We start from the raw sequence: 129,169 nt of genomic DNA, 5'->3' as shown, positions 1-129,169 counted from the left end.
TTGAGTGCGCAGGAGTTCGCGAGCGGCCTAAAGGCAAGTGGTACTGCCCGGACTGCTCGCAAATGAAGCGCCGCCGAGCCAGATAGATCACAGTCTGGAGGCTGTTTTCTATATTTTACAGCGCCACGATTTCATCAATCAAAAGATTGCACAACAAAATCTTGACTTCATTGCGTATTTACAAAGGTCTGCTAGGAGTATCATCTAGTCCACTTTGGAACGCTTGTTGCTGAGATGACTCTGCATAATCCTGGCCGTTTTCTATGCCAGCCTTGGATACCAAGCTCAGCATTGATGTTCGCATCCAAGACTTCGTTTCGAGGCTCACTCTGGACGAGAAAGTGGACGCGATGGTCATTCCCCGGCTGGGAGTTCTTAGTTATCACTGGTGTCAAGAAGCTCCCGGGAGTCCAGTTTGGCGGTCTTGCTCCGGCTGCTACAAAGGGCGGTGTCATTCAACTGCACACTCTTCTACTTGATTGGAGAGGGTGTCAAGTTCTAGAAATCTTTGTCTAGCTAGGTGAAATCTATTTTTATAAGTCGTTTGTGACCAACGAACTTATCCAGCATGCAGTTGAGGTGACCTGGTAACGTCCATGGTTGAGGTGGCAACCAAGGCGGATGCTGTGGTTTTGATGGTCAGCCTCGACCAGTCCTAGGAGAGGGAGACTTTCAATAGAGCAAGCTTGCTTCTTCTGGAATGCAGTTTCAATTTGTCTCCAGTGTTGCAAATGCCATCACTTGTCCTGTTGTTCTCATGATCATGTCTGTGGACCTGTTAATATCTTGGCTTTCAAGGACAATCCACAGATCTCAAGTGTTATTTGGATCATGTATCCTAGTCAGTCCAGAAGTTCTCATGTCTTTTTTGGAGCTTGCAATCTAGGTATTCCTTCTCTTTCTTTCCTTCTTTGCAAACTTAGAACTTACATGGATTGAATCCAAAACTCCATCAGGATATCCAGGGAGAAGCTATCGATTCTACACCACACCACTCTACAATTTTGGCCATGGATTGTCCTACTTAACTTACTCATTTTCTAGGCTCCTTCAGGAGTAATAGAGGAAACTCCTGAGACATGCTTTCATTTACCAATGGAAACTTGCAAACAGCATTTTGTTCTGGAAGTAAACAATCTCGGGCCTAGGTCTAGAAGCCACTCGCTGCTGATCTTCTCGGCTCCTCCACCAGTGGAGGGCGCTCCTCTCAAGCAACTCATTGCATTCCACAAGGTCTATTTGGAATCAGATACGCCTCAAAGGCTCATTTTTGGCATCGATCCAAGCGTCTGGAAAAATGGAAAGATTTCTACACTCTGGTCGACACAAGCTACTTGTTGGCAATGCTGTTCACGTTCATAATGTCTCCAAGACTGAAGAAAAGGAACTAGTTTCTTTGCATACTTTGAAGCTAACTCAAAGAAGTTTTTTAGCTTGATTGATTTATTCATTGAATAAGATGAGATTTCCATGCTCAAAAGCTGAGCCTGGAAATCAAGAGTGGCTCCTGCCACATCCACAGTACCCAGTTTCTCGTCCTCATCCCAGCAAACCCATTGGTAAGCCACCTCTTTTCAAAAGTTCTAGCCAGCGTTTCATCCTTTTCCTTGACGACTTGGCTCCACTCAAGCAGTATATAAAGCCTCAAGCTTAGCCATATTTGCTGGACAAGGTACCTCGCACTCACTTTGCTGGTATCTTCCACCAAAGAGTGATTGTAGAGCCACCATATCTCTGTTAAGATGGTCCTCCTTAACAAATTCCACACATAAACAGTGTGGTGACTTTCCCATTCCTCTCCCTCAAGTCCCTGTCCAAAGAGAGCTTGTTTCCAATTCACTTGAATCTTTCCCTTGGAAAAACCACTCAACTTGCATAAGATCTCTACAGCCCAGTACCAAATAGTAGCCTGAAAGTTTGAGAAGAACATGTCAACTAGCATGTTGGTGATGTCTGCTGGATCAATTTGAGGCTCTCTCTTGCCAGTTTCCAAGCTGTGGCAAACGACCAAACTGCTAGTTCTTCGGATGAGGATGAGATGATATCCATTAGGAGCAAGGATCGGGAGTGAGCCAAGGCAGACATCTCCCAGCCAAACTTCTCCATTTTTCTTGCAAACTTGGTCAGCTTCACAAAGTTCTTGATAGAGCTTGTTTTTGAATTCTTGTGCGTCATGGGTGCTCATCAAGGCGACGCGAATGCAGCGGGGGTACACTGCAACTGTGGTGTGCCATTTGTTGTTGTTGGTGGTGGTGGTCGCAACCATCGCCACTCTTTCTTTGTGGGTGTCGGTTATTGTCAGCTGAATGGCATGAATATTCTTAACTGACTTTAATCATAAGGATTAAAACAAACAACAACCTTTTAATAAACGAAAAAGTCAAAATCATAGTATGTTGTTATTAACAAAGCGTGAACTTTTAAATCTTCAAGTATTATTAAACATAGAAGTAGAAATGAAGTAACAAGTGCTTGTTCAAAACTAACAATCCCAAGATTCACTTGGAGTTGAAAACCTTGAGACAGGCGTGATGTAAACGCTGTGATTGAGTCCTCTTCATCCAAGCTGCTCCAGGCCTGAACTTGAATCCTCAAGTCACTGAAATGGCATCAAACAATGGATGCAAGGCCGGCCATAGACTCCAGCATTTTTGTATGAGATTTCTCAGAGAGATTGAGCACACTAGAGGGATTTCATAACCAGCACTTCCTGTAAAAACACGGCTGTAAACATCGGCTTTTCTCAAGTAGCCTGTGGAGCCCGTGTCATTAACTTCTAAAGCCATATAGCCAAGAGTTCCAGCTCAAGCATGTCTGGTGGCTCACCTCACTAGCCTCAGCACCATCATCCCAAGATCTGCAGCCCTCAAGGCCCTGATACCATGAAGAGACATGCGGAAGCTACAAGGGACAGAGATAACTCAAGGATCGCTTGAATATATCATCATAGCCAAATAGACATGATCAAGAGACACACCTCTAGCCTACACTTGGATTAATGAAGTCCACCTAGGATCATGTCATAAATCAGCACTTCAGCCATCAGATCTATTCTTCCTATCACAAAAATCTATTTTCGCTAGACCAAAGTCTGCAATCTTGACAATTATTATAATCCTGGATTAATATTAATCTACCAGACACATCATCGCTGCATCTTAAACTTTGCAAACCACTTGAACTATACACTCTTTTTGAAACAAGAATTTAATCTAAACGAGAGAAGTTTGAAGCCAAACCTTTGAAGGAGTTATTGGAAATCCCACGCATGATGCCAGCAGCTGCATCACGTAGATCCGACCTTTCTCAACGTTGATCAATCCTTCCCTAATAGCAGTCTTCATGGCTTGCCATATCCCATTCCCGGCCAGAGGCTGCACCAAGTTAGTAAGATCTAAGTGACTGTGCCAATCACATTGGCAGTCAACCACCCATGCATCTGCAATCTTCTTTTACACGCAAGTATCGAGCACCTTGACCCAGAAACCAGCTGAATCCATAGAAGCTGCCTGTCCTCCTCGATGTCCGACACCAAGCCTGCTCCTACTTCACGCTGGAGAAACTTTGGTCAGCGATCTGTAGCCGGTCACTCATCCCGAAAAGATCAACACCCACTAGAGGATGGATCCACACTTACTGGTTCATGGTCACCATCAGTGGTAGCAGCGCCTGCGCTAGAGCATGCTGCAAGACGCCATGAGCGACGCGGTGTTTCCTGACGATGTCAGCTGCGGGGGGCTTGCTGAGAATGATCACAAACGGATGATCCGCTTGCTGAGAATGATTGCAAACGGATGATCCATCTGCGGGCCGGGGAGGCAGAGGATCATTCATGGCAGCCAACTTGCGCCACTCGCTCCTCCGCCCCCTTCAAAGCCTCCTAAAACAGTGTTTAGGTGACTTTAGTAATGCTTGACGCGTTTGAGCTTTTGACCAACTGTTGACTCACACATTGACCATTTTAGAAACAATGAAAGAAGAGTGTATTGTATGGAAGATCATGGACATCACTTCCTAAACGGACAAGGCCTCCCTCCTCCTCCTCCGACGATGCCATCGTTCCCTACCAACATCCGGTACTTGTCCCTCCTCGTGAGATTCGTGCACTGGTAGCCCAGCGACTCGCCCAGCATCCTCTGGACGCGGTTGGCCACCTCGTGGCTGGGCCTGCCACCGCCCACACACGTCTCCTCCGCTGCCAGTGGCGCCAGGAACCGGACCTCGTATCCCGGCCTGGGATTCATGAAGAAGAAGAGTGGATCTAGCGCCTTCCAGCCGCGCGCGGTAGTGGCATGGAACATCGTCAGGCTGCTCGTGACCCCGACCGGGACGATCCGGTCCGTGAGCTCCGCGAACAGGGCGCTGAATCGCAGCAGGAATGGCTCGCGGCAAGTGGTGCCCTCGGGGCACACCGCCAGGTCGCCCGTGTCCAGCAGCCGCGCCATGGTCCGCGCGTCGTGCTCGCGGCACCGGGTGAGCCGTGCGGTGCGTATCGGGGACAGCACCTCCGACACGGGGCTGACCGAGTACGTGACCGTCTTGACGTGGCGCATCCGGGCGTAGGAGATGAAGACCGGGTCCAGCAGCGACCGGTGCGTGCAGACGAAGAGCACGCCGCGGTGTGCCGCGGGGCGCGTTGGCTCGGTCTCGTCCGTTGACCCGGCGGCGCCCGGCGGTATGCAGCCCGCGACGCGGATGGAGATGCCGAGGAGGGCCTCGGCGGGGAGGGCGAGGCGGCTGGGCAGGGCGAGGCCGACGACGACGCGTATGATGGCGAGCGGGAGCGCGAGAGGGATCCAGAGCCCGATGGCCAGGCAGTGGAGCGGCGTGGGCGATTTGATGAGGCGGCCGTCGTGGAAGACGAGCGGCTTGATGTAGTCCTTCTTGGGCACCGTCGCGCAGGGGGGCGAGGGATTGGATCGAGCATCCAGGCATTTCTATGAGAGGGAGAAGAAAGATCAGAGAATTCAATGGATCGATCGTGTGGCCATCCATACCTTGCAAACGCCCAGGAAATCGGTGCCGCTACCGCTTCCAATCCCAATGCTGATTGGAGCGCGATCGCCACCGAAGTGTTTTTGAGCTAGCTGAGCTTTGTTCTCGCTGCAAACGACCATCTTGATCAATCCAGTGCAGTAACCCCTGCTTGTGATGCCCAGCTTGGATCCAATCGCGCTCGCGTCAAGGTAGTGGCTCGCCAGAGGCTCCACCATCAGCGCTGGCAAGCTCGTCACCACCATTCTCTTCCCGCAAGCCTTGAACACCCGAAAGGTCTCGGGGTTTAGATCCTCGAGGAAAAACTTCGCGAGAACTGCCCGCCCCACGGATTCCACCGCCGAGGCCCTCAATCCGGCCACCGCCACGAAGCAGAGAATCTGGAGCTCCAGCGCGGGATGGACGAGGCAGCCAGTGATCCACGCGAAGGGAAGAATGAAAAAGAGGAGGAGCGCTCGTAGGGGGCTCCCGGCCTCGATCGCGACGAGCATGAAGTATTGAAACCAGCTCGGGGATTTGAGCAGAGCCCCCTCGAGATCGATCACGATGCTATCGTCGTCGCCGGCCGCCGCATTCTCCACTGGCTCCAATGGATTGCTCTTGTCCCTGGGAAGCGTCAAGAAAATCATATTTCGACCACGATCGAGGATCGCCTCTCCCTGGAGGATTGAGCCGAGAGCCACGATCCAGGAGCAGAAACCCACCACGGCAGTACCGATTGATCCAAGAATCAATCAATCAACCTGGAACGCATCCATGGATGGAGCTTAGATCTTCCTCCCTATGGCTCCCTATTATGCGAGTGGGCAGTGGGCTAGAAAACAAAGATCAGTGGAGTCGTTGGGAAGAGCAAATTGAGGCTCGATCGATGGACGGTGACCGAACCTCGAGTTTTGGAGGAAACCATGACATAAACGCTGGGTTTTGACTTGGACGCGCGAGTCCACGCAAACGATCTTTCTATTATTATTACTCCTTCCTCTTTTTTTACAGCGACAAAAGGAGATTGTAGCAGCCGAGGAGCGGAGTCAGGCTTCAGCTTGGACGGCGATGAGAAGTATTTGGCGAGGATGTTTACAACGAGGAGAGCGAGTGCAAGAAAAGGTTGGTCACCCGCGGAATTATTTCTAACTTGGTTTATTGTCTCTACCAAGTGACGTCCAAGGAGTCCTATCATCGTTTGGTTGCGACGTTTCCCGCCATACAATACCTCTCATGATACAAGTGAATGTAAAGCTTCAAGTGAGGCATGGAGCTTCAAAGCGGCAAGAATTCGCCCCAACTTATTTAGCAATAAGAGAAAAAAATAGCAACTGATGCAACCTTAGAAGACTGTATTAAAAATTATGGAAAAGGAATTAAATTGTAAAGTACTTATGACGGGTTAGCAACATTAATAGTAGTGTTATTCTTACTTATTAATCCAATTGATCAAATAAAAATTTATAATTTATAAACACAAGATTAATCTTTTTGCAAATCAACCATTAGATGGTAGAATAAAAAAGAATATGCTAGAAAGTGTTTGTTTATAAATTAAAAATACAAAATTGATTTAAATGAATAACCGTTAGAAGGTTCCTAGAATATCCATATATATTCTAGGTGTATCCACTCCACTAAATACAGAAAATTTTACTTTGATTAAAAACATATTCCAATTAAAGTAAAGTACATTATACATGCTTTCTATTTATTTATGTTATTTGATTATGTTTAGTTCTAGGAATAATTGAGTTTAGTTGGTCCATTTGCCACTAACTGCAGCAAGGATTGCAGCTCTAGCCAGAGCTCCAGCTTGAAGCACAGTGAGCTCCCATGCAATAGGTGCTGATGACTGAGGCCCAGTACACAAGCTCCTCTTGGCTGCACACCACTCAACCCAAATGCCAATCTCCAACACTATATACCAACACCTCACCAACCACTTGGAATCACCCAGCCTCGGCACAAGCCTCAAACTAGTCACCGCAAGTTCTACCAGGCACTGCATTAAGCTATAACCCAGCATCCCGTACCCAGGATCACGGCTCTGACCTGGTAATGAGCTCTCCAACCTCAATGGCAATCCTGAAGACACTATTCCTACTACATTCCCCACCAGCACTACATAAGCTGCCCATATTCCTACACTTCCCCATGCAGAATCTCTCTTCAGACCAAAAGGATGGACTATCCCAAACACTGTGAGCATCCAGAAGGCTGCTGCTATGAGCAAACCGACGATCTTAAACGTGCAATCCACATGGTAGAGCTTCAGGTCTCGTCTCGGCCTCACCACAAGTATGGAGGTTTTCCGGCCGTCAACATCGTCGATTTCTCGGCCCTGGACCTTCCAAAGCCATAAGTCCGCGAACTGTGTAACACCGTTGCTGCCCAGCCGAAGTGATCTGATTCCTCTTCTAGCTCCCAGGCATGATACAAAAGGATCCAACCCGAACACTAAAGACAAGAGCAATATCAAGGTCAACTCTGTCATGGCTACCAAGACCACAGTTGCCGCATTCCCAAACCATTGGAGGTTAGGTTTGTCGGAGAGTTGGACCTTGCCCAGGCTCCAGTCCACTAAATCTGATGTTCTTCCTTTCTGGCTGGAATCCAACGTGGCCAAGCTCTCCGCTACCATTCTGGCAAGAGCACTAGCACCAAGCTTGTCAACCCCAAACAAGTACGTGCACTGCTGGTCTTCTTCGAGCATCCATTGGTAGAGCTGGCTCGGCCCTTCCAGCATCATAGAATTCAAAGCCAAGCCTCCTGAAGTGTCTCGGATTACTCTGGCGTGCAGATCCTGCATCGTTCCCTTTCCATGAACATCACACTGGTAGGAGGGAATCTTGCAGCATTGTGGATCTGATGCAACAGCTGCTGCTCCATTGACGATAGGGGTAGGGTCTCTCCCAGTGCCTTTGAAAGTAATGCTCGGAATGTGCCAACAAGTGCAGCCATCAGCTGAATTTGCTTCATACTTACTCCAAAGCGGGACCAGAACGCAACAGCTGCCAAGAACCCAAGTGTTATGTGCAACCCAATGCACAGTGTTAGGATTCTGTCCATGGACGTTTACTCCTACAATGGTGCCATTGTCGCCCACATGGGAAATCAGAGCTCCGTGATTGTTCTGAGCCCTCAACCTTGTTGTACCGAACAAATCTGCCAAGCCCATCTCTGAATCCAGCCTTCCCCTCGCCAGGCATAACGCTACACTCGCTGCAGCAGCCAAAGTGCTTAGTCCAGCCTGTACAAAGTTGTAGCTGTTCCTGACCTCTTCAACACTTGCCATCACTTAGAACTGCGCTATGGCTATGGCTAAGAGGCTAGGAAATCCACTTGCTCAAGTATTACGGTTCCAGTACAGCATCTTCAGCTTTGCTTAATTCGTTGCTTGCTATAAAGAAATGAGACCCATAATCCAGCACCAGATGGCGGTACGGATCCAGAATCAATCTACTGTAACGCATCCATGGATGGAGATTCTCTCTTTTTCTGTACGAGATCTTCCCTTAGAAAACAAAGATAGAGACTCTTTACAAAGACGAATCAGGGAAGAGCAAATTGAGGCTCGATCGGGTGACTGAGCCTCAAGCTTTGGAGGAAACTTGACTGGACGTGCGAGTCGGGGGGAATTCTTTGGAGGTAGCGCTTGGTTTTGGAAAGAGTCTCTCGCATGATGTGAAAACTTACGTGATGGAGTTCTCCACACTACTACTAGTAGATCGTAGTTTTTGCTAGCGAACAGCATATCTTACTTTTGTAGCAGCCCCGACCGAGATACCTGCAAAGAAAAACACAAAAAAGGAAGTGGTTCCTCACACGAAGAAAAGAAATACACAAACCTGGCACCAACGTGAACTTGAAGGGCAGCTGGGCTCCCACTGCTCGGCTCGGATTCCAGCAGCGGTAGTGGCGACCATGTCCGGCTAGAGATACTGGAAGTCAAGCTCGAGGAGAGTCAGGAGGCCCACGCACTAACATCCAGCTCGATTGCAATCCTTGGAACAATCTTCCGAGGAACCAAGTGCCACAAAGGGCTGCCATAGCTCCAGCCTCTCGACCAGGAAGAGCAAAGCCGGAGTCGTCACTCCTCCATCGCCGCCGCTCGTTTGCATGCGATTCGTCCATCACAAACAACCGCGCGTGTCGAATGGGTGGCAAGTGACCTGGGCTGACTCGGCAGCAGCCTCTAGAATCCTCACCATCGAGCCACGACCAAGGAAGTTGAGCGAGTCCTGGTGATGAAAAGGACTTGCTTCCATCGCCGAGCAACTGGCCAGCTCCAATGTCCACTCCCCACCCGCCGCTAGCGAGGATCGTGGAGCTTCAAGTTGATAACTCCGTCAGTGGAGCCATAGACCACCCGGAGCGCGTGATCTTGTGGCCCATTAAGTCGAGTTCAGCAGCGAGTAAGGGGATTGGTGACGATCAGCTGAGCGACCAGCTACCCACACGTCGAGGGAGCTCTTTCGGGAAGTTGGCAGCGCCAAAGGGCTCCACGGGCTCTCGATTTTGCCGCCATTAGAGGGATCAACTTTCTGATTGCGTTCTCCGCTGAGCATTTCGTCGTCAGTTTCTTCTTTTCGTTTCTCAACTACTCTAGAATAGTTGAGTAATTGAAGAATTCTACTCCAGACCTGGTCCGTTCTAGATCAACGACTCCCAGGACACACAAATTTGATACGTCTCCACCACGCCGACTAATCGATGATTCCGAGCTCTTTGTGTGGCTCAACGTCCTGGTGAGCTGCGCAAGGAATAGCTAACGCAGCAGACCAGTGTCGGGAAACTGTGGCCTCTCGCAGGACGCCACAGATTGGTACAGGTTACGTGAGCTTGCAAAAGTTGAACACCAAGAACGTCTTGGGGTTTAGATCTTCTTCCATTATTAATCCAAGGCCCTGAATTCCGCCACTGCGACATAGCAGAGAATCTGGAGCTGCAGCGCGGGATGGACGAGTCAGCCAGTGATCCCAAACGAAAGGAGGAGGTGCTCAAGCTCTGTGGAGACACGAGTCCACGCCAACAATCCTTTTCTATTCCCCGTAATGCTACTCTCCTAGTTCTCTGAAGTAGCGGCTCCCGAGGAAACAGTAAACTACTAGTGTCAATCTTGTTGATCCGATCGATGTCGAGGGAGGGGAAGCGGTTCTATCGATCAAAAGAACTTTGAGGTTTGTAAAAGTGAACTTACGTACTACAAGGTCTTGTTCAATTGCCATTGATCAATAGTAATTATCGAGCTTCTCTTGCAAAATGTATGTCCATAGTTTGCAAACGCGCTTCCAATCCCAAAGCTGATTGGAGCGCCGCGATCGCCACCGGCTCTGTTCACCACCTTGATCGATCCAGTAATTAACCCCTGATGATACCCAGCTTGGATCCATTCGAGCTCGAGTCTAGGTAGTGGCTTGCCAGAGGTTCCACCATCAGCGGCAAGCTCATCAGCACAAACCTTGAACACTCCGAAGGTCTCGGAGTTTAGATCCTCTAATCAGAGCCTGAATTCCGCCACCACGACGTAGCGAGCGGGATGGACGAGTCAGCCAGTGATCCACGCGAACGGAAGAACGAAGAAAAGAAACAGGGGCTCAACACTGGGGCTTGGACTTCGAGCAAGCGATCTTTTTCTATTCCTTGTAATTCTACGCTCAGAGTTCTCTGAAGTGGCGGTTCCCGAAGAAACAGTAAACTATCGATCTTTACCTTACACAAGCCTTACTTCCGCAGCCTCGGCGGAGACACCTGCACAGAAGAACGGTTAATGACAAGAAGAAATGGAAAGAATGGCGCACAAAAACCTGGCACTCCGCCGAGCAACGAGAACTTTAACGGCACAGTGTAGGCTTGATGTAGTCCTTCTTGGGCACCGTCGCGCAGGGGGGCGAGGGATTGGATCGAGCATCCAGGCATTTCTATGAGAGGGAGAAGAAAGATCAGAGAATTCAATGGATCGATCGAGTGGCCATCCATACCTTGCAAACGCCCAGGAAATCGGTGCCGCTACCGCTTCCAATCCCAATGCTGATTGGAGCGCGATCCCCACCGAAGTGTTTTTGAGCTAGCTGAGCTTTGTTCTCGCTGCAAACGACCATCTTGATCAATCCAGTGCAGTAACCTGCTTGTGATGCCCAGCTTGGATCCAATCGCGCTCGCGCCAAGGTAGTGGCTCGCCAGAGGCTCCACCATCAGCGCTGGCAAGCTCGTCACCACCATTCTCATCCCGCAAGCCTTGAACACCCGGAAGGTCTCGGGGTTTAGATCCTCGAGGAAAAACTTCGCGAGAACTGCCCGCCCCACGGATTCCACCGCCGAGGCCCTGAAGCAGAGAATCTGGAGCTCCAGCGCGGGATGGACGAGGCAGCCAGTGATCCACGCGAAGGGAAGAATGAAAAAGAGGACGAGCGCTCGTAGGGGGCTCTCGGCCTCGATCGCGACGAGCATGAAGTATTGAAACTAGCTCAGGGATTTGAGCAGAGCCCCCTTGAGATCAATCACGATGCTATGGTCGACCCCGGCCGCCACATTCTCCACTGGCTCCAATGGATTGCTCTTGTCCCTGGGAAGCATCAAGAAAATCATTTTTGGACCAGTGAATCGATCGAGGGTCGCCTCTCCCTGGAGAATTGAGCCGAGAGCCACGATCCAGAAGCACCAGAATCAATCAATCGACATGGAACGTATATCCATGGATGGAGCTTAGATCTTCCTCCCTATTATGCGAGTGGGCAGTGGGCTAGAAAACAAAGATTAGTGGAGGAGGGAGAGTCTTTTCAAAGAGGAGTCGTTGGGAAGAGCAAATTGAGGCTTGATCGATGGACAGTGACCGAACCTCGAGTTTTGGAGGAAAACATGACATAAACGCTGGGCTTTGACTTGGACGCGCGAGTCCACGCAAACGATCTTTCTATTACTATTCCTTCCTCTTTTTTTACAGCGATGAAGGACGGAGGAAGATTGTAGCAGCTGAGGAGCGGAGTCACGCTTCAGCTTGGATGACGATGAGAAGTATTTGGTGAGGATGTTTACAACAGGGAGAGCGAGTGCAAGAAAAGGTTGGTTACCCGCAGAATTGTTTCTAACTTGGTTTATTGCTACCAGGTGACGTCCAAGGACTCTTAGCATCGTTTGGCTGCAGAGAGTTTGAGGGTTAAGAAGATATCTCCTGCCATACAATACCTTCTCACGAATGTAAAGTTTCAAGTGAGTGAGCTTGTTGGAGGCATCTTCAAAGCTGCATGAAATCACCCATAGCAATAAGAGAAAAAAACACACTGCAAATGTATTAGGAATTAAATTATAAAATACTTATGACATCTAAAATTTGAATAGTTTTTTTAGTGTTATACTAAGAAGAGTTTAGGAATGTTTATAGATTATAAACAATACAATTGTTAAATGGTAGAATATTTTAGAATATCCAACCATATTCTAGATATATTCTATTAAGCAGACCAATAATTAAAAAATTGCTACATGTTGCATGTAGTAACTCTTGGTTTTCTTAATGGTAATTTTATTATTACTTATTAATCCAATTGATCAAATAAAGTTTATAATTATAAGCATGTTTGTAATTTATAAACACACAATTAATCTTATTGCACCATTAAATTTATAAATTATAAATACAAGATTAATCTAAATAAATAACAACCTTTAGATGGTAAAATATCCTAGAATATCCAAGAATATTTTAGGTATATTCATTACCATCCTATAAGTTTGCTTAAGTAAACCAAAAATACAGAATGTAAAACATGTTCTAATTAAAGTAAAGTAATTTTCAAACATTAACATTAACATATTATACATGCTGTTTATTTATTTCTATTATTTGATGGAATAATTGAGTTTAGTTGGTCCATTTGCTACTAACTGCAGCAAGGAATGCAGCTCTAGCGAGAGCTCCAGCTTGAAGCACAGTGAGCTCCCATGCAATAGGTGCTGATGACTGAGGCCCAGTACACAAGCTCCTCTTGGCTGCACACCACTCAACCCAAATGCCAATCTCCAACACTATATACCAACACCTCACCAACCACTTGGAATCACCCAGCCTCGGCACAAGCCTCAAACTAGTCACCACAAGTTCTACCAGGCACTGCATTAAGCTATAACCCAGCATTACATACCCAGGATCACGGCTCTGATCTTTCAACCGCAATGGCAATCCTGAAGACACTACTCCTACTACATTCCCCACCAGCACTACATAAGCTGTCCATATTCCTACACTTCCCCATGCAGAATCCCTCTTCAGACCTAAAGGATGGACTATCCCAAACACTGTGAGCATCCAAAATGCTGCTGCTATGAGCAAACCGGCGATCTTAAACGCGCAATCCACATAGTAGAGCTTCAGGTCTCGTCTCGGCCTCACCACCAGTATGGAGCTTTTCTGGCCGTTAACATCGTGGATTTCTCGGCCCTGGACCTTCCAAAGCCATAAGTCCGCAAACTGTGTGACACCGTTGCTGCCCAGCCGAAGTGATCTGACTCCTCTTCTAGCTCCCAGGCATGACACGAAAGGATCCAACCCAAACACTAACGACAAGAGCAATATCAAGGTCAACTCTGTCATGGCTACCAAAACCACAGTTGCCGCGTTCCCAAACCATTGGAGGGGTTTGTCAGAGAGTTGCACCTTGCCCAGGCTCCAGTCCACCAAATCTGATGTTCTTCCTTTCTGGCTGGAATCCAACGTGGCCAAGCTCTCCGCTACCATTCTGGCAAGAGCACTAGCACCAAGCTTGTCAACCCCAAACAAGTACGTGCACTGCTGGTCTTCGTCGAGCATCCATTGGTAGAGCTGGCTCGGCCCTTCCATCATCATAGAATTCAAAGCCAAGCCTCCTAAAGTGTCTCGTATTACTCTGGCGTGCAGATCCCGCATCATTCCCTTTCCATGAACGTCACACTGGTAGGAGGGCATGTAGGAACATTGTGGATCTGATGCAACAGCTGCTGCTCCATTGACGATAGGGGTAGGATCTCTCCCAGTGCCTTTGGAAGTAATGCTTGGAATGTGCCAACAAGTGCAGCCATCAGCTGAATTTGCTTCATACTTGCTCCAAAGCGGGACCAGAACGCAACAGCTGCCAAGAACCCAAGTGTTATGTGCAACCCAATGCACAGTGTTAGGATTCTGTCCGTGCACGTTTACTCCTACAATGGTGCCATTGTCGCCCACATGGGAAATCAGAGCTCCGTGATTGTTCTGAACCCTCAACCTTGTTGTACCGAACAAATCTGCCAAGCCCATCTCTGAATCCAGCCTTCCCCTCGCCAGGCATAACGCTACACTCGCTGCAGCAGCCAAAGTGCTTAGTCCAGCCTGTGCAAAGTTGTAGCTGTTCCTGACCTCTTCAACACTTGCCATCACTTAGAACTGCGCTATGGCTATGGCAGGAAATCCACTTGTTCAAGTATTACGGTTCCAGTAAAGCATCTTCAGCTTTGCTTGTGCGCTGTTTTAGGGTTAGGAATGGGTTTAGGGAACAGAGCCGCTTGCTATAGCAATAAAGAAATGAGACCCACAATCCAGCACCAGATGGCGGTACGGATTGATCCCCCAGAATCAATCCATGGATGGAGATTCTCTCTTTTCTGTACGAAATCTTCCCTTAGAAAACAAAGATAGAGACTCTTTACAAAGACGAATCAGGGAAGAGCAAATTGAGGCTCGATCGGGTGACTGAGTCTCAAGCTTTGGAGGAAGCTTGACTGGACGTGCGAGTCGGGGGGAATTCTTTGGAGGTAGCGCTTGGTTTTGGAAAGAGTCTCTCGCATGATATGAAAACTTACGCGATGGAGTTCTCCACACTACTGCTAGTAGATCGTAGTTTTTGCTAGAGAACAGCATATCTTACTTTTGTAGCAGCCTTGACCGAGATACCTGGAAAGAAAAACACAAAAAAGGAAGTGATTCCTCACACGAAGAAAAGAAATACACAAACCTGGCACCAACGTGAACTTGAAGGGCAGCTGGGCTCCCACTGCTCGGCTCGGATTCCAGCAGCGGCAGTGGCGACCATGTCCAGCTGGAGATACTGGAAGTCAAGCTCGAGGAGAGTCAGGAGGCCCACGCACTAACATCCAGCTCGATTGCAATCCTTGGAACAATCTTCCGAGGAACCAAGTGCCACAAAGGGCTGCCATAGCTCCAGCCTCTCGACCAGGAAGAGCAAAGCCGGAGTCATCACTCCTCCATCGCCGCCGCTCGTTTGCATGCGATTCGTCCATCACAAACAAGTTGGCCGCCATTAGAGGGATCAACTTTCTGATTGCGTTCTCCGCTGAGCATTTCGTCGTCAGTTTCTTCTTTTCAGTGTCGGGAAACTGTGGCCTCTCGCAGGACGCCAAACCCGTCATGAGCTCTACAGATTGGCACAGGTTACATGAGCTTGCAAAAGATGAACACCAAGAACGTCTTGGGGTTTAGATCTTCTTCCATTAGTCGATTAATCCAAGGCCCTGAATTCCGCCACTGCGACATAGCAGAGAATCTGGAGCTCCAGCGCGGGATGGACGAGTCAGCCAGTGATCCACGCGAACGAACTCAAGCTCTGTGGAGACACGAGTCCACGCCAACAATCCTTTTCTATTCCCCGTAATGCTACTCTCCTAGTTCTCTGAAGTAGCGGCTCCCGAGGAAACAGTAAACTACTAGTGTCAATCTTGTTGATCCGATCGATGTCGAGGGAGGGGAAGCGGTTGATTTAATTCTCGTGAAGAAAAAGTAGCAAGGCTTTGGAAACTATCAAAAGAACTTTGAGGTTTGTAAAAGTGACCTTACGTACTACAAGGTCTTGTTCAATTGCCATTGATCAATAGTAATTATCGAGTTTCTCTTGCAAAATGTATGTCCATAGTTTGCAAACACGCTTCCAATCCCAAAGCTGATTGGAGCGCCGCGATCGCCACCGGCTCTGTTCACGACCTTGATCGATCAGTAATTAACCCCTGATGATACCCAGCTTGGATCCATTCGAGCTCGAGTCTAGGTAGTGGCTTGCCAGAGGTTCCACCATCAGCGGCAAGCTCGTCACCACAAACCTTGAACACTCCGAAGGTCTCGGAGTTTAGATCCTCTAATCAGAGCCTGAATTCCGCCACCACGACGTAGCAGAGAACCTGGAGAGCGGGATGGACGAGTCAGCCAGTGATCCACGCGAACGGAAGAACGAAGAAAAGAAACAGGGGCTCAACACTGGGGCTTGGACTTCGAGCAAGCGATCTTTTTCTATTCCTTGTAATTCTACGCTCAGAGTTCTCTGAAGTAGCGGTTCCCGAAGAAACAGTAAACTATCGATCTTTACCTTACACAAGCCTTACTTCCGCAGCCTCGGCCGAGTCACCTGCACAGAAAAACGGTTAATGACAAGAAGAAATGGAAAGGATGGCGCACAAAAACCTGGCACTCCGCCGAGCAACGAGAACTTGAACGGCACAGTGCCGATGGACCTCTGCTTGGAGTCCGGCAGCGGCAGTGGCGACCAAGTCTGGCTCGAGATCCTGTAGACGCACTGGAAACCAACGTCGAGGAGACCGAGGACTACCTCGTCGTCCTCGCAGGCCACCGCACGAATACACTCCTCCCACGCCATCCTTCGAACGATCTCCCGGGGAATCACATCCAGCGGCACTGCTGCAAAGGGCTGCCACTGCTCCAGCCGCTCGTCCAGGCGCAGCAAAGCCGGGGTCAACATTCCTCCATCGCCACCACAGATGCTCTTTTGCAGGCACGGGAGGAGGATTCGTCGACCGCAGATAACCGGTAGGGGATGCATCTCGGTTGGGAAGAAGGTGGGCTTCTCACTGACAGAGAATCCCGGCGGTAGGCTCTTCCATCGCGCCAGAATCCTCACCCCCGAGCCCCGATCAAGGAAGGTGACAGACTTGAGCGAGTAGTCCTCCTCCGCTGAACTCGTCCTGGTGATGAAAAAAACGTTGCTTTCGTCGCTGCAAAACCCGAGCTTGGGGAACGTTGCCAGCTCCAATGTCCACTTCCCAGCTCTCCCAGGCCGCCGCTACTTCCGTACCACAGCGATGATCGTAGACATGGAGTTTCAAGTCGTTCAAGGCGAACGACATACTCGAGGCATAGACCACCCGCAAGCTCGAGTCTGGGAACGCCTGGAAACTGGCGATAGAAGCGCAATATCTATCGGACGAGTCCAGCGGTGGCAGTCGAGCCCAGCGGCGAGTGAGGGGATTGGTGACGATGAGCTGCGCTCGCGTGGTCTCCACTAGGAGCAAGCCCGTCGACGACGCCGCCCACACGTCCAGGAGCTCTTCCGGGAAGTTTGGAAGGTAATCCAGTCGAAGAGAGAAGCTCGAGCTGGAGATGGCGCGGGAGATTCGCCCAGATGGATGCGTCCATTGGAGGAGAGCTGTGATGGAAAGAAAATCCGGGAAGAATGTGGGATCGATAATCGCTGTGATCGCTGGGATCGATAATGTGGGATCGCGACGGCAGCGATCACAGCGATCCCACATTGCGCGCTCCATTCTCCTCGCAGAGCTAGGATTTATCAGGAGATCCCAGCCGTTGGATGCCAGCATATTCCACCTGCGCAAACAAATCGCTCTCTCGATGTCGAGGTCCAGCAGTGGAGGAGCGGCGCTCAAGTGGCGAGGCTTGGCGTTTCTGGGAGAGCTCGACTGTGCCTTGGAGCCGCGCTATTGCTCTTGCTTAGCCGGGGAGAGCTTCGTCGCGTCAAACTCTTGGCTCTTGCTGATTCCTGACGTCCTCCGCTTGGCTTGGTCGATGCTGATTCTACTGCGTTAGTTGCTGCTGCTGCTGCTTTGGAAGCCTTCTCATCAGATTTCTTCGTCTGTCCGTTGATGCTGTTTCTTGCGCTAGGACGTTGAGCCACACAATGAGCTCCAGGTTGTAGAACTCCGTGGTCGATTGCTCGGCGTGGAGGCGTATCAATTCCGTGATGAGCTCTACAGAAAGAGGAGGCTGGTTTCGGACAAGAACTGGATAGAAGCGAGAATCAAAACATTCTCATTTGAACCTTGAGGCTTACCAATCGCCATATCCATTGATCCTGATTTACTGCTTCTCGGCTGCCACTTACCTTCTTCACAGGATAGCTGCTGCTGGCTACAAGCACTTGTCTCCATGCTGCGATGAGAAGTTTGGCAAGGATGTTTACAACGACAAGGAGAGCGAGCGAGTGCAAGAAAAGGCGCAGATGGTTTATTGTCTCTATCAAGGAAATGGATGGATCTCACCAGGTGACAGCCATCGAGGTTCCAGATCTCAGCTTGGTCCACCACCCAGGGGGTTACTTTCCGTGGCTATGACTGCTGGAGCTCCAAGAGATGAGCTCCACAGGATGTCTAGCTTCGCCTGGTTCCATCCCACTTATATAAGTGAAAAAGGCTGTACAGACTGCATGGCTTGCAATTATCGTCACACAGCATTTGTAAGAGAGTCCGGTTCATGAAAAACAGATGAGCAGTCATATATGCACGAAGAGCAATGAATAAAAGACTGTGTTCAAAGGGTGGAAAAGATAAAGCTTTGGAAACCGTGTATCATCCATCTATCGACCAAAAGAGTCTCACTGTTTCCGTTTCAGGAAATGAAACTTACGTGAAGGAGCTGAACATCTCTACAATGCTAGTATATCGTAGTTTGCTAGTGAGCAGCAAATCTTAGCCTCAGCGAGACACCTGCAAAGAAAAACAAAATGGTTCCTGACGAGAAGAAATGAAACGGAGCGCACAAAACCTGGGACTGTGCCGAGCAACGAGAACTTGAAGGGTATAGTGCCAATGCAGACGCTCCCCCCCTCCAGCGGCAGTGGCGACCATGTCCGGCTCGAGATCCTGTAGACGCACTGGAAATCAAGCCCGAGAAGACTGAGGACCACCTCCTCCTCGCAGGCTCGCGCGCGAATACACCACACCGACGTCATCCTTGGAACGAGCTCCCGAGGAACCAGCCCCAGATCATCCAGCGGCATTGCCACAAAGGGCTGCCACTGCTCCAGTCTCTCGTCCAGGAGCAGCAAAGCCGGGGTTACCATCACTCCATCGCCACCGCTGCCCGTTTGCATGCACGGGAGGAGGATTCGTCCACCACAGACAACTGGGAGGTAGACGAACTTGTCAAGGACAATGAATCCCGGGGGCAGGGTCTTCCATCTCGCCACAGTCCTCGCCGCTGAGCCACGACCAACGAAGTTGACAGACTTGAGCGAGAACTCCTCCGTGGCGGATGCCAACCTCGTCCAGGTGACGAAGAAAACGTTGCTTCCATCGCTGCATAGCCCAAGCTCTGGATTGGATGCGAGCACCTGGCCATCTCCAATGTCCACTTCCCGCCCCTCCCAGGGCGCTGCTACCGCCGCACCACAGCGATGATGGTACACGAGGAGCTGCAAGGTGGTGTAGACGTGAAGGCACTCGGACGCGGCACAGACCACCCGGAAGCTCGAGCCTGGGAACGCCTGAAAGCTGATGATACAAGTGTACGAGCCCGGGTCACAGAGCAGGCGTGGAAGTCGAGTCCAGCGGCGAGTGAGGGGATTGGTGACGATCAGCGCTTGCCTGGTTTCCACCAGGAGCAAGCCCATCGATGCTGCCGGCCACACATCGGCCCGGGGGAGCTCTTCCAGGTAGTTTGGAAGGTAATCCAGCGGAAGAGGGCTCCAGCACTTCTCCCCGGGGCTGGCGATCTTGTTGCCGTGGACGTAGTAAAACTTTGTCTCCCAGAGTGAGAGCACGGCCTGGCGCCAGGATTTGGAGACGATCTTGGCGCGAAAGAGAGCCCGGAGAGGCAAGTGATCGAGAAGCTTGAGCTGGAAATCGAGCGAGAGATTCGCCCAGATGGATGCGTCCATTGCAGGCGAGCTGCCATGGAAAGAAAGTCTGGCAAGAATGTGGGATTGATAGCGAGCAAATACCTTTGAGCATTGTCACTGGGAAACGTTTTTTGGACCTCGCGGACGCGCCACATTCTTCTCGAGAGCTAGGGTTCTTTCATTTAGTTTCTAGCAAACACAACACATATAAACCCGGTTGGAAACTTTGCTCTTGCGCCAAACTTTCCAGTAGAGCTTTGTCCAGAGTTTTTCAGCTCCCACTCCTCTTGCTGCTGCTAGTGTCGATCTCGTTGATCCGATCGATGTCGAGGTCGAGCGGCGGAGGAGCGGCGCTCTGGTGGTGGCGCTTGGCGTACCTGGGAGAGCTCGACTGTGCCGTGGGAGCCGCGCTAGGCGAGTGGCTGTTGCTCTTGCTTAGCCGGTTGCTCAAGCTCAGCCTCTTGGAGAGCTTGGGCTTGCTGCTCGTCGCGTCGAACTCTTGGCTCTTGCTGATTCCTGGCGTTCGCCGCTTGGCTTGGACAACGTCCTTGAGCATCTCCTGGTCTTCCTGCGAGAGGCCACACTTTCTCGATGCTGATTCTATTGCGTTAGCTTCTTCTGCTGCTTTGGAAGCCTCCTCGTCAGATTTCTTCGTCGCCGGGGACCTGTTTGGCGACTTGAAAGGCGACCTGTGTCCGTTGATGCTGTTCCTTGCGCAGCTCACCAGGACGTTGAGCCACACAATGAGCTCCAGGATGTAGAACTCCGCCGTCGATTGCTCGGCGTGGTGGAGTGTTTGGAGGCGTATCAGTTCTGTGTGTCCTGGGAGTCTTCGATCTAGAACGGACCTGAAGATGAAGAACAGTTGAGAAACGAAGAAGAAACTAACAACGAAATACTCACCCAGAATTTGCCCATTCGCCAACCCATCCAAATCCGTGATGAGCTCTAGAGATTGATAAAAAAGAGGAGGCTGGTTAGCGTTCACACGAGCTTGACCATATGAATTAACCTTGTGGTGTTCAGAGCCACAGGTGCCAGCCAGTCCAAAATCTTTTCCATCTCAGCTTTTATTTGCGGAATAGTCATCTGTAAATCACAGCACAGATGAGGAGCATGAGTGAAGAAAAGTACGAGAAAAAAAAAAGGCACCTCTTCGTTTTTCCGAGGCATTTGGAGTCTACTCCTTAATGCTGCCTTAATGCTCGGTGGCAATCCCTGGTACAATGTGTCCCTTGTGTTGGGAGGAACAGAATTCGGACGAGACACCTACACATAATAAAAAATGCTAAGAATAAAAATCTTGGATCTGCTCGTACCAGATTGTCAATCTGATTGATGATGTTGGCATAGTGTAGTGCCAAGCCCGAAGGACCAAGCCTACATATTCCTTCCTTGACGTAAACCTTTGCATCTTCGTCTGTCAAATAAAAAAAAGGGCAACAAAGTCGTGTTTCTTCGAAAGAAAGTGCGAAAAACTAACCAGCCGGTCCAAACACGTCATGAATCCGTTGGTGTAGAAAATAAACAACGTCCACGAGCTTCTCCATTACCTGGACGATTTTGTAAGCACTTTAGACTTGACACAAGAGCTTACGTACCTCCTCGAGAATCTTTGACCATAAAGATCTCTTCTTTAGACTTTTTACGTGTTTCTGCTGGGCTTTTAAATCGCCTTTGAGCATGGCAATGCTCTCTCCTGATAAGAAACACACGGGCTTGAATGGAGCTTCTTTTTAACACAAAAGAATGGCGTGGTACCTCTTTGAGAATTGCTGTACATCTCTTCCTCTTGCTGCAGCTTGCGCTTGAGATCATTATGAAACCTGTCTAGAGCATGCAACTCGTGATAAAGTTCCTGAGAGAAGCTTTCGTGTAAGGAACTGAAAACAAAGGAAAAGGCGGAGACCACTCACGGCTGTTTGTTGTGCCATAATCATGAGATGTTCCATCTCAGCTTCTGCAATCTCTTTCGATTGGCGGGGTATAGTTACTTCTGATCCCAGCCTTAAGAAAGAGGAGGAAAAAAAAAAAACGTAAACTTGGAACGTTCTGTGCACTCACACACATACTTGTCAAAAATTCGGCAAAGCTGATGCCATCTAGGATCACGGCAGTGGTTACCGAAACGTACCACCTCTCTCGTAAACACCTTCAAATCGTTCCTGCAAACAACGAAAGCTTCTCAAAACTTTAGCAAAGCAAGAGAATATAGAGGTTCTTTTGTACCTTTTATCCGCTGCTGCAATCCTCCACAACTCGTCCATGTCCCTGGAGATCAGCCTTTGCACGCCTTCCGAAGGCAGTATCTCTTCCTTGAGGACTTTCACGTCTTCGTCGGACAAAGAGTGCATCAAGCTGAAGCCTCGAACGATGGTGTTGGCAACTTCAAACGCTAGAATTCCAATCTTGCTGCCCTTTGGAGCAACACCACCTCCAAAACCACTGCCTATCGTCGTTAGGCTACTCCCTACAGTGTCAAGCGCCTCCACGGCTTTTCCCAGGCTTGCAGTTCCAGCTCTTCCCAAAAGCAGTCCCACTTCAGACACCTGGATTTATGTTCTCTTAGAGAAGCAACAATTCGAGACAAAACGTACCTTTGCAGCTCCCTTCTTGGCCACCGTCGTCGTCTTCGTTCGGGCAGACTTCGCTTTGCTGGACAGCACTCTCGACAGCTTCATCCTCTCGAAAGAATTCGTGCTCTCCAGCGTCCGTTCCTGCGCCAACTTATAGCCCAGCTTCATCTTCTCCAAGGAGTCAGCCTCTTCCAGGTCGCTGCTCTCCATCCGGAGCTCCCCGGAGTCGGCAACGTAAGAAACCACCTGTTCTCGCGAGCGCTGGCGGGCATTGAGATCCCTGGCCAGCGACGAGGAGCGCCGCCTCGATGATATTCCTATCCCCTTCGAGCAAAGAGCTCCCATGCTTATTAGCAGAATCGCATAGTAGTAGCAGCGCCTCCAAGAGTTTACAATCTCCTGCCAATGCCAAAGAAGCTGGTAGCAGTCGATCCACACGGCCGGCCTTCTAGATCGAAGCAACATGTTGAGAGGATGCCCAAGAACCACCACTATGTAGCATCTTCGAGAAGGGAGGAGGAAAAGAAAGGAAGAGGAAGAGTGATCACGAATAACCCGGAGTTCTAACCCTGTTCTACATCGTCACGCCCGATTGCTTGCCGCGGGCAGCGCTGCGATCGAAGCCCAATGCCGGCGGACCCAAGCGGGATCTGGAGCATGGAATTCCGCCCTGGAATGTGGATGCCGATGCCGATGGCGCGAAGACGACGGGCGCCGCCCCCGGGGCACTAGATCCATGGAAATGCTTACTCGTTCCTCGTGGCGCCGCTAGCGGCCAGCCATAGCCCCGCCGCTTCCTTGCCCCTGCTGCCTCGCGCGCGCTCTCCTTGCTCGCGCAAGCACTCGCTATCGCGCCTTGACCTAGCCTCTCGTCCCTCGCTCTCTTCTCTTCCTCGTTCACTACAATGAAGAGCGCTGTAAAATTTCCCTTTACTTAATTTTTATTCTCCTTTGGGAGCTTTACTGGGAAATTTACCCCCACGTAGTTTTCTCACCAGCATTCTGGTCCGGAATTTTTACGGCGCCCTTCCGGCCGGGAATGGCCGGCAGGGAGACCATGATTCATTGGTGGTCTCTTTGAATTATTCGCTTTTTCACTATAGCTTGTGAGTGGGAAGGTTGCATAGAAGCACTTGCTTATAAACTTTGGGGGAGAGCATCCACAATAATCTTAGAATCCAAGCTTTGGATCCAAATGGCTGTCAAAGCAATGACGAGGATTATGACTAATCTCCAGGGAATCCTCCCAGAATGATGGAGGCCACTGGCACTGTGCGTTTTAGTGTGGCTTCGCAGATTCTTCTCTTCCACGGTCAACTTTTAAGTAGTCGAAGAGACGAGCGAGAAGTGTGTGTGCTGCTCTTAGGATCTTTCTAGTGGATCACCACTCCAAAATCACAATCAATCAAATCGCCCCATTCCGCAAGGCAAGACTTTGCTCACGCAAGCCTCCAAAGAAAAAAGCTAAACGCGTTGACAACACTGTTCTTTCCAGAAAGAAAAAAGTAAAGCGAGAGAGAGAGAGATATCTATATAATTCGATTGATGCTTATCTGAAGGTCATGAATCTCTCTCGTTTGTCTCCGACGGTCTCACGTGATACTATCCGTCAAACACTATCGAACAAGAAACAAAACAAAGTCAATTGGATTCTGGACATCTGGGCCGTCCATCTGGTGGGCACTTCCATGGAATCCGCCAGCCAAGAAACTACGAAGAACAAAAAGAAAAGCAAGTAGAAATCACTGATTTTGAGAGAGGGATGGATCAAATTGAGGAAAGAGACCGCGCGAAGGGATGGAGGAAAGAGATGTGCGTTTAATGGCCGAACTCCCACTCCCTATTCTTTGAAGTCGCCTCTTCTGGGGTTGGTTTTCTTGTTTTCATTCAAGCGAGGAAGCCAAGCCAAGCACACCAAAGCGCAGATGATGAGAAGACAGTCTTAAATGCCGTTCCAGGGCGGTCACAGCTGGTCTTGTGTGGACAAATGCAAGGCCCTTGCAAATCTTGCCAGGAGTTTTAGGGTTTGAAAGTATTTAAACCCGGAAAACTTTTAGGGCTAGACAGAAAAAGAAAGTAACTTAGTTGGTTTAAACTAAAATTATAAACATGTTTAAATGAAAATTAAGCAAATATGAATATCCTAGCATATACTATGATCCATGTTTGACCAACAAGGTCTGGAAAACGGGAGAAAAGGGGTATTAAAGTGGCTCTTCCGGAATGGAATATCCAGATGCGGCATGAAAGCGGAATGGCGAGGCGCCCCATGCGTGTGGAGAGATGTAAACTTAGGGTTTGCGAGCGCAAGAGGGAAGCATGAGCGTAGGCGAGAGCGGCGGGGCGTCTGATGGATCCGATGATTATGAGGAGGAGGAGGAGGAGCTGGTCGATCAGCACCCCAGGCGTGGCGCCGCCGTTGCCGCGGCCGCCGCAGCTTACGAATCCGCCGCCACCGGTAGCAGCAATCACCGGCGCATGCCCCAGCTCCAGGCAAGGTTAGCCGCCATTAGCTCGCAGAAAATGGAGAGATCGAAAGAAATATCGGGCACGGCGGGGTCGGCTGCCGCTGCCGGTGCCAATTCTTTCCTCTTTTTGAATTCTTTCTCTCACGGTAGCGCTAGTGTTAGCCAGTCCACGCCGGCCGCCAATGCGGCTGGGATCAGCAACAATGGTGCCTCCACCAAAGATGGAGGTGACGCTCTAAACAATTACTACACGTCGCTGCTCACCGGTGGGAGCTGCATTCGAGGACACCACCAGAACGAGATCCTGCAAACCGCCGAGCAATCGCTCAAGCAAATACTTTCGGATCCATTCTCGTAAGTTTTGTATGGTGTTTGATTTTTCTTTCTTGGTGTCATACCTTCTAGTGATCCTCCAGGGGCGAGCTAATGGACGATGCCGTTATATTTCCCTGCGGTCACACGTTTGGATCCGGGGGTATTCAAAAGATACAAGAAACTGTGAGTAGGCTTATCTATTTTCAGGCTTGAGTTAGTTCTTTCCCTTCGCAGAGCTTGTGCCAGATTTGCCAAGTGCCTACTCGTATTGCAGATGGATCCATAAACTTGGGTATAAGATGCAAAACAACTCTCTCGTGATTTTCTTTCAAGGTTTTTCTGTGTGCAGCATTGCGAGCGGCTGTGCTGGCTTTCAGGCATGACAGAGGTTTTCCGAAGTCTGGGGTCGTGCCCAAAGGAACAGCAGCGAAGCGGAGAAGAGATCCGGTAAAGATCCTGTAAGGCTTTTTTATGGAGTTTGTAGCTGGCATTTGACGCTTCTTCTACAGGATGGCGATCAATCCGTGGATGCCGGACGTCCGAAGGGCGTCCAGTTTCCTTATGTTGTTAGTGACAAAGTCTTGATCAAGGTTTGGTACTTGTTTTGTTTTCCGTAGTATATCACTCCGTGTTTTTCAGGGAAATAAGAGAACCCCAGAGAGGTTTGTTGGCAAGCAAGCGATTATTACGACACAGTGCTTAAATGGATGGTTAGTGTCTCTTTTGCTTAGGCATGTGAATAGAGGTGTCTGTGCCTTGCAGGTATCTTGTGAAAACTCTCGATAACAATGAAAGCGTACGACTTCAGTATCGGTCTCTACAGAAGATTGAAGGTGACACTTCAATTTGCGACCAGTTTTAAACGGTTTGGTTTTTTAAACAGATGACACAAACAACTGGCACCAAGACCCAGTGGCAGGGGACTTCCACTCCGTTGAGATTAGTGCACAAACTGTTGAAATAAGTTGATCTGTGAACTGTCAAATTCCTTTTAATTAATTAAGGAATGGAAGTATGCTTGGCATATGAAACTTAGAGTTCGCACAAAAATCACAATGAGTTCTTACTCAAGACAAAGATACATGGGAATATCTTAAGAAAAGTAACTAGGTTTGATAATCTAATCTAACTGTTTACCACATGTTTCAAAGATCGAGTTGCATGTTTATGGCAACTTGAAAGGAGCATTGTTAAAGAGTAAGTAACACAGAATCAACAATAAGATTTTTAATTAGACTATGTTTGTTCTAAAGAGTTTTTTTTCATTCTGGGAGGTCAATAAGCTTTGGGTAATGTGAATGTGACTGTGATTATCAAATAATTGGAAATTTAAGTTTGATTTAAGGAAGTGAGGATTCTTGGGGAGTGAGCAAGCTCATAACTATGGAAGTTTATTTGCAAGTGACTATTGAATTTTAAATCTATTTTAGTTGGTATATTCTCTTTTTTTTGTTGTTTCAACGGTTTAGATTCCAAGGTTTCAATTTTTAATGGTTGCAATTTATTTTACTAACCTGTATAAATAAAAACTTGATTTTTGAGATTGTTAAGAGCAATAGCCAACTGAATGCCATAAGATTTTAAGTAAAATACTGTGCTAAAAGATTTTCCTCCTTATCTTTAGTGTGTATCATTTATATCATAGTGAAAATTGAGAGCTTGGTGATACAATGGTGTAAAAATTTCATCCAGGCTCATAAATAAACTCACCAAGCTAAAATTTAATTATCATGGTATTGCTCTTGCTCAATGGCTCATTATATTAATAACACTAGAATGAATAACTAGTAAGTTGAGTGTGAAAGTGGACACAATTGCTCAGAGTAAAAAATGCAAATTACTTGACTAGACTCTTAACAACCTCTTTTGTTGGCCATTATGCAAGTGTTATGGTGTTTAAGTCATAAATTTGAATTTTAACTTTCTCTTTCAACTAGAAAAAAGAAGAGATGTTTTGTTATTGAAAAGGGTAAGCTTTCTTTTTTAAAGATTAACTTGCAAACTAGAAAATATAAAAAAAATTAAAAAGAAAAAGCCTAAAACTTTTGACAATTCTCTTCTTCTTGATTGTAAAAAATTGTGTGTTTTGCTAAGTAGTCGAGATGGTTCTTATTAAAGCAGTTCTAAAAGTTCTAGACTATTTTAAATAGGTATTAATTTTTCCCCTTATATTACCATCTCAAATAAAAATCCCACATCTTTTAATTATATCTTGTATCAACTATTATTAAACATTAAATTTGTTTTGTATATATTATCTAATATTTCATTTGCTAAAATTCTCTCTCTCTCTCTCTCCTTCTGATCAAAATGAAAATATTGAATGTATTGTTGTTCCATTTGTACTAAATGTTGCATTACCAAGTAGAGTGATAACTAAAACCATTTGTCCATGTTCATAAGTTTTTAAGGTTTCTATTATTAATGTAAAGAGAAGCTTTTATCTTATTTTAAACATCCTTTTAAAAATATAATATTGTGAGGTCCAAATGTACAGCTACAATGCCGTATACTAATATTAACACAATGGGATTTTGGTAGCTATTCAATCTAGACCATTTGATCCTAAAGGCTTTTAGGCTAATTAATATGCACATTTTCTGTATTCCCTTTCTTTATTTTAAACACTCACATTATTGGAGGTGAGGGGCACCTTTTGATTGTCCCTAAAGAGTGTTTGGATTTGGAATTTAACTTTTGCATTGTTTAGATTTAGTTTTTTCCATTTCCTTTCTTTTATTCTTTTTTTTCAAGAGTTTGGTTTCGATCTAGCTTTTTACATTATCTAGATCTCCCTTTCTTTCTAGCTTTTTGTCATTTCTCTCCTTTTACTCTTTCTATTTCATTCATCTTCATGGCGGATCAATAATCTCCTTCTTTGATTTTGGAGCAGCAATTGGTACAATTACTTGATGCTATGTGCTAACAATTAAACAACTAAATTTAGTTGATAGTGGCATTTACGGGATATGGTTTAACTTCTCCTGCTCTTGATGCCAATCCTTGTATTCGGTCGGAGTTCTTTCGTGGGAATTCTGGGGATAATGTATACCATTAATTGGATCACTTTATAGTGATTGTCACATATCATTCTTGGGATGATGCTCAACAGTTGCCTGAGTTTCCCACATGTTTCCAAGGGATAACACTATAGTGGTACAATGGTTTGAGTGCAACCACTTGTGGGGATTGAAGTGTTCTCCTGGACGCCTTCAAATGTGCATTTGGACATACTGACGATTGTAATGATGCCTTTTAGCAATTGCATTGTCTTCATCAAAGGCCATTTGAGTTGATGATATAATTTGGTGTTCGTTTCTGAAACCTCTTACTTCGCTAATAAATTCACACTCGGCTTTGGAGCTCACAAGACAATTGGTCCTGTGGCAAGAGGCACTGCTGGGGTTATCACATATTATCTTTCAGCCCAAAATTGAACTGCGGCAATCATGTGGAGTGTCCCATTTGACTACAACTTATATTCCAACTGGTGGAACTTTGAATTGCGAAATGGGAGAGTTTCCCCCTCAAGCAGCTTGTTCAACAATCTCTATTACACAAATTCTGCAATTAAGGGTGATAGCAACTTTGTCTCTCGCGTTACTAATGGACGGAAGTTTTAGGGGTCTATGGGACACTCTGGCACTCCAGTTCTGGATATAACACTACACTAAAATATTTTGAAGAGAAAGAGGAAAATATCAGCTACAAAAAAAATTAAAAAATATTGTATTAACTAAGTATAATATATAATATTTTATTAGGTAGTTTATTTTGCTCATGAGACATCTACGCAAGGGGAGGAGGCGTGGAGACTACTCACCAGTGGATTGGGAAGCCAACGACGTTGTAGAAGCATCCATTGACGGACTTGACGAGTGAGGCACCCACGTCCTGCAAGGCATTGAATGAATTACGAAAAGGATAAGGAACCTGGATGCCATAAGAGCCAGCTTTCGCAATGTATGCTGTGATGGTAGTGACTACCAAACTCCACCTTCAGTAAGAAGAGGGGAAAACTTGAGAGCTCGAGAGCACGCTGTTGTATTATGAAACGGTGTTGTGTTATTATTATGACGGTTGATACATGGTTAAATGTATGGGTTTATCGTGACGATCCGTGGCGGCGTCTGGATCGCTCACGTGGCTGTGTGCTGACGTGGTCTTGTTCACTCCCACACTCCTCAAGGCCAACGTCTAAAGTCAGCCCAGGAGCCTTCGTGAAGACTTCATGTTTAACACGAGGAAGTGGTTTTGTTAGCACGTCCGCTAGCATGGAGTTTGTCGGGCAGAACTCCAGCTCGATCATTCCTCTCTGGATCTGCTCTCGTATAAAATGGAAGCGCAGGTCAATGTGTTTAGTACGAGAGTGGAACCTGGAGTTCTTGGTCAAAGCTATTGCAGACTGGTTGTCACACAATAGCTTGACCACGCCCGTGTTGATTTGTAGATCCTGGAGAAGTCCCTTCAGCCACGCTGCTTCCTTGGTTGCAGCTGCTGCAGCTATGTACTCAGCCTCGGTACTCGACATCGCTGTAATAGCCTGTCGTTTGCTGCACCAGCTTGCGACATTTCCATTTAGCAGGAAAACGTAGCCTGTGGTTGACTTCCTGTTGTCTGGATCCCCGGCCCAATCAGCATCAGAGTAACCAGCCAGCTTGTTGCCGCTTTGGCCTCTGGAGTACTTTAAAGTTAGCTGGTTAGTCCCTGCCACGTACCTCATAATACGTTTCAAAGCCTGCCAGTGTGCTGTGGAGGGACGGTCCAGGTACTTCGCCACTGTTCCCACAGCATATGCAAGGTCAGGCCGAGTGGAGATTACCAGGTAGATCAGGCTGCCGACCATAGAGCGATAGACTGCTCTAGATGCTTTCTCCTCCTCGGGAGATTGATCAAAGTACTCTCCACTCTCAGCAGATAATTTCGTGCCTGTTTCCATGGGAGTAGCAACCGGATTAACACGAGCAAGGCCATACCTCTGGAGCACGTCGGAAACATATTTTGCCTGGCTTAGCTCCAGAGTGCCTCGTTCCCTGTTGCGCGTCACCTGGATACCGAGGCAGAAATGCAACTCACCGAGGTCTTTCATGGCAAATTTAGCGCCAAGGTACGTTTTAAATTTGTGGATCAAACGTAGCTGATTTGCCACGAGAATAGCATCGTCCACATATAGCGCAAGGAACAAATAGCCCAGCGTCAAAATATATGTAGAGGTTACAATCAGCAGCACTGCGCACGAAACCAAGGGAAATTAGAAAAGAATCTATTTTCGTGTACCATTGGCGTGGCGACTGCTTGAGTCCGTAGAGAGCTTTGTTAAGCTTGCAAACGAGGTGTTCTTCTCCAGGCTGGATAAAACCAGGAGGCTGAGCCACATACACCTCTTCATCGATGTCGCCATTAAGGAACGCAGTACAAACGTCAAGTTGATGGAGCTCGAGATCCAATTCTGCAGCTGAGATTAGTAGCCGATGCAGAGCCAGGAGGAGTTGCTGAAGGAGCGCCCGAAGGAGGCGATCTGGCAGGAGGTGTTGAGTGCCTCTCCCCAAAACACCTTGGGCATGCCAGCGAGGCAGCGTACACAGTCCATAAGTGTCCTGTTCAGGCGCTCGGTGAATCCATAGAAGCTGCCTGTCCTCCTCGATGTCCGACACCAAACCTGCTCCTCCTTCAAGCTGGAGAAACTTTGGTCAGAGATCTGTAGCCGGTCACTCATCCCGAAAAGATCAACACCCACTAGAGGATGGATCCACACTTACTGGTTCATGGTCACCAGGTAGCAGCGCCTAGAGCATGCTGCAAGACGCCATGAGCGATGCGGTGTCTCCTGACCCCATTCTGCTGCGAGGTGTGGGCTGCGGTGTACTCGTGGTGGATTCCAGCCTGAGCAAGAAATGCCAGAAACTCATTGCTCCTATACTCACCGCCGCCATCTGAGCGTAGTGTCTGGATGGTACAGCCAGTGGCATTTTCTGCCCAGCTTTTGTAGACCTGGAAGTGATGGTAGACCTCTCCCTTGTGTGCCATGGGAACAGCCACCGCATAGCGTGAGTAGTCGTCAATGAACGAAACGAAGTACCGCTTGTGACTGAGAGTTGCTTCTGGCACATGGCACACATCCGTGTGTACCAGCTGAAGAAATCCTGAGGCGCCATCTTCTGGACTTCTGCGTGGAAAGGGTAGTCTTGGCTGCTTCCCCAGTTGGCACGTTTCACGTACTCCTAGTTGGCTGGCACCGGTGAGGGTAAAGTCATCAGCAAGCTTGTGGCTAACAAGTAGCTGGATGTCGTGAGAATTGGCATGCCCTAGCCAAGCGTGCTAGAGCTGGAGAGAGTTGGCAGTCCAAGAGCTGGGGCAAATTGCAAACAAATGCCCCTGCTCGTGAGTTGAGAGGATCAACTGAACATTGAGCTTGTAGAGAGTCTCAGCTCGTCTACCAAAAGCTACTGGATGGCCAGTCTCGTCAAAGATGTGCATCCGTCTGCGTTGAAGAGTGTTGAGAAGCCTTGATCTGCTACTACACCAACTGAGAACACTGTCTGTCCTACGTAGTAGACCTAGTTCACGAGCTTCTCAGCTCCACTCTCCAACTTTATGATGACCGTTCCTTGTCCTTCCTTGTCCTTCCACTGTTAAGGGGCATTTGTCTCCTACAAAGACTTGCTTCTCCTGCTCCAGTGGCCAGTACTTGTGAAAAGCTCTCTTCAATGGTGTGAGGTGCATCAAGGCTCCAGAATCCATCCAGAGCACTTCGGCTTCGGACACAGTGGATGAAGATGCAGTGAGCGTCATCATCAACATCGTGTCAGGTTGGCGTGAAGAAGAGCTTCTTTCAGTGCGAGCTTTCTCTGCGGCTTTCTTGATCCGGCATTCACGCTCCACGTGGCCAAGTAGTTACATGGGCCCTTGCGTTTTTTATCTGTTGCAAATCCAGGGCTGGGAGAAGGGCTCTTTTGTCCTCGAACAGGGCCATCTTCCCACCCGATTGCTTTCCCATGAACAAGGCCTGCTCCACCCGAGCAGCCTGAGAGGGCGCCTTTTGTCTCCGCTCGTTCTGCTTGCGTTCTTCCTCGATCAGGTCCAAGTAGAGCGAGTCCAAGTCCTTTCCAGGCACAGCCGAGAGCATCGATGCGAAAGGTTGGAGATCAGGGGAGACAGAGCTCAGAAGGAATGCCTTAGCTTGATCAATGGTGATTGCCGCTTCCGCGTCCTTCAGCTCGGTGACCATCGCTTTAAACTTTCCAATGTAAGTGGCCATAGTGTCATCAGGTTGCATTCTCATCGTGAAGAACCTTTGTGTTAGCACCACCTTAGCATTGGCAGCTTTGGCAGCGAAGATTTGTGTAAGGGATGTCCAGTTCTGGTGGGCTGTTTTGGTAAGATCAAGGATTCATCCCCAAGACCTAACCCGATGACAGAGAGCGCTTTTCGATTCTTGGAGTCCCAGTCGAGCCCTTGGGTTACATCCGCAGCAGCCGGACGTTGAGTCGTTCCATCCACTATAGGCCAGCAGTCCTTGGCCAAAAGGATAAGCTGTACTTTTGTTTTCCAAGTCGAGAAATTCTGTCCCGTGAACTTTTGCAGAAGTTTCTCCCAGCCCCCAGAGTCCCAAGAATTTCCTGCTGCGTTAGCAGAAGACATTCTATCTATTAATCTAAGAATAGATTAAACAGAGAATTTAGAAAGGACGGCGCGGAGAAGAATCGTGAAAAACTCGGCCGCAACAAGGGCACACCTTCCGGCAGGCTGGGCAAAGAGCTTGTTGGCGCTTTCGCTCCTGGATCTTCCGCTCCACCCGCGCCAGCACTGCCAAAGCCCTCGCGCGCTCCTGAGCCAAAGGTTCCTGGCCCCTTTGATTCTTCATCTGCCACTGTCCTCTTGCCATTAGATCGTTCGCTGCTCCGATACCATGTTGTATTATGAAACGGTGTTGTGTTATTATTATGACGGTTAATACATGGTTAAATGTATGGGTTTATCGTGACGATCCGTGGCGGCGTCTGGATCGCTCACGTGGCTGTGTGCTGACGTGGTCTTGTTCACTCCCACACACGCTAACTTATTTTACAGCAGTCTCCTCGTAGAATGATCGTAACAATGGTGCCTGTCCGAGAGCGGGATCTAGAAACCTGGATTGAAACGAGGGCCCGACAGAGATAGGGAAGCAAATCTAGAGAACCTGTGGCATGCGGCAGGAGAATCACAACTCCTGTGTAAACTTTGTGTTGTCGGCTTGTGGAAACTCCTTTTTTGTGTGAGTTGCAAAACGATAGACGTACCGCTCAACAGGCGTCTTTCTCATTGCGAGGCTTCTCCACAGTCATTCCCTACACAGCGTCTCACGCCAGGGATGAGAAAAAGAAAAGACATTTCTTACGTGAAGCCCCACGACTGTGTCAGCTCCACCGATTAAATCCACGTTCCTCTGGCTCTCGAGCTGAAAAACGAAAGAACTCAATTAGAACCCTGACGCTTTTCTGTTCTTACTTGTATCAATCTCCTAGAAACTTCAATGGCTTTGTGAGTGGCAGTCTCCGCAGCATAATCTGTCACAGTGCTTGTAAGCAAAGCGCTACAAAAATATTTTCTCACATCAGCAGTGGCATATGCCGGATTCCCGGAGTCGCCATCGGCAGCAATTATGAACTTCTTTTTTGTTTCTTCAGGGTTTTCTCCAAGTGTCAACCGTTGTGCCTCAATAGTGGCATGGATCATTTACCTGTGTCAAAAGTAATCAGTGCGTTTGCAGGTTTTGTCTCTCGTCGGGAGTGGAATGCTCCGGGAGAAGAATCCAGCACCGACAGAGCTCTGAAATTTGCCTGCCACTAAATATCTAGAGAAAGACGAGACGAGGCGGCTTCTCGCTCCACCCCGTCTCGGTGCAAGAAGCTCTCTCAAAACTCTAGATGAGATGAAAGGGTGGCCATGGCAAAAAGATTTTTTTTTTGGTTTTGCTCAAACGTTTTTGTGTAGACGAAAGATACAATGCCGCGTCAGCTTCTGCTTCCCGGCTGGGCTCTTCCCCCTTTGCATTTTTCCCCAGCTCGCTCAATTCCCATAGAAAATCTCGTCGGGAATGCGCTACATACAGGATTCTCCTTAAACACAGTTCGCAGTGATCGGATCCAATCACTATCTGGATTACTTGTTTCATGCTCCGCCGCCGCCTTGGTGTCGCCCTGGGCATAGCCCCGCCATGCTGCTCCAAGCCCCTGGCGCCATTATTGGTGGCGCCGCTGGCTGGCCGGCGCTCCCGTTTGACTACAACTTATATTCCAACTGGTGGAACTTTGAAATTGCTAAATGGGAGAGTTTCCCCCTCATGGAGCTTGTACAACGATCTCTAGTTTTCTGCAATTAAGGGTAGATCCATGCCACTGTTGTTGAGACCTCGCAACCATTGACACTACTTGATCTAATACCCTGAAGAAACAAAAAGAAGTTTAAGAAAGAAATGTAGTGGTTTTGCAAAACCTTGTCAGGTCCAATCGTCTTACATGAACTCCCATGGCGAGCAACGTCAAGGTTTCTGATTATGTGAGATCTCGCCATGGGAGTATTGTAATCGGGCATCTATGGAAAACTCAAAATCAATGTGTGAGATTTTCAATATAGTGGGTGTGGGCCACTTAAAACAGTATATGAATGAATGAATAGAGCTATTTGCATTTGCAAGTTATATAAAAATATTTTAAAATGTGTATTTTAATTTTTGTGACCATTGCATTTGCACATTTGACAAGATCCTTGTAATATTTGAAAATCTCTACTTCCTTCAAGGCTTGAATGTATTTCTTTTACGCCTTGATCTTGGCATTGATGTTTGTCTCACCAACATTAATCAAGAAGTTGTGCAAGATGCAACAACATTTGATGATGTATGGTAGATATTTCAGCTTGATCCTTTGTTTTTGATCCAAGCATTTAAATTTCATTTTCAAAAGTCTAAATAGTTGTTCAATAACAATCCAGGCTAGATAGTGTTGTTGGTTGTACTCCGCCTCAATCACTGTCAATCGGGAACTTGTTTCAAATGAATAATTGAAAAAAAAAAAAAACAAAACAATCAGCTTACCTAAGTGAGGGATCATCAAATGCTATTGCAGCTAGTAACTTTTGTCGCCCACCAAGTACGGCTCAATCCACTCATCAAAAGCAAACTCCCGAGGAACTGTTAGTAATTCTCTTGCTTGGATCTTGTGGCATAGCCTAGAGTTCCAAAAAACCCTCATGTCATGAACACTCCTTGGGAAAAAAAATAAACATAGAAGGAAAAAATTAAAAGTAATTACCTAACCAACCTACATAGGTACTCAAGAACCTTTTCTGAGCATCGCAAACCCCCTACAAGATCACCAAGTACCATTGCTTTTGATCAAAGTAGCCCTCACCATCTGGGCCAATTGGTCGGATAATCTTGAAATATGTATAGTCAATTGCCCTAGCCACATTAGGGAGACGGTTTTGGTGATTTGTTAAAACTCTACCACCATAGCTCTAACCTCCATTGCTGTCTCTAGGAATTGAATCTTGTATCCAAGGCACTTGACAATTGCAGCAATTGTTTGCACCACAATGTCATGTGCAATGGCTTCCCCAATCCCAAACTTGTTAGATAGGTTTGAGTAGTTAGTGTTCTTGAAGAACTTGTACAAGGTGACCCCTAAATGAACATCCATTAGCACTGCTCTCCTAAACTTTGTATCTTGCTTGCAGCTTTCAGCCTCCAGAATGCCACAAAGCCCAAAGAAATGTCATCTTCTCCATCCTTAACTTCCACTTCCATCAACCGAGGTCATACAACTCTATGAAGAATTTGCTCCATGCTGTTATATACTACGGCTTCACTCACTAGAGATTGGTGTCAAGTCGCTTGGACAAGACTGTTTGACGAAGCTTGTCTTTGTCCTCCTCCTTGTCCAGAAGGATTTGTGCCACTAAAGTCTTGTCATCGATAATGGATCAAAAAGCCTTCATGATGAGAAACAAAACTTGTAGAAGAACAAGATCCTAAAAGAAAAAAAATGGTTAGAAGAAATCTAGAATATCATAGCCTAAACATAGTTTATTTTAATATTAATAATTAACATCCCCCTAAAATCCCGAAAACAAGACGGCTAACTCTTGGATGTAGCCCCATTCAAGAAGTTGGAGATGGAGCTTGCAAGGTTGGAGATGGCTCTAGCTAAAATTGTTGCAATTGCAGCCTTCTCTTTCTCAGCCAGGCTATTCTTCTTCATGCAAATAATGCTTTCTTTTTGCCACACTAAATTCTGCTCATTTTAAGTAGCAGCGAGGGCATTCCCTTCACCGAGCAAAGTGTTCATGCTTTTCTTGGCCTTTTTCAGGTTCTTTCACTTCCCTGAACTCTCTGGCACCTGTGTAGCATCTCCAGGAGGATCAACACCATCTGTGGGATCCTCCTTGTGAGCTTCCTCCTCTAGAGCATCTGAATCAGCAAAAAATGTTGGAGAATTCGATGCCTTCTTCACCAAGAATTCATCTAGTATGTTGAAGTACTTGACTAGGAACACCTTCAAGTTCAGCTTCACTGACATAAGCCACTTTGCATCCTTGTGGCTCAAGCTGAAGTAATTAGGGTCCCAATTTTCCTTTGGAGATCGCAAATGCACTTATAGTCATTGCAAAGGTTGTTCCAGTGAGTCCGGCAAGCCTTCCAGTCCTGCTGCATGCCAGCAACCTACATCTTTTTCACAATTCTCTTCCAACGAACAGTTATTGTCAACATCGTCTCCTTGCTACCCGCACTGCCCCAATCTTTCCAAGGTGATCTTCCCATTTGAAGTCAATGAGGGAAGCCGTCTCATCATCCCCCCAATTTTTCTTGCGTTTCTTCCTCACTTTCTTTGCAATATGAACACTCACCTCCCCTTCCTCGTCGTCATCACCCTCCTCTTTCTTCTGCCTTCTGTTCAATGGCAATGTCGTCCTGCTCCTCCAAGTTATGAAACCATAGTTGCATGTACTGCTGTCCTGGTGATTGCTTTTGCTCCAAGTTACCTGCTTCGCCACCTTAAACCCGAAACCACTCTCCTACAAACTATGAGCTAAACTCGGGATGAAGCTTTACCTCGTTGGTTGTCATAGAAGAGAATTTGGAGAACAATCAAGTTCTAGAAACCATGGGGGGAGAGGCTCCAGCTCCTTGTGCTACAGTTCCTCATGCTTTAGCTTCGGGTTCATCTTGATTGAGGCCAAGATCTACAAGCTCAGCATCTCCACAGCCTTGACCCCGAGGCAGCCTGCCTCCTTGAGTGACAACTGGGCCTGGTGCCTGTCCTTCAACCTCGGATGCTCCTCCACCACAATTGCTCCTCACTTCACGTGCAGCACCTCTGCACTGGATGCCACTGCCCCAAACCCGCACTATCTTCTCATCAAACCTTACAACTCCTCCTTCCCCAAAATCAGTTGCTCCTCCTTCCTCCACCGAATCCCCAACATGATCTAACCCTAGGGAGCCTACTTTAGCAATGACTGCTGTCAGTTCCCCTGCCATCAATGCCCAAGCTCATGGCAATCCCAGCTCATGGCAAAAAATCTGACACACCCTAATCAAGGCACTAGAATCTTTAAGGAATCTTAGAGATTCCTTTTTAAAATATTTTAAAATTAAAAGAAAGTTGAGAAAATAATAGTGTTGAGGGAGATGATGAAGCAGTAAATAACAATCCAAAAATGGAAATGGCTTCATTGGGGAAAAGTTTAAATTGCCCAAATCCAACCATTATTGGTATTGCTTACTTAAGACCATAGAAACCATGCATCAAAAAACTATTTTAATAGACCTTAATAAAAGCTCTATTTCGTTAAAGTGGGATTTATTCAGTAAAATGGGACTAGGTACAAATTTTCAAGTATTTGAAAATGACGTGAAATTATATGTTTTTTGTCCAGGGGCTAGACATATCTGGGGCATGATGACTAGCGTGGTGACTTTATGTCCAGACTGTGTCCATCTGGTTGTATAATAAATCTCATTGTCAAGGTAAACAAGCCGAATTTGAAGCTAAAGAAGAGCGATGGCATGCGCGCACACACTATTTGTTTGTTCATTGAGCGTGTGGTGAGCTTTCCAAGATGAACGTCATTCCTATTAGCTAGACATATAACTTAATGGTGAGAACATTTAGATATTATTCAATGTTATCTTTTTCTAACGAATCTAATTGTGAAGGTGTAGCAAGAGGCATTGCTAGTCTGGAGAAGTCATTTAACTCATTTGACCCTTAGTGTATTTTCATGAAACTAAATAACATTCATATTATTAAGGAATTTCTCTAGTACCTTTTTTTTACGACATAGAGGCTTGCATTTCTTTCAAAGGTGATTTAGTAAAAGGCCTGAGGACACATGCCATTCTATTTCTCAGACCGGTATTAAGATATACTAGTGCAAAGGGAAAAAGGTATTTGGTGATCAAGTAAATGGCATGAGGGCACACGCCATTATAAGCCTAAGTGCTAGTGGACACCTCCTTTTTGGTACTCTCAGCGGTACTATCATCCTTCTCCGGGTCAGTTGTTTTGCTTTGGATTATTGTCTCTGACGTTACTGGGGTGTTCTCGATAGTTGTTAATGTTGCCGTTTGTTCAGAAAAATGATCACCTGGAGTATAGTACAGGGAGTTTGGAAGACTTATATATTCTACATCTTCACCTATCTCCTTCTCCGTCTCCTTTTCTGCCTCACTTACAGATTTTGTGCTTGCCATGAGAACGCTCTTCACCCTAAAATATGGAGTTCGTTGTGTTATAAAAGGAAACCAACACACACGCTGCAAGGGAATGATGGTACATAAAGCACGTAAGCCCACAATATGGGCTTATGTGCCATTAATATGGGCCACACGCCATATTATTAGATTTATGCACGTGTGATTGGTAAATGCATATGTCACATCATCTTTGTTTTACCTCACACACTATATCAGGCCTAATGAACCATATCACATGTGCGCACATGCTATATATATGGAGAAGTATTATGCAAGGATAGAAAAATTCAATGCATGATTGTGGAGAGCAATGGCATGAAGCCACATGCTAAATAACATTTTAGAGAAAAAATTAAAATAAAAACATGCAAACAGTACTGAGTGGACCAAGACTTAGAAGTGCACAATTGAATGAGGTATTTCTAATAAATATTTCACTCACCTCATATAGGAATGGCTACCACTCTCAAATGGCGTATCGCCTCATGCCATCACCTCGCAATTTGTTATAACAATCCAATGAATTCATATTCGGCTTGTTCACCTTAAACTTTAAGTAAGATTTGCTAGAACAACTAAGAATTTATACTTGTTATTTGTATCATCTCACCTAGGAATGGCGTAAGGCCACATGCCATCACGCCTCCTCTGATTCAGATTCGGATTGTTCACCTTGAAATAAAATACATTAGAAACTTAGTAAAGGAATATTAATGAATCTCACCTTGAACCCGGGTTATGAATGCTCTTGCTACATCTCTTGCATGGTCTGGCAAGGTGATGGTGGCACTCTGCTTCTGCATCCAACCATGCACAACATTATCCACCGATATGCTCATGCTGGGATCCCTTGGATTCAGCACCCATCTCTTTTCTAGGCAATCCTTCGTATATCCGGAACTTGGCTTGAACCACTCCACAGTTACATTGAAGGAGTTAGTTTCTGCATTCTCCTCTGCATCAGTGATGCAGCGCCCTACCCATATCATTTGTTTTTTATTACTGGGTCTGACAAGCACGACCATTCCTTTGCAGACCTGTACTGGATTGAATGCTGAATCCGGCTTCTTGTTCCTCGGCCCACAATAGTGATCCTCAACATCGTTATCTGTCACTGCATTTCCAGAGGACATTGTTCCGCTACTATCTGGTGCTCTGGGTTCTGGCCAAAAGGACTCTTCCAATTCTTCATATACAACCGGCCCATTTTGGATAGCAGATATAATCTTCTCCCAATATTCGAGCAAAGGCTTGCACCTCTGAAAATAAGATTCTCCACCAAACACCAACCCCCTCTTGCAGAAGGCAATATGCTGTCTAATCCCGGCCACTATACTTTCCTGGTCTTTGAGTCCATCCGGGTGCATCGGCCGTGGGGAACCCTGAGGAATCATAGGTTCCCCAGTTATGGGATCTCTCTTGAAGAGTTCAATGCCGTCCACTGGCAGCCACACTGTGTCCCATTCTCTCATCTTGTACCTCATCACTGGAGCACCGTCACACATGCTGAAATGAAACTGAAGAGGCTTGGAGTGGCCAATCAGCGTTTCGGATCCGTCCCTGATGTAGCCTCTTACAAACCCCTTAAAGTCTGGAACCTCTGTCAGAAGTGCAGCTTCAACAGTGCCTTTGATGCAATTTTGGAATTCATCGTAGAGTTGTGGGAGGGTGAGGACATTGGATCGCCGGAGGGACTTTGCCAGGTGACTGAACATGGCATCGACGTCTTCATGAGTGTGCCCAACCATGAGAAAGCCAAGTGTAACCATTTCAAATATGCCTTTGGCAACAAGCATCGCCAAGTACGCGAAGACGTACATGTTTTTGTTCTCACTGCCAGCATTGTCTGTTTGGAGCAGAAGATGGGGTGGAAGGCCACATCAGCCGCAAGAACTTCCTTGAGATTCTGCTTCGTTTGGATGAGGCTGTGCATTCACCGGGCGACCAGCCTCGTCGGAATGGCATGAGGCCTCACGTGATAACCCTACAATCTGACGGCCAACATATTCACTGGGATGGCATGGGGCCCCACGCGATACTGCAAGCCTTTGCTCCTCCTCCAGCTGAACCCTATATGGGGTTCGATCGACAAGGGCCTTATGCAAGGGTTGGCCGTTCAGCTCAGTCTGCGCACTTTGCAGAGACCTTAAGTGTTTTGCTAGGGACGCAATCATCATGTTTGCACCCCCGCCACCCCATAGAGGTACAAAGAAGTTCCCATAGTTCTGGGCACCATACCCATGAGCGATTATGCCAAACAGAGACACAGGCAACTGCATAGATGAAGAGATTGCCTTGGGGGCAGGATTGAGTCGAGGTAAGCACATCTTTTTCTGGTCCATTTTGTTGTGGATGATGCAGAGGTAAGAGTCAGGTCTCTCCATGGAGAGAATCCTGTTATGATAATATGCAGTCCTGCAGCTTCTCTGCTCGATGTTGTGGTCGAGTCGCCTTCTAACCAACGTCTCTCGCTCTTGAGCGCTGCAAGAATTCTTCGACAAAGCCATTTTGATAGCAGTGCACTCGTCACACTTTGAAAAGCTGGAGTACTTTCCTATACTCACATCCCTGAACCTGTTGCTCCACAATCTACTAAATCTAGATTGGCTCAGCTTCCTGTAGCCATTACTTTGGAGTTCCCGATTCACATATTCCAATATGGCCCCCTTGGTATACATGGAAGGGAGAACTCGTTGGGTGTCTCGTGTTCCATCTTCCAAGAGGAGGGTTTTATGTGGTTGTTGCTCGCTACATGTCTCGACAAACCTCTTGAAGATTGCCTCTCCATATACAACATGACCCCTGGTTTTGTGCGTACCGTCGTTCCCATGGACTGCCTGTTGAACCCTTTGTTCCTCGAACTCAGTTTTGATTCTGTAGAATGTGGTTCGAGGGACTCCATAAATGATTCTCCATGCCTTCATGCAGACCAAACCCCTCTGGAAGACCATGCCCCCCACCTGATGTTCTGAAGCATCAACAGATGACCGTAATGCCTCATACACAAAATTGCGAGCTGCCTTCCAGGACAATGTCTTGTATCTTGCTCTCTCCTCTTCAATAGCATCCCAATCAACATGTTGACAGCACCTCCTCTTGCAACAAGCAACTGTCGAGACCATTCGAACCTCCATCGCCATTTTCTGCCTTTTCGGTTTGTTGCTCAGATCCCTTTGGCTGCGCTTTAGGAAGGTGTACTTTCTTTTCCCATGAAGAGATGTTCTGTCATCAGTTATAATGGTGTTTGATTGTGAATCCTTCACATTCTCAAACACTAAGTGCCTCAATTTCCACCGCACAATGCTTCCAATAGTCTGACTGTTTTCTTCTGTGTCAACAACCTCTAAAATCGCAACTCCAATATCATCCTAGCCCAATTCTTGATTAGCAACCGCATCTCTTGGATCGACAACTGTGGCTAAGCCCTCAGCTACCACCTCCCCCTCGGGGTTGTTTAGAAACACCTTCGCCTGAATCCATGTAACACGGTTCTTAAGATCCACGGAGGGAACATGCGTCGCACTTGCGCTATCCCCAACATCTGCATGTGTCGCACTTGCGCTATCCCCAACATCTGCTTTCTTCTGAAGATTTTTCAAGGCAACAACAACATTTACCCCGACGACCATCTCTCCTCGTTCAATAGCGACCACATTCCCATCGAAGACAGTCTCTACTGATACAGCAGCATTGCCTTCCCCAAGCCTTTGACAGTGTATAACAAAGTTCCGATCCATAGACACAAGGGTCCCTTTTGCAACTCTCTTCCCACCATTCAAAATGTAAACCTTTTCCCCAACCCTGAAGGTCATTCTGAAAGTGCAGAAAAGGAGTTAAGACCATACAAAAAATGATTGGAGAATGGCCTAAATCATAACATACCAAACAACCTCAATAGCATGAGGCCACATGCCATTATTCAAACATGCTATTGACACCCACGTGAAATTTCGCATTCACAAAATTGGCATGAGCCCTCATGCCATTAGTGGTACCACTAATGGCATGAGGCCTCACGCTATCTTTGGCCCCTGCTAGCCTGTTGCTATATTCCTTTTGCCTTGCTGCAACTATATATATTTTTGTGTGCGTGACTAGTCACCCATACAAAAATATATACAGTTCAAAAGGAATATGGCAATAGGCTAGCAGGGGCCAAAGATGGCATGAGGCCTCATGCCATCTTGATATACACATAGCTGCAGGCAAGTAAAAACATACATGACAATACGCTAGCCATGAAATTGCAAGGGCCCAAGATGGCATGTGGCCTCATGCCATTTCTAAATGTGGTCCTAAGCCATTCCATGGTGAACATACCAGGAAGCACAAGTGCCGAATATCAAGAGGAAGCGGTAGCCACACCAAAGACAGTGCCGCTCGCAACACTACAACTACTTGTAGCGCCGCTCGCAACACTGCAACTGCTCGTAGCGCCGCTCGCACAAACTGCCACTCGCATAAACTGCTGCTCGCAATGGCGCTCGCAATGCCGCAACCGCTCGTAGACGCATAAACCACAGCTCACAACGCCGCTTACACAAGCAGCGCTCACTGCACTCAGTGGAACCAAGAACACGGCGCACAAAAATGATAGACCTAGGAATGAGTTCGAGAATTCAAAAATAACACACGCTTGAACGTCACATCAAATCCTCTGACAAACTAGATCTTATGACTCCTCTAACAAATTTCAAACTGAGTAGCTTCTAGACTTTGCTGTCGGAGGTTGAACTTTGTCACATCATGTCCTTGCCTCGATCCAGTTGTGCCATGTCAGTGATTTGAACTTTGCCATGCCATGTCAGCGATCCGCGCCAAGATTATTCGCCGTGTAAAGGAATAATTATGCTGTGTGTGTACGTCCATTTATGGCAATATAAGGCCACACGCCATTCAAAGAATAATGTTAGTCGAGCATTTTTTTGTGCATTTTTGGGTTCAAAATTGCATGAGCCCACACGCTATAAAGTTTACCTGTACCAAAAATAGAAATAGCTTTATTTACTTGGGAATTTAAGTGGTTGAGGCATTTTTAAACTTACAAACACATGCCCTACTTACATTCCTTTGGTTGCTTAAAATTCAAAAATATTATAAACCTTTCTTTTTGTATTTTCAATGTTTTCAATTATGGTTTTTGATTTTCGCAGGACCAGCCTAGTAATCTATTTGCATCCCGTCATATTTATAGCTAGCTTTCGTTTGTCCCCTTCGCTAGCCTGAGATACATCTGCTCGGCATCTGCCTCTTACAGCATTTGCCCAGAAAGGGCATCTTTCTTCACGCAGCATTTGCCACATGTTTAGGGTTTAGGGTTTAGGGTTTAGCAATTCAGTAGCTTGATAAACATGCAAATACAGAACTTGATGCAAAATCCTTTGATATGTCACAATGCCCCTAGGACCATAAACACATTTCAATAGAGAGGGTCCTTTCATTTCATAACTCCTTACATAGATCTTGGTGAAACCAGAGTTAGTGAAGTTAATTTCTTGTGATCCCACATCTGATTGTGATGTCCCTTTGCAGTGTCGATGGAAAGGTCAATGCACACCAAACTGTAAAATCTTGGAGCAAAATAACGGTTGGATCTATGGCAAATGCCCCTGAAACATTGTAAGGCTCGTGTGGTCTCATGTGGTGTCCGATCGAGATGCTTCTTTGCAGGGTCATCAAGAAAGACATTGTATACCATTCTGTAAAATCTAGTTGCGATCTAACGGTTGGATCTCCAGAAAACTCAAAAAAATCTCGCGCGTGTCAGAATATCCTAGGAATATACTCCTATGTGACCCTGAAAATGGCATGCGGCCCCATGCCATTCAAGAGATAACACCAGATGATGCCGAGAATTTTTTGGTGCATTTTTTGGGTTCAAAATTGCATGAGCCCACACGCTATAAAGTTTATCTTTGCCAAATAGAGAAAAGTTTATCTGTGTCATGTGAGGTAGTTACAGTCCTTTGTGCTCGGCATCTACCTCTTGCAGCATTTGCACTGAAAGGGAATTTTTCTCCATTCAGCATTTGGCCCTGAAAATGGCATGCGCCCACACGCCATTCAAGGAATAACGCCACAGGACGCCTGGATTTTTGGGTTTAAAATGTTTAGGGTTTTTTGGGTTTTTTCAAAATATTTTGGGTCCAACGTTTTTTGGGTTTCTTTGGTTCAAAATTGCATGAGCCCACACGCTGTAATATTGATTTGAGAGAAAAATAGAAACAGATAGAATTTCTTTATTTAGGTGAACATCTGCCATTTTTGGAAATACAAGATGCTTTGGAATATCCAATCATGCATGGTATAAATATAGCGAGGGTATTAAATGATATCCCAATCATGATCTTTCTTTTGGATTTCGCGTGCATGCAGTCCGAGGAATGATGACGTTGCAGATTTCTTTTGGATTTTGCGTGCTTGCATGCGCGCGGCAATCCAGAAATTAATGGTGGCGCCCAAGTCCGAGGAATGATGACGTGGCGAGATTACCAACCGTTGTGACATTTCGCGCGTGTGAGGTTAGGTTTTGCATTTTGCTTCGTACTCGCGTTCGTACACTTGCGCTCGCGCTCGCATCACACTCGCGCTCGCATCGTGCTCCCACTCGCGATCATGCTCACATTCGCGCTCATCTACCTTCTCTACAAGTTTCTCGTGTGCATCGGCGTCCACTCGCGCTTGCATCACACTCGCGCTCGCATCACGCTCGTGTGCATCGGCGTCCACTTCAAGACACACCCAGTTTGTAACTTCGCCGCCAACTCCGCCGCCCACTCCGCCACCCACACGTAGCCCACTTGGCGTCCCGGGAGATTTCAGCGCCACTCTCTAACTGTTAAGTGGCAGAGTAGCCTTGCTGCTACGATCAGCTGCACACACAGTGCACATTCGCCAGTGAGTCCGGCCTCGATTGTCACGCCTCCATTCGGCTTCAAATGGTAAGTCTTTTAGGCCAAGTAGAAAATGGCATGAGGCCACATGCCATTCAGTAGCAACATTGGCATGCACCGATTGGGCTCTCGAGTGCAGTCCGGTTACAGATGGCGTGTAGCCTCACGCCATCTTAGGATGCAGCCTCAAGACATCTGATGCAGTGGTGAATGGCGTGTGGCCTCACGTTATTTCCAGCTGCTAGCTTTTCATCTGTCAGCTCTAATTGTTGTGCATTTCTGAACAGGCGAGGAATTGCGTTCTTCTTCCAGCCACTGTCAATGTGGATGCAGAGAAGGGGGAGGAGCTCACCAATTGGACTTTCAGGATGGAAGGCGAGGATCTGAGGCTGTACAACACAGATGGTGGGAGAAAAGAATGCATGGGGATCCTCATCCAAGTGACAGACACTCCATGTAGTTCCATGCAAGAATATGGACTGGCACTTATGGTAGAGACAGCGTTCGCCTTCAAGATCCACCTTGCACATCCTAGCGGCTTCCTGGAGGGGGGCAGCGGCTATGAGGAATTCCTAGAGGGAGCTAGGGAGAGGTTGTTCAGGAGGCCCACAATTTCAAAGACGCTGCGGGTTTATGAAGATCACATGGAATCCACGGACCTCACCTACGGCGATGTTCAAAAACTATATTCCAACATTGAGCCGTTGAGAGTGCCTCCAGTTCGCGAAGCAAAGGGGAAGGGGGTCGATCTGGAAACTTCCCCGAAGCAGAAAAGGGTGGTCAAGCTCAAGCTGACGTCCGACTCTCCTGCTCCAAAAAAGAAGCTACTCGGTGATGCCATTGCCTCGGGTTCGAACACTACACCCACCAAAAAGAAGAGCCGCAAAGAGCAGAAAGAGCAAGAAGAAGCAGCAAAAATCGTCGCAGATAATAGTACTTGTTACTATTCCAACAAAGTATATACAATCGACGTGAGCCGTATCGACATCCAAAGCAAATACAACCACAGGCTAGTATCTGATGAGTGGGTGGAGAAACTGAAGCAGAAGATGCTGGCAAGTCCAGTAACACCTGACATCGCAGACGTGATCCCCTACTACCGAACAATGAAGGGCGAGACGAGGTTTCCAGACTTGATCAATAGGAAGGTGTTGGACGATCAGAACATCCGGTTCTATGCCGTCTCCGGGCAGCATTCTAGCTTGGCGATGCAAGAGATAGTTGTGGATATTATGGTGGGCGAGGAGGTGAAGAAAGTCTTCAAGACAAGAGTTGTCTGCCTGATAAAAGGCAACTCGCCCCTCCGATCTATCATATCCATCTCCCACGCGCAAAATGTCAAGCAAGAAATGTGCTACAAATCGGGTCTGCACGAGACATTGGCACGAACACGGAAGCTCTAGGTTCAACTGAAGAAGCCACAAAAACCAGGACAAGGACGTGCACTAGCAACTAGCGCCTGGCAGGTAAGCCTCGTTGCATGTGGCATAGCATGTGGCCTCACGCCATTTCCATTGCAGGAATTTTCGAGTCTTCTCTCAAAAACACTGGGGGTCAATGACACACTCAGCATCCATAACATTCTACTCGCGACAAAAGTTGTTTTTGACAAATGGGTAGATGTGCTGAGGAGGTACCATGACGGGGAGTTGCTAAACTCAATGGGTGTGGAGGACGGCCTGAAGCCCAATGATTTGAAGCTCAACGCCTTGCGTTTCTCGCGGTCTCTAGACGACAACGACCTTCTGACAGTGGCTAATGCTCTTCTACGTGGTGAGGTAGTCTTCAACAAGACCAAAATGACTCCCGGCCATATTGTGACATACGAGGACTTGTGCACGACTCTGAGAGCTCGTGCGCTATTGAAGGATTGGATCTTCGAGCAAGTGGCCGTGGAGAGGGTGAGCATCGACACCACGCAAGAGATGATGGAAGAGCTAGAGTTGTCAAATGAAGACATCGACGATTACGTGAAGGGGGCCCCCAAGTTCATCGATCTGCTGCGGGATGCCACGAAAAGTAAAGCTGAGAAGTTGGATCAGTATCCAAATTTCATTAAGAGGGATGTCGACCGCCGGCTTCAGAAACAGCTCGACCCCGCAGCAGAGGCCTATCGAGAACCTTACCGGGTATACGTGAATTTGGATGAGGATCAAAGGTGGAGGAGCATCGTTTCCCGCGGAGATGAGCAGGTCAAGAACATCTTTTGTGTGATGGACTTCACAAACGAGGAGATCACTCATGCAGACGAAGTCAGCTCCATCATTGACTTAATGGTGGGACTTGCGGAGGTGGAATCTTCAGTCCACTATATGATCTACGACTCCGAATCCTATCACAAGTTCTGGAACGCCTTGAACAAGGTGAAGGCTCGGTTGAAAGGCAAGGAGATGCAGGAGATCCATGGGATAATGGCTAAGAAGAAGATACCGACGAATGTCCGCATCTTCACACTCGCCCTTGTTATTGGTCCTGCAGCAGAGTGAGACTGGAGTGACTTCCCAGCTTTGTTCGACAAGGCCGATCGAATTGATTTGAGGGAGGTCAATTTACCCGTGCCTGAGGAACTGAAGACGACTATGGAGCTTTCGAATCCAGAGAAAGCTCCAAGTGCAGCATGGGAAATGTTTAGCTGGGTCTTCAACGCAATAGCACCTGCTTCCGACTCCAAGGGCAAATGCGTTGTCGAGTACAACTGCGGCGGACTATTCTTTCGAGCCGCACTACTCAAGGGTGTCCCGTGTGTTGCGGTGACAAACTCCATTGAAGAGGTGACTTCAATGAAGCATATAATTACAGTTGCCAAAGAAAAACAGTATCTTCTCTGCAAACCTGGTGAGTACGCACTTTAAGTTTAAATGTTATCTCACAAGCTCTGTATACAGAAGCGTGGCCACCCCCAGATGCTGAAACGGCGTTAACAGCTACTATTGAAGATACCCATGTTGGGCCGAGCTCACAACCTGCACAAGGTAAGGTCACGTGAGGCCTCACGCCATTTTGATTATAGATCGTTGTGAATATTCAGACACGAGGACTGAAAAGCGCACTGGTGGCGCGTCGAAGAAGGACAAACAGACAAGCAATAGGAAAAAAGGAGGTACAAATTATATTTGCAATGGCGTGTGGTCTCATGCCATTCCTTGCAGGAGACACTTCTTCAAAGGCAAAACAGCCAAGCACCAGCCAAGCTCAAACTGACAGTGGTCATAAAAAGCGAAAGCACGTTGGACAGTCGTCGGGATCAGAGGCGTTTGATTCGAAAAGGAAGAAGGGCAACAAAAAGATGATAGGTAATGCCTCGCGGTCACCACCTCCTGACTCAGATTCCTATGGCGGACTCCCCTTCCCCAATCTCAATGGAGAGGTACAATGGATAAGGGATGCTTTTCAAGTCAAGGCCACGTTTTTCTCATCTCGTCGTCTTCGAAGGGTGCAAGAACGTGCAGAAACCATGTTAAGACAGTCGGGTGAGGATACGGTCCTAGGTCACGCACTAAAACAGGCTATGGATGTCTTGTATTTTGAGATGGAGACTCGGCCAGATGATTTTCCCAAGATGGTCCTGGAAGAACAAGTCATCCAGCCTGAGCAGCCTATGGAAGAAATGCAGGAGGGGGATGAGGAGCCAGAGAAAGATAATGAGCAGGAAGAGCAGAAGGACGAAGAAGAGGACAAAGAAGAGGAGGACGAAGAAGAGGAGGACGAAGAGGACTTGGATGGTCCTCACAATGGTGACGATCACAATAACGACGACGACGATGATGACGACGATGGCCAGCCTGAGGTGGCCAAAGAGCAGCGGAGGAAGGTCATACAAGACAAACCATCAGGTAAATAATAGTACATCCATTCCTAACCTTTTACCATTTCTAACATTGTCCATGTAGGTTGCAAAGCAAATGGTAAGTAGAGATTATTCAGTTGAATTAAGATACAAACTCTAGCCTTTAGTGTCGAGGAAGGATAGTGCCAAGCAAGGGTCGAAACGTATGTCCAATCCTTCAGAATCAGCAGTGCGCCCAAGTGATATCGGTCCTAGTTCCTCAATAGCAGTTGATAGTAAATACAGTATAGTCGATTCAATGTGCTAATGAGTTTGTTTTTAGTAGCTAGTAGGGAGGATACCATCTCAATCGAAGGGAGATATTTGGACATGCATATGGATCCGCCAGTGAACTCTACTTGCCTGCAAGAGTCATCAGAGCTGGTGGAGGCTACTATCCATATCAACGCCAAGCAAGCTGACCACGCTCCACTTGATGCTGCCCATACCACTGAGTCAATCTTGTCCACGTATCTAACTGACGGTGACCAAGCGCCATTGGACCCGCATGAGGCCGCCCCAGCCGCCGAGCCAGTCGTATCCTCATTTCCAACGGACTCAACGTGTGCCCAATTGTCTGACTATGCGCCGTTGGAACCTCCCTACACTGCCCCTGCTGCCTGTTCGGTCATGTCCACTTTGCCAACGGAGGCACCAGCTGAAATGGCGTGTGATCACACGCCATCGGAACCACCCCATGCCACTGTTGAGCCAGTTGTACCAGAGTCTACAGCTGAAATGGCATGTGCCCACACGCCATCGGATGCGATTGACCCCACATTGCAGAGGAGAGTATTTTCGCCCTTCACGTTTCCTCGACCAAAACCCTCTGAACGACCATCAGGAGCACCATTCGCTAATATTGTAGATGGTAAAATTGACTTGTACCATTTTTTATGCTGACGCATTTCATTTCAGAGTCACGGCGAAGGTACTGTATCGTTTTTGATCTGAACGGTGTCCTTTTCTCCCATGAGCATGGCTCGTCCTCGAATGTCACTGCACCCTCCAAAGCCTGCGGTCGCAAGTTGGTCAAAAGAGACAGATTCACATTAATCACACGGGAGAAACTGCGGGATCTAATAATGACCATGCGACACTTAAAACAGAGGGCTGGGTTCAATTTGCAATTGGGAGTTTGGACATCCATGATGCGCCACAATGCATTAACGTTGCTACAGATGATGCACGATCAGACGCGAGTAATATTACCATTTGACTTTCTCCTAACGCAGGAGGATTGCTTGACTATGGTCCATGTGAGGGGTAGCAAGCCCATCTTCATCAAGCCAGAGGCTGTAGTGATGAACCGGACTGCTAGGTCAAGTGAAATCCTCATCATCGATGACTCGCCAATTAAAACTGCAGTGAACATGCACACATATGCAGTGCACCCCATCTCTTGCAGTATGGAAACTAGGGAGAAGAAACCGTATGTTCTGGGGGACCTTGCAAAACAGCTTGGAGCGATGGTGATAGAGAACCGGCCAGTCCAAGAGGTGGCTGCAGAAATCAACCAAATGGCAGATGGAACGGTATATCAGAAGCTATTTGATCGGACAGACACCAGTCATCATTTATGGCATATATATTGTCTAGCCAAGCACTATCCGCATCTCCATAATCTGCTCAACTGGATGGGTTCTTCAACCACTGAACATGAGTGTGGACGTATTAGAGAAGAGATGGCATTACTATTGGGTTTAAATCCTGATAGTGTGGAGAGTGATGAAATTCCAAGATTATTGTATAGGCGTTGGAGGCAAAAAATAACAGTCTAAGATGGCATGTATTTATTTTAAAATGTAACTTATTATGGCATGGGGTTCCATGCCATTGTATTAATATTAAAAGACAATTCTTTGAGAGGATTTGCATTATACTAGAAGTGTTACAGTATGTTATTGGAAGTCTACGAAGTTGTTTTATTAATAAGGGGAAAGTAAAGATTGAATGGGGACTTGGGCTCCACCTAGACTCGGAGCAATTGAGTCAATATTAAAAGGATGGAAAGAAATTGGACGATGATGACAAGGAGAAGAGAGAGGTGAAGCAGTGGCAAGGGGAGGAGAAGTGATTGAGTAAACATTTCCTTGTTTAAAATAAAATGGCATGTGCCTCAATGCAGTTGAATTTTGTTATATTTATATACTATATAAAGGTTTGGAAACCTTATTTTACAAGTGGGATAATGACAATTCCCACTTTAACGAAATAAAGCTTATAAGCTTTCTATCATGTTATATTGAAGCTTGCTAAATTGACCTCTTTATATCATATATGATCATAAAATGAGATTTAAATATATTACCACCGTGGATCTATAGAACCTTAGGGGATAAAATAAAAGCTCTTTCATTAAGTAATTGACTCTTTTCTAATTGGCCTAAAAAAAATAAAATAAAATATGCTACAAAAAGGATTTTATACAAGAAAAATAAAGGACGGAGACACAAGATCTAAGAAAGATTAATTCCTGCAAGGGAAACCACACCTCTCTCTCAATCCTACTTACATATATATGTATGTAAATATGTATGTATATATGTATATATGTATGTATGTATGTATATATGTATATATATATGTATAATATATATATATACATATATATATATATACACACACACAGATATATATATATATATATATATATATATATATACACACACACACATATATATATACACATATATATACATACATATATATGTATGTATGTATATACATGCATATATATATATATGTAGTGCACATGGTTTTGACCCTTTATCCTATAGTGATTACCATAGGACAACACCACGAAGCAGAACCTAAACCCTCTATATGCCACGTGACACATGCCATGTGTCCAAAAGACAGTGGTGTAGAACCCGAGGTTTAGGGCTTTGGGCCACTGAACGAAGGAACGATGCCAAACTCCCAAGCATGGAGCCAATGAGTGACGGAATCGGACCACGGAGCAACTCCCAAACATATAGCCCAAGGAGCGAAGGGACATGAGCTCGGAGCGACTTGGAACAGTCCTAGAGCAACCAGCATCCTAATGCCAGGATTAGCACGCAAAACGGGGCTAAATAGAGTCTGGCGCTATTTCAGCATACCAGTGGCCTAACGCAAGGATATGGGTACTCCACTAGCTAGCATGGAATGGAACTTGGGCTTAGACCCAAGCCGGATGCAAAACAAGGACAGGCACGCAAGCGGGAGCTAGACTATGCCTCAGGTTGGTCCGCCATGCCCGACTTACCCACTATCTCTATTATACATTTGGAACCCCTCATATCCCCCCCCCCCCCTCTCCCCCCCCTTGAGGAACACATGCTTTGGGCTTTCACCCTAAGCCTCCTTTAGTACCAAGAGTTAGTTTCTGGGACAAATTTAAAACTTACTAAATATGGAATGACACTAAATTGTAAATTTGGACACGGGACGAACACCATTGTGTTCAGGATAATCTCTACATTCCGTAGATATGCCAAATGAGCAAATTTAGACACTTTCCATAATTAGCATTTGGGACCGAAATGAGACCAACACAAAGGGCATGATAACGAGGGTGTTTGGCAGACACAGTAAGCTATCATCTAGCGATATTGAGGGACCAAACTTAATATCACGGGGGTTCCCAACACTAACAAATGCAAGTCAACGAATGAATTTCTCTAACCAAGTCAAGTATCCTTGACTAAATAGACATTTAGGAATTCCTTCCTTATGCTCATCTGGTCAAGTGCACATGCAAAGACCAATTTCTCAACTAGCTTAAGTGGAGACTGATAATGGGCTTAGCAATACCGACCTCTTGCCATCGTGGCAGTAAGGAAAGAGTATCTGTAAGGACTGGCCGACAAGTAACTTTCGATACCCAAAATCACATTCGCGACAATATATATATATACACACACATATATATATATGTATGTATGTATATATATACATATGGTTTTTTAAATACATATGTGTGTGTATATATAAAAGGGAATAACCAATCTCTACCTGTACAATGGGTGAACTGTAGAATGCCGCAAATGAAACAGTGACATATGTTATTTAGCTGATTAAAAACTAGATTAATTTATAATTTCATAACAGGCTTCAGAGATTCATATAATATTGATATTCTGTTCCAGTTTCATAAGTATGCTTAAAAAAATCATGTTGGAACATGTACACAAATCATATTGTATTTAAAAAACCATATCTAAAATGGAAACTATTTTGTTGGCATGCTGATGGCAACTTTCCATACTAATGACATTGGTCTACATGTTCACCAACCCCACAAATGTCGGCTTCATCAGCTGACCACAATGGACATGTCTGTATTTGTCGCCAGCTGGCAACAAATGTACGTGTGTCACGAAACACACAAAGAACATGTGGGCTTCATCAGCTGACCACAAAAGGCCATGTCTGTATTTGTTACCAGCTGGCAGCAACCGTACGTGTGTCACGAAATCCACAAAGACCATGTGGGCTTCATCAGCGGACATGTCTGTATTTGTCACCAGCTGGCAACAACCGTACGTGTGTATGAACCCATGTGAACCTCATCAGCTGACTTGTCACCAGCTGGCAACAAATGTACATGTCATCGTTTTGTAGCCATCTGGATCATTTATAGAGGAAGTCAGTATTTGCTTACTTCCCTCCCTCTATACGTGTGTGCAGAAGTGTGTGAAGGAAGAATAGATCCTAGTGTAACGTGATATGGCTGGGAGGTGTAATCAAGGAAAGGGTGAGATGGATGTAGAGCAAGCCAGTGACGAAATGGCTGCAGAAGAGAGCTCTGTGGTCACTCACGAAGAAGAGAAGTCTATTGCTAATGAAGAAAAAGGTGTAATGGCTGTAACTGCAGTCGTGGTGGCAGGACTGAAGCTTGGAGCTGCGGCTATCAACAGCATCCTGAATGCGCTGGGTTCAGTAGAACGCAAGATTGTAATTTCGTTTGCCAACAATACTGGCCATCAGCTCACAGCTATAGGTGTGTATTTCTTTTCTGGAACAGCTGACAATGGACTCCCTGGTGCTATTCCTGATAAATTCACACTCGGCTTTGGAGCTCGCAAGACAACTGGTCCTGTGGCAAGAGGCACTGCTGGGGTTATCACATATTATCTTTCAGCCCAAAATCGAACTGCCGCAATCATGTGGAGTGTCCCGTTTGACTACAACTTATATTCCAACTGGTGGAACTTTGAATTGCGAAATGGGAGAGTTTCCCCCTCAAGCAGCTTGTTCAACGAACTCTATTACACAAATTCTGCGATTAAGGGTGATAGCAACTTTGTCTCTCGCGTTACTAATGGACGGAAGTTTGAGGGGTCTATGGGACACTCTGGCACTCCAGTTCTGGATATAACACTACACTAAAATATTTTGAAGAGAAAGAGGAAAATATCAGCTACAAAAAAAATTAAAAAATATTGTATTAACTAAGTATAATATATAATATTTTATTAGGTAGTTTATTTTGCTCATGAGACATCTACGCAAGGGGAGGAGGCGTGGAGACTACTCACCAGTGGATTGGGAAGCCAACGACGTTGTAGAAGCATCCATTGACGGACTTGATGAGTGAGGCACCCACGTCCTGCAAGGCATTGAATGAATTACGAAAAGGATAAGGAACCTGGATGCCATAAGAGCCAGCTTCCGCGATGTATGCTGTGATGGTAGTGACTACCAAACTCCACCTTCAGTAAGAAGAGGGGAAAACTTGAGAGCTCGAGAGCACGCTGTTGTATTATGAAACGGTGTTGTGTTATTATTATGACGGTTGATACATGGTTAAATGTATGGGTTTATCGTGACGATCCGTGGCGGCGTCTGGATCGCTCACGTGGCTGTGTGCTGACGTGGTCTTGTTCACTCCCACACTCCTCAAGGCCAACGTCTAAAGTCAGCCCAAGAGCCTTCGTGAAGACTTCATGTTTAACACGAGGAAGTGGTTTTGTTAGCACGTCCGCTAGCATGGAGTTTGTCGGGCAGAACTCCAGCTCGATCATTCCTCTCTGGATCTGCTCTCGTATAAAATGGAAGCGCAGCTCAATGTGTTTAGTACGAGAGTGGAACCTGGAGTTCTTGGTCAAAGCTATTGCAGACTGGTTGTCACACAATAGCTTGACCATGCCCGTTGATGGAGCTCGAGATCCAATTCTGCAGCTAAGATTAGTAGCATATGAATGGTTGTGAGTTTCACCACAGGGCTGTAAGTCTCCGAGTAGTCCAGCCCATGAACTTGAGAAAATCCGCGTGCCACAAATCTCGCCTTGTAGCGCTCAATGCTTCCATCAGCGTTGTACTTTTTCTTAAACAACCACTTGGATGAGACGAGCTTTCTGCGAGCTGGAAGTTCAACCAGCGACCAAGTGTTGTTTTTCTGGAGAGAATCATACTCCTCCTGCATAGCTGCCTGCCAGTGCTCAGCTTCTGGTCCGTGTAGAGCCGCCTGGGGCAGCAATGTATCTCCGGAACCGGCTGCCAACACGTTCCACAGGACAGGTGCCATTTCAAGTATGGACAGGGAAGCGCCCCAAATTAGGTCACTTGAGGGTGTTTGGTTGCATAGCCTACGCCCACATCCCCGATGTTCAGCGGCGGAAGCTGGATCCCAAGAGCGAGAAATGCATCTTCATGGGCTATCACACCCAGGTAAAAGCCTATCGACTCTATAACTGGCAGCGCAGGAAACTGGTGGTGAGCCGAGATGTGGTGTTTGATGAAGCTCATCTTTATCGAGATACCCTGAGACTCCCTCCTGTTTCTTCACCATCTCTGGGGGATCTTTCTGAGATTTTGGACGACGTTCCACATCTCCACCCAGCGCCAGACAATCCAGCCGATGCAGAGCCAGGAGGAGTTGCTGAAGGAGCGCCCGAAGGAGGCGATCTGGCAGGAGGTGTTGAGTGCCTCTCCCCAAAACACCTTGGGCATGCCAGCGTGCTGGAGAAGGCAGCGTACACAGTCCATAAGTGTCCTGTTCAGGCGCTCGGTGAATCCATAGAAGCTGCCTGTCCTCCTCGATGTCCGACACCAAACCTGCTCCTCCTTCAAGCTGGAGAAACTTTGGTCAGAGATCTGTAGCCGGTCACGCATCCCGAAAAGATCAACACCCACTAGAGGATGGATCCACACTTACTGGTTCATGGTCACCATCAGTGGTAGCAGCGCCTAGAGCATGCTGCAAGACGCCATGAGCGATGCGGTGTCTCCTGACCCCATTCTGCTGCGAGGTGTGGGCTGCGGTGTACTCGTGGTGGATTCCAGCCTGAGCAAGAAATGCCAGAAACTCATTGCTCCTATACTCACCGCCGCCATCTGAGCGTAGTGTCTGGATGGTACAGCCAGTGGCATTTTGTGCCCAGCTTTTGTAGACCTGGAAGTGATGGTAGACCTCTCCCTTGTGTGCCATGAGAACAGCCACCGCATAGCGTGCAATGAACGAAACGAAGTACCGCTTGTGACTGAGAGTTGCTTCTGGCACATGGCACACATCCGTGTGTACCAGCTGAAGAAATCCTGAGGCGCCATCTTCTGGACTTCTGCGTGGAAAGGGTAGTCTTGGCTGCTTCCCCTGTTGGCACGTCTCACGTACTCCTAGTTGGCCGGCACCGGTGAGGGTAAAGTCATCAGCAAGCTTGTGGCTAACAAATAGTTGGATGTCGTGAGAATTGGCATGCCCTAGCCAAGCGTGCCAGAGCTGGCAATCCAAGAGCTGGGGCAAATTGCAAGCAAATGCCCCTGCTCGTGAGTTGAGAGGATCAACTGAACATTGAGCTTGTAGAGAGTCTCAGCTCGTCTACCAAAAGCTACTGGATGGCCAGTCTCGTCAAGGATGTGCATCCGTCTGCGTTGAAGAGTGTTGAGAAGCCTTGATCTGCTGCTACACCAACTGAGAACACTGTCTGTCCTGCTTCTGGTACATAGTAGACCTAGTTCACGAGCTTCTCAGCTCCACTCTCCAACTTTATGATGACCGTTCCTTGTCCTTCCACTGTTAAGGGGCGTTTGTCTCCTACAAAGACTTGCTTCTCCTGCTCCAATGGCCAGTACTTGTGAAAAGCTCTCTTCAATGGTGTGAGGTGCATCGAGGCTCCAGAATCCATCCAGAGCACTTCAGCTTTGGACACAGTGGATGAAGATGCAGTGAGCGTCATCATCAACATCGTGTCAGGTTGGCGTGAAGAAGAGCTTCTTTCAGTGCAAGCTTTCTCTGCGGCTTTCTTGATCCGGCATTCACGCTCCACGTGGCCAGCTCTGCCGCAGTAATTACATGGGCCCTTGCGTTTTTTATCTGTTGCAAATCCAGGGCTGGGAGAAGGGCTCTTTTGTCCTCGAACAGGGCCATCTCGTTTCTTCCCACCCGATTGCTTTCCCATGAACAAGGCCTGCTCCACCCGAGCAGCCTGAGAGGGCGCTTTTGTCTCCACTCGTTCTGCTTGCGTTCTTCCTCGATCAGGTCCGAGTAGAGCGAGTCCAAGTCCTTTCCAGGCACAGCCGAGAGCATCAATGCGAAAGGTTGGAGATCAGGGGAGACAGAGCTCAGAAGGAATGCCTTAGCTTGATCAATGGTGATTGCCGCTTCCGCGTCCTTCAGCTCGGTGACCATCGCTTTAAACTTTCCAATGTAAGTGGCCATAGTGTCATCAGGTTGCATTCTCATCGTGAAGAACCTTTGTGTTAGCACCACCTTAGCATTGGCAGCTTTGGCAGCGAAGATTTGTGTAAGGGATGTCCAGTTCTGGTGGGCTGTTTTGGTAAGATCAAGGATTCATCCCCAAGACCTAACCCGATGACAGAGAGCGCTTTTCGATTCTTGGAGTCCCAGTCGAGCCGTTGGGTTACATCCGCAGCAGCCGGATGTTGAGTCGTTCCATCCATTATAGGCCAGCAGTCCTTGGCCAAAAGGATAAGCTGTACTTTTGTTTTCCAAGTGGAGAAATTCTGTCCCGTGAACTTTTGGAGAAGTTTCTCCCAGCCCCCAGAGTCCCAAGAATTTCCTGCTGCGTTAGCAGAAGACATTCTATCTCTTAATCTAAGAATAGATTAAACAGAGAATTTAGAAAGGACGGCGTGGAGAAGAATCATGAAAAACTCGGCCGCAACAAGGGCACACCTTCCGGCAGGCTGGGCAAAGAGCATTTTAAATGTGTATTTTAATCTTTGTGACCATTGCATTTGCACCATAATTCTTTTATTCTAGGTGGGCATATAAAACATTATTATATGACTGAGAAGTTGAATAAGACTTTTTATTGGCCAAAAATGCGACGTGATGTTATCTAGTATGTGTGTAACTGCGTTTGGTATTAAGTTCATAATACTCCCTCTCGTACTTCAAAAGGATAATTAAAGTTAATTACAATTTCCCATCTATTTGAGTTGGTAACATTTGATCTTATAGAACCTTTTTCACGATCAACTGCTAGCAATGAGTATGTTATTGTTACTTTTGACTACTTGACTCATTGGGTGGAAATTGGTGCTCTGGCTAGTGCCTTTGCAATTACTATTGGATGCTTCCTCCGGAGCGGATTCTTTCAGATAATAGTTCTACATTTATGGTTGAGGCATTCTATGTTTTGACATTTCGGTTGGGGATATGCCACACTTTCATGAGTGTTAATCATCCATAATTAGACGGTTTGGTGGAATGGTTTGTTGTAAGGAACCAACTCCCTGAGGTGTCGTAGGCTAAAGGATCCCCAAAAGCATGACCAAAATGATAAAGAGTTCATCGGATGGGACCGAGTCTGAGATCGAGTCCAAGACCGACTCGGAGACCGAGTTCGAGATAGATTCCGAAATAGAGTCCGAGGCCGACTCGGAGACCGAGTTCGAGACTGAGTTTGAGACAGAGTCTGAGATCCGAAATCGGGTCCAAGACCGAGTCCGAGGTTGAGTCCAAGGTCGGGTCCAAGATCGGGTCCGAGATCGGGTCCGAGACCGAGTCCGAGACCGAATCCGAAGTCGGATCCGAGATTGAGTCCGAGATCGAGCCAGAGACTGAGTCTGAGTACTAATACGGGTCAAGGGGTGAAAGCCCAAAGCGTGCGTCTCCTAGGGGGGGGGGGGGGGGGGGGGGGGTGGGTTCCCAAAATATAAAAAGGATAGGGGGGGCCCGGAACCCGTTTTTAAGGAACCCTCCCGGGGGGGTTCCCAAATTAATTTAAGGTGGGAATGGGAATTAAAAGCCCTTGGGGGGAAAAAACAAAAAAGGGGGTGGGGCCCGGGGGGCCCTCCCAGGGAGGGGCCCAAAAAAACCCCCCCCCCCAAAAAGGAAAACGACTGGGGGGGCCCCCAACCCAATGGGGGGGGGCCCCCCTTTGGGACCCAGGGGGTCATTAAGCCCCCCCCCTCCCAAAGGGTTGGACCCTCCCTTTCGGAAAAAAAAAGGGGGGGGGGGGGGGGGGGGGGAAAAAAAAACCCATTTCGGGCCGTTAGGCCACAGTGTTTCGCCCCGGCGTTCTGAAGCAAGTGTTGCACCCAAGACTTGGTATTTAGAGGGTCCTATGATCAAGTCTTGTGGTACCAAGGGATGTTAGGAACCTGGAAGCTTGGTGTGCTTGGTTGCTTGTGCTTGTGGGGAGTGTAGCCGAACCTTAAGTCCAGTCTAACCCAGGGAGGGAGATTGGGAGAGATTTGGGAATCCATGGATGGATGGCTAACACTCCGTTGCTTGTGCAGTGAGTAGCTGAAACCAAGTAGGACCAAGTAAGAGCTGGTACCATACGCAGGAACCTTGGTGAGGGAACTTAGCAAAAACCAAGGCAGTGTTGGACGGATAGATGAGGTAAGTTGGCAAATCGGAAACACTTGTTTGGACATTTAAAGGAATGATCGCGATGTATGTGAACTTTCAGCATTTGGATTACGATGGTTATTTGCCGTCTCTTCGGTATGCATATGTTACAGGGATTTTTTTTTCTGTTGATGCTTCACTATATAATCTTTTATATAGTCATGATCCAATGTTACCAACGGAGTTGGGTTTACCTTTGTGATTGCTACGAACTGTCGATGCTAGGTCATAGGATCACTATCTGACGAGCATTCTTCCACTTGTTCGAGTAGAATCTATTGAACACTTAGGCCGCGTACATGTGGGATAACAACAACGCTACAACTCTTATTATCATCCACCTGCAAAGTACAAAGTGGATGATTTGGTGTTAGTCCATTTTCCCCACTTTACGGTATGTGGTTTATCTAAAGAGCTCCTTGCTCAGTGGAAAGGATTGTATCAGGTGTTGCAGCAAATTGGACTGCAAGTTTATGAGGTTTGGCATGACATCTAATAAGCCGATCCTCAAAAGATTGTGCATATGTAGTGGTTAAAATGCTTCATACTAAAGGATTAAGAGTAGTTAATACCACATACAAATCCATTGATACCTCCTCTTGATGTTCCTTTCAATCCCGGCCCATCTACAAGAGAACTCTGATGGTCTTCCATTATTCCGAGAGAAGGGGATGATGTGAGGTCCAAGTGTATGGCTACAATGCTGTATATTAATATTAGCATAGTGGGATTTTGGTAGCCATTTAATTGCTTTCAATCTAGATTACTCGCTCTTGTATATAAACTATGGTTTTTGGGTTAATTGATATGCACATTTTCTGTATTCCCTTTCCTTATTCCAAGCACTCATAACATTTTAGAATAATATTATTCTTTATTTTTATTTAGTTTTCTTAATATTGAAAAATATTCAATGATTCAAAGTTGTGTTTAACACAATTTTTATATTTCATAAATAACAAATCTAGACACATTTTATAAATTGCTAATGAGAGTGAAATGTGATTAACATACAAGGCATGATAGTAAAGGTTTTAATAGATATAGTAAACTATCATATAGCAATAAGTGTTTATTATGCAAAGGTTTTTATTAAGCTTATGCAAAATAGAGTATATAAGAACTAACAAACACTAAATATATTCAGTTAAATAGACATTTAAGAGCTTCTTTTTTATGTTCATCTAAATGCTACTAAACAAAACAAACTAACAAAGGGAACTAACAATATTGATTTATTACTATCATTGCAATAATAGAAGATTATCTGAAAGAATTTGTTGATAGGTAACTTTTGATACTCATAGACACATTTGTGACAAAACATTGTAGTAAAAGATGAAAATTTTAGGGATAATATAGCACCATTTTTATATTTTGCTTAACTCTTGGGATTAGGGTAAAGCCAAAAGTGCAAGGCTTTAAATGTATAATAGGTAAATTGGGTATAGTGACTAACTTGGAGACATTTTTTGTTTCCCCATTAGTGTGTATGTTTTATTCTACATTCATATACTAACTAGTGGAACAATCCAATTCAGGGTAAAAACCATGTATGTTATATTTGATATTAAAGGATTAATCTTAGCAAGTACTATCCATCAAGTTTAAACAACTAGTCTCATTGTATATGTAGAGGGTGAATACAATAATATGAATGGGTACATGTTTAGTTTTTATGGTTTTGCATGCATATTGGATTTTGGCATATACTATATTTGTATGAACTACTTTTATATTTGTGGATTGAGATATAATTTTCTATAGTTATAATAACATTTGGTATTTTATAGTTATAATATAAGGTATATATTTTTCTTGGGCTCATTAAATGGAGATATATTATTTGCATAAATTTATATTTGGGCTTGTGAGTGAGACACATTAGCAACTTAAATTTACACTTTGAGTTAGCAAAATTAATATTACTTTATTAGTTGTTACCATATTACTATAGATAAAAGTAAACCTCTATGGAATTTCATAAATTAAGGTTTAGTCACGTTAAATATGAAAATAAGGTTATAATAGACAAAGGTTTAAACACATAAATCATCTTCTCTTCAATAGATAATATGTGATCTCTGGGAGTTCATATTCTATTAATGACCATATCAACACAAGCACTAAAATGGATCGTTGCCCTACCCCCCACAGCACCAGCAGGATTTGCAATCTGGCAAGACACAAGGTATGCCCAGCAGGAACCATTTGGGCCAGCTGCAGCCCCTCTCATTCATATCCCATACACCCTCCTGTGGGACTACAACAGCTACCTCACAAGATGTGGACCTTTGCTAACGAACAGGCTCTTGACCGAGGAACAGTCTATTCAGCTCCACTTTCTGAGCTGCTTCCACACCACTACTCTCCAACTACATGGAGGTATCGCACCCTTTTCGTTTGAAGAATGGGCACAAGACCCGCCACCCATCTCCAAGAAACGGCAAATGGACAGGGGGGATCCTCTCCTCCCTGATGGAGAAAAGAAGGTGCCAGCAGTTTCCGAGGCCATAGACAAGAGGCCCGTGGAAATAACCACTGCATTGCTGAGAGCTTACGTTAGCCAACGTATCATTATCCATATGGACGGACAGACCCACTCGTTAATGTGGCAGACCCAGATTTCAATTTCTCTTTGGAGGGGAAATTCACAAGGCACTTGCAATTATGGACTTCACACTTGTCGGCATCACACAGCTCTAGAAGGAGGCCCAGCATGTTGTGGGAAAGGAGTCTTTGAATGCCAAGACTTCTATATAATGCAATCCTCGATAAACACATGGATCTGGACAGCTATATTGATTGCTTCCCGATTTAAGTGACTGTTTGCGACACAGAACCAGAAGCCTCCTTCACGCAAGAATGGCTTTTTGTATATAGATGTTTTTCTTTCAACATATGGTTAATTTTAAAATTGCTATGATCCTTAATTCTTATTTTTCTCTCTTTGAAGGCCGGCTCGTCCCGAAGAACTCCCAAAGAATTCTTCGTTTCAAAATTTTTTGCTCGGCCACCTCCACGCTGCAAATCAGAACGAGTTTTAACAGGAGGCACGCTCGAAGGTCGCCGACAGTGAAATCTTAAAGATCTCCATAGTGTCAATTTTACCTCATATTATATTCTTATTTCTTTCAGATTACAGCGCAGGTAAACTCTTGTTTTCATTTTATGAAAGTCTTGGTGCTTTTTTACCAGTTGCAATGCGCCCTTCTGATGTTTAACCTCACGGCTGCGTCGATGCACCATAGAGTTCTCCAGTTCCGGCTGTATGATTTTGCTGCTAAGAGAAGGCTGTTATCGGTTAGAAGGTGTGGCAGCAACACAAAGGTTAGTCTGGATGAGAAGGATCTTCCAGCAAAATGGTACAACATTACCGCAGATTTGCCGCAGCCGCCACCGCCTCCTCTGGATCCTAGAAGCTTGGAGCCGTTGAAAGCAGAGGGCATGGGGGCTTTATTTCCCCAAGAACTTATTCGCCAGGAGATGTCCAGCGATCGCTACATTGGCATTCCAGACGAGGTCCTCGAGGTGTACAAGCTGTGGAGGCCAACGCCTCTCTTCAGGTTTGAGTTTTTTCGAAGCCTTTCCTTCATCGCTTAGTTGTACTGTTATGCATGCCAGGGCCAAGCGACTAGAACGGTTGCTAGAAACTCCTGCAAGGATTTACTACAAGTACGAGGGTGTGAGTCCAGCGGGATCACACAAGCCGAACACGGCCGTCCCACAGGCGTTTTACAATGCCAAGGAAGGAATCAAGCGTCTCACCACTGAAACTGGTGCTGGACAGTGGGGAAGCGCTCTGGCTTTTGCTTGCTCAATCTTCAATCTCGACTGCGAGGTATAGCCACTTGAAGTTCGTAGTGAGAAAGAAGCTATATAGTTGCGTTGCAGGTATGGCAGGTTCGTGCATCTTACGACCAGAAGCCACACAGGAAGACGATGATGGAGACGTGGGGAGCGAAAGTTTACCCCTCCCCGTCGGCTATTACCGCCACGGGCCGCAAAATGCTAGCCGAGGATCCGAACTGTCCGGGGAGCCTGGGCCTTGCCATCTCTGAAGCCGTGGAAGTTGCTGTCCAAGACTCGAGCACGCACTACGCACTGGGGAGCGTCCTCAATCACGTCCTTCTCCACCAGACGGTGATCGGCGAGGAATGCTTGCTTCAGCTGGCCAAAGCCGGAGAGACCGACGTGGACATACTCATCGGTTGCACTGGCGGCGGATCGAACTTTGGAGGCTTGGCTTTCCCGTTTCTTCGGGAGAAGTTCGCAGGGAAGATGAATCCGGTGATCCGAGCAGTCGAGCCGGCGGCTTGTCCATCACTCACAAGAGGAGTGTACGCTTACGACTATGGTGACACTGCCGGGTTTACGCCCCTGATGAAGATGCATACGCTCGGGCACGACTTTATTCCAGATCCCATCCACGCTGGTAAGTTTCGCGTTTATCAACTTTTGTAACTTTCCAGTTTCTCAGGAGGATTGAGGTACCATGGAATGGCACCGCTGATATCACACCTCTACAATCTTAAGCTCATGGAGGCCATAGCTATACCGCAGAAAGAATGCTTCCAAGGTAGAAAATCGCTCTTTTACTGGTATTCCTGGCTAAAGACTGGTATGTCCAGGAGCTCTACAATTTGCTCGAAGCGAAGGAATAATTCCAGCACCTGAGCCAACACACGCGATCGCTGCTACCATCCGTGAAGCGGAGCGATGCCGAGAGAGTGGCGAGGCCAAAGTGATTGTCATGGCACTGTGCGGCCACGGCCACTTTGATCTCGCCTCGTACGAGAAGTTTCTGAGTGGAGAGATCGAAGATCTCGACTATTCCGACGAGAAAGCCGCGGCAGCGATGGCCTCCATTCCCGTTGTCAAGCAGTAAACAAGAAGCTTGGCAATGGATCGGTTAGTGGCTCCTGGCGGCGTTGGAGAAGAGGACTAGCGGCGCCGCCGTGTCCCAGTGGTTGGTGTGGCACTCGCGCAGGATCCCAGACGCGTGGCGGACGTTATGTTGGATCCGGCAAGCGCTGAGCACCGCCTTGTAACTCGAATCGTTGGGCACGAAGGGCATGGTGGAGAGGAGCTCTCGCGCCTGGCGGAGGTAGCCCAGCCTCGCGAGCACATCCACAATGCACGAGTAGTGCTCCAGCTCAGGCGCTTGCCCGTGGTCGAATTCCATCGACACAAAGTAGCCCCGCGCGCGCTCCAGCGCGCCCATTTGCGCGCACGACGCAAGAACGCTGACGAACGCGAGCTCCTCGCGGTTATAGCCCTCTACGGCCATGCGGTGGAAGAGATCCAGCGATGCGGTAGCATGCCCGCTCCGGGCATTTGCAGCTACCATAGCATTCCAAGCGATCGTGTCCCGCAAGAACATCGTGTCAAAGATCTTCTTCGCCAGACGCAAGTGTCCCTTCTCTGCAAAGAGACCCATTATCGCGGTCCGTGCCACTAGCGTTTGATCGGGCATGGAATCGAAGAGCTGCTTCGCCTGCTGGAGATCCCCTGTCTGGGCATACGCCTCGAGCATCACTGCCCACGAGATTTCGTTTCGATCGACCATGGAATCAAACATTCCCTTGCATTCCTCGAGAAATCCCAAGGAAACTAGCGCCTGGAGCATTGCATTGCACGAGGCGGTGTCGTGCTCCGGCATTGAATCGAACAGCGCTTTCGCCGACGCCAAATCCCCGCCCTGGACGAATGCGCACACCATCGCCGTCCACGCCACAAGATTCCTCTCGCCCATCCTCTCAAAGATCGCCACTGCTCGCCGCAATTCCCCGCTTTGCGCGCACGCCTGGATCATCGCAGTGGCCATCACTACATTCAACTCGGGCACCTGTGCAAAGATCTTCCTCGCCCGCGGCAAATTCCCCCTCTGGGCATGGAGTGCGAGGAGCTCCGTCCACGAAACCATGCTGATCTCCGGCATTCGATCAAAGATCGCGGCAGCGTCCTCGATCCGGCCCTCTAGGGCATAGCCATGCATCATCGTGTTCGCGGAGACGATGCTCACGGCGGGCATAATCCGGTATATTTCCACCGCCTGGTCAAAATGCCGGTTCTCGGTATATGCTGCCAGCAGGGCATTCCACGTCACGATGCTCCACTCCACCGACGTGTCAAACATACGCTTGGCGTGCTCCAGCTGGCCGGCTCTTCCATAGGCCGTGATCATGATGTTGTGGCACACGGCATCTCTCTCGGGCATGGCTTCGAATGTTCGCTTGGCATCGTCCAGATGCCCCTTTAGGGCATATGCCTGGAGGAGGAGCTTCCAGGTGAGGAAGCAATGGCGTTCCATTCCATCGAAGACGCGCTTTGATTTTCCGGCCTCGTTGCATCTGCCGTAGATCTGGATGAGCGCATTCGCGAGGAAGAGGCTGTCACGGTGGCGCCGGCTCGCGAGGATCTGGGCATGGAGGAGCTGACATTGCGCGGTGTTCTTGGCGCTTCTGAGGCGATCGGCGAGCTCTCTCTCGGATGCGTCCAGGGAAAGCTCCAAGACCGCCGGCATTCCACGCGCCGGATCGATGGATGAGGGGCACAGTCCGCCGCCTCAACAGGGATTCTTTGAGGTCTATCGCGACTTTCGAAGGTGAGGAGTTTTCTCCGCCATGTCTTTGGATTCCAGGAGAGATATCTCTTCTAGCAGTAGCAGCTGCTTCGATGCCGCGGATTCGCAAGATTTTTCAATCGATCAGCAGCGGCCGCTGGCGGATCTGGTAGAGCGGATAGCGTCTGCGGCCGAGAATTCGGAGATCGCGATATGGCAGTGCAAATTCCTCGCTCGTTTCGTGGAAGGGTTCGTGGAAGAACAGAGCTATGGAGGATTCCAAAGCATCGTCAAGGCAGCCGTGATCAAGTGCCTCGACCTCGTCTCCTCCTGCGGCAGATCCAGGGCGCAGTGGCTGGAGAAGGCCCTGCTCAAGGAAGAAAACCAGCAGGAATTCGAAGTCGCGGTGGAAGATCTGTGCAAATCCCTGGCGCTCACTCGCATCCTACCCGACGAGGGGGTCCTTCTTGGTTACATGGAGGAGACTCTGGGCAGCCTGCGAGCATCATCGCTGGAGGAGCTGTCGCGGCGCGATCGGCTAGAAATCCTCCAGAAATCCAAGGTCTTGTGCAAGACGATAGATCGAGAGAAGAACAAGCAGCTCCATCAGATGGCGCTAACGCTCATCCCTCGGCTCGATCCGCGCGAGATGGCCGGAGCATACAGGATCAATTCCGCGGAGCTCCAGCGCGGGAAAACCATCGGCCATAGTCAGGGCATTAGGGTTTATCAAACACGATGGCTGCGGCAGAGCTTCGCGGAGAAGGTGCTGCCGGTCGATCTGGGAAGCAATGCTGCGCCGCTCTTCCACGCAATCCATCCCAATCTGGTGCGCGTCCTGGGGATCGCGCCGCGGGGAGACCAGGGCTGCTCGCTGGTGATGGAGCTGATGAGCACAAATCTCTCGGCCGTGATCGCGGGGAAGGCGAGGGGTCGAGCTCGAGGTGAGGATTCACAGCCGGGGCCCTTCTCCCTGGATCAATCGCTGGATATTATGCTCCAGATCGCCCGGGGGATGAGGTGCTTGCACGATCTCAGGATCATTCACACGAACCTCAAGACGAGGAACGCTCTCGTGAGCTTCTCCAGCACTGGAGATTTCATCGTCAAGCTCTCGGATTTCGGGCTCGCGAAGATCCTCTCGAGGATCGCAAGAACTTCCTCAAGAACAGGCTCGGCAAAGAGGATGGTTTTCGATCAGAACGGTGGAAGTTTGTACTCCAGGGAAGCCGACGTTCGCGACTTCGCAATGGTATGCTACGAGATCTTGGGTGGCGACGATGGACTAGGCGGAATTCCAGACTACATTGCCGAATTTCTCTCTAGGTGCCGCCATGAAGAGGATCGAATGCGCCCCGAGTTCTCGGAGATTTGCGACTTTCTGGGGATGATCCGGGGCCTCGAGACGCGAAGCAGGATCACCAAGAACACTGGCGGATCTTTCCTTGCCGATCTCTCTGCCGACGAGCTAGAGGCGCTGGTCTACTACTTGGGAGAGAATTGGCTGCTGCGCAATGCGGTGGAACAGCGGACGATTCCACTCGGAGCTCTTAGGGAATGGATCCAAGACTCTAGCGCTCTTTCCGAAGCCACGAAGATCAAGATCCAGGTCGGGATGGGCGATCTCATGGCGGACTGGAGAGGAAGCGAGCACAAGTTCTTGGAGGCCCGGACGTGGTACAGGATGGCGGCGTTGTTGGGCGATCCAGAGGCGCTGTGGCGGCTGGGAATGATCTACGAGCGTGGAGGAGCAGGAGGGATCCAAGCCAATGCCGTGCAAGCGATGTGTCTCTACCGAGAATCGGCCGCCAAGGACTACACGAGCGCGATTGTGGAGCTCGGGCGATGCTATAGCTTCGGCCTCATCGATCGCAGCGACAGTGAAGCTAGCGAGAATTTGAAGGTGGCGCTCGAGCGCCAGGACGAGGGAGGAAATCTTATCGCCGCGATCCAGGAGCTGATGGAAACTATCACCGCCGGGGCGATGGAGGACGCGGCCTGGGCGAGTAATCGTCTCGTCCAAATCTCCTGCTGCTCGAGAGAGGGGAGGATGCTAGTCGCGGGGCCTCACAGCCGGAATCTAAAGGTGGTGGTGGAGCTACTGTCGCGCGAAGATCAGGGAGAGGCCGCGCGGTACAACCTCGTGAAGTTGATCCAGAACCTGGCCATGGAGCCGGGGCTGCTCCAGAGGATCGTTTTCGTCGACGGCGTCCAGCAGCTCACGCGGCTGCTCGCGAGGAGGAGCAGTGCGCGCGCGGGTGTGGATCGTGGCGATCCGGGCGAGGATGATCTCGCAGGCGCGATCGTCGAGTGCCTGTGGGCGATGATCCAGCGCGAGAGCGGCGGCAGCAAATTTGCAGTCTACCAGGCCGTGAGATCTGGGCTCGTCGCTTGCTTGCTCTTGCCCGGGATGGCCTACGGCGATGAGCTGCTGCTGGCGGAGTGCCTGAGAAGCGATGCCGGAGGAATGTGGCTGGAAGAGCCCGCGAATTTGGAGCTTCTGCGAGCGAAGAACCCTAAAAAATGTTTTGAGGAGCCCTAGATTCCTTTGTTCGTTTTGCCCTTTTCAAAAGGTCTTTTTCGAGGAAGCTTCTTCCCTGAAAGACGATCTCGGATCGCCTCGGCACAGGCGAACATCTGCCGCAACGAGGAGCACGATTCCTCCTTATCCCCGGTTTTACGATTTTAGGGCTCTGCTCTTAGGTCTTAGCGAGAGCTAGCGAGAGCGAGCGAGCGATTGATTTGTGGATCTTTTCTCCCCGGGCGCGTCGCGTGAAGAAATCAATCATGGGTGAGATTTTGGCTCTGCCGCGTGCGTTTGACGAATCTCTGATTGATGCCAGCAGCAGCTGAGGTTTCGACCTCGCGCAAGCAGCTCTTTCACAAGCGGAGCATGGATTGCGTCCTGAGCATGGACAGTGTGGCGCCGTCGCTACGCGAGCAGCTCCGCCACACCTACAGCGCTAACAACGTAATTCTTTCCCCTCCAGTTTGGTTGTTTTTCGCATTTTCTTGTGAGCTCTTTCCCTTTGGATCTCTGGCATTCCTTCTCCTTCTCAAACGATTTCTTTCCTTCGCATTTTCCCGAGCGAGCATCTAGAGTCTTGCATTGTCTTCTCTTTCTTTCAGTCAGGCTCGAGTTTTCTACGTGCTTTGTCTCACCGGATTCGTGCTCGTTCCTCCAGGTCCTCTCGCCGCGAAGAAAATCTGCCGACATCCGCCTCGTCGCCCGCCACGCCGACGTCTACGAGCCCTGCGACGACTCCTTCGCGCTGGTGGACGCGCTCCTCGCCGACCGCTCCCACCTTGCGGAGCTCCAGCCCAAGCTGTGCATGGAGATTGGCTGTGGCAGTGGGTACGTGATTTCCTCCCTGGCTTTGATGCTGCGCGACGAAGTTGAGTCGTCCCAATACGTTGCCACAGATATCAACCAGGCCGCCACCGAGACGACGCTCGAGACGCTCAAGGCGCACGGCGTCTCGGCGGACGTCGTGCGCACCGATCTCGTCTCGGGCCTCGAGAGGCGGCTGGCCGGCAGCGTAGACCTGCTGGTTTTCAATCCTCCATACGTCCCCACACCCGAGGACGAAGTTGGAGCTCCGGGGATCACAGGGACTTGGGCCGGGGGTGATCGAGGCAGGGTGGTGATCGACCGGCTCTTGGGCGTGGTGGACGGGATCATCTCCAGCCGGGGCTGCTTCTACCTGGTCACGCTCACCGCCAACAATCCGGGAGAGATCTGCCGGATAATGCAGAGCAAGGGGTTCGCGTCCCGGATCGTGGTGCAGCGCCACACCGAGGAGGAGAGCTTGCACGTCCTCAAGTTTTGGAGGAGGAATTCACAGGGGAGTTCGTCGTCTTCGTCTTCCTCGTCCGTGGTGGCAGCGGGTTCCTCCTCCTCCTCGCCCTCCATGGACTCAAGCACGAATTTCTCGTCGCCGCTGATGTGCTTGCCGCAGAAGATCTCTCGCCTCGCGTTTTGGAAATGACAAGAACAAGCCAAGGAGGAGGAAGGAGAAGAGTTGATCTCCTTCTTTTGTATGTAAATTTTGTATAGAAGCTCTCTCCTTTGTGGTGTTAAGCATAATGCGCTAATCTAAACTAATTGGCTTGATTTGCTTAAGTGACAAAAGGAAGCTAGGGAATATATATTTTGCCTTGGGAGTGAGGGCTCCTCTCGCCTTTTTCAGCTGAATGCGTGCTGCGCCATAGCCGATCGGATCGATCGGGAGCGAAGATCCGGCTGTGGCGCCTCCAGCTCCAGGCATGGCGGCAGATCAGAAGCTCCAGCACCAGCCGTCGGCAGTGTCGCTCATCGCCAAGAACTTTGCGTGCAGTGCCTTTAGCGCCTGCTTCGCCGAGGTCAGTGCTTGTTCCCCCCTTCCTCTTCCTCCCTGCCGATCGGGTCGCGTTTATTTCGGGATTTAGTGATAGGAGTGATGCATTTGGGCTGGATTGACGAGTAGCTTGCTTGTGTAGGTCACTACCATTCCTATCGATACTGCTAAGGTGAGGCTCCAGCTCCAGGGGAAGGCTGCCGAGGGAGCCGATGCCTCGCGATTGAAGTATAGGGGATTGTTGGGTACCGTGACGACTATTGCCAAGGAAGAGGGCGCCGGAGCGCTGTGGAAAGGAATCGTTCCTGGCTTGCACCGCCAGGTTTTGTTTGGAGGTCTTCGAATTGGGCTTTATGAGCCTGTAAGTTGATCGAGGCTCTTCTACTCTCTTTTTTTTTTCTTTTTCCTTCTTTTTCTTTCATCTCTAATGAGCTATGGACTGATTGCTGCAGGTCAAAATGCTATACGTTGGAAAAGATCACACCGGTGACGTGCCTTTGGTCAAGAAAATTGCCGCGGGACTCACGACAGGTCTGCTACTTTGGCCTGTTTCGTTCCTTGGTTTTGGTGTCTTTGCTTACGATTAATCTCTTTTGGCAGGTGCTTTAGCCATAACTGTTGCGAATCCTACTGATCTTGTGAAGGTTCGGCTACAGGCCGAAGGAAAACTGGCACCCGGAGTTCCTCGGCGGTACTCCGGAGCAATGGATGCTTATGGTAAAATAGTGAAACAGGTATGGCGAACATACTGTCTTTTCATCCCAAGTCGGACTCTTCATCTCATACAGGAAGGTTTCGCAAAACTTTGGACTGGCCTGGGTCCAAATGTGGCCCGTAACGCTATCATCAACGCGGCCGAGCTCGCTAGCTATGATCAAGTAAAACAGGTTCGTGTCGGTCAGTTTCGACGAGCTTCCAACTCCATAACGTTCGTTTCAGTCACTTTTAAAAGCTGGCCTTCCAGACAACAGTTTAACTCACGTATTGTCCGGATTGGGAGCTGGATTTATTGCCGTTTGTGTTGGATCTCCGGTGGATGTGGTATGTAGCATGTGGTATGTAGCAGTGATTCCAACTAGAAATTCATTTTATCTTTTGTAGGTGAAATCGAGGATGATGGGAGATTCTTCCAAATACAAGGGCACTATCGACTGTTTTGTAAAGACTTTACAAAACGATGTAACGTTTCCTCGCAATCTCGATTTCAAGCTCATGACTGTGGTGGTGGTTTTGTAGGGTGTGACTGCGTTTTACAAAGGATTTGTTCCAAATTTTGTCCGGCTGGGCTCATGGAACGTGGTGATGTTTTTGACTCTAGAACAGGTCTGTCCAACATGTCTCTTTGGTCAACTGCTGATTTGCTGATCTTGTTGTGTAGACGAAGCGCTTGATTCTGGGAAAGAAGGAATGATTCGCTCTATTATTTTCATGACCAGTGCATGGAATTTATTCTTTTATTCTTTTCTTTTCTGTTGATGAAATAATGGGGAACATATTTCAGGACTATTATTTTGAAACCGTCCGGACTGTGGCATGATTTTTGGGATTTTTTCTTTTTCTTTCTCAGAGCGTGTTAGGCAACATGAAAGAAATTTTAGTAAACTCGCTGGTCCACCACAGTGCACGAGGCTATGTGCCACGTTCTCAAACTCCTACGAGTGAGGTACTCAACCTTTCTGTTTCTGATGGTGCCTCATTCTCCTAGATGCAGGAATGGGCTGCTTCTGGTTTCACAAGGACAGGAATCGGCATTCATTGAAAACTGAGGATGAAGCAGAGTTGGTCCTGAAATCCTTGGAACTGATGAGAAGTTCTCAAAAGGTGTCCGTGTTTCCAGGCCTCCGATGGATCCACGCACCAACGTCAACTCGTCCGCTTCACAGACACACACTTTCAATACCGCTGGCAGGAAGAAATCCATGGGAAGGTGGTGGGAAGAACACGATGAGAAGATCCTGCGAATCACTTCCAAAGTGGGAGCCGCTGTATGTGCTGGTTGAGAAGGGGACATTCAAAGGAACGCCGCTGCCACTTCCTCCCCCACCAAAGGAGTTGGAAGATGATTGCCTGGTGCCTCCTCTAGTGCCAAGAACGAACGTTTCTTCGCTGCCGGTTTCACCCGACATATGGGGAGTGAAGTTGAAGTACTTCAGATTTGAGGAGCTCTATTCGGCCTGCCAGGAATTCTCTTCCGGGTGCTGCATCAGGGAAGGCGTCTTTGGGAAAGTGTACAAGTGCCTCATGCACATTCGGGATGGTCGTCACATTGGAAAGAGGAAGATCGAAGTTGCAGTGTTTAGGCTCCGTGACAGTATTCAGGTACTTGAAAGTTCCTATTTAAGCTTTTGTGTCAGAAGTTTTTGCAGGATCTCGAAACTTGGATCACCAAGGTGAAATGGATTGCACGGATGCAAAATCCCAACGTTTGCAAACTGATCGGGTTCTGTGCGTCTGCACAGCACAAAGACCGGCAGCTGGAGAGGCTTTTGGTGTTCGAGCACTGTGACTATGGAGGCCTGAACGTCCTGCTCTCGAAGAGCCAGTATATACGTCCTCTTGACTGGTCGACGAGAGTAAATATCGCTCTTGGTGCGGCCAGAGGTCTCGCTTATTTACACGAGAGAGCTTACTTTCAGGCAAGCAAGGTATATATTGACGTCTCAGATTTCAACGTTGATCTCGCAGGTTGTTTACACAGACCTTACTCCTGCGAGTGTGTTGATTGACAAGGATTTCAATGCCAAACTTTCGGACTACGGTCTGGGCTTGGATAGGCCAAAGGTAAGGAAATCCGTCAGTTTTGTCCATAGCTTTCGTTCTTGTTTATTTTGACAGGCCTTGGACTCTTCTAAATGGGACGAGTGCATCAAAAGGGATGTTGCCGACTTCGGCTTGGTGCTGCTAGAGCTGCTCGTTGGAAGCAAGAATATGAAGAGGCTGCTTGCAAGGAATGATGGCTCCACAAGATGGATTCCCAGGCTGTTGCGCGAGGAGAGTAAGTTACAAGAGATGGTGGACTCGGAACTGAGGAGCGAGCCAGAGCTGCTAAACTCGATGAGAAGGCTGGCCGCTGTAGCACTCAAGTGCTTAAGGAAGGAATCACATCTCAGACCGGGTATGGACCAGGTCGTGACGCTGTTGGAACCTTTACATAGCTTGGAAGGAAGAGTAAAGACATGGGAAACACATTTGAATAAATAAATACTCTACATTTTTATTTTATATATTATTTTTTTATTTTCTTAAAATATTATGATAAATTTACTTGGTGTTTAACCAAGTTTATATATTATACTCAAAGATATATTGATTTTCTTTCACTTAATCTTTATTGTTATATTATCTATAGATCAAAGTTTTGGACGTGATATAAGATATGATTTGCTGATACTACTCATTTTCTACTTTCTATGGGACATGATTATATTATAAGTTAATGATGCATGTTTGTGCTTGAAAAATATTTGAGGATTGAATTTGTAGAAAGATGAATACAGAGTATAATAGTTTGAAATTGTCATGGATAAGGGCTATTTCCATCTTTGGCTTCATTGCCTGCTATTCGTTTGGTTTAATAATATAATTTACTCCAGTGAATTTTATGAGGAAACATGGAACATAGTTATATTTCATCTTAATAATTATATCTTATTTTGTCTAAATTACTTAAGAATGACAGAGTTTGATACCCTAATATTTTTATGGATTCTCTTTTATTTTCTTTTTCCTTTTTTCTTGTGCTTGGCACCTTCTTGTGTTATGATCTGTTGATTTAAATGTTATCTTTGCAAAATATCTGAATATATATATATGTTTTGTATTCATTTATAGTATATTTTAGTATTGATTAAGTGTTTTTTATTTAAATCCATTTTGTGTGATTCGTATAGCAAGCAATTTGTGATAACAATTTTGGGGGGAGGTGTACCTAGGGTTAGTGGCTTAGCAAAAAATTGTGTAAGGCTACAAAATATATAAAACAAAATCACATCTATGCTTAAATTATTGTAACATACATATGTAATATATAAAATAATATTTTTTAATACAATTTTTTTTTATGTATTTGCATGTATTAGTGCTCACCATATATGTATGGCAAAATTCATATTAGTGGCATGTATACAATTTTTTGCACTATGTAAATTTCAACTTCAACAAGTTAGCAAGGTTACATTTAGGGTTTAAGGGTGTAATATTTTTCAACATGCAAATTAGATTTTGAGCACCTTTTGGATGCCATATAAGCTAAGGTTGCTGCTATGTGTTTTAGGCTTTTTCTTTGATGAGTGTCATGAAAAGCATTTTGTACAACAAATCATTACAATGCCAAAAAATTTAGCACATGATTAAAAATGTGAGAAATTAATAGAATTAATACCTTAACACAATTGAAATAAGATCTATTTACTTGTGAAAATATTGGCTTTGCAATCCAATCAATTGCACTCTCCTCTATGCCAATCAATTGTAATGTAGATTAGGGTAAATACACTTATAGAAATGAGAGGCACTTGTGATAATGATTGAAGCACTATACTTTTATTAAGGCGTGCTGCAAATGTGAGAAATGAGCCACAACTACATGAAATGAGAGGAGATAATCATAATAGAAAACCCTCACTAGATTTGTGGTTATGTTATAATGTTTGAGCTAATGTGGCATTAGTCTTGCACGACAATTTGAGGTGTTATGCCCTATGGCATATCTCATGACAAAAATATTATATATACAATCACATTTCGATTGCTTATATAATAATCAAAAAGTGATTGTATGCATAATAATTTAACATGCAACTCAAAATAATAATATAAATCCAAACATGTATAAATATATAGTGTAAGTATGTGCAATCACATATTCACTAGAGTATCTGATTAGTTGTTTAGAAAACACAATATCATTCATAACATAAATAAGCTCTCAATTTTTTTCTGATCAAACTCAAAACTAATTTAAATTAAACTACTCAAGGAGCAATACCAAAATTTCATAATTGGCACTTGCAAACAATTGAAAAACCCTTCTCACAATTTTGTATGACTAAGAGAGAGAGATTTGAGGTGAGTAATTTGGCTTTTAGTTAAATATTATGGAGATGACATGAGCTAGAGAATTACTTGTTATCTTTTTCTCTCTAAACTTAATATAGTGTCATTGGATATAAATTTATGTCTTACCTTACTCAACAAATGAGCACAAAAACTGTGCTACTTGCAATTAGCCGAAACTAACATAAAAAAAAAATTCCCTTGACCATATCCATCCTTGGGCCCACAATTATAGTTGCGAGGCTTTACCCCATATTGATTTATTGTTGTAGATAGTAATTTTGTTTTGCCACAGAAACATAATTTAAAGTTTTACTAAATATTTTACTAGTTTCTTTTCATCATCCTCAAATGACATAGATCTTCATAACACTAGACTCCCCTAAGTCCCACCCAAGAAAATTCCAAATTAGGTAGAATAAATGGTGTGAGATGATCTTAAAGTGGATTGTCTTAGCTAGATCTTATTAGCTATTGCTATGGTGGTGTATATTTAGTTCTAATGGTTTTTGCTATGCAATCATTGACTAGATAAGTGACCTCATAACCTTGTTGCATAACTTTCAATATCCACCCTATAGTTTTAATGAAGCCCTTAAACATCTTCTTCATGAATAAATTCCAGCAAGTGTTTCTTGTAAAAAATTTGCAAACTATATCCCTCTAAAAACCACATAACAAAAAGACTTGAATAATTTTTTTTTAGAACAATGATCTTGAGAATGTCATCATCTATTGCAATCATCTACAAATAAAATGTTATAAACAAGAACATCATTACAAGAATATGAAATAACACCTTTTTCTAAGATATATATATATAAGAATTATATTTAAGATTTAGTTTTAGATTGAAAACATTTTTCCAGTAATTATATCTTTTAGTATAACTATACCTGAATTAGACACATATAAAACCAGACCAAGCATAATACAATTTAGTGTTTTACAATTTACTTTAAGTATATGTTCAATTAGCACGTAAGAACAAGGAACCAATGGAAGCATAAGTTACCTAGTAACTCCTTGTGAGGTGCTTCATTACTCAATAGATTGCTTCTTATACACTATAACAATTGATTCTTCTTTGGCTCAATCACTGTAATTTTATATTGCTCTTGGATTTAGATTTTTGACTAACAGAAACCTGAGGACATTTAACCTTAAATATCCCAAAATATTTAACTAATTGGAAAAAAAAGGTGCATTTTTGTTCATATACCCTTTCCCTCTATATTTGAACTTAATTGCTTACATACTCTTCATTAAGCATTACTTTCCAGGCTCTAACTACGAAAAAAACAACTTCAAACTTGCCCTTGTTGCTCCATCAGATTGTAAAACCTCCTCCATCTTGTAAGGCATTTTATAATAATCTTTAAAAAGCTTAATTTAAGTGTATTAAAATGAGAAGACATGGCTAATAGGCATTTTGCATGAGTTGGACTATTTATTTGCATGGAATACAGTCCAATTGGCCTAATGATATAGATAATAGGAACTGCTGCCTTGGAGTTTATGCCTTAAATGCAGCTATCAAATGATTTGTTCCAATTGTTTTTCCAAACTGAAACTGAAAATAATGACAAATTTAAAAGCTAGACACAATAAATACTAATCCTTTCATTGTATGTTTAATATTACAATCCTGTGATGGAAATCAGAACAATTATCCACTTATGTTGTCTTCATCAGTAAAATGAAGAACGTTGTAGCAGTCTAATAGGGATCGTCTCACATTCATGGACACACTTGCTGTCACCCCTCCACTTGACAGATCTGCAGTTCCCAGTTAGGGTTCACCTACAAACAGAACTTTCACACAAACAAAGCGAACCAAATTATTGTGCTGCAAATTAAAGTTATAATTTTGAATGCATCGCTTTATTATTGTCAGCAGGGTTAGAAATTTCCAAAGAGAATTTCCAAAGAAAGAGAAAGCCCCACTACGAAGGAGAATGACTTGCCCCCTGAAACGGATAACAACATCCAAACGACCACATTCTTCGTCTTCTCTTTTTTCTCTTTTTTCTCAAAATCCCCCGTAAACTCCACTCAAGCGAATGAGAGCCAAAAGATCGGTTCCAACTCTACTTTCCAGGTTCACAGGACTAATCGTTTTCATCTGTCCAGCGTGGTTCATCACCTACAAGAGCCTACTTTGGGATCCTACAACCAAACATGAAGGTAAGAAGACAAACAGCAATGGACAAAAGCGAAAATTTAATGCTCAAAAGTGGCAGGAACAGAGTGTGATCTCTCCCATGGGAAGTGGATACGAGATCCAACAGGACGTCCTCTGTACACAAACGGGACCTGCGAGTTCATCCAACCAGCTCAAAATTGCGAGAAGAATGGAAGACCAGATAACGAGTACCTTAAGTGGCGATGGAAACCGGATAGTTGCGAGCTGCCACATTTCGATCCCAGTCTCTACTTGAGTTTAGTGAGAGGTAAGAAGCTACTGTTCCTTGGAGACTCGCTGGCCCGGAATCACCACCAGTCGCTCTTGTGCTCTCTATCACAGGTAAAACTTTCGTTTCTGCTACACAACCTCTCGATCTTTCTAGTGTTCCAGGTAGAGACGCCCCGCAAGCTCTACGCGCGAGGACGTAAGGATATCAAGCTCGAGTTCCCCTCTCACGGCTTCGTTCTCGCGATCCTCTGGTCGCCGCTGCTCGTCCAGCACCGGAGAACCTCCCAGGCCTTTGAGATCCACCTCGACACTCCAGAAGCGGTTTGGGCCTCGGAGGTTTCCTCGTACGACATTGTGGTCATCTCCGCAGGACAGTGGTTCTTCCGGCCAAGCATCTATTACGTCAAGAACACCACAGTTGGACGCAATGAGCAGCTTCCACACAGCAGCTTACCAGACGTGAAGTTCACATATGGACTAAAGATGGCGTTTGCAAGTGCGTTGGAATATGTGCTTCACAGTGCCGGCTTCAGTGGCCTAGTGATCCTCCGGACGGAAGCAATGTCGCACTATGAGCACGGGCAGTGGAACTCGGGTGGCACCTGTAACAAGACCAAGCCTACAGCAAACCAGAGCAGTGAAGTCACTTGGACGCCAAGCGAGATGAGGAGATTACAACTTGAAGCGTCAAGGGAGGTGCTTACCAGAAAAAGCCGCGCCAAGTTCAGGATCATCGACATCACCAGGAGTATGTTCTTGAGGCCAGATGGACATCCTGGGAGATACAGAGGTCAGGAGGATCTCGTAGTCCATGACTGCCTGCACTGGTGCTTGCCAGGGCCAATCGATATGTGGAACCAAATGCTGCTTCATGTTCTACAAGAAGAAGTTAGCCAAAAGTTATAGCGTGCTCGTCTATGGGTGACGGTATCACTATTTTGTAATAAGCTGTAGAAAATGAAAGTCAGAAACTAGCAAAGATAGACTCACCGCTAAATGCTGCCACGAGCCTGTGGAGGAAGCTGCTGCATGGAACAATCCAAAAGAGTGAGCACATTGAGCTTAATCAAAAAAGGGTCGTAGCTTCTTAGAAATCCAACCTTGACGAAAAAGTCTTGTGTCTTCTTCCAACTTAGTTCTCCTCGTGCTTCAACAGTGCTCCCAGGTTCTATCGACACGGTCATACTTTTGCCAGCACCATTATTAAAGAAGAACCTGGAAACCAAGCAGAGATACAGAGACAAGGCTGGCTGACCTCGACTTGCCACCAAACTGATGGGCGAGAAAACTAAGTTTGATTTGCAGGAATGATTAAATGTGTACAGATCTTCTTGCCTGCGTGCTTGCGAAGGCAAAAAGTTATAAGGCGAGCAAAAAAAAAAACAATCCCTGTACATGCCAGCTCCCAAAAATGCTTTCTGCTTCTTACCGAGCTCGATTACCGCTGGCAGTCGCTCGCTGCCTGCTCCTTGTCATGTATCTGGCAGCTGACGAAGATGATGCTACCACCCCAGCAGCATTGCCATTTGGCCTCATAACAATCTCTTCTTCCTCTTCCTCCAGATCAATGTGCTCGCGGATCACCGTATGCAGGTTCTGTGGAGCTACAGGCGGACTTTGAACCATTGGAAAGCGAGGATAAAAGCCAGGATTGTATCCAGCGTCCGCTGCCACTGGCCCGAAATTTGCTGCGGGTGGAGCTGCTGGAGCTGGAGGAGCTGATGCCTCGTAGCCGGGAGGCAGCGCAGGCGGATAAAACGCTCCAGTTGGTCGGATAGGAACTTGAGGAGGCGGCGGATAATTGCCGGGAGGAGGAGGAGGAGGAGGATCCTAAAAAAGAGAAAAGTTTGAAGTCATCAGTTTCTGATAAACTCCTCAACAATCCTTGAGAATTACCTGAGCAGGAGGTGGCGGTGGCGGTGGTGGCGGGGGCTGTGCAGCTGCTGGCCTATGGCCCTGAGCAACAACGTACTGGAGGATCTCGAAGAACTTGGTTTGCATAAACGCTGAGCTCCTCTCCCAGTACGCAGCCACAAAGTCAAGAGCTCTGGTTCTTAGCTCGTTTAGGTGCTGATCGATCTCGGACTCGTGGCTCGCAACGTAAGGTCTCAAGAATGTGGTGTAAATGTATGCCGTTCCCTGGAAGAGGAGAATTGTGAATCTAAGGAAACCTTTGGAAGAAATTTTGCTTACCCGAGTTCTTGAGAACGAGAGGTAGATGATGAATGCGAGCTTAGCTTCCTGGTACATCGGAATCCTGCAAAGCGGGACAAAAACTCTGACTGACCGCGGAAGAAAACAAATAACCGTGCTTACCACGAAATGAAAGTGTCAGCAAATCTCTCCATCACAGTGACCAAGGCGATGAGAATCCTGAAAGAGGAACCGACTCAAGAATCACACAGTGCCGGAATTCGAATTCTTCTCACCAGTACTGGCACCAAAGTCTGAGGCTCTCCACGCTGGGTCTCCGCTGCTCCACGACCTTGAAGCATTCGTAGGCGGGATAGAGGTACCCCACGAACATCCTGCACGGATCGCTCAGTCCGGGAAGGAAATAAAAACAAAAGAAAGCGAGCTCACGTTATCCCCCGCGTCGCGAACGATCCGATCATTGTGCCTGCCTAGAGCGCCAGGCTACGCGCAAGAGGGAAATCTGGGAAGCCGGGAAGAAGAAGAGAGAGCGCTCTCAAGAACCCTAAAGTTCTGAGTGTGTTATTTACTCTATAGCCTTTCTGCCGTTTAGACTTGACGGACGTCAAGTCACGCGCCGCGTTGACAAACTCCCGCTTAAACGCCCATTTGAAAACGTGAGGCTTTTAGTCACAACTTAACCACGAGACAGAGCTTGGGATATTCGCGAAAGATACTACATCTAAGCCCTAGCTTAAACCCTAAATGCGGAGCGCGTAGTCGCGAATCGCGATGGTAAGAAAGGCGATCTCTTTCTCTCTGATTCGTCGTGTGCTGGCAGTCTGGCGATCTCCGGAAGTGGCTCTTGAAGCCGCATCAAAAGAAGGCGGAAGAGCAGCAGCAGCAATCGAGCGATGCGAAAGTGCCGGCCAAGGGAAGAGCAGCCAAGAGCGACAAGCCAGCAGAGGCTGCCAAGGAAGAAATCTCGCCAAAGGGCAAGAGAGGAAGAGGTAAAGCAAAGGAGATTGTGAGCGAGGAACCAGCGCAATCTACCAAGGATGAGAAGAAGGACTCCCCTCCCAAGGGCCGTGGACGTGGTAGACCAAAGAGCGATAGCGTGAGTGAGAAGCCAGCGCAAGCTGACGTATCCAAGGATGATTCCGTGGCGGAAGTTTCTCCAAAAGGAGGCCGTGGACGAGGGAGAGGGAGGGGTGCTGCGGGTGAGAAGCCAGCCGGCGGTAGAGGCCGAGGAGGTGGTCGTGGAAACTTCAACTTTGGTGCTCGAGAGGCGCCTCCACACAAAGGAGAGAAGGTAAAGCATGCTTCTTTCGCCTAGTTTCTTCTTGGTGGTGGCATTCATTGCTTTTGAGAATGTAGGAAGTTCCAGAGGGAGCCGAGAATGCGTTGGCTGGTCTTACGTTTGTTATCAGTGGAACACTGGACAGTCTCGAGCGCGAAGAAGCTGAAGATCTGATCAAGAGACATGGTGGTCGAGTGACGTCTGCGGTCAGCAAGAAAACGGTGCGTTTTGAGGATGTCTTAGATTAATGAAATAGAGCTGAGGTATTGCAGAGTTTCTTACTTGCGGATGAAGATGTAGGGGGTCAAAAGTCCAAGAAGGCTCATGACTTGGGGTGAGTTTCATCTCTCTTCTGAGCTACTCATCGCTAGACGTCTTTGCAGAACTCCATTTATTACCGAGGATGGCCTCTTTGACAAAATTCGTGCGTCAAAACCAAAGGTTGATTCGCCTTCGAAAGTACCTGCGAAGCGCCCAGCAGAAGGTAATTACTTGCTTCATATAGTGCGCAATAAGTTTTCTTTGCGTTTCTTATGTATTTCACAGGAACTAGTGCGCAACTGCACGTAGACAAGAAGCCGAAAGTGGAAGAGAAACAGCCGCCTCCAAAGATCTCACCTTCAAAAGGATTAGCATCAGCGCCGCAGTCGAGTCGAGCTGGAGTGACTGAAGAAGAAACGTGGCCCTTTAAGCACAAACCAAAAACAAGTGCTGATATTATCGCAAATCAGTCCATTGTAAGTATCTCAACTCTTTATTCGGAACAATGGTTTGATTCACGTGCTTGGCGCAGGTAAAACAACTAAAAGACTGGCTCTCAGACTGGGATAAAAACAACAACGCTCAGGCTGCAAGTGCCAAAGGTAAGAAGGCCGCCAGCAGCAGTGCTGCAAAGAAGGCTGTGCTTCTGTGCGGGCCACCTGGCATTGGAAAAACTACAACTGCTAGGCTTCTATGCGAAGAGCTGGGATATGAAGCTGTAGAGGTCTGTCTTGTTATAGTTCTGATATGACCTTCAGAACTAACAATGACCTTACTCTTCTTTACAGGTAAATGCAAGTGATAGTCGTGGTAAAGCAGATTCTAAAATAGTAAGAGGAATAGGAGGCTCTACGTCCAACGCCGTGAAAGAAATGGTTAGCAATGCATCTCTGGGAGGCTGGTACGATATCAAAAGGGCTTTACAAGATTATAACTCTGCACGTGTTACAGGGCAGGAAACAAGCAAAAACAATCGGTACTTATTATGGATGAAGTTGACGGCATGTCGGCGGGTGATCGTGGTGGAGTAGCAGATCTTATTGCAAGTATCAAGACCAGCAAAGTTCCGATCATCTGTATCTGCAATGATCGCTACAGTCAAAAGCTGAAAAGCCTCGTCAACTATTGTCTTTTATTGTCGTACAGGAAACCCACTAAACAACAGGTACTGTGAAAGCATTGCTGTTATTCAGTGTTGATTGACTTCATGTTTCAGATGGCTAAAAGACTCCAAGATATAGCACGTTCAGAAAAGCTAAACATTGATACGGTAATCCATTGAAAATCAATTCCAGTTCTTACCGGTTGTCACCTCTGCAGATAGCACTCGAGGAACTATCAGAACGCACCCACGGGGATATGCGGCTCGCTCTGAATCAGCTTCAATACATGAGCTTGCATAAAAGTGTTTTGAAGTATGATGATATCAAACAGTACGCAGTGGCCAGTGGGAAAGACGAAGATATCAGCCCGTTTTCTGCGGTTGACAAGTAGGTCGTGTTTTCGTTATGCATTGGCTGACATTTACTCTCTTGTTAGATTAATGGGATTTGAGGGAGGCAGGCTGAAAATGGACGACAGAATAGACCTGGCAATGTCGGACATGGATTTGGTTCCACTTATTATACAGGTAACTAACTGCTTCTTGCCTGAAGCTCGACTGTGATTATTTGCGTTCAACCAGGAAAATTATCTAAATTTTGTACCATCTGGTGCTGGGCGAGACGCCAATGGAACAGCTCGTATGGATCTTCTTGCTCAGGCGGCTACAAGTATAGCGAGTGCTGACATTCTAAATGTTCAAATTCGAAGGTTTCGGCAATGGCAACTCTCTCGGTCAAGTGCTTTCATGTCTTCTATCATTCCGTAAGTAGATGTTAATATTGTCTGCTTTGATTTTTATGTGAGTTTCTATCGTGCAGTGCTTCCCTTATGCATGGGAAAAGGGAAGTGCTTACTCAGGTACAGTCATTTCATAATTAGAATTTTGCTACTTGAACCGGAGTTTCTCAGTCACCTGTTTGTAGGGGGAACGAAACTTCAATAGATTTGGGGGCTGGCTTGGTAAAAACTCCACGTTTGGCAAGAAAACCCGTTTGCTAGAAGATGTTCACGCGCACGTGCTTTGCTCTCGTATTGGCGAGCCTACTCGGTATTTAGTTGTCTTGAAAAAACGTGACTCTAACCATGTGATTTTCAGGAGGGACTTGCGGCTAGATTATTTCCCAGTTTTAAGTACGCAACTGACTCAACCATTACGTACCATGGACAAGGTTCAAAGCTATGACTTATAGGAGTTATATGTTGAACATATATGTTTCGATTGCAGAGCGATGCAGTACGAGCTGTGATTGATGTCATGGAGGAATACTCGCTGACTCAAGGGGACATGGACACGATTCTGGATATCACTAAGTTTGAGGTAGTATGTTCTTGAGAGTTACTCTGTGTGCTCAAGTGTGGCGTTTCAGGGGCGTCCTGACCCGTTGGAGGGAGTTCTTCCAGCAGTAAAAGCAGCACTTACAAGAGGATTTACCCAAAGTATTCAATCCCGGCGTGTGAAAACCGCCGACCTCTTGCCTTCTGTATTTCCGGGCCAGAAGAAAGTTTCGAAGAAGAAGGCTCGACTTGTCACACTGGAAGACGATGCAGAGGGGGATGAAGTACTCAAAGAAGAAGAGGATGAAGGTACGTTGGAAGGTTTTACATCGTAGTTTGTGCTAATGGAGCTTTTAGACGAAGCTGACGAGGAAGTGGACGAAGTTGAGAACAAGGAAAGCGGCCTAGGTTTGTCTCTGAGTTTCAGTTTCAATGGTTCTGATTGGCTTTCTCCAGATGCACTGAAGATGGCAAAGGCGGGGTATGAAGTTAATGTTGTAGGCGAAAATTCCAGTGGAGGTGAGCTACCCAAAACTTAGGACGCGTACTTATATTACAATCTTTCTGCAGCTAAGCGTAATGGTAGTGCTAGTAAAACTAAGCAGACCAGAGGAAAGGCTACCACTCCGAGTGCCTCGGCAAGCAAAGGCAAGGGGAGTGGTACTAAGCGCAAGAGATAAGAGTTTTTTGTTTATGCGAATTTTATTATCGCTGTTCATAGACAACAAATATTACTTTAATGTTTTTAGGATTTATCAATACTCCACTCTCAACCAACGCAGCAAACTAGTGATCTTGACAAGCGTCAAGAGTTATTCTGAAGAAATGTAAACTTTGGCTTAAAGCTGTTCATAAGGAGGTGGTTGACAATGTACTTGTTCACAAGCTACTCAACCTTCCAACCAAATCGCGTAGGCATTGGAAACATCTTGGGAGGTATAAAAATCCCGAGCTGACAAACTCCTGGACAAAGCAGCTCGAGCTCCAAGGCAGGGAGGAAGAAGAGGCTCACAGCAGGAACTTTGGCCTGTGAGAAAGATGGCGAAGCTCTGGATTGCAGTGGTCTTTGGAACGATCGGGATCCTCGCAAGCGTTGCTAGCTCGCAGCTGAGCGTGGGATTTTACGAGAAGCAATGCCCGCAAGTGGAGGCGGTGGTCCAGAGCTTCGTCCAGGATGCCATCACCAGGAAGCCTGGAGTTGGAGCTGGGCTGCTTCGCCTACAGTTCCACGACTGCTTTGTCCAAGTAAGATTTGTCTCTATGTTTTTGTCTACTAAAAGTTTCATGCTGTTCTTCTTTTGATTCCAGGGGTGTGACGCTTCCGTGCTTATAGATTCCACCAAGAACAATTCTGCCGAGAAGGACGCTCCACCCAACATCAGCTTGAGGGGATTCGAGGTGATCGACGCAGCCAAAGCAGCGTTGGAGACGCAGTGCCCGGGAGTGGTGTCCTGCGCAGACATTGTGGCGTACGCTGCTCGAGACAGCGTCTTCAAGGCACTGTTCTTTGTCATCTTTTCCAGATCAAACTCACATCTTGTTTTTCGTTTCTTTCTCAGCTTGGAGGGCCGTTCTGGGAGGTGCCGGTCGGGAGAAGAGACGGGACGATCTCGCGAATGAAGGAGGCAAATGCGAGCCTGCCAGCTCCGTTCTTCAACGTGGCGCAGCTCACCCAGAACTTCGCAGCGCAGGGCCTCTCTCAAGACGACATGATCGTTCTCTCGGGTAAAAATCAAATTTTTAAACTCTCTAGCCGCGCTAAAGGAAAAAACACTTTGATCTTCAGGAGCTCACACGATCGGGATCGCGCACTGCTTCACATTCAGCCCCAGGCTGTACAACTTCAGCGCCAACGCTTCCACCGATCCCACCCTGGATCCAAACTTCGCGACCGCCTTGAAGAAGCAGTGCCCGCCAGGGAAAGCCGCGGCATCAACTCGGTGGTGCTCGACTCCCACACTCCCATCCACTTCGACAACAGCTACTACGTGAATCTGGCGCTGCAAAAGGGCGTGCTGGGGTCGGACCAGGTGCTCTTCTCGGACGCGGCCACCAGCAAGGCGATCAAGACGAGCTCCGTGGACGAGGAGAGCTGGCGGGCCAAGTTCGCGGCGGCCATGATCAAGATGGGCAGCGTCAAGGTGAAGACGGGGCAGCAGGGCGAGATCCGCAAGAGCTGCCGAGCGGTCAATCACTCGTGAGTGATCGATCGTCGACCAGCTCGAGGAAAGAAGGCATGACGAAGAAGTCGTGAAATCGTGATCGAGAAAGAGGACGTACTTTTTGTAATTAAATCGATCGCTCGCAAGTTTATATCCATTGTTTATAAAAGATTTGCTCCAATGTCTTAACGTTCTTCGTGGTGAAGTGGCAATTTCTCTTTTGACACGTTGTTTTAGGGTTTTCGATGGGGAACAGTGAGAGTCGCGACGAGGAATTCGAGCTTGTTTGCAGGTGCGTGTCGCATTTCCCGATCGGCGCTGCATTGATGCGCTACTCTCTCACATTTTCGCGATCGGCGCTACGTTGATCTGATCAGGAGGTTCTCGGAATCGGAGGTGAATCAGCTCAAGAAGCTCTACCTCTCGCTTGCTGCGCAGTCCCGAAGCAATGGAGAGTATATCATCGCTTCAGCCTTCCAGGTACACAAGATCCTCTCTCTCTCTCTCCCCCACTGAGTCTCTTTTCTCTTTGGCAGGCTTACTACGGAATCCATGGCGCTCTTGGATCTCGTCTCTTTGATCTGGTTACTCAGCTCCGGAAAGACCAGCGTATGACTTATCGAGATTTCGTCACCGCTAAGGTTTGCTTCGCGACATCTCAACTCTCAGTTTCGTTCTTTCTTTCCTTTCCACAGGCAAAATATGAGAAAGGCTTTCCTGACGAAGTGGAGGAGTTCATGTTTAAGCTGCTCGATCTGAATGGCGACGATCTCGCTGACAGGTTCGGTTTTGAGGAATTACAAAGAAACGAAACCATGTATTTGTTGTTATTGTCAGAGAGGAGGTCGAAGCTGTGATTCTTTCCATGCTAGAGACTGTTCTTGGCCCCAAGGACGCCGTCACTGGCGATGGCTTGCCAGACTCAAGCGTCCAAGCGTTTCTAAAACCCGTGAGATGGACGGAGGATCAAGGAAAGCTCTTGATGACCCCTCAAGAGTTTCATCGGTGGTGTAAGCTGGTGCCCTCAGCAAAAAAGTTTCTCACGAACATATTACATTCTCCAGGAACAGGTTCTTGAGTTTTCCTTCTTCTGTACTGTATAACTAGCTAGATCTGTTTCTACAGTGCAGTGATCCGTGGGCGCCAGGTCCCTCAGTTCTTGATCCCACCAAAGCTTGACAACCAAAACATTATTTTGAGAAGAGAACACGCTTGGCACATCGCCGGGAAGCTACAACCGCAAGAGTGCGAGGACTGGATGCTCCTCTACCACAGCTCAGTGAATGGAGCGAGTTTCAACACCTTCTTGAAGAGTGTGAGGTAGTGTTCCTCTCTTTTCCTTTTCTTCAATGAGATTCTTTTCTGTGAACGATCCATCTCCAGTGTTTCGAAAGGATGCACGATCTTGGTGATCAAGGACAAAGAGGGCTGTATTTACGGTGGCTATGCTTCTCAGCCGTGGGAAAAGCACAGCGAATTCTACGGCGACATGAAGTGCTTTTTGTTCACATTGTACCCAGAAGCGGCTATCCATCGGCCATCCGGCTCAAACTCAAACTTGCAATGGGTAAACTTTCTTCGCGTTTCTTTTGCTTTTTCTCAAACTTCTCCAACGTACAGTGCGCGATAAACTACACTTCTCCCAACATACCAAACGGAATCGGCTTTGGGGGCCAGATTCACCACTTTGGGCTGTTCATCCACTCGGCATTCGATCGGGGAAGCACGTATCCGTCGGTGACATTCAACAGTCCAGCGCTGTCGAGCCAAGCAGCCATAACTCCCGACGTCATAGAGTGCTGGGGCATTGTGGTGAAAGGTGGCGAAGAGGGCGACAAAGGCGTGGCAGTGGGTCCTAAAGGCACCATTCTGGAGAGGTTCAAGGAAGAGCGAAACATGCTCAACCTTGTTGGAATCGCAAATGCAAGTCATAACTAAGGAAGAAACCTCTTATCGTGTTTATTTGTATGAATAATCACTTTGACAAGTTCTTCGAATGGACGAACAACACAAAGAAACTAGCTTTGTTCTAGCATCTAGCATCTAGCAGTCGGAGGACGATGCCGGGCAGAACACTCCTCTCTGAAGAAAGTGATATGGGGGTACTATTTCGTTTCAAGGAATGGAAACTTACGTAACGTCTCTAGTTTACATCCGCAGCACCTGCAAAGAAAAACAAAATGGTTTCTGGCAAGAAAAAAGAGCACAAACCTGGCACTTCGCCGAGCTTGAAGGGTATAGGGCCCATGTAGAAGTCCATCTGGGGCCAGCTCCAGTGTCCACTCCCCCGGCTGCCGCTACTGCCGCACCACAGCGATGATCGTAGACATGGAGCTTCAAGTTGTTGAAGGCGATCGACGTATTCTCTGAGGCATAGACCACCCGGAAGCTCGAGTCTGGGAACGCCTGGAAAGTGGCAATGGAAGCCCGCAATCTGGGGCTCCAGTGTAGGGCGTGCAGTCCAGCAGCAAGTGAGAAGTGATGAACAGCTGGGCTTGCGTGGTCACTAGGAACAAGCCCGTCGAAGTTGCCGCTCACACCCGGAGGAGCTCTTTCGGAAGGTAATTTAGCGGAAGAGGGCTCCAGGCCAGCACTTCTCCCCGGGGCTCGCCATCTTATGGCTGGTGTCCCAGGGAGACAAGGTCGAACGGTACATGCTTAACATTTGGAATGGCAGAAACTAAAGAAGAAACCTCGTACATCTTTAGAAAATAATGACTTTCACAAAGAAAAAGATGGTGATAAGTTCTTACGAACAACACAAAGGAACTAGCTTGTTCTAGTCATCCACCACTCGGAGGACGATGCCGGGCAGAGCGGCTCCAAGCAGTCGAAAACGTCCCCTGGAAGAGCAGTGGCAAGAACACTGTCGGGGCTGCATGAATCTTCCACCGTCTTGGAGTTGCTACAGCTGCTACTGCTGCTAATGGCGATGCTCGCGGTGGCGGCGTTACCTTTCACCTCGGCGGAGTAGTCCAGGCTCGGAAGCTTGTCCCAGTGGCCGTGATGGCCGCTCAAACCTGGCAGCGGGAATTCGTCGTGGTGGTGGACGAGCAAGCACTGCTGCTGGCTTTCCTGCTGGAGAAGAAACTCAAACTCACTGCTGGCCTCGCCGATGCTGCTCTGCTCCACTAGGAAGTTGACGCCAAAAACTCCACCGCCGCTGCCGCGCAAGGCGTGATGGCGATGATCGTGATGGGAGCTCTCTTCTTCCGACGCGTTCTCTTCCACACCATACCGCGCTTGCTCACGCTTGATCACTTTTGAGCGTCGGCTTCCAGCCTTGGAGGAGATCCTTGACGACGATCCGCCGGAGCCTCCCTGGAAGCTCTGGTAGCAAGCGGGGGCCGCGATGGCACCATCGTCACTGTCGTCTCGTTGTTGTTCGGGCAAGTAGAAACCTGACTCCGGAAAGAAGCGGTGGTCTCCAGCTGCTGCAATGTGCTCCATCCTCGGCACCATGCTGAGATCGCCATTCTCGAAACTTGGAAGCTCCGATGGCTCCATCTTGCCGCCCTCGAAGCCTGCATGGTGCTCGTCTTCTCCAAAGTAGAATGCCGTCTCAAAGTTGGTTGGCACTGTTGCTCCAGGAACCTGTTGATTCAGCGTATCAGCGTAAGAACTGTGAGAGTTTTCTTTTGAACATCGCACCTGGAAGGCTGTCAGCTCACTGGCAGCAGTAGTCTCGTAAATCGCGTCCGAGGACGAAGCCGCGGAGGCCTCACAGCTTCCAGGGGCCGCGCCGGACCCCAGCTTCGGACGCTGCAAGGCTCTCAGCAGACGCTTTTGCCTGGTGCTCCAAAAGTTCTTCACGTCGTTGTCCGTGCGTCCAGGGAGATACGAAGCGATCTTAGCCCACTTGTTGCCGAGCTTGGATTGCATCTTCACCACCATTTTCTCCTCCTCGGGAGAGAACTTGCACCCACTTCTATGCCGCAATCACAATGCGATTAGTCCCGCACAAGCGAGGGAAAAGAAGAAGTGAAAATCTCAAACAGGTACCTCTTGAGGTCGGGCTTGAGCTTGTTCACCCAGCGAAGCCTGCACGATTTCCCGGTTCGTGGCAACAGTCCCTTGGAGCGAATGGAGCTCCAGTCCCTGGGACCGTATTGACGAACGTACTCAAGCAGCACCTCGTCCTCTTCTGGCATCCACGGGCCCTTCCGTAGCACCACCTGGTCGCCACCCTGCCGGTGTTGCATTGTTTTGGTCACCACCATCGTTGCTCTTGGCTCGTCAAGCGTGACCAACAACGAGCAGCGTCCTCTCCGGGCATCTGCCAAGATTTCCCAGTACGGCCATTTCTTCTTTTGTACAAGGTGGCCCAAAACTTTTTTGAGTGACCGTTACCTGGGCGAGTCAATCCGGATAGACGATCGAAACACGCAAGTATGGAGAGAGTGATTCGAAACGCACCTCAAGCTCTCTTCGTTATCTCGTCAAGCATGAAGACCTTCTCCGTGGTAAATGTGGATTGAGCGCAGCGATAGCTCAATGCCATGAGCATTCGCTGCGAGGCAGACGCGTTCCACCTTCTCGAGCTCCAACCCCGTCCGCCGGCCTCCTCAGCACGTACCATGCCCCTGAACACCGTGTTGTACGAGTACATGTCCGGGACAACGTCGCTGCCTTTCTTTCCTTCGATCACCTCTACCACCGCTTGCTCCATTCTCCCGGGCTCTACAGTTGCACAGCCCGGAAGTCTGTTGTAGAAGACTTGAGCGAGCACTCGTCCCTTGTGGGCTTTCCCGTTCTTGCGGACCGACGAGCATGAAGTTGGCCGGGGCGAGCATCTTGGATGGAGGAGGAAGGCGAGGCCGCGTCCTGGAAATTCATTTGAAGACGCGGGAGGCCATGCCGCTCCTCCGCTGTGAATGATCCAGTGCTGCCACCAGTGCGAATGAAAAACGATGTTCTCTCCTCCGGCGGTCGAGCGAGGGCGTACATTTGCAGGTGGACCTTGTGATCCGCGGACAGCCCTGGCGACTAGAGGGATCTCCAAGAGAGACGAACGCCGGAGGAGATGCTCTACCATGAAGTCGTGGCGGCGCACGGTGGCACCGGAGATGAATGAAGCTCTCGCAAGATCCTCCACCGCGGGAAATAGACCTAGGGCTTGAGGGCTTTTGAAATCCACACTAAAATTCCCGCGCAATCAAACCTTCTTGTCATCTTTTATAAACCGTATCAACTATAGCTATGACAATCCCAAACGCTTCAATTCTTTTCGATCGGCCACGTCTCTTCCTCTATGCACTTGTTGCATCTTCACCACCGTTTTCTCTCCGGGAGAGAACTCGCACCCACATCTGTGCCGCAATCACAATGCGCTAAGTCCCGCAGCAGCGAGGTGAAAATCTCAAAACAGGTACCTCTTGAGGTCGGGCTTCAGGCCTTCACGACTGCTCTGTTCATGGCACAGTCCCTTGGAGCGAATTTGAGCTCCGGTCCCTGGCACTCCATGGCCCCTCCTGGAGAATGATTGATAGCTTACCTCGACCAAAGGAGCTACATAGCTCTCTTGGTTATCTCCCACTTGTGAAGAAAGACCTCCTTCCTGGCCTTCCTTCGTGGTAAATGTGGATTCAGCGGCTGCGGCGCGTCCTTCTGCTGAAGCTCAATGCCGTGAGCACTTGCTTCCAGGCAGACGCGTTCCACCTTCTCCGTTTCCTGAACCAGCTCCAGCCCGTCCGCCATAGCTTTGTATATGTGCGGCTTGGCCACGAGCTTGGACTCCACCATCCGGAGAAAATACTCGTACGCCTCCAGGAACTTGCTCTGCCGGCACAGCCAGTAGACGATCGTGCTGTACGCGTACGAGTCCGGCTTGCACTTGGCCGTCCTACTCCCCATCGCGTCATTGAACAGCTTCGTCGCTCGCTCGATCTGTCCGCCCTTGCAGAGAGCACCGATCACTCTCGTGTACGTAACCACATTCGGCTCCCTCCCGGTGCTCGACATCCGCTTCAGGATCTCCAGCGCGTCCTCGACTTTGTTGGCGTCGCAGAGCCCCCCGATCAGCGCGGTGTACGTGTAAACATTCGGCTCCACTCCCCGGCGAAGCATGTCCACGAAGTAATCGTTGGCTTTGTCGATGCGGAGAGCTCTGGCGTGCCCGGTTATGAGCACGGTGTAAGTCACAGCCGTCGGCTCGCAGTTCCTCTCCACCATGTACTCAAACATGGCGTTGGCCTCGTCCAGCTTCCCGGTCAGGCACAGCCCGTCGAGCAGCGTGTTGAAGGTCACCACATTCGGGCTGCATCCACTCTTGATCATCCTCCGCAGCACGTACCGCGCGGTAGGCAGCTGCCTGGCCTTGCAAAACCCGCTGATCACCGTGTTGTACGAGTACATGTCCGGGACAACGTCGCTGCCTTTCTTCCCTTCGATCATCTCTTCCAGCAAAGTCATCGCTTGCTCCATTCTGCCGGCTCTGCAGTACCCATACAGCAGCCCGTTGTACGTGAGCAGCGATGGAACCACGGCATTCTCCTCCATCTCTCCGAACACCGCCAGCGCACGGTCGATCTGGTCCGCCTTGCACAGCCCGTAAGTCAGCATGTTGTAGGAGATCCTGTCCAGCGAGCACTCGTCGCTGAGCCGCTTGTAGAGCTCGTAGGCCGCGTCAACTTTCCCGTTCTTGCAGAGGCAGCTGACGAGCATGTTGACGATGAAGGTGGTCGGGGTGAGCATCTTGGATTCCATGTCCTGAAGGAGCTCCAGCGCCGCGTCGGTCTTGGCATCGTCGCAGAGGCCGCGGAGAACGATCCCATAAGTGTAGATGTTTGGGAGGCACTCCTTGTAGAGCATGTCGTCGAAGATCTTGCGTGCCTTGGAGCCATGGCCGCCCTTGACGAGAGCGTTGAGATAGGCGTTGTAGGTGAAGACCGTGTGCTGGAAATCCTCCTGGCGAGCTGCCCATTTGAAGACGCGGGAGGCGAGCTTGGGAGATTTGATGTTCTCCAGGACGTGGATCACGTCGTCCTCGGTGGCCATGCCGCTCCACGGCTGCAAGTACTCGGCCTTGCTCGCCCAGTCGTGGTCCTCGTCGCTGGCGATCAGGAGGACGTTGCGAGCGACGAGCGAGAGGGATTTGGAGCTCTCGGAGCTCTCGGCGGCGGCGAGGCTGGATTCCGCCGCTGCTGCGGGGAGATCCAGCGACGAGCCCGCCGCGGAGGGATTCACAACAGCAAGATCGCTCCTTGCGCTCGTAATATTCCTGTTGCTACCCCTGGGTGGAAGATCCTCCGCCTCCTCATCCGAGGAGCTATCCGAGGAGGCATCCCTGACCGCTGGAGCCCTCGCGGCGTGAATGTGCTGCTGGAGGAGGGACAATCGCCGCTGCCGCGCGAGCAGCACTCTCGGGAAATACCGATTCATCGCGAGCGATCATCCGCCGATTCCTGCCGCATTTCCCTGGATCAATCGAGAGAGAAGAAAAGCAAACCTGCTCGGCTCCATCGCCAAGAGGAAAGCTTAGGGCCTAGGGTTTAAGCAATCCAACTCTCCCGACGAGCATTCTCTTGATCGTAGCGATCAGCTCGCGCCATGCTTCATCGTCCATCGCATTCCTCGGCCTCTCGATCTCTTCCGCTTCTGCCGCCTCGCGACGCCAGTTCCTCAGTGGCGCCGTCTCGATCAAAAGCAATCCTTACGAGATCTTCCCGCCCCAGCTTCCTGTCCTCGCCCCTCAATTTCTCGTCTATCCTCGCGCACCCGATCATGAACCCTAATCCACGAAGGGCTTAGGGTTTAAAGATCCAACGGTTTATAGGAAATGGGCATCAACGGCCGTTGGATAAGGCTCGATAAACTGTGTTCGTTAAAGGGGGCTTTGTCTGGATTTTCTTTCCTCCTCCCCAGGAACGATACAATGGCGGCGCCAAGCGGCGAATTTCGGAGCAAGATCGCCAGGGTCGATCGATCGGGACAGGTATTGGCGAAATTCTCCGCGCTGCCGTTGGCGCCACGCTTTCTTGGTAGTTCAACCTAAAAGAAAGATCCGCTTGAGCTCTTGGCATGATCCAGCGGAAATGGTGAGCAGCGGCAGGGCGCGCCCCAATCTCCAGCATCTGCTGCTCGCCTTCTTGATTCTCATCTCCGTGGTGGGGATCTTGCTCAGCGGCTCGGGCTTCGCCAGATTCGACACCACCCCCGGCGGCGGGCGAGCCTTAGGTCCCATCATCGTCCCCAAGGAGGCGCTCGTCCAGGAGGGCGTAGAGATCCAGGACCCGACCATTGTCCGCGAGCGCACCAATTCCTCCCTCTGGGCCCAGGGAAGAAACGCGCTGCCGCCGCGCAACAGTGAACTCTTCCCAGCGCTCGCCAGGGATCACATCATCGTCGTGCTCTACGTCCACAACCGGCCACAGTACCTCCGGGTGGTGATCGAGGGCCTCTCGCGCGTGGAGGGGATCAACGAGACGCTCCTCATCGTCAGCCACGATGGGTTCTATCCCGAGATGGCGGAGCTCGTCGAGAAGATCGACTTCTGCCAGGTAAAGCAGCTCTTCGCGGCCTACTCGCCACACCTCTTCCCCTCGTCCTTCCCGGGGACCTCTCCCGGCGATTGCAAGAACAAGGACGATCCGGTGGCCAAGAAGTGCGAGGGGCAGGCGGATCAGTATGGAAACCACCGCAGCCCGAGGATCGTCTCGCTCAAACACCACTGGTGGTGGATGATGAACACCATCTGGGACGGGCTTCCGGAGACTCGGGGTTACAACAGGCACATAGTTTTCATAGAGGAGGATCACTACTTGTTCCCAAACGCGTACCGGAACATCCAGACGCTGGCCAGGATCACCGGCGAGAAGTGCCCGGATTGCTGGGCCGTGAACTTGGCCCCCTGGGACGTCAAGAACCGGGGCGAGCGGGGGGACTTTCTCGTCGCCGAGAAGATCGGAAACATGGGATATGGATTCAACCGGACGATGTGGAACAAGCTCCACTCGAGCGCCGCCACCTTCTGCCACTTCGACGATTACAACTGGGACATCACGCTGTGGTCGTCGGTGTATCCGTCCTGGGACGAGAAGGCTTACACTCTCCGGGGGCCGAGGACGAGCGCGCTACACTTCGGGCGGTGTGGTTTACACCAGGGGCACCAGGATGGCAAACCCGAGTGCCAGGATTTCACGCAGGAGCGCCCGCAAGTGGATCCGGAGGACCGGATCATGAACATCGATCCCAGCTGGGAGGTCTCGCGGCATGTTTATAACTATCCCCACAAGTTCACCGGGTGGGGGGGATGGGGAGATCGCAGGGATCAGAAGCTGTGCATGGAGTTTGCGTCCATGTACCGCCATCGCCATCGCCTCTAGGAAGAAGAAGACGAAGATATAGAAACGAAGGAAAGGAATTCCATTCCATACGCTAGCTAGAAAAGAGAACGTTTGAGAGAGAGAGAGAGAGAGGTTCATACAGGGAGTGAAGTTTCGATGGAAAACTTCTTCCAACACGCCAAAGATTTTCAATGCGGGAGAAAAGAACGAGAACTTCCATTCAAAGTCAAGTCATTTGAAAGACCTCTCCACGCTAACTCTCGCTTTCGCAAAAACTTAGAACAATGCCAGATTCATGAGGGTGTCGCTATTGCGGCTGGCGAGAGAGGATCAAACGCGAATTTTGGGCGACCAGCAAGAGGTTTTAGCGCTCGCCCGGATCGTCCGGGCGTGTGGGAGCTTGCGCGACCTCGCCAGGGGCCGGCAAATCCACGCGGATATTCTCGCCAGCGACCAACTCTCCACGGACAGATTCCTGGCCAATGCGCTGCTCGAAATGTATGGGAAGTGCGGCAGCGTTGGCGAGGCGCAAAGAGTGTTTGATGCCATACACTCGCCCAATACATACTCGTGGAATATCCTCATCGCGGCATATGCCCACAATGGGCATATTCACCATGCCCGGGCCAAGCTCGAGAAGATGCCTCGGCCGGACGTTGTGTCGTACACGGCGGTGTTGGTTGCGTACGGAGAGCACGGCCTTGTCAAAGAAGCGATGGAGATTTTCTGGAAGATTAGAAAGCCCGATGTTGTGGCCTGGAACGCGATAATTCGCGTGAATGCCGCGAATGGGCATTTGCTGAAAGCCAAAGAGATCTATGATCGGATGGAGAAGCGGGATGGCTTGAGCTGGAACAGCATCCTCACTGCCTACGCGCAGCTGGGATTCGTCGAGGAGGCGTCCGCGATCTTCCAGTTGATGCCGATGCGCGATGCCGTGGCCTGGAACATTGCAATCCAGGCGCTCGCGCAGCAAGGGCTCCTGGACGAGCTCCTGGAGACGTTCACCGCGATGCCGGAGAGGGACGTCTTCTCCTGGAACGCGGCGCTTGGGGGATTCGGGCAGCACGCCCAGATCGAGGCGGCGATGGAGGTGAAGAACAGGATGCCACAGTGGGACGTGGTGTCTGCGACGGCGGCGGTGGCGGCCTATGGCCGGATCGGCGAGATCGAGCTCGCCAGCGCGGAATTCCTGGGAATGCCCGAGCGAAACTCCATCAGCTGGAACTCCATGATCCTGGCGTGCGCCCAGAGCAATCGCTTCGATCTGGCCAAGGAATTCCTTGACAGAATGCCGCTGACAAGCGTGATCGCGATCACGTCCCTGATCCAAGCCCTAGCGCAGGCATCGCTCGTGGAAGAAGCGCGCCAGCTCCACGACGCAATGTCCCACAGGGATTCCCTCTCGTGGACAGCCATGGTCACGGGATATGCGCAGGCCGGGCATCTGGAGCGGGCGTGGAATATGCTCCACGCCATGCCCGCCTGGGACGGGGCATCCTGGGCAGCTCTTCTCCAGGCAAATGCCCAGCGCGGGCATTTGGAGGAATCTCTCGCGGTGTTCGAGAATATGCCGCAAAGGAGCGCCATTGCCTGGAACGCGCTGCTGGGAATCTTGGCCACGGAGAGGGGCCTCACGGACGGAGCAAACGCCCTGTTTGGGAGATTCCCTCACTGGGACGTGGTATCTTGGAACATTCTCTTGCTGGGGCTGATCCACGCCGGGCGGGCAGCGGAGGCGTTGCGCGCGTTCGATTCCCTGCCCCAAATCCACAAGAATGTGGTATCCTGGACAACCCTGATCGCCGCCCACGCGCAGCTCTCCCTCCGCCAGGCCAGGGCCGCCTTCCACAAGATGCCGCAGTGGGACACGGTCGCCTGGAACGCGATGATCGCCGCCGAGGGATCCGTGGGCAATGCCCTAGAGGCGCGGAGGATCCACGACGAGGCGCCCGAGAGGGACGGCATCTCCTGGAACGCGATGATCACCGCCTACTTCCTCGCGGATCGCCTCCACGACGCCAGGCTCGCGTTTGATCGGATGCCGGCGTGGAGCGCGGCATCGCGCAACGCCATCGCAGCGGCATATTCCGCCGCGGGGCGGCTGCCGCAGGTGGAGGAGCTCGTCGCCGCGGCGACTCGCGGTGGCGACGCGGTGCCGTGGAATATCCTCCTGGCGGGATATGCCCACCACGGGCATGGGAATATCCTCGGGCAGTGCTTTGGTGCCATGGTGCTTGAGGGGGCGGTGCCGGATGGCATCACATTCCTGGCGCTACTGGTGGGCTACTGCCACGCTGGCATGTGGAGTGACACGTGGCATGTGTTTCATTGGATGGTCGGGAGTTTCGGTCTTGTTCCGGAGCTATGTCATTACAACGCTGTGGTTGAGATGCTGGCCAGGTCCAAACGCCTTAAGAGGGCGGAGGAGCTTTTACATAGCATGCCATTTCTCCCAGATGTAGCATCGTGGATGGTTTTGCTAGGAGCTTCCAAGCTTTTTGGAGACAAAGAACGAGCCAAGAGGGCTAGCTTGGAAATTCTCAACTTGCAAGCTTATAAACATCCTATTACTTACCAAAATCTGGTAAATATTCGATGATATTGACTAGAAAAGATTTGTATTTCACCTATTAAGTTCTATTCTTGGTAGACACAACAGAGCAACCATGTCACACCCAAGCGGCCAAACCTTCCTGCCAAGGTGCCACTCGCGGTAGCAAACCACTAACTCAGCAAGCTCTCTCCTTTTCATTTGGCATTTTGCGGCTACATGCCCAAAATCGTAGCTGTGGTAGCATTCCAGGAAATCTTAGACCATGAAACAAGCTAGCAGCGACACCAACAGAGGCGGTGGGAGAAAATCAATGGGCAAACACTAATCTGCCTTGCATTTTCGCATTCATTAATAAAATAAAGTGCAAGAAAATATCCTTATATATTTAAATGAGTACTGGGCCAATTTAGATTCGAATCTGGCGCTTCATTCACGCACCGCTGACATATAGCCATGACGCTTTGAAACCCAAGGTGGTTTATGGGGATAGGCCTTGTGAGGTTAGCATGGATTCCCTGTGGTCTTATGCCTACCCATGACCACCCAAAAATATGTAATAATTGTGGATGTGGCTTCACAAAGCTCGAGAAAAGTCATCCCAAATTCTGTTAACTGCTTACATTCTTTCTTCTCCTTTATTCTCGTCACAGTCCGGGCTTTCTTGACAAGAGGTGTCTATAGTTTTATCTTGCTCATGGAGCTCACCAGCCTAAGAGGTATTTAGCCATGAGCCATGAGTTTGTGCATTGACATGTTCTTTTGTCTTCTTACAAAGGTGAGAGGAAAGTTGTGGTGATTAACAAGTATCTCCGCTCTATGATCAATCTGAACTCTCAACCACTCTTTTCAGGTTTTCACCCCCTGGACAAGCTGACACAACTGTGGAATAAGTGTAACTTCCTTCTGGTTATCAACGATCTCCAGATAGCTTTAAAATTGGTGTGAACTTGCAAGCCTATGGAACTTCGGTCTGTGGTGAAAATGGAGGTGGAGTGGCTGAATCTTATAGCATCAAAGGAAAATTTGATGTTTATATTGGCAGAAGAGGTGCATGCTGGTGTGATATCGAACAAGTAGGTGTCCCAGGGAGTTGTAGATAGAGGGGCCGAGCTCTCTCACTGTATTGACGTTTGAGACCAAGAACCGTGACTTTCTAAGTCCTCTTGTTGAAAAGTTCGAAAGGCTTTGTTTACAACTTTTTTCGTTATGTAAGGAACTGCCAATCAAGCCACCAGTTGTTCCTCCAAAATTCTTCCAGGTAACAGTTTCTCGCATCTAGGACTCACTGCTTGATTCTTATGCCCAGGCTTAGAATCACTTTGTGTGCCTCGCATGTACAGGCTCTATACGAAACTCTTGCTCCATAAAGCCATGTTACATTTTTCTCTGGTCACTCAAAGAATCACCTGCGTACTAACTCTTGTCTGTCACGTGTATAGACAAGAGTAGGTTTGCTTCCAAGGCACATCCAACCGAACTGGAGGAGCAAGTCTTCAAGTCAATTGATATGGAGGAGGATTGTGTCCACCATTGTTCTTCTCGAATTGAAAGTTCTTACATCCATGGTGGTTCTGCACGCTATCATACTCGATTACAGCGCCATAATGAGGTCTGGAGAAGATCTCACCGACGTTGGCAATCAATCAACGAATGCAGTGATTGAAGTACTCACCCAAAATGAACATGGCCAGAGCATTTGAGTTGGAGCTGATGAGTTGCTGTCCACCAGTTTTGGTGGCGTGAATGGAACCTTGCAAGGGAAATTTGATTCACTCTTCTGATTCTCTGTGGTGTCTTCATTATAATCGCAAATTCGAGTTTAGATAACTTCTATAATATCTGAATTAATTTACCAGGATCTCAATCAGAAGGTCCAATTAATATTGTTACCATGTAACATTATACATGTATATATGTCCATATATTTATGCTTCTACTGCCACAAGAACTCTAAATTTCAACAACACTAGAGTAGTTACTAACAACCATGGACAGCTAACTATAAAACCCTGATAAACAAACTGTAACCTCACACAGGTTCGTAAATGCTCTAAGCAAGTAAAGATATTCATTCATTCATTCACATTGTGTTTACATAATCTCATGGTGCCCACCAAGAAACATGAGACCGAGGAATCTTCTGCTATCTCCATCTCTGGTGTGCTTGGTGTCACCACTCCTGGGGTGTGGGTCTCTTGCCTTTTGCCTTTTGACTAATGGTTGATGTATGCATCATGTCCATGTTCCACTCTAGTTATCTATGAAATCCCCATTGTTAGTGTTATTGACACATGTAGTTTTGTGCTTTCTTTCTTAAAGTATATGACTAACCACCTAAGATATCTTTATAAAGGATTTTGTGATTACTATTGCTCCTTTTACTCTCAGTTTTTCTATCTTACTTTATGCCATTAACTGTAGTGTCTTACTCCGAAGGTCCTCATACGCCCCTGGAATTCCACCAGGGCATTCTTGTACTCCTCTTCTCCAAAATCCGGCCATAGCTTCTTCTCAAACACGAGCTCCGAGTAGGCGAGATGCCACAGCATGAAATTGCTCAGCCGCTGCTCGCCGCTGGTGCGAACGAGCAGCTCCGGCGCGCCAACATCCTCGCACCGCTCGCCCAGCATCAATCTCTTTGCCAGGTTGATCTGGTCAATCTCCTCCACAGCCATTTTCCCCTGCTCCACCTCGCGCGCCAGCGCCTGGCACGCCTGGACCAGATCGCTGTGCCCACCGTAGCCAATCGCCATGACGAGTTTCATGCCCGTGTTGCCGCTGGTGATGGATTGGGCATCCGAGATCTTGGCCTGGAGCGGGCGTGGGAGCCTGGCAGTGTCACCAATGCAGTGGAATTGGATCCCATCCCTGACCAAAAATCATCACTCAGTCAATCCATTTCCATTCACTGAATGAAAAGCATATTGAGAAATTCCACGCACAGCAAAATGGTGGCAGGATCATCGAGGCTGAGAACTCTGTCAAATTGCTGCATCCACTGATCCACTTCTTCCCTGGGCCGCAAGAAATTTTTCGGTGGAGAAGGCAAAGAGCGTGAGCGCCTTGATCCCCCAGTCGCTGGACAACCTCACGATCTCCCGGGCGTTGGAATAGCACGCCTCCGCCGCTGCTCGCAGCTGGCGCTCCTTGGCGATCCCTCGCGCCTTCGCCCACCGCGAATTCCCGTCCATGATCATCGCAACGTGGTTCGGGAGCCGCAAAGGATCCACCTCCGCAGGCAAACGCGTCGTCGTCGCGCCGAGGCGGGAAGGGTAAGGAGCGGCAATGCTGGCGGTGATGGCCATGAAACAAGAATTTAGATTCGAGAAGGACAATGTGATTCGTCCCACAGGAAGAGGGACATATAAATACGCTGTATACCTCTTGTATTTTCTTATTTCTTTGAACACTGTAATTTGAAGTAATTTGTACAGCAGAAAAAATTTACAAGAGACCAAAGCAACTTCATTCATTCGTGTATTACTTACATGGTCTCACACCCACCAAAATGTCCATCTCCAAGCTTCTTGTGACCATAGTACAAAGATGTACACGTGATAAACGATTGTGAGTAACAAGCAAACTAAAGCCACGTCACACACAGAATTAACATTTCTCATCGTAACATTCTAAACGTGCCCCGATATGTTAACTACCGAATATCTCGAACTGACTATTTGAAATTTATGCTTCCTTCACTCTTGGATGTCCTTTCGAGCAGAGAGATTGCTTGCAAAGGTCCATCTCCATTCTTGGTTCCCTTATTGGTGGTGGAGTCTAGACTTTGCAAAGCAAAAGTGATGAAGACAAGTAATCTTGATGATAACTACCAATTTGCTTCAACCTATGGAGTGTGAGCCTGGGTAAGGACATACATATTTTCTCTTTGTTCCTATAATATATGCATTGCACAGGTAAAGCATTAGGATATTAAACTCCATGGTGAATTCACCATTGGAATTCCTCGTCATCGTCCGACTGGGAAGCGTCTGCTTGTAAATCCTCCCCTCTCTCTTCGGCCTCTACAATCGCCTTTCGCTGCTTCTCAGTGTACACGGCTCGCAGCCGATGCTTGTGAATCCTTTCTGTGAGCTCGCGCACATTGCGATAGAGGTGCTGCAGGGACTTGAGCAAGAGCGCCTTCTTTAGCGCCTGTACAAAGCTTGGAGAAATCAGAACATGGAAGATAAGAAAAGCTTGCAAGAAAGAAAAAACTACGACGCACCTTTCCCTTGTTGAGCATATTTTCAATCCGCGAGGGTGGCTGGTAACCATGGCTGAAATTCCTGCCTCGGTAGAGTATAAACGACATGGTCTCCTCGGTCACCGCGATAACCACAGCTCCACTCATTCTCGCCACTTTCTCGGCCATGGGCCGAAGTTTTCGCAGCGGATAGCCTTCGCAGTGGATCCGGAGCGTCTCGTGGTTGATCCAGTGAGAGTATATGTCTCTGATGAAACCTTCCCAGACGCCTCTCTTGCCGATGGTGAGGAAATCGTCGATGCAGCGGTTTCTCTCCTTCAAGGCTGTCATAAACTCCGGGCTCAGGTACTCGGGGTCGTGGACCGGCTTGTCCTCTGGAAAGTCGTATTCCTGGAGGATCTTTTTCTTGAGCTCGATACGTTCGTAAGTCTGAGAAAAGTTTTTTGTAAGTTTTTTGCTAGTTTGAAAAAATGATTCAAGAAAAGAAAAAGCTTACCTTCTTGAGCATCTCCCGCAAATTCTCGGCAGTCGCCACGTCCTCAGACAAGAACTTGCGTCCGACTTGCAAATCCTGGAGTTTGCGCCTCTCCTTCCAGGGATTGATGCGCGGCTGCTCTTCCGGAACCACATTCTCACAAGCGCGAGATTGCTGAACACTAAGAGCCCCAAGAGATCAAAAGAAGAAATCTGCGGCGTAGTACCTGCGGCGCTTTCTTCTGCTGCGAGAACCAGCATTGTTGCTGCTAGATCGTCGCGGAGATAAAAACGTGAATCTATGAATCAAAGAAGAAGGCGAAGAGGAACCGCGCCTTACCACCAAGCACCAATGCATTCCGGGGACCCTAAAACGAAGGCATTACTACCTAGAAAACACAAGGATCTCTTACCTGTGAGCGATCACGTCCCAGTTTTATCGATCCAGCTTGTCACTCTTAATGTCCCTTTGCCCCCGTGAATCATTGAAACGAGGAGATCCTTTTTCTTGGCACTGACCACGATATGGATCTCTTGGCTTCGACGATGTGCGACTGCCAATTCGGATGAAGAGATGGGCCGAGAATGATATCGTCGCTCAGCTCAAGACCACCGCTAGCACCAGGAATCTGTCCCAAGGACGCTGGATCCACCAGCGACTCATACATGACGATCTTCTGCACTCCAGCACTTTCCTCCAAAATCTCGTCATCGACATGTACGGCAAGTGCGGTAGCGTCGAGGAGGCCCACGAGTGCTTCGCCCACCATAGCCAGAGGAATCTTTTCACCTGGAAAACCATGGCGGCAGCATATGCCCAAAACGGGCATCCGCAGGAGGCGGCAATGCTGCTCGACCGCATTCCGGAACGCAATGCCCCCGCGGTGACGGTCATGATCACGCTCTACTCCCAAATCGGACGGCTGGAAGAGGCGCGGCGTCTGTTCTGGAGTATGCCGTCCAAAGACCCCGTGGCCTGGAACGCGATGCTCCAAGCAAATGCCGTGAATGGAGAGATCCAAGAAGCCTGGAAGATCTTCGACGAGATGGCTGCCAGGAACGTGATCACTTGGACGACGATGATCTCGGCAATTGCCGCGGATGGAGATTCCCTGCGAGCCCGGGCCGTGTTTGATCGCATGGCACAGCACAACACCACCTCCTGGAACGCGATGATCTCGGGCTATGTCGAATCTGGGGAGCTCCAGCCAGCTCTCGATCTCTTCCAGCAAATTCCCGAGCGAGATCTCGTGTCTTGGAACGCCATGCTCGCCGGATTGGCACAGGCGGGCGACGTCTCCCAATGCCAAGCTCTGTTCTTCACCGAAATGCCCGAGAGAAACATCGTGTCTTGGAACACGATGCTCGCTGCCACGGTGGGGGATTCTTCCAGATCGAACGAGCTCTTCTCGACGATGCCGGTGTGGAACCAGATCTCCTTCAACTCGATGATCAAAGCGTTTGGGTCTGGAAATCTGGAACAAGCGAAGCTCTTCTTCGATCTACTCCCACACCGCGACGAAATCTCGAGAAATACCTTGATTGCTGCCTATGTCCAAGCCGGCCTCTACGCCGAGGCCAAAGATCTGTTCGATGCCATGGATCGCAAGAACGTCGTCTCCTGGAACAGCATGATCACAGCGGCGGAGGGAACAAGCTTTGCGGCCGATGCTTTCGCTCGAATGCCCGGAAGAAATCTGGTGTCTTGGAACTCGATGATCCAGGCATTTGCCAGCGGTGGCCATGCCGAGAAGGCAACAGCGATCCTGGATGAAATGCCGGAGCAAAATCTCATCTCCTGGAACTCCGCCATCGCGGCATTCAAGGATAGCGGCCTAGTGACCGAAGCAAGAACGCTGTTCGACAGATTGCCGCGCAAGAACGAAGTGACATGGAGCGCGATGATCAGCGCCTACGCCCTGAATGGATTCCTGGAAGAAGCATCCGGCCTGTGCTCCTTGATGCCTATGAAAGAAGCATCCTCCCTCACGGCGCTCATCCAGGGCTATGCGCTCCACAACCGCCTCAAAGAAGCCACAGAAGTCTTCCAGCGATTCCCCGTGCTCCAAGACGACCTCATCGCCGTGACCGCGATGATCCGCGCGTATGGCGCCGCGGGATTTCTAGACGAATCCAAGGCCCTGTTCGATCGATTGCGGCAGCGCGACCTCCTGTGCTGGATCACCATGCTCGGCGCCCTCGCCCAGGGCGAATGCATGGATAGGGCAGAAGCTTTGTTCCACAAAATGCCCGGCCACGATGCGGCCACGTGGACGGCCATGATCACGGCTTACACGCAGGCGGGCAATTTCAAACAGGCCAAGCTCTTCTTTGACACCACCAAGGAGGTTAGTGTTGTGTCCCTCAACGCAATGCTCGCGGCCTATTGCCAGCAAGGGAATCTAAAATATGCCACTGCCTTGTTCGAGAAGATGCCCTCCCAGAACGAAGCCTCTAGAGCGATTGCAATCGCGGCGTATTCCCGGCTAGGGCAGCTGGGCGACGCGAAGCACGTCTTCGATTCGATCGAATCCCTGTCGGCGCCGGGTTTGAATTCGATGATCGGAGGCTACGCGCACAGCGGCTACCTCAACGAGGCGCGAATTGTGTTCCAGAGCTCCGCGGCAAGGGATTCCTCGCCGTGGAGCACGATGATCGCGGCGCTGGGGAAGAAGGGGCTCTTCGACGAAGCGGTGGATCTCTTCCGGGAGATGCAGCAGCAGGGCGTCAAGGCGGGGGAGATCACTTTTGGGGCCTTGATCGCGAGCAGTAGCCACGGCGGGCGGCTGGAGGAGGGATGCGAGCATTTCCAGTCCATGGCGGCGGATTACGGCATCGATCCGGGAAGGGATCACTACGAGTGCATCGTCGATCTGCTGGCGCGGTCTGGGAGGCTGGAGGAGGCCGAGGAGTTAGCGAGATCCATCCCCGATTCATCGGCGTGGATGAAGATCCTTGGCGCATGCTGGCTCCAAAACGATCGCGCTAGATCCGCGAGAGCTGCCGAGTTTGCCCTTGACGCCAGGAAATCCGGTCCCTATATCCTGCTCGCCAACATTTGTTCTAGCGCAATTTTCAGTAATTATAAGTGACTTATACTCCATGTACCTAAGGTGATAAGTGAACTTTATAATACTTATGAGTATTTGCCCAGCAAATGTTGTGGTTCTGCTCATGCACCACGAGCAAGCAAAGCAGCCATAGAGCCTTAGGAGTGCATCGTGGAACACCTGTTACTATGCCTTCTTCTCTTCCCGGCCACCACAACATTGAGCCACTAACCATGGCCACTGACTCTAGCCCAGGCCTAAGGTGGCTTCTCCTTCCCAAGAACCATGGCTTCCGAGGCTGCCTCGGGCCCAAGATCAGACGGCTGCAGGGTTTGGGCCTTTTGTTCTTATTATTATAGATACTCCACTTAAGGTGATTACATTGGTAACAGTATAGCCATCCCACTGATAGAAGGGCACTGGCAGATTTCCTGGGGTAGAAAGACTGTAACACTTGGGCTTGGATGTATAACGAATGAGAATGGTGATACTAATGGATGTTTCAAGCCTATTGCTCAAATTCAACGTCACCCGCTTAGCGAAAACTTAAGGGCACGAAGATGGTGATCCATGAGCTACAAGCTTTTGGTGTCAAAATGTTTCGCCAGCAGAAGCTTAGTGTATAGTTATAACAAAAATGGCATTTCAAAGTACCTTTGTGATGATGCTCTTGTTATAATGAACCTTTCAGATGCACTAAACTAATGGTTAACGACCATTTCGTATTTATAAATTATGTTTAAAAGTTCTTATGTCTGCCTAACGCAATTTAAACTGGAAATATGTCTTTGGTCATTGTCATTTTCACATCCTTTCATTTGATGAACCTTTCCAAACGCCTTGTCAATGGAGCGGCTTTCTTCTCCGTTACTTGCATGAAGGATCTCGTGTAACTGTGATTCACGTCTCCTTGCATGATGGATTTCCTAACTGTGACCGATTCGATTCACGTCCCAGTTTTATCGATCCAGCTCCTCAAAAGTCCCTCTAGGCCCCGTGAGTTGTTTCCATGCCGAGAAACGAAGCGATCCGTTTCCTTGGCACTGACCACTATATGGATCGGACCAATCTCTGCCAATTCGATGCACCGCTGGGCCGAGAAAAATGCAATCGCCGCGCAGCTCAAGGCCGCCAGGAATGTGTCCGAAGTACGCCGGATCCACCAGCGACTCGTGCATGACGATCATCACAGCACTTACCCCCAGCTCCAAAATGTCGTCACCTCCAGGTATGGCAACTTCGGCAGCGTCGAGGAGGCACACGACTACTTCTTTGTCCGCCATAGCCGGAAGATGGAGCATCATGGCGTCGGTATATTCCAGAAACGACCACCTGCAGAGCGCGGCAATGCTGCTCGAGCGCATTCCGGAACACAATTGCGTCACGGCGACGGCCCTGGTTGGACTCTACTCCGAAATCGGACGGCTGGCGGAGGCGAGGGTTCTGTTCTCCAATATGCCGCACAAGGACAGCCGCCATGCAAATGTCGTCAATGGAGAGATCCAAGAAGCGTGGAAGATCTTTAGCGAGATGGCTCGCAGAAACGTGATCACCTGGACGACGATGATCAAGGCACTGACTGGCGGTTCCCTGCAAGCCCGGGACGTGTTTGATCGCATGGCGCAGCGCAACACCTTGTCCTGGAACGCGATGCTCTTGAGCTATGTGGAATGTGGGAAGCTCTCGATCTCTTCCAGCAGATCCCGGGCAAAATCTCGTGTCCTGGAACACCATGCTCTGCGGATTGGAACGTCTCCCAATGCCAGGCTCTGTTCTTCGCAATGGGCAAGAAAGACATCTTCTCTTGGAACACGATGCTCGATGGCTTGAACGAGGATTTTTCCAGATGGGAGCTGTTCGTGTGTGGAGATCTGGAACAAATGAAGATCTTCTTCGATGGACTTCCACACCGTGACATATTCGTGGTCAATACCATGATTGCTGCATATGGACAAGCCGGCCACTGCGCCGAGGCCAAAGATCTGTTCGAGGCCATGGATGGCAGGAACGTCGTCTCCTGGAACAGCATGATCACAGCGGCGGACGGAACAAGCTTCGCGGCCGATGTTTTCGCTCGAATGCCCGGGAGAAATGTGCGATGATCCAGGCATTCGCAAACGGCGGCCATGCCGAGGCAGTAGCCGATGAAATGCCGGAGCAGGATGTGATCTCCTGGAACTCGGCCATCGGGGCAAGAGCACTGTTCGACAGAGCGCCGCGCAAAGAACCAAGTGACAAGGAGCAAGATGATCAGGGCCTACGCCCTGAATGGGTTTCTGGAAGAAGCATCCGACCTGTGCTCCTTGATGCCGATGAAAGACACATTCTCCGCATCCATGGACCATGGCTATGCACTCCATAACGGCCTCCAAGAAGCCAGAGAAGTTTTCCAGCGATTCCCCTTGCTCCAAGACAACCTCATCACCGTGACGACAATGATCATTTCCAGACGAAGCCAAGGCCCTGTTTGATCGACTGCGACCGCGCGACCTCGCCGAGGATAGGGCAGAAGCCCTATTTCACAAAATGCCCGGCCACGATGCGTCCACGTGGACGGTCAGGATTAGGGAGGGAAATTTTAAACACGCCAGTCTTCGATTCGAGCGATGCCTCGTCGCTTCCAGGAGATGCAGCAGCAGAGCCTCAAGCCGGGGGAGATCACTTTCGAGGCCTTGTTCTCGACCTGTAGGCACGCCGGGCGGGTGGAGGAGGGACGCAAGCATTTCCACTCCTTGACAGCGGATTACGGCATCGATCCGCCACGGGATCACTACGAGTCCACTGCTGAGGCTGGAGGAAGCCGAGGAGTTACTAGTGAGATTCATCCCCAATTCATTATCGGCATGGAAGGTGTTGGTGCATGTTATCTCCAGAACGATCTCCCTAGATCCGCGAGAGCTGCCGACATCTATAAAATTTTACTAGGAAATTAGTTTAGTTTTTAATTTAAACCCTAGCCCGAAATGGGAAACACAGAACGTCCATAACAGGAAAAGAACCATAATAAAAATGGATTTCTGCTCGTCCTAACGCAGAGATTTTACCATGGGCTCTCACTCCTCTACTCTCTTGCTTCTCTGCGTGGCGAATCTAGTAGCATATGCCTCAGCTCTCCAATACTTCCCAAATCTAAGTACCAGGAAAGTCCCAGGCTTGTTTGTGCTAGGCGATTCTACCGTGGACGCTGGCAACAATTTATATATCTCAAACCCCATCGTCGAGGTCTCGGTGCCACCCTATGGAGACACTTACTTTGGCCACCCCACGGGGCGATACACTAATGGAAGAACACTCCCAGATTTCCTGGCTACTTCACTTGGATTGCGTTTTCCAGATCCTTATCTCAAGCCCGATAAATGGATCGCCCAAGGGGTAAACTTTGCTTCAGGAGGAGCTGGGCTGCTGGAATCTACAAACGCTGGAGAGGTAATGTAGAGAGTCTCGTTTATAACTTTCAATTTGTACGTGATTTTTTTTTTACTTCCAGGGATTGATGAGCTTGAACACTCAGCTAGCGCAGTTCCATAACCTCACGTTGGCCAGGCCAAACCCAGAGTTTTACAAGGAATCGGTGTTTGTCTTCTCTATGGGGGCGAATGATATCATGGGGAATTACCTCGCGGATTCTACCTTGCAAACGCAAGTTACCCCACAAGAATTTATCGGTAAAATGTTGGGAGCTTATATCTCTGCGATCAAGGTAACTATGATAGTATATTTTAGTAAGACCATGGTAAGCTTTTCATGATAAATTTTAAAGGTGTTGTATAGCGATGGAGCAAGGAGGATTATAACACTTGGGCTGCCGCCACTGGGATGTATACCAAGAGCCAGATTGTTAGTTGCAACTACGAATGGGAATGGTGATACTAATGGATGTTTCAAACCCGCTAACGATCTTGCTTTGGCCTTTAACGAGGGACTTGCACAAACAGTGAAGTCACTGAGCGAAGAACTCAAGGACACGAAGATCGTTCTTGCCAAAACATATGATCTGACCATGAGCGCCATCAAATTCCCACAGGCATTTGGTAAGAGGATCAGAATCGTTTGTACAGTTTGCTAATATAACTTGTGGTATCACTTGTAGGCTACGAAGATGTGAAGAGTGCTTGTTGCGGAGCCGGACCCTTCAATGCAGCTGTTTTCTGTGGGGATTCTTATTTAAAAAACGATGCCAGAACCAAGCAATTCCAACCTTATTTGTGCCCCACGCCCTCCAAGTCTATGTTTTGGGATTCTATACATCCAACTGAGAAGTCATACTGGCTCTACTTTCGGTATATGTGGTATGGGGATGACAACGTTGTGGAGCCATATAACCTGGCTAAACTGTTTGAGGGCGCTTATATCCCACAGCCTCCATTGCCAATCCACTCGTCATGTTTAGTTTAGTACAATGACTAGTTTTGTACAAGCATTTTTCATGGCAAAAAGGTCTAAGGATTTTCTCCTTTTCGATGAATTAGCAAGATAGTATCCCTGGCATGGATCTCCCAAAGCTCTCAATGTCTATATCGACGTCATCAAACTCTTGAAGTTGTCCCAGAAGTTGTCTTCCACATATCCGTGCACAGTCGAATCACCACCAAGCTGCTCCAAGTTTTTTTGCACATCTCCGCCAACTTGCAGCGCACCACCAATCTCTTGAGGTTGCCTCCAGAAGTTGTCTCCGCCACCACCAGGTTGCAACCAGAAGTTGTTTTGCTCGTCTCCGCCAACTACTGGCGCACTAGTATTACCACCAAGCTCTTGAGGTTGCCCCCAGTAGCAAATCGTTTGCATATCTTCACCATCTAGTTGCCACGGAGTTTGAGATGGTTCTCCAGCGAATTTGCCCACCAGACTCTGCTCGGCTCTCTTCTTATCCATGCTGCCTCCTCCATCGCTGCTGCTGCTCGAAGCTTTGCCTTTCCTTTTACGTCCACCACTGGATGCCGCCCTTATCTTGCCGCCCTGGGTCCACTGTTTCTTGCATGCCCTACAAGCGAAGCGCGGCTGGTCACGCTTCTCGTTGTTGTAGTAATCAAACCGCGTGTTGTAAGATTGGCAGCGTGGGCACTGGTGCACGTTGTCCGGAAGCTCGTGAGGCTCCCACATCTTGTCCAAGTTTTGCTCCCTCAGTTGCTGTGCCGTGAGCTGGCAAGCCCTCTCGTTTCTCGCGCGCCGCTTCTTCACCACTACCGCACCATTACCTGAGCCACTTTTCTTCGCCATATGTCGCTCGGATAACCCTAAAGGGATGGAGCTTATTTATAGCCTGGAACCTTTTAGATACGCTAAACTGATGATTAACTCGAAATAGCACGTTTTAGATGCACTAAACTAATGGTTAACGTTAAATAAGCTCGGTACATGTTTTCAGTTTATGTCGGCGTGCAAAAATGTGAAAGATACCCATCCTTTCATTTGGGTGTGGAGTACCAATCAATCAACTCATTCGTATGAGCCTACCAGTTGCTCCAAACCTGACCACTCAAAAGTGTCTTTGATAATTCGCACCCCTTTGTATCTATACAGGACAATCTTCTGCTGAGCGCAAAAAATGAAACAAAACAAAATCCTTTTTGTTTTCGAGTGCTCAAAAACACCTGCCAAGTTTTCTCTCTCAAAATCCACGCTTTGTCTTAAGGTAACATCATCAACTCCACAAACTCAAACGCAAATAAAACTTCAAGTCACAATCCGAGAAGAACTCTCTGGCTCTATTTCGTAGTGCTGCGAAAAGACTTGGCGGACAATTCAGTGAACCCAGCCTCTTACACTTTGTGTACAAGCAAGCGTCACAGCGAAAGACGAGCTGAAAAAGAGAAAGAGGCAAAAAAAAAAAAAAGCAGAGAGAAACGTGTGGTGGTAAGATATTTGTGGTGGCAAAGGCGAGGCGAGGTATGAAGAGATAGGTCTTTCGTCCTTGCCGAGACAATGAAATACTCAAACATCCACGCCGTTAAGTAGAACGGCCAAGCCAAGACAAGGCAAGAGTTTCGACAAACCTTCTGTGTGTGTGCGTTGTATGAGAGGGACAAGAGCTCCTCTCCAGCGTTGTAGTACATATAGCGTGCCATTCTTCTTCTCTTCCTCAAGAGCCCTTTTGTTCTTTTGTTCGCTTGCTCGTCATCATATTTGGCTTTGCGACCACAAGCAGCTTTCTCATTTCCTCCATCAGCGCTCGGCAGTGCTTGCCGGTCTCTTGGTGCTTCTCGTAGGCCGTGAAGAAGCTCTTGTTCTCTTTCTTGAGTTCGTTCCACACTGCAGGGATCACAAACTTCCTTTAAGTCGGGACTGAAAACGAATTTAAAGAAAAATGACAAACAGCTCGAGGCAACTGCTAGTTAAAAAAAAAAAAAAAGATTTGCTTGCCTGTGAGTGTGACAACGGGCTTCACGTTGGAGTGCGTGGACAGCGCGTCTACGCATTCGTCGCAGTTCATGTTGAGCAATAGACACTGCTCTATCAAACTTTGCACCTGCAGGAAGGAAGAGCCGAGACAAATCACACGCACGGGGCTGCGGAATTCTTACTTGAAGAATGTACTCAGCTGACACTGGCTGTGAATCTGATGCAGCAGCACGGGAACCATGCTCCTCCCTCTGCTCCGAGCTCATCTTGAACGCCACGAAACCAGATCGACTTGCAGCTAAAATTTGTGGATCACACAAATACCATTTCCTGCATGTTTAAAAAAAATCGCTAACACATTTCGTCAAGCGACTAGAGGAGAAAACAAACAAAAGGAACCTCTTTCGACTGGCTAGTGTGCGTTACGGAAGAAAAAAGAGGAATATACCTTGTATCAGCTGGAAAATCTCCAACGAATGCTCGTAAAAACAAAAGCTACAACCCTGTCAAGATCAAAGATTCTTACTTCCGATCGAAAAACAAAACTTAACACCCAAACCTTGCTTAACGACATCACTTTCTCATCGCTGTGAAAAGTGGATTATTCGGCGGTTGCGCAGCACCCGGGAGAAATCCACCAGGCGGTTGTACAGAGCCAAATCCAGGTGTCGCCGCATTACTTCCAGCAAAGCCCCCAAAGCCTCCGCTGCTAATGTTCTGACCAAGCGATTGAAATCCACTACCTGTAATGCCCATTCAGTCGATTGCTTCCAAAATAAAAAAAAACAGTAGAAGACATTTACCTGTTGCTGCACCGGCAAAGCCACCACCCGATGCCGCGGCCGCAAAACCAGCACCCGACGTAGCACTGGCAAAACCACCACCGGTTGCCGCAGAAGCGAAACCACCACCCGGCGAAGCACTTGCGAAACCAGCTGCACCCGACACTGGACCACCAAATCCCACTTGTCTCGTCTGTCCGAATGCACCCAGTGCACTGCCCAGCGCGCTCCCAGCAGGCTGTCCGAAGCCGCTCGAAGCAGCCTGACCAAATCCACTAGGAGCCGCGGCAGGCCGGTTGGAGAACGCACCGCCTTCTGGCGATGACGTAAAGCCTGTTCCCGGAGAGCTCAAGGAAAATGCAGCCGGCCTGAACAGCTGACCAGGTGGTGGTGCGCTCAGTCCTCCGAACGGGGTGGCCTGCGGACTCGGCGTTACGCCAAATGGATTCCCGGTTGGCGCTGAAGGCAACGCCGAGCCCAGGCCGAGATTACCAAAGCCCGAGAATGCACTCGAGGGGGCCTCTTCGTCCATGTCATCTTCATCCGGTGGTGGTCGCACGGCTTGAGTAGTCTGCTGCTGCTGCGATTGAAGCAAAGCCGGAAAAGGCGAAGAAACTGGAGAAGGGCCGCTGGCCGCCGGAACGTTTGGAAATGGTGACGCGAATATATCGGGCTTCGAAGTCGTAGATGGCGGACTAGAGGAAACAGTCAGCTGACTAGTAGATTGTGGCGGCGAGCTGCTGTAACCGCTGGAAGGGACTTTTGTTGTAGCCGACATCATGCTCAGCGTGGACGTAGCGGCTGAGGACGATGCAAACGATAATGCAGTAGCGGGAGACGATGATACCGAGAAGCTGAAAGCTGCTGGCTTCACTACTGATGTAGTACGTGGAGCTGCAGGTAGAAGAGTAGCCGAGGTCGACGAGCTTACAACCAACTGGGAGGAACCGCTGGAGACGCTACATGTCGCTGCTATAGGTGCAGCGGAAATCTTCGGTTGTGACTGCGCTTGTTCACTGGTCGATGGCTTCGACTGCAACGGCTGGAATAATGACGGTGACGGAGCGCCTAACCTTGTAGAAACACTGAACGTGGGAGATGATGTGATCGGTGTTGCTTTCAGATCTGAAAATGTGGGAGATGCGGTACGCTTCAGCTCCAAAGATGTGGAAGTTGCTGGTGTAGCCTGCACTGTGGAAGATGTGGCTTTCACTTCCAAAGGTCCGGAGGACACAACAGCCGCTGCAGCCTTCAACTCCAAAGATGGCAGCCACGCTGATGGTGGTGTCGCTTGAGTGGTGATGCTTGACGTTTTCGTGATTGAGGCCGGGGCGATAAAAGCTGACGCGGGACGAATAACATTCGTAGAAGCTCTTGAAATATCGGGAACCTTGAGTGCTGAAGCATTAGAGGACGGCGGTAACGGCTGCGATGTTAAACCCCAGTCACCAAAAGGAGGCGAAGAACTCTGTGAAATGATATCCGTCCTGGAAGAAAACGAAGGCCTGGTCGTATCCAAAGATGTCGCTGCAGGTGCTAGTACGAGAGTTTTCTCTTCTGTAACACTTGGCTGCTTCAAAGTTGACTGCGGCTTCATCGTTTGGAGAGCATTGGAGGTTGATTCAAGCAGTTTAGCCTTCCGGTTATTGACCACCCCAACCATCCTTTTGATCGTGGTTTTCGTTGCTCCAATACCCTGTAAAGTGTAAGGAGCAAAAGAGTAGGAAACGAAAGAAACGCAATAATGCTTACGCTATCCAAGGAATCTCTTCGCCTTCTTGTGCTTTCCGCCGGCGCGAAGTCATCACTCAAGATAGACTTGGATGGCGTAGAAAAAACACTCTCGGCTTTAGTCTGCGGTGGCTTTGTCTGCAATAAAGACGGCTGCATTTTCCGTGGCCTTAAGGAAGTAACGCTTGACGATATATTCATCGATTCCATCAAGTCCGCGAGATGTACACATAGCTTATCAGCTGCTTCCATTTGAAAGTTTACTGTGCTGTAGAGATTTTGAACGGATTGGAAGTCTCTGTGCCACATACAAAAAATTAGACCCGAATTCCTTGACAAATTCATTCATACCCAGCAGTAGACCGCTGTTTTGAAGACATATTCTGGCGTCGACTTATTTCAAGTGTATGAAGATGAGACTCGAGATCAGAAATTTGTCTTTTCAATGTCTAAACAAACCATGGTTAAGAAGAGGCATGGGAACGAGTAGTATGTACCTCATCTGCATTGATAACGTGCTTTCGCTTGATGTCCATTTCCGGGTGAAGCTTGCGGTGAACCCAGAGGTCCTGATATCGGCTATCAGATGCTTGTTCCACTCGGCTTTCCACGTAAATTCTCCATGCGTCAACTAAAATTTCCAGCTCAAATTGTTACTTGTAATAAAGGACAGTAATACCATCAAGGCTTTGATCCCGAAGCTCTTCAACAAACTCACAATGCTCTTGCAGTTTTTGCTGGAGTTTAAAGAATGTAAGCATCACACTGAACATCCTGGAAGGTTACCTTAAAACTACGGCATCGCGCTGAAACGGCTATAATTTCGCTTTCCAGCTTGTCTACTCCAGACCTTGTTAAACCGGATCCAAGAGAATCTATCTCGATAATATGCATAAATCCATCAATATCATCAGCGATTTTCTTCACCTGCAGAAACAAACATTAAAGTATAAAAGGCACAAGTTCAAGTACCTTATCCATTTCTGCCAAAAACCCTGCTTCTATTTCGGAAACTCCTTGTGATCGTGAGGAACGTTTCTCAACCTCATGAGAAGGAGCGTCTTCCCTTTTAAACAATAATGGCTGACTCTGGACAGGAATTTTTGATGCTCCATCTTGAGGTAAAGACGGTTCTTTCTCCTTTTGATTAAGATCCAGCTGAGTTTTACGCAACTGCTCGTTCACAGTTTTTGATGCAGAAAACGTCCTTGGTTGAATGCCATTGATGGTGGTAACAGTTTTCGTAACCTTAGGCTCCACACGTACAACTGTTGCCGGAGCTGGTGTTACAGTATTTTTTTCGGCATCCACCTAAAACATAAATCGGCCATACACATTCATTCCAAAAAAAAGCCACACACCTTAGGATCGGGAGACTTCGATGCCCACTCCTCAAGGCTAGATGGAATCGTGATTAGGCCAGGGCTATACCAACTCTCACCATCCAACCTGAAAAATAACATATAAAAAATGACAAATAAACAATAATCATTGGCAATCACCTCAGGACCGAATATAGCAGAAGCCGAGAGTCAAGTGACGTGCATAACATTACCGGACTTGGGGGAAGAAGTTTTTCTGGATTTCTTGGATCAGGCTGTTTTAACAATGAAGTTCGATCAATCGCCAGTCCAGTTAAGGCATTGTCACTCGAAGAATCTACAAAGATATACTCCATAAGAACTGTCTATACTAAACATGTCTACTTACCAAACATGGGGATGTCAGCTCTCCACAAATCATCTGACAAATAAAGACTGCAAACACCTTCGGACCGCCAGCCTAGAAGGCCAACATGTGCATCGATGGACCTTCTACAAGTTGTCAACACGATTTTCCTGGAAAAAAGACTTAATAAAAACACCGAGAATATGTATATCATACCATGGTTCTAGGTTCTGCACAAGCATATACGGACTGTTCATGGGTGGGATAATAGTAGATTCAATCGCAGGAAATCTTCGAGTAACCGCTAAAGCAGAACACTCCGTGCATGCCTGCAAATCGTCCACATAAACAAGTCAGTATTCGAAGCTCGCTAATTGAAATAATAACCTCATCTAGTTGTTGTCCATGGGACGCTGAAAGCACAAGCAGCGGACAGGCAATTTCTTCATCGTCCTCCGACTGGACGTAGCTAATTACTATGCTTTGTGGCGAAATCCAGCGTAAAGCATCAACTAGAACGAGCATAAAAGCATCAGCAGCAGACGAGTTTTTGATAAGACGCGTACCATGAGTTTCCAGTCCTTCCTCGCACCCAGGAAATTCAACTGGGAGATTGATGACAAAACTCTTGGCAAAATCAGACGACGCAATCGTTAGCTTCGTGCTTGTAGCACACATGATCTGTTTGCCAAACTGACTCCAACAAGCTGCAGAAAGAATAAGTGAAATGCAATAACATGAACGAAGATAAATCTACGCACCAGCAGAAACATTGTCCTTCATGGATGTAGGCTCTTCTCCGATTTTTCCGACGAGAAGCTTTCCTGTGGAAGTCAAGACAAGATATTTGTTTTTGTCTTGGTCCAAACCACACCACTGAAAATCCTTGATCAACGCATCGTTGCCGATGTCGCGGATCTCGAACGGTCTAGTGTCGGCCTAGAAAAAAGCATACAATCTACAATAAAATGACAATGTAAACCGAACCTTGAGTGCCAGAGAAGGCACTCGATAGAATCGAACAGCGAAGCCGGCACACACAGCAAGCGTGAGCTCATCCTTTGAAAGCTCCAAAATCGAAACTTTCTCCAGCTCCACGCTCGCCAAGCATTTCTCACTCACAGAAGCAGGCTTGGGTCCGCTTGAGAGCTCCAGAACGTCCGCCGTCCTCACGACTCCAAAACCTACAGTGGATGTATTTAGATTTCGCGAGAATGATCGATCGTACCTGCTGGTGCGGCGAAGAACGTCAAGCCGAAGTGATTGGACACTGCAAGCGCTCGCGCTGGATGATAATCAGAGCTAGCCTTCGCGCCAGGCGGCAGGAGCGACACGCCTCCACCGATCGCCCTGAACGCTATATCTACATTCTCTTCGGGCGCCTCGGCGACCTCCATCTCTGCCATAAACCCTAACCCGAAAAAACAAATGCGCACGAGATTTGAACCCTGACAAAAGAATGATCAAGCCGTGTCTTTAACGTTTAATACAATCTTTCGCTTCGCATAAGAAGTTTCGAGTTTTCCTATTAGAAGTATTGTGCTATTGCTCTTGTAAAAATCTGAGCATGTCAATTATCACAACAATAATCCTCCTGAATTTCATACAATTTTTAGTAAGACAGCAATTCTTATGTTTTGCAAAACATCTTTACATTTTCCTTGGTGTGATCTACGTAGCAGCAGACAATGAGATCTTACACCATCAGAAAACAAGTGGGAGAATCCTTCAAGAACAATGTGGCGGCATTACTACTTCATGTACTAAGCTGGAGTGGCACAATCTACCAAGGCAACTTCAGTATATTTGCAAGACTGACTCAGGCCTTGATTCTTCAGGCTGCATTTCACTCAACCCATACCTTGGCAACAAGGATGGGACAATTGTTCCAGGAGCACTCTTTCTAAGAACTTGTTCTGGGACTTATATAACACCTTTAGGAGTTTTGATTGTGTCATGCAAGAGAGAAGACGGTTCTTGGAACAATAACAGAGTGGACCTTAATCCTTACCTTTCTAATATCAATGGGAACATGGTATTTTGTGGTAGATAAAAAAAGAAGAGGTTAAAGACAAAAATAATTGAAGATTCTAAACCATGATAGTTTTGTTTTTTATTGTCCATAATAAAATAATTGTTTCTTGATATTATATCCTATAAAGAAACTGCACAATAAAAATAAATATGAGAGATTTGAAAATACATATATATCTTACATATTATAAAAACAATACAAAGTTAAGATTAAATCCTAATTATATTTAGTGAAGAAATAAATTAAGTAGTTTTAACCTTGTTTAATATTATTTATAAGAAATCTTGAGACTTATAGTTATTTTAACTGATTAACAGTTAATATTTACCCTCTTCTAAGTATAATGGCTGAAAACACATACCACATGTGTTAATCACATCCACCCAACTCATTCAAAGTGGGAGTGAGGTTAGGGCAGATTATCATTATTGAAGTTTGTGGTCGGGTGCTAATGACCCTATAAACATATAATAATAATATGGTGCAATCCATTGATCAGGTCAATAAATTAGCAAGAAATTTCACTAGCACTAGATCACTTTGTTGATAATGTGGTGGTCTGGCAAGGGCAATTCAGCCCTATACCAGCATTAGCATATAGATGTGCATAATTATCATTCAGAAAGATAAAATTTGTAATTGAAATGACTTGATAATCATAAAATAGATCTAAATACTGTTGTGTCTTTACAAAAGATTCAACATATGTATATTGTAATGCTACAAAATACAATCTAAATCATACTCTCCAAAATTTGGATGGTACACAATTGTTGACATCAAACCAAATATTTGGAGGATGGAACATCTGAAGAGTGTAAAGTCTTAATAGAACCAATATGAACACACCACTAATCGACAAATGGGAAAAATTGCAAAGTTAAAGTTCATCTAAAGTTCTAACTTATATGCTATTGATTTATACCAAGAAGACAAAGATGAATTAGTTGTATTCCACTAACTCATATTTATAGCACTGGAAGTGCATATTGTCAAGGCTAAAGAATATAGGAAAAGAATATTTTACATTATTCGATAATAAAAAAAATTAGGATGAGAAAATCTTAAATGCTTTGTGGGTTTATAAAATTGCATATAAAGTATCCACATGCATGATACCATTTTGTTTCATCTATGGCCAGGAAACTTTAATACTTATGGAATTTATAATTCCTTCTTTGCATATTATAATTAAAAATGGCTTAAACAAAAAAGAAGCTCTTAAGTAAAAACTTGCCAAAATAGAAAATTTAAATAAGCTTAATCTTAGAGCAATCTAGACTCTACATGCAATTCAAAAAGCTAAAAAGGTTAAACATGACTGACAATTGAAGATCTCTTGCGAGCGTAAACCAAGAGATAAAGTCCTTTGGTATCAAGACAAAATAAATATTTTTGGAAATAAATTTGAGAGAAAATAAACTAATGCATTTATTTTGTCTAAGATATCAGCTCCAAAAATGGCTGAAGTGCACACTTTAAATGAGGATAATACTGCAATAATAAATTTAAACTGTTTCAAAAAGTATCATGAAGATATAAGCATAAATATTATCTATATCTTAGGATATAAAACTATGGATAAGCTCATGGATGAAGCCCTTGCAGGGATTCATTATGATGAACTACCTAAGTGCATAAATAAAGTGGCCAATTAAATGAAGAATAAGGGTTTAAAAATTTTTTACAAAGTAATATCAAACTTTGTAAAACCACATGAAGGCAAATTAGTTCTTCAATTATGGGATTTTGTAAAACTAACTTTCAAAATGGATAGAAGGGATATTAAGATCACTTACGATCTTATTTTCAAACTTTTCTATCTTCCTATAAAGCTACATCAATGGAATTGGATAGAAGGAGTAGTCTTTTCTGAAAAACTCAAACAAGGATTTATTCATTTAGAACAGAGGGAAAATACATGTCCCTTAAAAAAATATTCATCTTTATACTAGATAAACCCTTATATATTTGAGTGCTTTCATTGATGGGGAAGTTCTATAAAAAGAAATCAAAGGATATATTGGATAGATATTTCTTTTTTTGCAGCAAACCTTCCTCAAAATCTTGTTTGGTATGGTATATAGAATTTTTTTCCAAGTAATGCAAGACTTAGAGGAAAAGAAAATAAAGGGTAGATTCTCTAAGAGTAACATCTATATTTTTCTTGCCCCATTCTATAAATTTTGCCAACAAACCATGAAGATTAATGAGTAGAGATTACTAGCTTAACAATGAAAAAAAAATTCCACAATACATTTGTATACAAAAGCAAAAAAAAGCAAAAGGACAAAGTTTAAGACTAACATAGTAAAGTAGGGTGACTTAGGTAATTTAGAAGTGGATAGAGAACTTCTTTTTCCCTTTCACTCTTTTCCTTTCACTCACTCTATACTTGTAATGCACCTTATCTCTCTCTTCTTAAGTCAACTAGAAAAGTGGCAATTGCTTGATAAGAGAGCCCTTAGTGGTTATTTTATCCCCATTTATCCCCAAGGTTCCAAGGATCTACGGTGACAGTATATCCAAATCTCATCCCATGTGAGCAACCCTACTATATCCAAATCTCATCCCATATAAGCCACCCTACTGAGCCAAGGGGAACCAACACCTCCATTTCCACACTAAATCTACCAATTCTTCTATTGTGTCCCTTGGCACCAACACCTCCATTTTCGCACTGAATCTACCAATCCTTCCATTGTGTAGACCAGCTATTCCATGTGAGCCACCCTACTAAGCCAAAGGGAACCAGCATCTCCATTTCCGCACTGAATCTACCAATCCTTCCATTGTGTAGACCAGCTATTCCATGTGAGCCACCCTACTGAGCCAAAGGGAACCAACATCTCCATTTTCGCACTGAATCTACCAATCCTTCCATTGTGTAGACCAGCTATTCCATGTGAGGCAATTAGTCATCCACCTGTACCGCAGTCCCACGGTGGACCTCCATTTCCGCACTGAATCTACTGAGCCAAGGGGAACCAACACCTCCATTTCCGCACTAAATCTACCAATTCTTCCATTGTGTCCCTTGGTACCAACACCTCCATTGTGTAGACCAACTATTTCATGTGAGGCAACTAGTCATCCACCTGTACCGTAGTCCCACGGTGGACCTCCATTTCCGCACTGAATCTACTGAGCCAAGGGGAACCAACACCTTCATTTCCGCACTGAATCTACCAATTCTTCCATTGTGTCCCTTGGTACCAACACCTCCATTGTGTAGACCAGCTATTTCATGTGAGGCAACTAGTCATCCACCTGTACCGCAGTCCCACGGTGGACCTCCATTTCCGCACTGAATCTACTGAGCCAAGGGGAACCAACACCTCCATTTCCGCACTAAATCTACCAATTCTTCCATTGTGTCCCTTGGCACCAACACCTCCATTGTGTAGACTAGCTATTTCATGTGAGGCAACTAGTCATCCACCTGTACCGCAGTCCCACGGTGGACCTCCATTTCCGCACTGAATCTACTGAGCCAAAGGGAACCAACACCTCCATTTCCACACTGAATCTACCAATTCTTCCATTGTGTCCCTTGGCACTAACACCTCCATTTTCGCACTGAATCTACCAGTCCTTCCATTGTGTAGACCAGCTATTCCATGTGAGCCACCCTACTGAGCCAAAGGGAACCAGCATCTCCATTTCCGCACTGAATCTACCAATCCTTCCATTGTGTAGACCAGCTATTCCATGTGAGCCACCCTACTGAGCCAAAAGGAACCAGCATCTCCATTTCCGCACTGAATCTACCAATCCTTCCATTGTGTAGACCAGCTATTTAATGTGAGGCAACTAGTCATCCACCTGTACCGCAGTCCCACGGTGGACCTCCATTTCCGCACTGAATCTACTGAGCCAAGGGGAACCAACACCTCCATTTCCGCACTAAATCTACCAATTCTTCCATTGTGTCCCTTGGTACCAACACTTCCATTGTGTAGACCAACTATTTCATGTGAGGCAACTAGTCATCCACCTGTACCGCAGTCCCATGGTGGACCTCCATTTCCGCACTGAATCTATTGAGCCAAGGGGAACCAACACCTCCATTTCCGCACTAAATCTACCAATTCTTCCATTGTGTCCCTTGGCACCAACACCTCCATTGTGTAGACTAGCTATTTCATGTGAGGCAACTAGTCATCCACCTGTACCGCAGTCCCATTTCATGGAAGGAATCCAAGTGACAAAGTTAGGCGAGGAACACTAATGTGTTGGACGCTAACAAATTGCGGGAAAGGAAGTGTGTTTCCAAAGATGGATTCCGAATTGCTCCGATACCAAATTGTAAGCGACTAAATTTTCCATGCGTCCGGCTTGGGTCTAAGCCCAAGTTCCATTCCATGCTAGTTGGTGGAGTACCCATATCCTCGCGTTAGGCCACCGGTATGCCGAAATAGCGCCAGACTCCGTTTGGCTCCGTTTTGCGTGCTGGTTCTAGCATTGGGATGCTAGTTGCTCCAGGATTGTTCCAAGTCGCTCCGGGCCCCTGTCCCTTCGCTCTTTGGGCTGTATGCTCGGGAGTTGCTCCGTGGTCCGGCTCCATCACTCCTTGGCTCCACGTTTGGGAGTTTGGCACCGTTCCTTCGTTCAGTGGCCCAAGGCCCTGAACCTCGAGTTCCTATGGACACGTGGCATGGACACGTGGCATGTGACACGTGGCATCTGTCACATGGCACAAAGAGGGTTTAGGTTCCGCTTCGTGGTGTTATCCTATGGTAAATCACCATAGGATAAAGGGTCAAAACCACGTGCGCTACATTTGGTATCAGAGGGGTCTTGGGTCCGACTCTGTTGGTTGGCTTAGGGGAATCGCACCACATATTGATTGACATCTGGCTGGTCTAGTTTGCTCCCGCTAGGCTCGACCCAAGGGGTAGGGTGTCAAGAGAGCGAGGCTCTCGGGAGAGTTGCGGCTCTCAACTTCCGTTCACGAGGGCGTGAACTTGCAGGGAAGCGTGGTGGATTGTAAGCAACCAAAGGGAACGACTTGAGAGACGATCCATGGGGTTCAAATATAGAGGGAAAGGGCCCATAAATAAGAGTGCACCCCCTTTTCCAATTGGTTAAGGGTCTTGGGATATTTGGGGTTAAGCGTCCTTGGGTTTGAATAGTACTGGGCTGGGTGACCTCCCAGGAAGTCCAAACTCAGGAGCTTACATTACCAATTCTTCCATTGTGTCCTTTGGCACCAACACCTCCATTGTGTAGACTAGCTATTTCATGTGAGGCAACTAGTCATCCACCTGTACCGCAGTCCCACGGTGGACCTCGCAGTCCCACGGTGGACCTCCATTTCCGCACTGAATCTACTGAGCCAAGGGGAACCAACACCTCCATTTCCGCACTGAATCTACCAATTCTTCCATTGTGTCCCTTGGCACCAACACCTCCATTGTGTAGACTAGCTATTTCATGTGAGGCAACTAGTCATCCACCTGTACCGCAGTCCCATGGTGGATACCTTCACTCCACACAAGAGGAAGGACGTACACATGGATGCCCAATACGTACGATTTCAAATTTAGGGGTAAAAATATACCTTGCTCAAGGGTATATTATATTTTAAGTAGCCACTAATCAATGGGAATCGAACCCGTGCCATTTTCTCTGATACCAACTATAGCGCACCTTATCTCTCTCCCCTTAAGCCAACTGGAAAAAGGGGCAATTGCTTGATGAGAAAGCCCTTAATGCCTATTTTATCCCCATTTATCCCCAAGGTTCTAATTATCCACGGTGACAGTATATCTAAATCTCATCCTATGATTATATGCGCTACAATACCTATGCATTCGCCAAGATATGCCGATACTCTAGGCTTAGCTTTGAAACAATATACGGCAACTCAAACACCATTTAGGGCCACACAAGAGCAAACATCATTGTCGTCGCTTATTGGGTTAAATGCATTCTTGATTGGGCAGAGCCTCACACACCACCACAAGCTGTCAACTTTACTCTTGCACCGTCAATGCAAGACTTCTCTTAGGCACCACCATTAGCACCACACTCCACCTCCTAATCACCTAATGCCGAGTGGTTCACCTACAAATCTCCACAGATGGCAAAAATGCCTAGGCAAGATGAATATGTGAAGGAAATCTCATCTAGCAATGAGGAGCTAAATTATGGCCAAGTAAAGTTGTCTAGGGAGCTTATACTTTTTCCCTATGACAAATTTTGGCTTAATGCCTTTGGGTTACTCACTTATGTAGAGCTGCTCAAAGGAGAAAAAATGGTCGAGCAAAGGATCAAGCTTATGCAAAAGTGGCACCCAAAGGAGCATGTTTTTCTTTTCCATGGGCAAGTTCATCCCTTTGGACTCACCCAATTTGCTCAATTTTTTTGCCTAAACAACAAAGGCGAAATAATTACGATGAGCAAGAAGGATTGCATACCCAAACAATACGTCCTCCCAAATTATACATCTGGACAAGAAGGCAACTTCACCTACTTAAAGCCCAATTATCATGCTAAATTCAAAGTGTTTTGTGTTCTTATTGACAGTAGGACAATTGCACAAAATACTAATATCAAAATAGCCCACCTGTTGGAAGCTATTGAGATTGGATGGCAAATAAACATAACTCATTTTGCCTATAATGGATTTTATGGCCGAAATGAAAAATATTGCCTTACAAATAGGCAAAGGGAGGCAAGTGAAGATAAAAAGTCTTCCTCTTTTTGCAATGTATCTACAAGTATTCCACCACTTAGGTAAATCTGACACTTCACCTTGCCATTGAGCCACCACCTCCACCTTGCTATCTCCTCCAAGAGAGATAGCAAGGAATGTGGAAGTGGAAGAGAATCCTGATGATACAAATTCAATTAAGGAAAATTCTCTCTTCAAAAAAAAATTCTGCCTAGATCTGAAAATCCAAGTTGTGAGACCTCTAGGGTTCGTTCTGCAAAAATTCAGTAGTCGAGTATATTATAGAAAAGTTGAACACAGCAAGTATGGTGATAAAACACTACACCTAGATTAGGAACATAGTCATGACTCGTATATGTTTACAGAGACAACTTTGATGCCTATATAAATCTATCCAAACATCGAAGAAGTGATGAGTACACAAATGGACAACACTAGGCAAACGATGTGGAAGAAATTCCATAACTTAGGCTACAAGATCCAACACACGATGTGTTTACAAATGTAAAATTTAAATGAATAATTCCTCAATTTATTCTTCACTAAGGATAGCTCTAGCTCTCTTTAAGTTGGAGTCAAATACACCTATTTGTATATATGTAGAAAAATTGTAACATGCTATTGAAAAATATATTTTTTAAAAACCCAAGTAAAAACTTGCTCAGAAAGAAAGAATTCTAGAATAATTGATTGTGTTTTCCACATCAAACAAACTCCATTCTTTTTTCTTTTGGATTTTTCTCAAGAAATTACTAGCAAAATAATTTAAACTTGAGTTTTTTGCCGTGTTACGAACACGGCCAGGATCCCGGCCGTGTTCACCGTGTTTCACGAACACGGCCATGGGTCGTGTTCCCACGGCCGTGTTCGTGAACAGTGGTCTGTGTCACTAACACGGACCACTGTTCAGAATATTCTCGCGCGGAATATTCTGGTTTTAGGGCGCACGGCATCACACGACAATCCAGCCAGGGCGCACCATTTCAGGGCACAGCAGCAACAATCCAAGGCAAACAAGCATGGCGCAGCAATCCAGCATACTGCGAAAGCATCCTTCTTCGCGATGGTGGGATGAGGTAAGTGTTCTTGAGAGCAGGGGGCATGGCCACAAATTATGGTCATGCAAATACTGCCCAATGGTGAACAAACTGAGTGGTGTTGATCGTGTGCGAGCTCATCTGTTAGGAGAAGGCCCAGGCAGCAAGGATATTGTGAGTTGTCCTCTCATCCCAGGTAACAAGAAAGCGGATCTGCTCAATATGCAAAAGGTTATTGATTCCGAGAAAGGGGCAAGGGGGAAGAAACGGCCGAATGAATCTGGTGGTGCTTCTATGAGAATGGATGGCAATGTCCAAGGATTTCCACCGGTGGTATCATCCCAGTCAAGTGGAAGTGGCTGCAGTTCCCTGTTTTTTAGCAAACAGAGTCAAGTCCATATTGTTGATTCGATGGATCCTGAGCGGAAGAACCGAGTTGATGTGGCTATCGGAAGATTTTTCTGGAATGAACACATTCCATTTGTCAAGGCTCGGTCACCTTACTTCCTCAACATGATACAGGAAGTTGCCAGGCATGGTGTGCCTTATGCACCACCAAAATATGGTGATCTCCGGGATAAGCTTTTGGTGAAAGAGAAACGATTCATTGACATTGAGATGGCGTCCTTGAGGAAGCAGTGGGAGCAGAGGGGTGCAACCATATGCGCAGACGGGTGGGCAGATAGGAGGAATCGGCATATCATGGGGCTTGTGGCATATAGTCAAGGACGAGGAGCTTTTTTGAAGGCTATCGACATTTCCTTAACAGGAAAAACAGCTGAAAATACTCTGCGCTGCTGGGAAGAAGGCATTAACATTGTAGGTGCAGAGAACGTTGTCATGGTTGTGACCGATGGGGAAAATGCAAACAGAGCAGCAGCAGCACTTTTGCAACAAAGGTACCCGAAAATTCAATGGGCAGCATGTTTTGCCCATTGCTTGAACAATGCCTTGAAAGACTTCGGTGTACTTCCATGGATGGCAACACTTCTGGAGCGTGGAAAGTCTTTGGTGATCTTCGTTAGAAACCACTCTCATATAGTGGCACTGCTGGTGGAGTTTACTCACAAGCGATTGCTGCGTTATTGTGATACCAGGTTCGGCTACAACTTCATTATGATGGAGAGGCTGGTGGAGCTCCGAGAAGCTTTACAACAGATGTTCGTATGCCTTGCGTACAGAGCAAGGCCTGAGTCGAAGTCGAGAGCAGGAAGGGACAGTTATGCAACGGTTTTTGATGACAGTTTCTGGCAACAGGTTAAGGACATGCTAGAGGTGTCCAAGGATGTTATGCTGCTTCTTCGTGTTGTGGACGGTGATATACCTGCGATTGGAAAGATATATGAGTGCATGAACAGGTTGGATGCAAGTTTAGAGGAAGGACAGTCGGATTATGGCAGGTATAGGGAACTTCATCAGATCATGTCTAATAGGTGGCATGAGTATCACTTGCTCATGCACTCGGTGGCGTACATGTTGGACCCCGAGTTTCAGGAGTATGAAAAGCATGCTAACAGAGAGGTCATGAAGGATTGGAATGCTTATCTGCTGGCCATGTTTACATCCAGTGAGAGGGATGTGATACGTGATGAGCTTTTAACTTACCGGAGGATAGGAGGCATTTTCAACTCATATGATGCTAAGGCTGATCGCACTAAGAGGGGAGCTGTATGTTGGTGGGAGGACTATGGTTATGAAACTCCAGCTCTTCAGAAGTTGGCCATTCGAGTTCTAAGTCAGGCATGCTCGTCGTCCTCGGTGGAGAGATTGTTCAGTACTTTCGAGCATGTTTCTTCAAAAAAGAGGAATAGACTTACCATGGACAGGACAGCGGATCTGGTTTTTGTGGCTTGCAACACCAGGTTGTTAACCTGCAAAAATGATCGTGATTACGACAAGTTTGTAAGCTACAAAGTCCTGGAGACAGTTCCTCATCCTGAAGACGAGCTTGAGTCAGGACAGGAAGAGGAAGATGGAGATGATGTCGAAGATCGTGAGGTCGAAGATCATGAGGTTGAAGATGACGATGAGATGCAGGATATTTGAGTAGTTTAAAAGTGTGAAGTAGTTTATGTGCAAATAAAAATATTAAGAATAATATAATAAAATATAGCATATTCGTATAATAATATAATAAGAAATAGAATATAATTTTTAAATAACATATTCTTAGAATATTCAGTAGAATATTCGTGAGCCATCGTGGGCCGTGATCGTGTTCCGTGTTCGGGTTCCTGAAATCTGAGGCTCGTGTTCGTGTTCCGTGTTCGTGTTCGTAACTATGGTTTTT

The 129,169-nt window shown here is 47.6% G+C and overlaps 25 protein-coding genes, 2 long non-coding RNA genes and 1 pseudogene across 30 annotated transcripts in view; 19 read left to right on the top strand and 9 right to left on the bottom strand.

The window, feature by feature from the left end:
• LOC9636694 (PHD finger protein ING1) overlaps positions 1-554 on the top strand; it is a 1,650-nt gene extending 1,096 nt beyond the window's left edge. Inside the window, exon 8 of the mRNA XM_002974712.2 lies at positions 1-554. This exon is cut by the window's left edge and continues 22 nt beyond it. Within this exon, the coding sequence (XP_002974758.1) occupies positions 1-86 (86 nt within the window). The 3' untranslated portion in view covers positions 87-554.
• A 19,408-nt stretch (positions 555-19,962) lies between these two features.
• On the bottom strand, positions 19,963-23,318 carry LOC9637219. The gene is made up of 12 exons (XM_024679668.1): positions 22,406-23,318; positions 22,038-22,357; positions 21,881-21,973; positions 21,725-21,815; positions 21,570-21,666; positions 21,410-21,507; positions 21,292-21,361; positions 21,128-21,228; positions 20,961-21,077; positions 20,821-20,897; positions 20,712-20,756; positions 19,963-20,656 (listed from the first exon to the last, which is right to left on the bottom strand). The coding sequence occupies exons 1-12, from the start codon at positions 22,847-22,849 to the stop codon at positions 20,080-20,082; spliced, it is 2,130 nt and encodes a 709-aa protein (XP_024535436.1). The 5' UTR covers positions 22,850-23,318; the 3' UTR covers positions 19,963-20,079.
• A 1,290-nt stretch (positions 23,319-24,608) lies between these two features.
• Positions 24,609-26,198, top strand: LOC9636483. Its single transcript, XM_024679587.1, has 8 exons — positions 24,609-25,206; positions 25,269-25,350; positions 25,402-25,459; positions 25,517-25,614; positions 25,677-25,757; positions 25,807-25,877; positions 25,930-26,000; positions 26,051-26,198. The coding sequence occupies exons 1-8, from the start codon at positions 24,704-24,706 to the stop codon at positions 26,134-26,136; spliced, it is 1,050 nt and encodes a 349-aa protein (XP_024535355.1). The 5' UTR covers positions 24,609-24,703; the 3' UTR covers positions 26,137-26,198.
• Positions 26,199-32,425: 6,227 nt separating this feature from the next.
• On the top strand, positions 32,426-32,858 carry LOC112347915. Its single transcript, XR_002992897.1, has 2 exons — positions 32,426-32,543; positions 32,586-32,858. It is a non-coding gene; the product is annotated as an uncharacterized LOC112347915 (long non-coding RNA).
• Positions 32,859-54,337: 21,479 nt separating this feature from the next.
• Positions 54,338-55,000, top strand: LOC9637217 (DELTA-actitoxin-Afr1a). The gene has a single exon (XM_002974710.2). It carries the CDS (start codon positions 54,338-54,340, stop codon positions 54,998-55,000), a length of 663 nt encoding a protein of 220 aa, XP_002974756.2.
• A 373-nt stretch (positions 55,001-55,373) lies between these two features.
• Positions 55,374-57,209, bottom strand: LOC112347926. Of its 2 annotated transcripts, XR_002992904.1 has the most exons (3): positions 56,769-57,066; positions 55,703-56,684; positions 55,374-55,647 (listed from the first exon to the last, which is right to left on the bottom strand). XR_002992904.1 is itself a non-coding variant. In XM_024679664.1 (2 exons), the coding sequence occupies exons 1-2, from the start codon at positions 57,039-57,041 to the stop codon at positions 56,262-56,264; spliced, it is 696 nt and encodes a 231-aa protein (XP_024535432.1). In that variant the 5' UTR covers positions 57,042-57,209; the 3' UTR covers positions 55,374-56,261. The 2 variants fall into 2 exon arrangements, 1 of the variants encoding a protein (XP_024535432.1); XM_024679664.1 differs by having other exon boundaries at positions 55,374-56,684; positions 56,769-57,209.
• Positions 57,210-58,268: 1,059 nt separating this feature from the next.
• On the top strand, positions 58,269-58,606 carry LOC112347927. Its single transcript, XR_002992905.1, has 2 exons — positions 58,269-58,386; positions 58,429-58,606. It is a non-coding gene; the product is annotated as an uncharacterized LOC112347927 (long non-coding RNA).
• Positions 58,607-63,577: 4,971 nt separating this feature from the next.
• LOC9636480 (tryptophan synthase beta chain 2) lies at positions 63,578-65,339 on the top strand. The gene is made up of 5 exons (XM_002974709.2): positions 63,578-63,997; positions 64,056-64,272; positions 64,326-64,866; positions 64,912-65,010; positions 65,063-65,339. The coding sequence occupies exons 1-5, from the start codon at positions 63,603-63,605 to the stop codon at positions 65,317-65,319; spliced, it is 1,509 nt and encodes a 502-aa protein (XP_002974755.2). The 5' UTR covers positions 63,578-63,602; the 3' UTR covers positions 65,320-65,339.
• Positions 65,340-65,343: 4 nt separating this feature from the next.
• LOC9637216 (pentatricopeptide repeat-containing protein At4g02750) lies at positions 65,344-66,957 on the bottom strand. The gene has a single exon (XM_002974509.2). It carries the CDS (start codon positions 66,955-66,957, stop codon positions 65,344-65,346), a length of 1,614 nt encoding a protein of 537 aa, XP_002974555.2.
• Positions 66,958-69,551: 2,594 nt separating this feature from the next.
• LOC9637215 (hemK methyltransferase family member 2) lies at positions 69,552-71,110 on the top strand. 2 transcript variants are annotated; one of them, XM_002974708.2, is made up of 3 exons: positions 69,552-69,787; positions 69,840-69,967; positions 70,182-71,110. In XM_002974708.2, the coding sequence occupies exons 1-3, from the start codon at positions 69,784-69,786 to the stop codon at positions 70,983-70,985; spliced, it is 936 nt and encodes a 311-aa protein (XP_002974754.2). In that variant the 5' UTR covers positions 69,552-69,783; the 3' UTR covers positions 70,986-71,110. The 2 variants fall into 2 exon arrangements, with proteins under 2 accessions (XP_002974754.2, XP_024535469.1); XM_024679701.1 differs by having other exon boundaries at positions 69,553-69,787; positions 69,843-69,967.
• A 44-nt stretch (positions 71,111-71,154) lies between these two features.
• On the top strand, positions 71,155-72,839 carry LOC9637214 (mitochondrial uncoupling protein 1). Its single transcript, XM_002974707.2, has 9 exons — positions 71,155-71,358; positions 71,476-71,694; positions 71,786-71,864; positions 71,934-72,067; positions 72,122-72,220; positions 72,273-72,374; positions 72,435-72,512; positions 72,570-72,656; positions 72,712-72,839. The coding sequence occupies exons 1-9, from the start codon at positions 71,263-71,265 to the stop codon at positions 72,742-72,744; spliced, it is 927 nt and encodes a 308-aa protein (XP_002974753.2). The 5' UTR covers positions 71,155-71,262; the 3' UTR covers positions 72,745-72,839.
• Positions 72,840-73,006: 167 nt separating this feature from the next.
• Positions 73,007-74,555, top strand: LOC9637213 (probable serine/threonine-protein kinase PBL11). 2 transcript variants are annotated; one of them, XM_024679699.1, is made up of 5 exons: positions 73,049-73,115; positions 73,171-73,652; positions 73,700-73,969; positions 74,019-74,114; positions 74,169-74,555. In XM_024679699.1, the coding sequence occupies exons 2-5, from the start codon at positions 73,278-73,280 to the stop codon at positions 74,532-74,534; spliced, it is 1,107 nt and encodes a 368-aa protein (XP_024535467.1). In that variant the 5' UTR covers positions 73,049-73,115; positions 73,171-73,277; the 3' UTR covers positions 74,535-74,555. The 2 variants fall into 2 exon arrangements, with proteins under 2 accessions (XP_024535466.1, XP_024535467.1); XM_024679698.1 differs by having other exon boundaries at positions 73,007-73,652.
• Positions 74,556-78,451: 3,896 nt separating this feature from the next.
• Positions 78,452-79,774, top strand: LOC9636479 (protein trichome birefringence-like 19). Its single transcript, XM_002974705.2, has 3 exons — positions 78,452-78,575; positions 78,632-78,915; positions 78,967-79,774. The coding sequence occupies exons 1-3, from the start codon at positions 78,452-78,454 to the stop codon at positions 79,708-79,710; spliced, it is 1,152 nt and encodes a 383-aa protein (XP_002974751.1). The 3' UTR covers positions 79,711-79,774.
• A 277-nt stretch (positions 79,775-80,051) lies between these two features.
• LOC9637212 (putative HVA22-like protein g) lies at positions 80,052-81,495 on the bottom strand. The gene is made up of 6 exons (XM_002974508.2): positions 81,388-81,495; positions 81,234-81,332; positions 81,121-81,177; positions 80,998-81,061; positions 80,701-80,943; positions 80,052-80,634 (listed from the first exon to the last, which is right to left on the bottom strand). Exons 1-6 carry the CDS (start codon positions 81,417-81,419, stop codon positions 80,230-80,232), a joined length of 900 nt encoding a protein of 299 aa, XP_002974554.2. The 5' UTR covers positions 81,420-81,495; the 3' UTR covers positions 80,052-80,229.
• Positions 81,496-81,659: 164 nt separating this feature from the next.
• Positions 81,660-85,638, top strand: LOC9637211 (replication factor C subunit 1). Its single transcript, XM_002974704.2, has 21 exons — positions 81,660-81,732; positions 81,779-82,249; positions 82,315-82,458; positions 82,510-82,571; positions 82,621-82,721; positions 82,784-82,974; positions 83,031-83,222; positions 83,287-83,399; positions 83,450-83,663; positions 83,715-83,768; positions 83,819-83,988; positions 84,038-84,128; positions 84,183-84,364; positions 84,421-84,460; positions 84,526-84,650; positions 84,699-84,771; positions 84,828-84,920; positions 84,970-85,186; positions 85,235-85,285; positions 85,334-85,396; positions 85,448-85,638. The coding sequence occupies exons 1-21, from the start codon at positions 81,730-81,732 to the stop codon at positions 85,555-85,557; spliced, it is 2,760 nt and encodes a 919-aa protein (XP_002974750.2). The 5' UTR covers positions 81,660-81,729; the 3' UTR covers positions 85,558-85,638.
• A 223-nt stretch (positions 85,639-85,861) lies between these two features.
• On the top strand, positions 85,862-87,232 carry LOC9637210 (annotated as a pseudogene).
• A 5-nt stretch (positions 87,233-87,237) lies between these two features.
• LOC9636478 (TLD domain-containing protein 1) lies at positions 87,238-89,036 on the top strand. The gene is made up of 8 exons (XM_024679700.1): positions 87,238-87,331; positions 87,417-87,519; positions 87,576-87,680; positions 87,735-87,820; positions 87,877-88,109; positions 88,170-88,359; positions 88,423-88,606; positions 88,660-89,036. Exons 1-8 carry the CDS (start codon positions 87,285-87,287, stop codon positions 88,975-88,977), a joined length of 1,266 nt encoding a protein of 421 aa, XP_024535468.1. The 5' UTR covers positions 87,238-87,284; the 3' UTR covers positions 88,978-89,036.
• Positions 89,037-92,183: 3,147 nt separating this feature from the next.
• Positions 92,184-94,537, bottom strand: LOC9637209 (pentatricopeptide repeat-containing protein At1g62670, mitochondrial). Its single transcript, XM_002974506.2, has 2 exons — positions 92,412-94,537; positions 92,184-92,348 (listed from the first exon to the last, which is right to left on the bottom strand). The coding sequence occupies exon 1, from the start codon at positions 94,417-94,419 to the stop codon at positions 92,548-92,550; it is 1,872 nt and encodes a 623-aa protein (XP_002974552.2). The 5' UTR covers positions 94,420-94,537; the 3' UTR covers positions 92,184-92,348; positions 92,412-92,547.
• Positions 94,538-94,889: 352 nt separating this feature from the next.
• Positions 94,890-96,548, top strand: LOC112347931 (alpha-1,6-mannosyl-glycoprotein 2-beta-N-acetylglucosaminyltransferase-like). The gene has a single exon (XM_024679685.1). The coding sequence runs from the start codon at positions 95,073-95,075 to the stop codon at positions 96,360-96,362; it is 1,290 nt and encodes a 429-aa protein (XP_024535453.1). The 5' UTR covers positions 94,890-95,072; the 3' UTR covers positions 96,363-96,548.
• A 70-nt stretch (positions 96,549-96,618) lies between these two features.
• LOC112347952 (pentatricopeptide repeat-containing protein At4g02750-like) lies at positions 96,619-99,957 on the top strand. Its single transcript, XM_024679745.1, has 3 exons — positions 96,619-98,910; positions 99,291-99,380; positions 99,835-99,957. The coding sequence occupies exons 1-3, from the start codon at positions 96,619-96,621 to the stop codon at positions 99,955-99,957; spliced, it is 2,505 nt and encodes an 834-aa protein (XP_024535513.1).
• Positions 99,958-101,291: 1,334 nt separating this feature from the next.
• On the bottom strand, positions 101,292-102,185 carry LOC112347951 (dehydrodolichyl diphosphate synthase 2-like). Its single transcript, XM_024679744.1, has 2 exons — positions 101,968-102,185; positions 101,292-101,748 (listed from the first exon to the last, which is right to left on the bottom strand). Exons 1-2 carry the CDS (start codon positions 102,183-102,185, stop codon positions 101,292-101,294), a joined length of 675 nt encoding a protein of 224 aa, XP_024535512.1.
• A 511-nt stretch (positions 102,186-102,696) lies between these two features.
• On the bottom strand, positions 102,697-104,046 carry LOC112347935 (uncharacterized CRM domain-containing protein At3g25440, chloroplastic-like). The gene is made up of 5 exons (XM_024679706.1): positions 103,972-104,046; positions 103,786-103,926; positions 103,581-103,740; positions 103,106-103,513; positions 102,697-103,032 (listed from the first exon to the last, which is right to left on the bottom strand). The coding sequence occupies exons 2-5, from the start codon at positions 103,914-103,916 to the stop codon at positions 102,829-102,831; spliced, it is 903 nt and encodes a 300-aa protein (XP_024535474.1). The 5' UTR covers positions 103,917-103,926; positions 103,972-104,046; the 3' UTR covers positions 102,697-102,828.
• Positions 104,047-104,358: 312 nt separating this feature from the next.
• LOC9637208 (pentatricopeptide repeat-containing protein At4g02750) lies at positions 104,359-106,650 on the top strand. Its single transcript, XM_024679743.1, has one exon. It carries the CDS (start codon positions 104,359-104,361, stop codon positions 106,648-106,650), a length of 2,292 nt encoding a protein of 763 aa, XP_024535511.1.
• Positions 106,651-107,910: 1,260 nt separating this feature from the next.
• Positions 107,911-108,710, top strand: LOC112347950 (pentatricopeptide repeat-containing protein At2g35030, mitochondrial-like). The gene is made up of 2 exons (XM_024679742.1): positions 107,911-108,359; positions 108,455-108,710. Exons 1-2 carry the CDS (start codon positions 107,911-107,913, stop codon positions 108,708-108,710), a joined length of 705 nt encoding a protein of 234 aa, XP_024535510.1.
• A 943-nt stretch (positions 108,711-109,653) lies between these two features.
• Positions 109,654-111,003, top strand: LOC9636476 (GDSL esterase/lipase 6). Its single transcript, XM_024679741.1, has 4 exons — positions 109,654-109,980; positions 110,096-110,273; positions 110,544-110,639; positions 110,699-111,003. Exons 1-4 carry the CDS (start codon positions 109,654-109,656, stop codon positions 111,001-111,003), a joined length of 906 nt encoding a protein of 301 aa, XP_024535509.1.
• A 117-nt stretch (positions 111,004-111,120) lies between these two features.
• LOC112347949 (dof zinc finger protein DOF3.1-like) lies at positions 111,121-111,825 on the bottom strand. The gene has a single exon (XM_024679740.1). It carries the CDS (start codon positions 111,823-111,825, stop codon positions 111,121-111,123), a length of 705 nt encoding a protein of 234 aa, XP_024535508.1.
• A 616-nt stretch (positions 111,826-112,441) lies between these two features.
• LOC112347909 (nuclear pore complex protein NUP214-like) lies at positions 112,442-118,525 on the bottom strand. Its single transcript, XM_024679590.1, has 21 exons — positions 118,357-118,525; positions 118,116-118,312; positions 117,890-118,067; positions 117,695-117,835; positions 117,516-117,640; positions 117,345-117,457; positions 117,171-117,298; positions 116,963-117,119; positions 116,822-116,909; positions 116,433-116,771; positions 116,247-116,387; positions 116,140-116,197; positions 115,958-116,091; positions 115,812-115,909; positions 115,482-115,758; positions 113,751-115,425; positions 113,507-113,690; positions 113,396-113,450; positions 113,130-113,277; positions 112,969-113,074; positions 112,442-112,857 (listed from the first exon to the last, which is right to left on the bottom strand). The coding sequence occupies exons 1-17, from the start codon at positions 118,523-118,525 to the stop codon at positions 113,521-113,523; spliced, it is 4,188 nt and encodes a 1,395-aa protein (XP_024535358.1). The 3' UTR covers positions 112,442-112,857; positions 112,969-113,074; positions 113,130-113,277; positions 113,396-113,450; positions 113,507-113,520.
• Positions 118,526-126,978: 8,453 nt separating this feature from the next.
• LOC112347948 lies at positions 126,979-128,925 on the top strand. Its single transcript, XM_024679739.1, has one exon. The coding sequence runs from the start codon at positions 126,979-126,981 to the stop codon at positions 128,923-128,925; it is 1,947 nt and encodes a 648-aa protein (XP_024535507.1).
• Positions 128,926-129,169: the final 244 nt, after the last annotated feature.

Source organism: Selaginella moellendorffii, unplaced genomic scaffold (assembly GCF_000143415.4).
Source record: "Selaginella moellendorffii unplaced genomic scaffold, v1.0 SELMOscaffold_25, whole genome shotgun sequence".
Classification (NCBI taxonomy): Eukaryota; Viridiplantae; Streptophyta; class Lycopodiopsida; order Selaginellales; family Selaginellaceae; genus Selaginella; species Selaginella moellendorffii.
The sequence above is the reverse complement of the archived record's forward strand: the minus strand, read 5'-3'. Positions and strand labels throughout refer to the sequence as shown.

What these genes read in the sequence shown, in the direction of transcription:
- LOC112347935 (XM_024679706.1), bottom strand. Translation starts at nt 103,916, where the DNA reads ATGCATTGGTGCTTGGTGGTAAGGCGCGGTTCCTCTTCGCCTTCTTCT. An exon ending in AGCAGAAGAAAGCGCCGCAG is followed by an intron (nt 103,741 to 103,785) that starts GTACTACGCCGC and finishes TGGGGCTCTTAG; the next exon opens with TGTTCAGCAATCTCGCGCTT. An exon ending in TGCGGGAGATGCTCAAGAAG is followed by an intron (nt 103,514 to 103,580) that starts GTAAGCTTTTTC and finishes AACTTTTCTCAG; the next exon opens with ACTTACGAACGTATCGAGCT.
- LOC112347909 (XM_024679590.1), bottom strand. Translation starts at nt 118,525, where the DNA reads ATGGAGGTCGCCGAGGCGCCCGAAGAGAATGTAGATATAGCGTTCAGG. An exon ending in GAAGGACAATGTTTCTGCTG is followed by an intron (nt 117,836 to 117,889) that starts GTGCGTAGATTT and finishes TTCTTTCTGCAG; the next exon opens with CTTGTTGGAGTCAGTTTGGC. An exon ending in GTGCAGAACCTAGAACCATG is followed by an intron (nt 117,299 to 117,344) that starts GTATGATATACA and finishes TCTTTTTTCCAG; the next exon opens with GAAAATCGTGTTGACAACTT.
- LOC9637209 (XM_002974506.2), bottom strand. Translation starts at nt 94,419, where the DNA reads ATGAATCGGTATTTCCCGAGAGTGCTGCTCGCGCGGCAGCGGCGATTG.
- LOC9637213 (XM_024679698.1), top strand. Translation starts at nt 73,047, where the DNA reads ATGGGCTGCTTCTGGTTTCACAAGGACAGGAATCGGCATTCATTGAAA. An exon ending in GGCTCCGTGACAGTATTCAG is followed by an intron (nt 73,653 to 73,699) that starts GTACTTGAAAGT and finishes AAGTTTTTGCAG; the next exon opens with GATCTCGAAACTTGGATCAC. An exon ending in ACGAGAGAGCTTACTTTCAG is followed by an intron (nt 73,970 to 74,018) that starts GCAAGCAAGGTA and finishes TTGATCTCGCAG; the next exon opens with GTTGTTTACACAGACCTTAC.
- LOC112347952 (XM_024679745.1), top strand. Translation starts at nt 96,619, where the DNA reads ATGAGGGTGTCGCTATTGCGGCTGGCGAGAGAGGATCAAACGCGAATT. An exon ending in CTATTACTTACCAAAATCTG is followed by an intron (nt 98,911 to 99,290) that starts GTAAATATTCGA and finishes GGGCCAATTTAG; the next exon opens with ATTCGAATCTGGCGCTTCAT. An exon ending in ATGGGGATAGGCCTTGTGAG is followed by an intron (nt 99,381 to 99,834) that starts GTTAGCATGGAT and finishes TGAACTTGCAAG; the next exon opens with CCTATGGAACTTCGGTCTGT.
- LOC112347926 (XM_024679664.1), bottom strand. Translation starts at nt 57,041, where the DNA reads ATGGCACACAAGGGAGAGGTCTACCATCACTTCCAGGTCTACAAAAGC. An exon ending in CTGATGGTGACCATGAACCA is followed by an intron (nt 56,685 to 56,768) that starts GTAAGTGTGGAT and finishes AAGTTTCTCCAG; the next exon opens with CTTGAAGGAGGAGCAGGTTT.
- LOC9637211 (XM_002974704.2), top strand. An exon ending in CTGCGGTCAGCAAGAAAACG is followed by an intron (nt 82,459 to 82,509) that starts GTGCGTTTTGAG and finishes GAGGTATTGCAG; the next exon opens with AGTTTCTTACTTGCGGATGA. An exon ending in TGGTTCCACTTATTATACAG is followed by an intron (nt 84,129 to 84,182) that starts GTAACTAACTGC and finishes GCGTTCAACCAG; the next exon opens with GAAAATTATCTAAATTTTGT.
- LOC9637219 (XM_024679668.1), bottom strand. Translation starts at nt 22,849, where the DNA reads ATGTTGCTTCGATCTAGAAGGCCGGCCGTGTGGATCGACTGCTACCAG. An exon ending in CTTTGCCGAATTTTTGACAA is followed by an intron (nt 21,816 to 21,880) that starts GTATGTGTGTGA and finishes CTCTTTCTTAAG; the next exon opens with GCTGGGATCAGAAGTAACTA. An exon ending in TCAATCAGATTGACAATCTG is followed by an intron (nt 21,078 to 21,127) that starts GTACGAGCAGAT and finishes TATTATGTGTAG; the next exon opens with GTGTCTCGTCCGAATTCTGT.
- LOC112347950 (XM_024679742.1), top strand. Translation starts at nt 107,911, where the DNA reads ATGGCGTCGGTATATTCCAGAAACGACCACCTGCAGAGCGCGGCAATG. An exon ending in CATGCTCTGCGGATTGGAAC is followed by an intron (nt 108,360 to 108,454) that starts GTCTCCCAATGC and finishes GGATTTTTCCAG; the next exon opens with ATGGGAGCTGTTCGTGTGTG.
- LOC9637212 (XM_002974508.2), bottom strand. Translation starts at nt 81,419, where the DNA reads ATGATCGGATCGTTCGCGACGCGGGGGATAAC. An exon ending in TTCGCGACGCGGGGGATAAC is followed by an intron (nt 81,333 to 81,387) that starts GTGAGCTCGCTT and finishes CGATCCGTGCAG; the next exon opens with GATGTTCGTGGGGTACCTCT. An exon ending in AGACTTTGGTGCCAGTACTG is followed by an intron (nt 81,178 to 81,233) that starts GTGAGAAGAATT and finishes TTCCTCTTTCAG; the next exon opens with GATTCTCATCGCCTTGGTCA.
- LOC9637217 (XM_002974710.2), top strand. Translation starts at nt 54,338, where the DNA reads ATGGCTGGGAGGTGTAATCAAGGAAAGGGTGAGATGGATGTAGAGCAA.
- LOC9637208 (XM_024679743.1), top strand. Translation starts at nt 104,359, where the DNA reads ATGGCGGCAGCATATGCCCAAAACGGGCATCCGCAGGAGGCGGCAATG.
- LOC9637216 (XM_002974509.2), bottom strand. Translation starts at nt 66,957, where the DNA reads ATGCCGGCGGTCTTGGAGCTTTCCCTGGACGCATCCGAGAGAGAGCTC.
- LOC112347949 (XM_024679740.1), bottom strand. Translation starts at nt 111,825, where the DNA reads ATGGCGAAGAAAAGTGGCTCAGGTAATGGTGCGGTAGTGGTGAAGAAG.
- LOC112347951 (XM_024679744.1), bottom strand. Translation starts at nt 102,185, where the DNA reads ATGGCCATCACCGCCAGCATTGCCGCTCCTTACCCTTCCCGCCTCGGC. An exon ending in AACGCCCGGGAGATCGTGAG is followed by an intron (nt 101,749 to 101,967) that starts GTTGTCCAGCGA and finishes ATTTTTGGTCAG; the next exon opens with GGATGGGATCCAATTCCACT.
- LOC9636478 (XM_024679700.1), top strand. Translation starts at nt 87,285, where the DNA reads ATGGGGAACAGTGAGAGTCGCGACGAGGAATTCGAGCTTGTTTGCAG. An exon ending in TCATCGCTTCAGCCTTCCAG is followed by an intron (nt 87,520 to 87,575) that starts GTACACAAGATC and finishes TCTCTTTGGCAG; the next exon opens with GCTTACTACGGAATCCATGG. An exon ending in GGCGACGATCTCGCTGACAG is followed by an intron (nt 87,821 to 87,876) that starts GTTCGGTTTTGA and finishes TGTTATTGTCAG; the next exon opens with AGAGGAGGTCGAAGCTGTGA.
- LOC9636476 (XM_024679741.1), top strand. Translation starts at nt 109,654, where the DNA reads ATGGGCTCTCACTCCTCTACTCTCTTGCTTCTCTGCGTGGCGAATCTA. An exon ending in ATAAATGGATCGCCCAAGGG is followed by an intron (nt 109,981 to 110,095) that starts GTAAACTTTGCT and finishes TTTTACTTCCAG; the next exon opens with GGATTGATGAGCTTGAACAC. An exon ending in TACCCCACAAGAATTTATCG is followed by an intron (nt 110,274 to 110,543) that starts GTAAAATGTTGG and finishes TTGCACAAACAG; the next exon opens with TGAAGTCACTGAGCGAAGAA.
- LOC9637215 (XM_002974708.2), top strand. An exon ending in ACACCTACAGCGCTAACAAC is followed by an intron (nt 69,968 to 70,181) that starts GTAATTCTTTCC and finishes TCGTTCCTCCAG; the next exon opens with GTCCTCTCGCCGCGAAGAAA.
- LOC9636483 (XM_024679587.1), top strand. Translation starts at nt 24,704, where the DNA reads ATGAGCGTAGGCGAGAGCGGCGGGGCGTCTGATGGATCCGATGATTAT. An exon ending in CGAAGCGGAGAAGAGATCCG is followed by an intron (nt 25,615 to 25,676) that starts GTAAAGATCCTG and finishes CTTCTTCTACAG; the next exon opens with GATGGCGATCAATCCGTGGA. An exon ending in GTGACAAAGTCTTGATCAAG is followed by an intron (nt 25,758 to 25,806) that starts GTTTGGTACTTG and finishes CGTGTTTTTCAG; the next exon opens with GGAAATAAGAGAACCCCAGA.
- LOC112347948 (XM_024679739.1), top strand. Translation starts at nt 126,979, where the DNA reads ATGGTGAACAAACTGAGTGGTGTTGATCGTGTGCGAGCTCATCTGTTA.
- LOC9637214 (XM_002974707.2), top strand. Translation starts at nt 71,263, where the DNA reads ATGGCGGCAGATCAGAAGCTCCAGCACCAGCCGTCGGCAGTGTCGCTC. An exon ending in GCTATGATCAAGTAAAACAG is followed by an intron (nt 72,221 to 72,272) that starts GTTCGTGTCGGT and finishes CGTTCGTTTCAG; the next exon opens with TCACTTTTAAAAGCTGGCCT. An exon ending in TTGGATCTCCGGTGGATGTG is followed by an intron (nt 72,375 to 72,434) that starts GTATGTAGCATG and finishes TATCTTTTGTAG; the next exon opens with GTGAAATCGAGGATGATGGG.
- LOC9636479 (XM_002974705.2), top strand. Translation starts at nt 78,452, where the DNA reads ATGAGAGCCAAAAGATCGGTTCCAACTCTACTTTCCAGGTTCACAGGA. An exon ending in TCCTACAACCAAACATGAAG is followed by an intron (nt 78,576 to 78,631) that starts GTAAGAAGACAA and finishes CAAAAGTGGCAG; the next exon opens with GAACAGAGTGTGATCTCTCC. An exon ending in TCTTGTGCTCTCTATCACAG is followed by an intron (nt 78,916 to 78,966) that starts GTAAAACTTTCG and finishes CTAGTGTTCCAG; the next exon opens with GTAGAGACGCCCCGCAAGCT.
- LOC9636480 (XM_002974709.2), top strand. Translation starts at nt 63,603, where the DNA reads ATGAAAGTCTTGGTGCTTTTTTACCAGTTGCAATGCGCCCTTCTGATG. An exon ending in AGGCCAACGCCTCTCTTCAG is followed by an intron (nt 63,998 to 64,055) that starts GTTTGAGTTTTT and finishes TATGCATGCCAG; the next exon opens with GGCCAAGCGACTAGAACGGT. An exon ending in TCTTCAATCTCGACTGCGAG is followed by an intron (nt 64,273 to 64,325) that starts GTATAGCCACTT and finishes GTTGCGTTGCAG; the next exon opens with GTATGGCAGGTTCGTGCATC.
- LOC112347931 (XM_024679685.1), top strand. Translation starts at nt 95,073, where the DNA reads ATGGTGAGCAGCGGCAGGGCGCGCCCCAATCTCCAGCATCTGCTGCTC.